This window comes from Centropristis striata, chromosome 4, assembly GCF_030273125.1.
Source record: "Centropristis striata isolate RG_2023a ecotype Rhode Island chromosome 4, C.striata_1.0, whole genome shotgun sequence".
Lineage (NCBI taxonomy): Eukaryota > Metazoa > Chordata > Actinopteri > Perciformes > Serranidae > Centropristis > Centropristis striata.
Window position 1 is genome coordinate 5,505,900 of NC_081520.1, and position 133,096 is coordinate 5,638,995.

General features: G+C 36.0%; 5 protein-coding genes and 1 non-coding gene across 9 annotated transcripts; 4 read left to right on the plus strand and 2 right to left on the minus strand.

The window, feature by feature from the left end:
- The first annotated feature begins 4,068 nt into the window (after positions 1 to 4,068).
- serpine2 (serpin peptidase inhibitor, clade E (nexin, plasminogen activator inhibitor type 1), member 2) lies at positions 4,069 to 19,210 on the plus strand. Its single transcript, XM_059331678.1, has 9 exons — positions 4,069 to 4,352; positions 6,656 to 6,934; positions 7,621 to 7,848; positions 8,961 to 9,158; positions 12,972 to 13,170; positions 13,254 to 13,351; positions 15,847 to 15,933; positions 16,094 to 16,177; positions 18,644 to 19,210. The coding sequence occupies exons 2-9, from the start codon at positions 6,673 to 6,675 to the stop codon at positions 18,679 to 18,681; spliced, it is 1,194 nt and encodes a 397-aa protein (XP_059187661.1). The 5' UTR covers positions 4,069 to 4,352; positions 6,656 to 6,672; the 3' UTR covers positions 18,682 to 19,210.
- Positions 19,211 to 22,217: 3,007 nt separating this feature from the next.
- wdfy1 (WD repeat and FYVE domain containing 1) lies at positions 22,218 to 53,599 on the plus strand. Of its 3 annotated transcripts, none has more exons than XM_059330964.1 (13): positions 22,218 to 22,555; positions 26,290 to 26,357; positions 27,203 to 27,276; positions 27,479 to 27,533; positions 32,610 to 32,760; positions 34,056 to 34,186; positions 41,277 to 41,403; positions 43,053 to 43,158; positions 44,445 to 44,546; positions 44,634 to 44,764; positions 44,862 to 44,970; positions 45,974 to 46,167; positions 53,252 to 53,599. In XM_059330964.1, the coding sequence occupies exons 1-12, from the start codon at positions 22,419 to 22,421 to the stop codon at positions 46,031 to 46,033; spliced, it is 1,251 nt and encodes a 416-aa protein (XP_059186947.1). In that variant the 5' UTR covers positions 22,218 to 22,418; the 3' UTR covers positions 46,034 to 46,167; positions 53,252 to 53,599. The 3 variants fall into 3 exon arrangements, with proteins under 3 accessions (XP_059186947.1, XP_059186948.1, XP_059186949.1); XM_059330965.1 differs by having other exon boundaries at positions 22,220 to 22,555; positions 34,056 to 34,168; XM_059330966.1 differs by lacking the exon at positions 22,218 to 22,555 and adding an exon at positions 23,370 to 23,477.
- A 2,884-nt stretch (positions 53,600 to 56,483) lies between these two features.
- dhrs12la (dehydrogenase/reductase 12-like a) lies at positions 56,484 to 79,052 on the minus strand. Its single transcript, XM_059331230.1, has 10 exons — positions 78,951 to 79,052; positions 74,624 to 74,757; positions 71,839 to 71,921; positions 71,655 to 71,750; positions 70,500 to 70,581; positions 70,342 to 70,403; positions 68,202 to 68,306; positions 65,927 to 66,017; positions 62,999 to 63,136; positions 56,484 to 57,788 (listed from the first exon to the last, which is right to left on the minus strand). The coding sequence occupies exons 1-10, from the start codon at positions 79,004 to 79,006 to the stop codon at positions 57,673 to 57,675; spliced, it is 963 nt and encodes a 320-aa protein (XP_059187213.1). The 5' UTR covers positions 79,007 to 79,052; the 3' UTR covers positions 56,484 to 57,672.
- On the plus strand, positions 78,185 to 78,260 carry LOC131970888 (small nucleolar RNA sn3071). The gene has a single exon (XR_009394294.1). It is a non-coding gene; the product is annotated as a small nucleolar RNA sn3071 (small nucleolar RNA).
- A 1,295-nt stretch (positions 79,053 to 80,347) lies between the features above and the next one.
- Positions 80,348 to 91,706, plus strand: ap1s3a (adaptor related protein complex 1 subunit sigma 3a). 2 transcript variants are annotated; one of them, XM_059331231.1, is made up of 5 exons: positions 80,348 to 80,561; positions 82,060 to 82,238; positions 85,767 to 85,875; positions 91,081 to 91,218; positions 91,312 to 91,706. In XM_059331231.1, exons 1-5 carry the CDS (start codon positions 80,559 to 80,561, stop codon positions 91,345 to 91,347), a joined length of 465 nt encoding a protein of 154 aa, XP_059187214.1. In that variant the 5' UTR covers positions 80,348 to 80,558; the 3' UTR covers positions 91,348 to 91,706. The 2 variants fall into 2 exon arrangements, with proteins under 2 accessions (XP_059187214.1, XP_059187215.1); XM_059331232.1 differs by lacking the exon at positions 80,348 to 80,561 and having other exon boundaries at positions 82,045 to 82,238.
- Positions 91,707 to 91,871: 165 nt separating this feature from the next.
- On the minus strand, positions 91,872 to 100,396 carry scg2a (secretogranin II a). Its single transcript, XM_059331229.1, has 3 exons — positions 100,355 to 100,396; positions 97,980 to 98,045; positions 91,872 to 94,027 (listed from the first exon to the last, which is right to left on the minus strand). Exons 1-3 carry the CDS (start codon positions 100,374 to 100,376, stop codon positions 92,100 to 92,102), a joined length of 2,016 nt encoding a protein of 671 aa, XP_059187212.1. The 5' UTR covers positions 100,377 to 100,396; the 3' UTR covers positions 91,872 to 92,099.
- Between the last annotated feature and the right edge of the window lie 32,700 nt (positions 100,397 to 133,096).

Below are 133,096 nucleotides of genomic sequence, written 5' to 3' on the forward strand. Positions count from 1 at the left end.
CATACAGTGTAAAAGTTATTATATCACCTAATATTTAAAAAAAAAAAAAGGTTCTTAAGCAAATTCAATAAAAAGGCATCTAATAAACAGTAAAAAGTGGCATATAAAAACAGTGCTTACACACTTCCAATAAAAGACACAAATACCAGTGTTTCCACATATAGGATTGGTATGTAACAGAACTACACCTTGGATTGGTCAACTGTATAATAACATTCTGGGACTCCTGCAGTCTACATACAGTACAGGCCAAAAGTTTGGACACACCTTCTCATTCAATGCGTTTTTCTTTATTTTCATGACTATTTACATTGTAGATTCTCACTGAAGGCATCAAAACTATGAATGAACACATATGGAATTATGTACTTAACAAAAAAAGTGTGAAATAACTGAAAACATGTCTTGTATTTTAGATTCCTCAAAGTAGCCACCCTTTGCTTACTAGAATATAAGACATGTTTTCAGTTATTTCACACTTTTTTGTTAAGTACATAATTCCACATGTGTTCATTAATAGTTTTGATGAATTTACAATGTCAATAGTCATGAAAATAAAGGAAACGCATTGAATGAGAAGGTGTGTCCAAACTTTTGGCCTGTACTGTATAAACTTATACATCAGACTTCTCAGGGTGGAAGGTGTTTATCCCTAAATCACAAATAAGTTTGCTGGCACTACTACCCCTGGGCTTGAGCAGGATTCTGAGACAGTCATTATATGCAACCAGGAGTTTGCACAAGCTTTCTTTCTTATAGCTCACCCAGAGGGGGGCGTGTACATAGGGGAGCTCTGAACAAGCTCACCTTCACTTCATCAGAGCAGTAGTGACATTTTCTCACTAACATATTGGCTTGGACATATAGTAGCATTCTTCTCTGTCTAAGCATGTCAGCATCATCCTCCATCTTATCATTGATGATGTGGCCTAGATGTTTTGCATTGCTACACACAGACAGGGTATTGAACAATCCTATCTGCATACAGGCCAAATCTTGACAAATACATTCATATTGAAATATAATCTTTCTTCGCAATATTTGGCAATTTCAGTAGCTTTCAAAACAAAAATTATCACTAAGTTCATCGACATCATGACTGCACACATTTCACTGCAGCGTTTGTTCTGTAACTCAGCAAAAATCATGTTTTGACAGGCAGCAATGAAACAAAGACGAAACTTTTTTCGACAGAATTTGACCAGAAATGGCTCCGGTTCATGTGTTTGCACTTGATACGTGTTGCACAAACATGCGCACATCTGGTCTTGTGCACCACAAGTTACGTCTTGTTTGATGATAAGAGTGTACCTACAATGTTGCACAACAGGAGCATGATGATATCTGCAGCAGGACCCAGAGAATGCATGTTGTGCACACCAACAACTTCTGAAAATTGTGTATTGCTAATTGCAATGTCCTATTATTTTATCTTGGAGTAGTTGGATTTAGTTTAAAAGCAGAATCTACAATTTAAAAAAAAATAGAAGTGGCCCTGCAGGACATGATTATACTGTATCTTTATCCTTTATTTTAGTCAGAAAGCTCCTATTGTTTTCTTCTTCGAAAGGCTGACAGCTGTGTGTTCATTTACTACCTCCAAAACACAAACACAATGACCCCACTTCACTAAACACTGTTTATTTTCACAACAGTCCCATCTCTGCATCTCAGCTGGATATGCGAGACCCCTACTCCAAACACAAACCACACACTTGAAAAGACTGGAGACCAAAGTCCTGCTCTGATTCCAGCCCTCTATGGGCGTCCCATGCTGTGGCAGTGAATTCTTTAAGTCTCCACCTGCGAAACTAATCTATTAAAACTGAGATTGAGCCCACAAAATAAACATGTGAAATAGATATTATTACCCACAATCCAGTCTTTGTTAAGGTAAACATTTACGATGGATTTAGTCATAATTGCCCATACACTCTCATTTAATCCCCTGTAATTCAAATCCCCATGCTCCTCATAATCCTCTCTCTGGCTGCAGCTGGGATGTAATTGAGCCTCAGCTTCTTTTCAGGTGTGTGTTTGTGTGTTACCACCCAACTGTATCACCTCACCAGACAGGAAACCATCAGGTGCTCCTTTGTGAATGAAAAAGTTACATGTGCACTGTTTTACCACCTGTAGGCAGTGGTGGAAAAAGTATTCAGATCCCTTACTTAAGTAAGAGTACTAACTCCACACTGTCAAATTACTCCATTACAAGTAAAAGTCCTGCATTCAAAACTTACTGAAGTAAAAGTATGAAAGTATCAGCATCAACATGTACATAAAGTAACAAAAGTACCACTCAGGTTGTTAAATATATTCTTAATATATTATTATTGATACATTTATGTACACAGTATTTTAATTTTGTAAATATAGGGCATTTTAACTACTTAATATACTGTTATGGGGTTTAATTTTTTTCCAAAAAAGTCTAATCACTTTAAATTTATCATGTTTTATGGTAAATCTTCACCTAAAAAGTAACTAAAGCTGTCAATCTGAGAACATGTCTGGTGTTATTGCTCTGTATTTGTGTTGGTACCTGAACTCGTCGTCGTGATTTTCCATTGAATATATGACTAAACATAATTAGGATGAGTGCACTCATGTTGTTTCTAAACATTCCCCATCATTGCCACTTCCTGGTGTAAACAACATAGGTTTTCCGAGCTGGATCAAGTTAGCCAGATTTAGCCAAAACGTACCGGAAGTAAGTACATGGGCATGAACACGATTTTTTTTTTTTTGGTTCATCAGCTAAATAGAAGTGACAAGCACTGTAGTGAATTAGTGTAAACTTTTGGTCATATTGTGAAGATTGTGAACCTGTATTTTAGTGTCATTTGATCATAAATTATGGTCATTGCGTGACATAATGAGCATTGATCATATCACCATGTCACTTTACATATTCATTTCCCTATACATATATTTGTATATATATTTTTTTATTAGTTATTGCCCCCACGTATGCTTTATTTCAGATTTCTGACAACTTTATTAAAAAAATTAGAGCAGGACTTTTTTCTTTCATTATGCAGTTTGAGAAAAAAGTCGTAATGACCAGAATAGAGTCAACTTTTTGTCTTCTGTAAAGCAGGGTAGACTGCAAGCTACAAACTGATTTTCATCAATGTTATGAAATGAGCAATAACTACAATATTTAAGGTTGTAGGCTAGTAGCACTGAAATCCCCCTACACATAAATGAGCTGTGCTTGGTAGTAAGCTTATAATAGTTAACGAAAACTAACGAATTAACGAAAACTAGAATTGAAAAAAACATTTTCGTTAACTAAAATAAAAAACGATAACTAACTGAAACTGTATTTTGTGGTTACAAAACTAACTAAAATTACAGTGAAAATGTCCTTCGTTTTTGTCTTTGTCAACTTTTTTGATACGTAAACCTTTTTGGTTGATATGAAATCTATTTCATCTATCTGGTTTTATGACTAAATAAAGTTATTGGGGCTGAGATGGATCAGAAAAAGGAAATAAAGGCAACATTTATTGTGACTTTTTTTAAAATCTGGCACCCAACAAATACCCCATTACAAAAAAACTAAAACTAACACTAAAACTAATAAAAACTAAACTAAAACAAAGCATTTTCCAAATAAATAAATAAATAAAACTAGAATAAATTGTACATAAAACAAATAAAACAAAAATTGACAACGAAATTAAATCTAAAACTAATGAAAAATCCCAAACTATTATAACCTTGCTTGGTGGTAGGCTACTACAACTATGTTTTGGGAAAATCTGCCTTTATGTAGATTTTTCATACATATATGACATATTGAGGAGTGCAGTCTAAATATTAAATAATAGGCAAATAATGAATAACAAGCAGCATATGAATAAAAAAATAACACCTTATGGTGATGTATATAATGGATGTGTATTTATGTATGTCTATAATGTCTTGTTTTCTCTATTTTTATATATCTGAAACTTAATGCATGTTAAGCTGATGTGATCACTGAATTTCCCTATCTTAGCTTTAGTGGTTTTATTTTGAAAGTGTACCGGAAGCACATACCGTGTTATTCTTTTAGTTTGACAGTAACTAACGTCGACTCGCTCACTCGCTCACGCTCTGTTGTTTGCTTTGAGGCGGAGTTCAGACCAATAAAGTCCTGAGTGAATTACCGCTGGAGTCACTAGTAGTCCTCACTTTCACAGGGATAAACAGCTTGTTGGGGTATTTTTTTTTTCGCTTAACGTTACATTACTGACGCACCTTCGTTTCCCGCTTTGACGGCATTCAGACTAACTGACGGACTAATTTCCACCAGTTTCACCTGCGGTAGAAGTCCAACTACTCCCGTCAGCCTGTGGAAGGTAAGAGTCGTTTCTACACGTTATTTTTTAGAGTGACGTCAACAAAATGTAGCTTTTCTACAAACTACCGTTACTGGGCAACGTTTAGTAGCAGCAGTTTGTATAAGTTGCTCATATTTATTGAAATTGTGTATAACTTAACCCTATAAAGCCTGAACCATGAAAAAAGTGTTTGATGAACCTGCTGACAAATAAGTAAATTTAAAAAAATATCAATAGGCATATACTATGAATTCTAATTTGAATCATATTTGATACATCAGGTCTTTTTGTGCTCACAGTTTGTTTTACTTAAAAAAACATATAAAATCAAACATTTTCAACCTATTAAGACTTTGACTTCCTTACTTCCTTTTTATCATTTTCCTCAAACATGCAATATATATTTTTTCCATATAACACAAAATCATACATCTGCTGATATGAAGTTTTCTCGCAGCAATGACTGATCCACCAGTGGAACCTGCATATCGTTTTTTTGCTACATCTGGTATTTTTGTGCAATTTGCTGCTCTTTTTTCTTCTTCAACACATGAAGAAAAGAAGGTTTTTCAGGGGAAAAAAGATCACACTAATGATTTCAGTTTCAAAAACTTGTGTATCAAATATGATACACTTGGCTTTATAGGGTTAAACTAATATTAAGCACTGTAGCTTTTTCGTCAAATGGGTTTTGTTTGACTCCTTACATTGGCTATTAATAACTGACCTAAACGTACAGATGTGAGTTAACATGATTTATACATTCCAACAGTTGCAGTGTAAAGTGCGCTTCACATACAGTGTTGAGCTGCTTTGTCGCAAGGTGCAGGTTTAATGTAAGAGAAGCTTTTTTTGTCTGTTTGTCATTTGTGTGACAGCCACAAGATAAGCTGAAAAAAATGCTTCCTTTTTTTTTTGCAAACTCAATCCAATACTTCCAAATGTTCGGCATATTGTATGGAATCGTTATTTGGTTGGACTTGCTGTAATTTAGCCACCAAAGAAAAATACATTGGATTGTATTGTGGCGTAACAAAGCACTTTAATTTCAACTATTGCTGATTGGATTGATTTTTCGCTCAGAAGCCGTCAAATGAATGCAAATACAGTTTTATTTGCCTAAAGTGTCGAGGCTGTTTACTGCATTTTCCAGAGTGTGATCTCAAACATTTAACTGCAAATCGTATCACGAAATAAACCCTGAGAGCTATAACCAGGAACAAAAACGTTTGCAGAGGTCACTTTGAAACGTCATAAAAATAAAGTAAGTAGATGAACAATAAATCACACAGATTTAATATGTCCTTCAAAGCAAGCAGGCAGGGAGCAGGCATTCAGCTGGCTCTTGTGCCTACATTCATTCTGCTTCAGTGAGTGGGGTGCAGGCTGAATCATTTTCCTAAAATGGTCTGAAGGATTTAATTTAGTCTAAAATTAAAGTAAACAAATAGTCCAGATTAGGTAGGGTGGTTATGGTTAGCCTTGTATTTGAACAGTGTGAGTAAGAGTTAGTCAGATCCTGCAGCACTGGGTAGACCGTTATGTTGCCAGAAGACAAGCAGGAGTGCATGTGATCAACACAGGATGAGTCATATGAGAGAAATTTCCAGCACTCAGGTTGTGGTAGATTTAGAAACCTGTAGTAGTTCAGATGGTCGGTGTCATAAAGATAAAATATTCATAATGCAGAGAGGTAAACACTACCAGTAATCTGTGTGTCAGTTAGGGGTGGGCAATATGGCCCTAAAAGAATATCACGATATTTCAGGCTACTTTTGCGATAACGGTATTCTTGACGATATTACAAAATACTTAAAAAGATATAGAAAATATGTTTTTTTTTTAGTCTAACAGTTGCCAAATAAAAAAAATGTGTGAGAAAATAATAAAAATAACCATTTAGGGGTTCCGGGGGCATATTTTAATGACATTTTGTAAAGGAGAATAAAGGTTCTTGTATGTTTTATCTAAGCCATCTTATTTTGACAGTCTTCTTGTAAGTTCTGTGGTGGATTCTGTTAACACACCGTGCTCTTATTTTGAAAGCTGCATGTGTTTAGCGACAGAGAGTAAGTAGCTTTTTGTGATTAAAACAACTTTAATTGTTAGCTAATGTTAACCTTACGCCACTACATCAAGAAGTAGGAATGTTACCAATATCACGATATGCATTTTTTTTAACCATGAAAAAAAAATACAGATATTATCGTGAACGATACGATATGGCACACCCCTAGTGTCAGTGCAAATCAACAGATAAGATAAGACTGCTGTTCTTGTATCAATATGTGTCCAACAATCCTATCTTTGTTTCCTACTAGGTGCTGTGGAGTTGAAGATGAAGCAGCTCTCTTTATTCTGCTTGTATGTACTGGTGACCTTGTATGGCCATAAGGGTGTGCTGTCCCAGGCTCCCTCCTATGGTGAAAGGGGCTCTGATCTTGGCATACAGGTGTTCCAGCAAGTAGCCCGCTCCAAGCCCCAAGAAAATGTGGTGCTTTCACCCCACGGTGTAGCCTCCATCCTGGGGATGTTGCTACCAGGAGCCCACGGAGAGACTCGGAAGCAGGTCCTCAATGGTCTCCGTTACAAGAAAAACGGTATGGGCTTCTTCTGGTAGTAGAAGACTAGATGCTAGCTGGACTTGTGCTGATTAACTAAATTATATGTTATATACACTACTGGTCAAAAGTTTTAGAACACCCCAATTTTTCCAGTTTTTTATTGAAATTCATGCAGTTCAAGTCAAATGAACAGCTTGAAAGGGTACAAAGGTAAGTGGTGAACTGCCAGAGGTAAATAAAAAAAGGTAAGCTTAACCAAAACTGAAAAATAATGTACATTTCAGAATTATACAAGTAGGCCTTTTTTCAGGGAACAAGAAATGGGTTAACAACTTAATTCTATGGAGTCTTGGGCTATTTTGTCCATTTTTTAATTCTTTTCATGTCTTTGTAAGTCATTTTGTGTCTTTTTTTGGTAATTTTGTGTCTTTTTTTAGTCATTTTGTGTCTTTTGGTGTCTTTTTTTTGTCATTTTGTGTCTTTTTTTGGTCATTTCGTGTCTTTTTTTAGTCCTTAAGTCCGACATAAAATGTGATTTTGAATCTTTTTTTTACTTTCAAAACACTATCATGCTCAATCAAGAATTTTAAATGTTGCAAATGTGCATTAACTTCAGAGAGCACTGAGACATTAAACTGCATAATTTTCAATTAAATTCTGGAAAAGTTGGTGTGTTCTAAAACTTTTGACCAGTAGTGTATATATATATATTTTTTTCACAGGCCCGTACAGGATGTTGAAGAAGCTGCACAAGACCTTGACAGCTAAGTCAAATCAGGATGTTGTCCTGATTGCTAATGCCATGTTCAGCCAGGAGGGCTTCCCCATGAAGGAGGCCTTTGTATCCACCAACAAAGCCAACTTCCAGTGTGAGAGCAGGAACCTGGACTTCAGCAACCCTCAAAGGGCAGCAGATCAAATCAATGAATGGGTTAACAATAAGACCAAAGGTAGGAGTCAAAGGTGAATGTAGATGAGTCCTGCTCTTAGTTGATTAGCCAACTAATTGCTAATTTTGGTCCTGATCAATTAAGACTTTTAATGTTTTTTCTAGAGATAAAAAATATAGAATACACCTCATTAATTGAACATAAGGCTAGGGGTGTGCCATATCGTGTCGTTCACGATAATATCGGTATATTTTTTTTATGGTTAAAAGAAATACATATCATGATATTGGCAACATTCCTACTTCTTGATGTAGTGGCGTAAGGTTGAGAGTCTGTCATCAGTCAGTCAAACCTCCAAACACACTGCTGCATTATGCCGTTCGTTAGCCACGAGCTAACATTAGCTAACACTTAAAGTTGTTTTAATCACAAAAAGCTACTTACTCTCTGTCGCTAAACACGTGCAGCTTTCAAAATAAGAGCACAGTGTGTTAACAGAATCCACCACAGAACTTAGAAGAAGACTTTCAAAATAAGTTGCCTTAGAAAAACAAACAAGAACCTTTATTCTCCTTTACAAAATGTCATTAAAATATGCCCCCGAAACCCCTAAACGGTCATTTTTATCATTTGCTCATACTCAACAGTCAAGAGTAATTTTTTTTTGTAATTGTATTTTGTATTTGGCAACTGTTGAGATTTGCACTTCACACTACATTTTACATTTTTATTTATTTATACAGACAAAATCTTTTTAAGTATTTCGTAATATCGTCAAGAATATCGTTATCGCAAAAATAGCCTGAAATATCGTGATATTCTGTTAGGGACGTATCGCCCACCCCTACATAAGGCACAAAAAAGTTCTCGCAAACCACCTGCCTTATTCAGCTTCCAGAACAGCCCCGGGTGGTAAGAGTTGTGAGGTCGGAGGGCTGGTTGAGCTCCTGTATACTTACCTGCAAATCTATTTCTATTGTGTTGACACATCAAAGGCAGAGAAAGCCTAAACTTTGTAATGCTGTCAATTTCCTACTGCGTAGATTGGTGTTCTAATATGATGCTGCCTAACCTCCTCATCTTAGCCGAAGTGAATATGAAAGAGATGGTGCTTTTTTTTTAAATCAAATATTTCTGACTGAATAAAGTTCCCGTGTTGCATATTTATCCAGGTCACATCCCCAGCTTGATCAAAGCAGACATGCTGGACTCGGCTCTGACCCGTATGGTCGCTGTCAACTCAATCTACTTCAAAGGCTTATGGAAGTCTCGCTTCCAGCCCGAGAACACCAAGATGAGGCCCTTCAACGGGGGTGACGGAAATGTATATAAAGTTCCAATGATGTCCCAACTGTCCGTTTTCAACATCGGTGAGCCATGACGCGTGAGAGATTTCCACTGATGACCTTCTGTGTGAGACTAACCATTTGAAAATGTCTAATTAGTGCAGTTATTCAGGATTATAGATTTTGACTTCATATGATTAACCTGCTCACAAACAGCCAATGATTCAGATGCATTGTGTTACTGAATATGAGATGTTCTTTATTACATTTCGCCACCAAATTACATTTATGGATAGAAAGTGCAACAACAAATTGTGGAGCTATTTTAAGTCATACAGTAATACAGATTTAGTTAGATACCAGATTAGTATGTTTTCAGACACTAACCTAAAGTACACATCAAGGTTATAATAGTTTGGGATTTTTCATTAGTTTTAGTTTTAATTTTGTTGTGAATTTTTGTTTTCAAATTCAGTTAGTTTTAGTTAGTTTTTAGAGTGAGTTTTCTAGTGTTGCATGTGTTGCATGTTCAAATAAATACACTGAATTATGTATGAAAAAAGTTGACAAAAACGAAAACTAAGGACATTTTCACTATAATTTTAGTTAGTTTTAGTTAGTTTTGTAACCACACAATACAGTTTCAGTTAGTTATCGTTTTTTTAAAAACTCTAGTTTTTATTTTTATTTCAGTTAACAAAAATGTTTTTTCAATTCTAGTTTTCGTTATTTCGTTAGTTTTCGTTAACTATACTAACCTTGGTACACATATCCTCATTTGAATGTTCATTGTATTTTGGGTTTCTATTGGACATGCTTAAATGCTTTAATGTTCAAAAACATGTTTTTTTTCCCCTCATACTGTCTGTTCGAACATGCCAATTTTCACCCGCAGTCTGAAACATTTTAGCGCCTGCCTCTTTAAGTCCCCCTCCAGTAAAAGCCCAGTAAGCTCTGATTGGTCAGTGTTTCTGGGTCTTCTGCAGCTGCATCTGCAGCCGGGGAATGACTGTGATGACACTGTGTTGCCACAATATTGGAATTATCTAACATCGATACAATACCTTGAAAAGGTATTGATATTCAATACCATTTTGATGCAGCAGGCAAAAACATAACCTCATCTTTCATGAGCTGACGCTATAAAAAACCCAGAAGATTGTTACATTCAGCTGGAACAAATGAGACGAGTGGCGAAAAAAAAGAGCACTGTGGGAGAAGTGAGAGCAGAAGAAGGAGCTGGTACCTGTGTATCAAAATGGCAGGAAATTAATATTGAGCAGGTTTAAACATTTGCTAATGATACATAGATGTTTTTGGTAAGACTACGCACTAGCAGCACTTCCTGCTTATAGTATAATTGTAACATCACAACTTTATGGAAGTCCTGACAGCTCATTTAAAGGCACAGTTTCTCAACATGGGCTGTGTGCATTTCTTCACACAGTATTTACATGGAACCCAGACCTGCCTTTATAATAAATAAAAATGCATACATTAATCATTGAGGTCCAACAAATTTGCAGTATGCATTTCCTTCCTTAAAAAATATATTTTAAATGTTTACAAGCATGCTTCCTGGCTTGCAGCTGGCTAAAGAAACCCCACCGGGTGCCTTTAACACAACATCAAGTCGGTCTACATTTCTTTGAGGAACCACTGCAAAAATAGGCTTAACCCTTAATAGGGCACTCATTGAAATACTTGCAAATTCCAAATTTCAACCCTAGAGAATATTGGAGGATATTACATACAGCCAGAATGTGTAAAAAACAAACAAACATACAGACCCGGGGGAGGGGGGTCATATTTTGAGAAAAAAGTTTACAAGATTAAAGTGGCAAATCTACGAGTAAAAAATGCACAGATTTATTTATCGATTTTTTTATTTTTATTTTTACTCATACTTGGCCCCTTATATGCCGTTTTAGTTGCAGATTATTCTTGCAGATTTTTTTTCTAAATTTTTCATTTTTACATCGGAGGTCATGGCCAATAAAGTTAATATTGTTATATTATTATCATACTGATTGGTCAGATGTCATGGTGTCACTGTCTGTGACGAAGCTTGATCTTTGCTGATTAGCTGGAAGAAAAATCCATGTGGTTCTATGACCTCACAGAGAGACATGACACTCATGATATCCACTGAAGTTACCAAATATAGTTCTTCGCCCGATAAAGGGTTAATAGAATGTAGTATTTAACTTTGGTCTGCCAACTTGACATACTGTGGTTTTAATGATTTAATATTTTTAATTCAGTATTGTTTTGATGTGCAGTCCCAGCCTCTGCCAGTCTGTGAGTCATGGGTCAGAATGAAGAAGAAATGCAGGCTCTGACATGCCACATTTGTAGGATATTATTTAGTCCTGTGTGAAATGAAATGGTATGCTAGTCAGTGGTCTATATTTAGATGAGCTGTCAGAGTGCTGTGGATAGAGTCTTGTACAGTGCTGGAGTTAAACTAAGGCCATGCTCTGCTGTGAGCAACAGACGTTTGTGTCTTTCTTCAGCGTCCTCATGTCTGTTGACTTTAGCCGACATTGTCTGTGATCGCATTACTCTCTCCAAAGTGCTGCATCTGTCATACAGATCACTTGGCTATGGCTTAATACGGTTATATTTTATGAATAAAATGGTGTTTACACATACTTGGCTGTATTACTTAAGAACATATTGCGTCATGTGTTGGTTTAATGGCCATATAAAGTATGAAAAACGTGTAAACACAGTTGAGGAAGTGAAATTTAAGGAAGTTAAACTAATCATTTGTCAAGTTCATTGTGCAACAACAAGCCTCGCTGGATGGAAATGTGTTGTTATTTAAGAAGTTAAAGGAGAGAATGGAGAGAATAGCTCGCTAAAATACTTCTTGGAGAGCTCAATAGAGGTCTAAAATCAGTATCTTAGTTTTGATGAAAAAGCATGTTTTAATATCAACGTTTGGCTTCTTTCCCCTTTGCTGAGAGTTCTGTCTGGGAGGTCTTTTCTGAGGAACAAATAATTCCCATCTGATCTGATTCCGTTTGTTTATACTTTGTAAAATAGAGTATTGATGTTTAGAGACACAAAAGTAAAGTAATTCAACAGGAAATCCTGGTAATATTCATAGTTAACCTTTCATCTTTCTTATTAAACCAATAATGTTGCAGCTCTTCATTCTTACCATCACCCTGTCCTTTGAAACATTTAACCCTTATAGTCAGGCGGCTTAGGACCAGATTTGGGAAGAAAGGGGACACGTCGGACAAAAGCACCACATTTTTTCCACATGCTCTCTATCACTATAGGTTTCAATTTTTGGTATGAGCCAATTCATCAAGATTGCAGATCGGAGATGGCAGCCATATAAAATCTATGAGAACCAGTATATCTTCTAAGCCACTTAGAAGGTCAATCTTAGTGTCAAAATATACATTTTCTCGGTCAAAGAATAATTTAAAGCTACTGAGAATATCACTAGATGATCAAATAGATATGTTCATTTTGGCCATGTATTTACATAATTATTAGATTCCAAACATTTTCAGCTCAGGATTCTCTGCTGCAGCACTTGAAGCGAGTTGCCTACCAGTCTGGGTGAAAATGAACATATCTATTTGATCAAATAATCATCTAGTGATATTCTCAACAGCTTTAAATGATTCCTTGACCCAGAAAATGTAGATTTTGACACCAAGATTGACCTTCTGAGTGGCTTGGAAGATGTATTGGTTCTCATAGACTTTATATGGGTGCCATCTCGGATCGGCCATCTTGATGAAGTGGCTCCTACCAAAAATTGAAACCTATGGTGATAGAGAGCACGTGGAAAAAATTTGGTGCTTTTGTCCAGCGTATCCCCTTTATTTAGCTAAGCCGCCTGACTATTAACCTCTCTTCCTCCTCTATCAGGCGTGGCAACCACACCTCAGGGCCTGAAATACAAGGTGATTGAGCTGCCCTATCACGGTAACACCATCAGCATGATGATCGTCCTGCCGTCTGAAGAGGACACACCTCTGTCCCGTGTCATTCCACACATCAGCACCGCCACCGTGCAGAGCTGGACCGAACTGATGCACATGAGAAAAGTCCGCCTGCTTATCCCCAAGTAAGACGCACACCTTTCTTAGTTATTCTTAAAACTTCTTTGAGCGTGACCGTAACACTGCATGTGTGTGTTTATGTCTGCAGGTTTACTGCTGATGCGGAGGTAGATTTGGAAGCCCCCCTTTCAGCACTGGGAATAACCGACATGTTCAGTCAGGACAAAGCCGACTTCAGACACCTCAGTGAGTGAAAGCGCAATCAGTCCAAACACAAAAGTGACTCACTGCCTCAGAGTATTTACCACAGCTTGTATATGGATAGAAAGAAGGCTTGAACATTGAACATTCCCATATCTCCTCACTGAGCTCTAAATGTTATGCTCTACTGCCACCAAGTGGTGCAATCAACCAAGAAAATAATCAACCAGGGTCCTTTTGACAGATGTGGCTTTTTGCTCTAGTGCCATCATGTGGAGAAATGTAGCATTTAGTTCAACCAGGCTGACACTAAACTGTTTTTTCATGTGTCATCACTGACATACAGTACAGGCCAAAAGTTTGGACACACCTTCTCATTCAATGCGTTTCCTTAATTTTCATGACTATTTAAATTGTAGATTCAAACTATGAACGAACACATGTGGAATTATGTACTTAACAAAAAAGTGTGAAATAACTGAAAACATGTCTTATATTCTAGTAAGCAAAGGGTGGCTACTTTGAGGAATCTAAAATACAAGACATGTTTTCAGTTATTTCACACTTTTTTGTTAAGTACATAATTCCATATGTGTTCATTCATAGTTTTGATGCCTTCAGTGAGAATCTACAATGTAAATAGTCATGAAAATAAAGAAAAGCGCATTGAATGAGAAGGTGTGTCCAAACTTTTGGCCTGTACTGTATATTTACAGTTGATGTCGCAGCTAATAATGCTCTTATTCAGTCATTTATTTGTGACACCAGATAAGATAATTACACACACAAAAGGGCGAGAGGGTACTATGATATTGTTTATAAAAATTTGTGTTGTAATAAAAATAATAATACATTTAATTTAGAGGTGCCTTTCATGTCACCCAAGGTCACCTTACAAATTATAAAATCTTAACATCTTTAAAAACTAGACAACATGGTAAAAACAAGACAATGTGATATAAAGCAAGTGAAGTAGTGTCCAATCCAATCCAATCCAATCCCCCTTTATTTGTATAGCACATTTAAACAACACAAACGTCTCCAAAGTGCTGTACATAAAATCAACAATAAAACAAACAATTCCATATACCAATCAGCAATAAATAATAAGTGTATAAATCTAAAATGATGCCATAAATAAAACAATACAATCAAAACAGATAAACATAATAAAATAAAAGACGTAGTTAAAAGTAGTAAAATAAATAAAATAAATAAAAGACACAGAGGACCACAAAACTCACGCAGTGTTAAAAAGCCAAGGAATAAAAATGGGTCTTGAGACAGTTATAGAGTGTATGCCAGTTTGAACAGGTGAGTTTTGAGTTGTGATGGTGTCAGACTGTCTTATGTGTGGGGCGAGGGAGTTCCAGAGCCTTGTATATCATTTTCTATATTGTTTCAGTCACAAAGTTGAAAAGCCACAGAAGCACTGTGTTACAGTTATATTTGCATCATTTGAACTTTCCGTTCTGATTTTGTGGAAGCGAAACTATCAAAACTATCTCATGCAAAGTTTGGCACAAGCCAATCCCAATAACAGGCACATTTGGAGGGCGGGCTATCTGTCATGACGTGCCACAAAGTTGACATGACATCAACACAACATTGTGTTTATCATGTATGTAGGAGCAGTATCTCTGTTGTACAACCGGTACAACGGGCCAGGTCTGTTTAGATAAGATATCGCCTCGGCCTGAAATAATCTTTTCTCTATCATTTCACTTGAAACTGTTTCACAGTATCTTTTCTAAAATATAATGAGAAAATGCTCAGTACTAAGGTTATAATAGTTTTGGATTTTTCATTAGTTTTAGTTTCGTTGTGATTTTTTGTTTTCAGATTCAGTTAGTTTTAATTAGTTTTTAGAGTGAGTTTACTAGTTTTAAATTAGTTTTTGTTTTTTGGAAAATGCTTAGTTTTAGTTTAGTTATTAGTTTTAATGTCAGTTTTAGTGTTTTTGTAATGGGGTATTCGTTGGGTGCCAGATTAAAAAAAGTCACAATAAATGTTTCCTTTATTTCCTTTGTCTGATCCATCTCAGCCCCAATAAGTTTATTAAGTCATAAAACCAGATAGATGAAATAGATTTCATATCAACCAAAAAGGTTTATGTATGAAAAAAATTGACAAAGACGAAAACGAAGAACATTTTCACTATAATTTTAGTTAGTTTTGTAACCACAAAATACAGCTTCAGTTAGTTATCGTTTTTTAAAAACTTTTATTTTTATTTCAGTTAACACATTTTTTTTTTTAAATTCTAGTTTTCGTTATTTCGTTAGTTTTCATTAACTATAATTATAACCTTGACTGAGACCACCATTTTTTAGCGGACCAGAGTTTGTTTCTTTGATCAGCATCAGAGATGGTTTGAGTGTTTACACTAGCTTATTATTATTTTGTTGTGCAGTTATAAAAACAAGAACATAAAGAAACAACATTTCCTTTTTAATTCCCCTCACTCAAACCAGCTGGACATTGAAGAGCTTTGTATTTTCTGTGTCTGAAGGTAGAACTGCTGGCTCTTGTTTTCTCAGGTTCTGAGGCTGTGTATGTGTCCAAGGCACTGCAGAAAGCCAAAGTTGTGGTGAATGAAGATGGAACGAAAGCAGCAGCTGCCACTAGTGAGTATTTGTTGACTTTAATGTTGAGGTAAACACAAAGGTGTATGCTGAGTTGCTGTTCTATATCACAATTTCTAACATGGTTACAGTATCTTACGTTCATTTATTCAGTTTTAGTTTTTTAAAATGTTGCTACAACGGGTTTGTTGTTTGTGTTTAGCTGCGATTCTGCTGGCTCGGTCCTCCCCTCCTTGGATCACAGTGGACAGACCTTTCCTCTTTCTCATCAGACATAACCCAACAGGTACAATCTTCTATTTCCATCTGGGTTTACTGTGTATAGTATGTTCTAACATTTGTAATTGAGAAATTAACGACAATCCCAATTCCAAAAAAACTGTCTAAAATGTTAATAAAATAGTGCGATGACTTGCTAATATTTTTTTAACATATATTCAATTGAAAATGTTAAAAAGATCTTACTATATTCGGTTTCAAACCACATGCACTCATTCTGAATTTGATGCCTGCAACACATGGCATGTTTACCACTGGGTTACATCATCTTTAACTACACTCAGGAAGTGTTTAAGAACTAAGGGCACTAATTGTTGAAATTTTGAAAGCATTATTCTTTCCCATTCTGGCTTGGTTTAAGACTTAAGTTCCTTAATAGTTCGAGGTCCCTCCGTTGTATTATGCACTCTATTATGCGCAATGCAATATAACCCATTAAGGCCTAAATCGCCTGGAAAAAAATGCCTGGAAAACCTATGGGCGATTTTCAAATGACCCCCTAAAACCTGAAGTTTTTCTGGAAATTCAACACCTACTAAATAATAGATTTTTCAGCCTCTGTAGCAGATAAGAATGAAATTCAAAAAGTATTTGAGAGCTTATACCCGTGGCTTTCATACGAAGTTGAGTTTATTTGTCCAAACCTTCAATACATTTTTTTAAAAAATCAACAAACTCAGCAAATGTTACATTTGTCTGAATAAAAAATCCTATGCATAATACTAATACATGCCCATTAGCAAGATGCAAACATGATATGACCACTGGAAGAAATAGACATAGTTCTCATTAGCCTACTCTAATAAAAAAAAAAAATCATAATAATAATAATAATAAATAATAATAATACATTTTATATATTGCACTTTTCAGGGTCCTCAACGACGCATAAAGTAATATAAGACATAAACAGTCATGATTTCTTATATCATCATCACAATCAATTAGCCTATTATTATTATTATTATTATTAATATTATTGTTATTATTAATATTAATTTATTATTAATAATATTATAATCTCCAGATGGCCACAAATCTGTCTGTTCTTCGGTGAAAATATGTCGTCTAAAAACATATTCCTCATCCATAAATCCCGGTCGATTGGTTCCGAGGGTTCAAAGTCCAGATCAGCAATTAAGTGATCGGCGCTGTTTTCATCAGATCTCTTCCGTCACTTCCTGCTGAGCTCCTCCGCTATAGTCGTCTTCCGCCATGATTTAAAGTTCTGGAAAAGTCCGATGTTGCATTGCGACACTCCCGCATGTATTCTGATCATGATTCTGATGCATTTCATTGGCCAAGAGACCGAAAATAGGTGGAAAAAAATACAAATACTACAAAATGACATATCCGCTGTCCCGGCCTTAATGGTAGAGTGACGCAACATCGCTCCCGGTTTTAATGGTAGAAATGCGGTAATGCTTTCCCGGCGTCAATGGGTTAAGTGGGAGACCGGTCTAGTATCTGCACTCATTTCCTGTGAAGTCATGCTGTTGTTTCCAAAACAATCTGAAATGTGAACTCATCAGACCACAGCACACTTTTCCACTTTGTGTCAGTCCATCTCAGATTTGCTTAGGCCCGAGAAGTCTGCAGGGTTTCTGGATGTTGTTGATAAATGGCTTTCCTTTTGCATGGCAGAGTCTGAGCTTGTGTTTGTAGATGCAGCGATAAACAACAGTGTTAATGTCTGAAGTGTTTCCGTGCTCGTATAGTAATGTCCTTTATCAGAGCAGTCCCACCTGAGAGATTGTAAATCAATGCTGGTTTTCAGTCTTGTCCCTGACATGTAGAGATTTCACAGCATTCTCTGAATCTTTTATTGATGTTATGGATTGTAGATGATGATATCCCATAATCTCTTGCGATTGTGCATTTAGAAAAGTTTGATTATTTGCCCACACAGTATTTAAAAAGTGGTGATCCTCCAAACAGGTGTTTTTTGCTGGCATCTAATAAAAATAAGCACATATTTACAATAACTCATGAAGCTGGTATGGTAAAACATAAAATATATTGATTTGTACACTTTTCAATTTAATGTCAAAAAGCATTAAGAAATTATCATATTCTATTTATTCACTTTTTTTTTTACATAGCGTCACACCTTTTTTGTAATCGGGTTGTTGACATAAATGTGGCAATTGATCACTAATGTTGTGCTGAGTCTAAACGGGTTACCCAAATAAAGCGGTGCTGACTATGTTTCAGATATCTTTATTGTGAAGCGTTATTCACAGAAGAATCTGAACAGGGTGCGGTTTGCTTTTTTTCTTAATAAACACAAAATGTCAAAACATACATCAAAATAAATAAGGTATCAAAAGACAAAACATGACAAGAATCATCTTATTGGGAAATAAAAATACAGTCAAGCAAAAAAAAAAAAAAAAAACCATAAAAAAAGAATAAAAATGTATAAATGTCATGCATTGCTGACTACGATGGGTTTTCTCTGTTTCTGCCTCAGGTACCATTCTCTTCATGGGCCAGATCAACCAGCCCTGAGCTCAGCACAGGAAATGCTTCTACACTGCCACATGAACACACACACACACACACACACACACACACACACACACACACACCTTTGCTGTAGACTTATGTACAGTGTGGACATATGATGTTATTTGTTTTAAATATTGCTTTTATGTTACCCATTTTCTGTAACGCATAACATGCTTTATAAAATGTTTTGCAGACTTAATTTTTCCTGCTGTTTTAATTTTTTGTATACTTTTTTTGAATTTATTACATTTTTAAGAGACTTTGAATGTCAAGTTGTGTATTTTCTCAAGTCTGGAGTAGGATAATCCGTTTATTTATCGTGCCACTGTTTCAGTTTAAAAGTTCTCCATCTCAAGTCGTGTCACTCCAGTCTGTTCTAAGTTTCACTCCAAAGTTATGGCAATGCATCCCATCGAGAACATCTTGCATTCAGCTACTTTACAGTGATTGTTTCCCTCTCTGAGGAAGTCTTCTGTTGTCATACTTGCTTCATATTTGATCAAATAAATACACATATTTATAACATCAATGACTTTGCCTTATTTTCAGTAGCAAATGTTTGTTTATAAGATCATCATGATCATGATGTCTTTGCTATTTCAGTTACAACCCTGGTTCCAAAAAAGTAACAAATCATCAAATTCAGAATTTGTGTTAATATATTTACAAAAACATAATGTTTCTTCATACTATGTTCCAAACTATGTTCAGCTACAGAAAATAGTGCATCAGAACAATTCATTCAAACTTGTAAATGTATTTGGCATGCATTTTTCCAAAAACTGTTTTAATCTTGTGTGGACAGTGGCTAACGTGTGTAGAGCATAACATTTAAAAACCAGGACTGGGATAGCGGTCTACCTGTCGCTGATTGGATGACACACAGTAATGGCTTGACTAAGAACATGCGACCCTAAAGGGTACTTTTTTTTTAGTAGACTGTATGTATATAGATAAAGGACGTAGTCACCGTGACATTGATTTGTGGCCTGTTGGAAGCATAGACATGTATACATGTCTATGGTTGGAAGCATCGACTTCAGCGTTACACTCGTCCCCATCTTGCGTCGCCATCTTGTTTCTGATACAGGAAGCAGACCATATTTGGACTGTGGAGGAGGAGAGGGATCTGATCACTGACTAAAGCCTCTCTACACCTCAACCTGACTGAGAGAAGCTGCTGCTAATTCATGTTAGCATTAACTGGAGCATTAACTGGGATGTTAGTTTTGGCTAGCAAAAAAAACTAAACAAAATGTTTGTCACTGACCTCAGAAAACTGAGCAGCGACTCCTTGGAGTGTCTGTTAGTCCAACCAAACACTGAACAAGACATTTAATGAACAATTAAGTGAAATTAGTCATTAAGTGAAAATACAGTGAAAGGGTCAAAGTTATGAGACCAAACCACTAAACATCCTTTTTTATATCTATATAACGTTATATATAACTTTATTGACACGTTGCCGTGGATACGCATTGCTCTGCTTCTCTCCTGATGACGGCTTGCCTTGTTAGTGACCTGTCAATCAATGGTAGCCACGCCCCAAATCATACTATTCTTTATCTTCTATTTTCTTCTAAATGGGGCCATTATTAGAACTATTAATATCAAATTGTCTTCAAGAAGATTTTTTACTTGTGATTGAGACTTTAGTGTTGTCCTAAAAGATTTCTGAGGTAATAAATCAAGTGAGAAGTTTTCAAATTTTGCATTGAAATGAATGGACAGATTTATTTTTTGCAGCCAAACTTAGCGCCCCCTGCTGGAATTTTTGGTAGAATGCATCTTAAGGCACTTCCTGGTTTGCCTCCCTGCTCAGACCCGGAGGTTGCTGCCTGCGAATAACCCACAGACTGTGAAATAGGAACTGTTTTTCTTGTGTGCTGCCTAGGTAAGTAAATGAGATTCAACAAGATCAGATTCCCTGTCAGATACCTAGATACCGCCCCTGTCTGACAGTCTCCACCCACAGCTTGACAACTACTTCAGCAAAGGTGCATACTTTTTCAGATGAGGGCTAAAGAGACAGGTGCTAAGGTTGAAGGTCTGCCCCCCCTGCAACCATCAGACTGTCCACCCAGCGCTACTTCCAGTAGAACACCACCAGTGGAACAGGCTGACGGAGATATTAAAGGAACCGATGTGCAATTTTCTTTTGCAATATTTCTACACTGATTTTCTCATACTACTGTGCAATAGGTACATTTAAAACCTGTGCAATAATGTTCACTACATCCTGTTTACATCTTGTTTACTACATTAAGCTGACAGTTTTATTTTCAGGTCGAGATTTAACATAAAAACATGATCAATTTAAAGTGATGAGACATGTTTTTATTTCATTTTTATTAAACCTCATAACAGTATATTAAGTAGTTAGAATTAGCTCTTGAAAAAATGAAAACGCTGCTAACATAAATGCACCAATACAAATATTCTAATAATATATTTGGAATATAAATGACATTCTGAGTGGGCTCATTCTGCAAAACGAGTACTTTTACTTTTGATACTTTACTTCCCATTTGATGCTGATACTTTTGTACTTTTACTAAAGTACGTTTTTTTTTAAATTTCACAGCGTGGTAGTAGTACTGGATCTGGATCTTACGTTGGCCCTGAAGTGCAAATCACAACGGCAAATCAGAAAACACAACAACAAATTACTTAACGCAACAACAAATCAAAAAACACGACAACAAATTACTTAACACAACAACAAATCAAAAAACACAACGACAAATCAAACAACACAACGACAAAACAGAAACAACAACGACATTAACCAAACCGGAAAAGATAGATACACTCGGGCGACATGAATCGTTGCTGATTACTCTGGTTGTCCTTTGAACCGGAAGGACAACATCGCCAGACAAACTGTTTTCTGTTTTGTTTTCTGATTTGCTGTTGTGTTTTTTGATTTGTTGTTGTGTTTTTTTTTTTATTGTTGTTGTGTCTTTTGATTTGCCATTGTGTTTTTTGATTTGCCATTGTGTTTTCTGTTTTGTTGTGTTTTTTTGATTGTTGTGTTTTTTGATTTGCCATTGTGTTTTCTGTTTTGTTGTGTTTTTTTTATTGTTGTTGTGTTTTTTGATTTGCAGTTGTGTTTTTTGATTTGTCGTTGTGTTATCTGATTTGCTGTTGTGTTTTTTGATTTGTCATTTTGTTTTCTGTTTTGTCGTTGTTTTCTCTGTTTTGTTGTTGTGTTTTTTGATTTGCCATTGTCTTTTCTGTTTTGTTGTGTTTTTTTGATTGCCGTTGTGTTTGTTGATTTGCCGTTGTGTTTTCTGTTTTGTTGTGTTTTTTTGATTGTTGTTGTGTTTTTGGATTTGCCGTTGTGTTTTTTGATTTGTCGTTGTGTTATCTGATTTGCTGTTGTGTTTTTTGATTTGTCATTTTGTTTCCTGTTTTGTCGTTGTTTTCTCTGTTTTGTTGTTGTGTTTTTTGATTTGTTGTTGTGTTTTCTGTTTTGTTGTTGTGTTTTCTGATTTGCCGTTGTGATTTGCACTTCAGGGCCACCGTAGGGATCTGGATCTGAATACTTTTTCCACCACTGACCTTGTGCGTATTACGGTATTACGGCATGTGGCGAAACTGAATTCTTGCTCCACTCTTGCAGTCATTACGGTAATCCTGCAGCAGCTCCGGGTGTCAGCTGATCTCCTCCTTTACTGGCCAGAGAGGAGGAAAATCAGCTGAAGGAAAACACTGCTGGATCCTTAACTAAAACCATGGCTGCGGAGATTCATTCGAGGCCCCAGACGGCTAGACCGATTCTCCTGAACAAGATCGAGGGACACTCGGACGCTGTCAACTCCGCCGTGTTAATCCCTAAAGAAGATGGAGTGATCACGGTCAGCGAGGACAGGTGAGTCCAGGCAGCAGGCTAAAGGCTTTCAGCTAGCGGGCTCAGTCTATTTACTGGTCTTTATACTCATCGTTTTTGGTTCACTGGTTAAATAAGGACAAAAGAAGGGATAAGAAATAACAGTTTTGTGTTTCCGGTGTTGTGCCGTATTAAGCACCCCCTCGTCGCGGGGAGTTTACTGAGGAGTTTATATTCAATGCTAAGTAGACCAAGAAAAAAAACAACACACTGACACTTCAATATACACATATATATATATATATATATATATATATATATATATATATATTATATATACACTCACACAAACACATACTTAGGAGTTTATATTATATATATTTACAAATATTAAGGAAGACAACACAGTAAGCAGGCTATTAATTAATGACATCAATAACCATTTACCCGATTTTTGTTATCTGTGACTGTGATTGTGGGAAAGTATGACTATTGTGGAACACACGAGCGCATTTAAACATGAATCATTAACACAAAACTGGACGCTAAACAGAACGTGACGTGGAATGAGAATATATTTTTTGTCATTGTGTGTACGTTGTCATTTGTAGTAAATTAAACATGAGCATTTAGTCCTTTTTGACATTTACTGGTGAATAAGAGCTCTGTGGGTAATATATGTCCGTTTGGTAGTAGTTTATAGCGTCCTCTCCACATGCGCGTTCCCGCGACGAGGGGGTGCTTTTCACGGCAGGGGTGCTTTTTACGGCACAACACCGGGATAAATGTCGCGGCTGGGATATTCCATATGGAGCCACGGGCAGCGTGGGAGGGTGTGGGGACAGAAACCATCAATAATGACTCCTTTCCATAAAATATCCGCCAGCAAACAACCAAACGTCACAGCAAACAGGAGAATAGCATTTTCACGTCATCACGTCGGGCTTTACGACTCAATACTGCCGTACGTAAGAATATTCTCATGTTTCAGGCTGTATTGACTGAACTATAATGACAGCTAGCTGCTGCTAACAGTAAACATTACTTTCCCAAACCAGCCTCTGATGCCTTCAAGTGCTCCTCGTAATCGATAAGACTTTAATCTGTCGCAAGTGTTTTTCATGAAACGCATTTAGCTGGACGTTGGAATGAAAGCATTAATTTATTAATTTCCTGACTGCTGTTGTGTCAACACAATAAGAAATCCAAGGTTATACTATATCAGATCATCTGCTTTGGTTTTATGTTTAAATTTGTATATATATATATCCAAATCAGACCGTGGTAAGTGAATTTACTGCGGTCTGTTTTGATTTTGTAGTTGCTGCAATTTTTAAAAATCATTATTTCTCTGAAATAAAGCAAAATTGAAATCTAAAACTTTGTCACAAGACAAAACAGACATCAAGGAGTTCATTTTTAGTTATAACTCAATTTCAACCAAAATTGTAGTTACTGAAGTTAGGCATTGTAGGGTAGTGTTCACATACAAGATGTGATGTTCAGGGGTTATTCGGTCATTATAGAGCACACAACTATAAAAAACAATATGGATAAACAATAAGCAGTGGTAGGATTTTTAAAGAAGATTATTCATCTTATACTATAACTATAACTATAATCAAACATAACCTACTCTGACTGTAGAAGGTTTTATTGTGGTCTTATCAGTCCTTCACATTCACTGAGTTAAGTGTTACAGTAATAAGATGACTGATCTGTTTGGTAATAAGTGCAAAGAAGCAACGTCCTCATTTAAAGATGAAGGAACTTAGATTATGTGAAGAAATGAGATGTAGTTTCCATCCCACATCTAACCCACTTGATATACAAAAGGGAAGTTGCGGGTTAATGATGCAGCAGTGAAACATTCAGGTTCCTTGATGAAACACAGCTGTACAGTTACTGCTTTCGATATAGAGACTTTGTGTGCGTGCGTTTTTGACATTTTCCTAAAAAATAATTTAAACCTTACTCCTGTAAAAGAAAAAAAGCTTATTGTAAAGGATCTGAAAACTATGGTTTGATTGTACCAATTGACAGTACAATCTTTGCAAAGTTGTCCTGTTTATTTTAGTATTTTTAGAGGTGGGTGCTAATCTAAAGTACCATTTAAGTGTTAAAATGTATTAAGGCACAATACATATTGCAAAAAAACAACAATAATCAAGTTACATTTAGTCAGAATTAAGGCTGACAAAGATTAAGCTCATGGCTGGAGCAGCATTTGGAAAAAAATGTGACAGGCCAAGAATAATTTTTCACCAACCCAATGTATTTAAACACACTGTTAATAGATTAGTCACCCTATCCCTTCCAGTGCTGATTTGTGAACAGAATCAAGCATTGTGTTTATAGAGAATTAGGGCTGGTTTCCCGGACAAGGATTAAGCCCAGCCTGGCTCGATTCAGTGGTTATTTCCATCAAGTATTTCCACTGAAAATGACTAAGTCTCATGTTCACATTAAAGGCATGCTATGCAGGAATTGTTGCCGACTGTTTGTAAACACGACATTCAAACTTGGTCCCTCCTCCCTGGCTCAAAGATAGTGAAAGCAAACCTCAGATTGACTCATAGTGAAGTGAAACACCAAGTGGACAAATCTCACTCAAAAACTAATTTGCAATTTTTGGTGCTTGGTCTGCTATTTTCGTAGCTTTGTGCTCTAAGGCCATTTCCCAGAAACATCCAGAATACAACAGAATGAAAAGAAAAAAGAAAATGCAGGCAGAGCGCAGGGTCTCTGCACATACAAACCTCTAATGGGTCATACGTGATGGTTATGACAGATATTTTTATATTAGTCTATACTGCCCTCAAGGTCTAATTGTAGTAACTACGCAAAAGTTAAAACTGAGAAAAACTACTTTAAATTTTTTTAAGGTGTTTTAATTGGCCAGCCAAATTGGTTAAATGAAGATAAGTGATTTGACACTTATTTCCACATGTATTGATGATGTAATTTTTATGCTCAAAAATCATGATGATATATTTGACCTTTGACCCCAAAACATATTTACCGCATTGCTGTAAAAGGTTCTAATAGTAAAGCACAAACAGAGTGCAGTAACTACAATGTTGTTGTCTTCTTTCAGCTTTTATATTTTGTTTTCAGTGAATAAACATTTTTAAATTGATTTTGTTATCAGTGTATTTAAAAGAGTTTAACAATTCTATTCAAAGATTTGTGTATTTTAGACTTCATATTATCAAGAAATGTTATATTTTAGTCTAAATATAATTGTATCACTTTTTTACTTCATCACTATATAGATAATAATTCCCCTTTCACATAAACGTATGATTTCTATTATTTTTATGTTTAAATTAGTATATATATCCAAAGCAGACCGTGGTAAGTGCAATTACTGCTTGGTTTTGAGTTGGATTGTCTGGTTTTTATATCATTATTTCTCAGAAATAAAGCAAAATTGAAATCTAAAACCTTGTCACAAAATAAAACAGACATCAAGGAGTTCATTTTTACTTATAACTCAATTTTGACCAAAAATGTAATTACTGCAGTTAGGCTTTGTAGGGCAGTACACATGGAATTAGTCTATACATTGATTTTAGTAAAGTCATGCATATTATTACTTTAAGTATGTATCTTACTGCAGGGTAGAGCCATAACAGTAAGTAAAGTATTAGAAATGCACTTAAACTTCTGTATGTCAAAAACTGACCTTCATAACACAAAACAGACTCCAGAATGACCCATGAGAAGACATCTGAGACAGCTTTGAATGTGATGTTTTGATATTTTTCCTTCAGAACCATTCGGGTTTGGCTGAAAAGAGACAGCGGTCAGTACTGGCCAAGCATCTACCACACAGTCTCCTGTAAGTAAGACTGCATTGCATCAATGAGGAAAACAATGCGGTAACACTTTCTATGAAGACTACATCTATAGTGCATTATGAGCGCATTCATAGTGAATTATAATGCTCATTATAATCAATCATAATGCATTATGACTGCATTCATAAACACATATAAAGCTTCATGATGCACTATATCAACAGTTATAAATATAGCTTATAATGACTTATAAATCCAAGTGTCTTATGAGTGCTCTTGACTGGTTATAAACTACAGGCTAACTGATGAGGCTTATAATACATTACAACTACTCATACCCCTCTATACACACACCTCAACAATCAATTGTTATAAGGACTCATAGGATGCCTATGCCTATATGCTAGCTAACAATGAAACACCATGATTAGCTATACTGCATTATAGATGCGTCTATATGAACCTCACTTTACTTAAAGCATACATTGATCATTTATTTCTACTTATGGCATCCTATGAGTCCTTATAACAATTGATTGTTGAGGTGTGTGTATAGAGGGGTATGAGTAGTTGTAATGTATTATAAGCCTCATCAGTCAGCCTGTAGTTTATAACCAGTCAAGAGCACTCATAAGACACTTGGATTTATAAGTCATTATAAGCTATATTTATAACTGTTGATATAGTGCATCATGAAGCTTTATATGTGTTTATGAGTGCAGTCATAATGCATTATGATTGATTATAATGAGCATTATAATTCACTATGAATGCGCTCATAATGCACTATAGATGTAGTCTTCATAGAAAGTGTTACCAATAATTCAGATGCACATGTATAGGGACCTCCCCGCTCATGATCAATGTCTTCTTGTTCCTCCTGCAGCTCCATGCTCTTGCATGTCGTACCACCATGACAGCAGACGCATCTTCATAGGCCAGGACAATGGGGCTGTTGTGGTGAGTGAAGCTAACTCACCGGCTTCATGTTCTTACTCCAGGCTTTCTCCTTTTAGTTGTTCAAACATTCTAGTGTTTAAAAAAATCCTGCAGATCTGGTTTAAAAAGGCCACCGTTTCAATATTTAGATGCTTCCAGATGCCTGTAGGGGCAGGATGGTTATTTGATTTTCACTTTTTTTTTCTGTTTGCTTACCTTCCAGGAGTTTCTCATCTCTGAAGACTTTAACAAGATGAACCATGTCAAAACATATCCAGGTGAGAACATGAGACAAGGACACACACACACACACACACACACACACACACACACACACACACACACACACACAACTGTCAAGTCTAATTTAGCAAAAAGTTGACATTTGGCAGAATAGGGCTGGGCGATATGGACCAAAAGTCATATCCCGATATATTTAGGCTGAATATCGATATACGATACATATCCTGATATTTTTATCGCAAAGTGAGCAAATGTTCAGTCAAAGTCAAATATGACATGTCACAAGTAGTTTCATTGAAAGTGTTTATTTAAGTGAGCATAAATACTGTATAACAACAGGAGTACCTTTTAAAAAAAATTAAAGCTCCATAAAGTGCACATTTGAATAAAAAAATATCTTAAATAAAAATAACTTATGAAATAAAATAGGCCAATCTTTTTCTGAAATAAATATATTTATATGAGAAAAGAACAATGAACATTACAAAATAACTAAATATCACAAACCCTAGTAAGGGCAGCATATATATATATATATATATATATATATATAAAGAAAGAAAAATATTTGAACTATATCGATACATATGATGTGATCCGTATCACATTTAAAAATATATTTTCTCACTTTTCATTTCGCGTTTTTCTCATCATTTTAGAGAGATTATTTTTGGATTTTGGACTTTTGGTCGGACAAAACCAGACATCTAAAGATGCCACCTTGGACTCTGAGTATTTGTCCCTGGCCTTTTTTCATAATTTTTAACAAGATAAATCTGGAAAATGATCAGTATAATTTATCGATTATGTCATATTACACACAGTGACTGTATCTGCAGCCCTTTAGCTCCGTCAGTGGAGGATCATATGAGCCTGTTGCTTTTAAGGACAAAACACACGTCACTGCTGGAAAGCTCCGTCTGGTTTCTGCCACTTGTAGCATAATCAAACAGCAAAAGCATGAGTCAGGATCAGATCAAACAAGCATTACGATGTGTCTGTGCACTTCAAAGGCAGCCAGGGCTTAACATCGCCATTTGCCTTTGGCACTCACTCTTACTTTCTTCAGAACTGCAGACAAAGGAATATTGGCTTTTTTTTAGCAACCCATTAGCCAATGCTTTGAAGCAGCTTTCATGTGTTCAGTGTAGTTATAAATTGTTCTGACAGACTGATGGAAATCTGGAAAATGTTTTCTTCTGTGTAGTTCAGATTAATTACTTCTGATGTAAGTAAGCTGTGTCTTTTGCATAATCTGCACAAAATCATTCATCCATCAGATAGCGAGGACAGCAGCAGGTTACACAGTAAGAAGTTGGACATATGTAGCTAATGTTTCACCTAAAAATTAGGGCCGGGACTCGATTAAAAAAAAAAAATCTAATTAATTAGAGGCTTTGTAATTAATTAATCAAAATTAATCGCGTATAAATATTTGAGTAATATTGAGAAGTACTTTTTTTCACATGGATTTTTAGTATACCATTAAATAATGACTGAATACATAAGCTTAAGCAACAAAAATATTGTTTATTTTTGTTCGAGTCCAACAGACCAGTGCAATTTTTGCCATTAAGTGTAGCAATAGCATATTTAGAAATATAGTACATTTCAGAAGTTCAGGTAGCCTATAGGTAGGTAGACCTTCTGTAAACTACAATACTTTGGTTTTTTAAGTAAAACACAATCCACGCTAGCTACCACACTAGCCGCTAGCTGCTATATGTGTTGCATTGAGGTGATACTTGAGGCTCGATGTGCTGCGGTGATATGTGAATTCCTTGTTGCATAGCAACACAACCATGCTCTTATCGACGCTTCCATCCGTTGGTTTTTTGTAACAAAATGTCCCATCATCCACGCGGCCAACCAAAGGTCTCATCAGCTTCTTCCTTCATGTTCACTGTGGTTTGTTGTTGTCTGAACTCATGAACGCTAGTTGGTGCTCCAGTATAATCGGTCCGGCTGAAACTCATCCAGTGAGAAACGTTCCGCGGTGCAAAAATAAGTGTGGTTAAAATCAATTTTTAACGCGTTAATTTTTGTGTAATTAATTAACACGTTAAAGTCCCGGCCCTACTAAAAATATTTCTTAAATGTCCGTCACTTCATCCACTGCCAGGAGGAAAAAAATCTGAAAGGAGCACTAGTAAAACAAAACCAATTCACTGGTGAGAGCCATGAACAGCTGCAATTTGGTCATGATGCAGTAAAAGATAAGAGGACAAAATATTCAAAGAATTTTCTCTGTAATGAAAAGTACCAAGGGGCAAAACAGAAAGCTCATGTGGCCTTATGTAGCATAAAATGTCTTTAATGTTTATGTTCCTCAGTTCTAATGTTAATCTCACTGTCTCATTTCCAAGCTTAACATATTAGTGATGCTTTGCAGTAAGATGAGCCATTATAACTGGATTTATCCAATATAGCACTTCTTAGATCAGTCCAGATAGCATGTCATGTCATTTGCTACACTGTGCAGCAGTGATTTAAGCAAATCCCCCCTTCAAGTTCTCTCTCTGAAGTAGCTTTGAAGGTGGGAAATTTTTAATTTTTGAGAACATCAAACATTAAATCTGTTTGATGTTTTAATTGAGTTAAATATTTAAAGCTAACATGGCATGTGTTTATAGCTGAATTGTTGCAGCAAATGTCAGCCATCAGTCTGAAGGCCATTTAGATTTATTTAGACAATATTTCAGAGGTTCCGGTGTAGCCAACAGATATTCACATATTAACACATGTCCCGGCCAAGTCTTTCATCTGTTATTATTTAAAATGTAATTAGCAACTTTATCAATACTCTTTATAAGTGTTTTAGGTGCAGGTGAAATTCTGGCTAATCTCTATGAACAGATGGGTTCAAAGGTTTTATCTTATCAAATGTGTTGCACCTCTTTTGTTCTCCACATGGACGTTTCACCTGCATGCATTCAAAGCACGCTCAAACCAAGGTTATTATAGTTAACAAAAACTAACGAAATAACAAAAACTAGAATTGAAAATACACTACTGGTCAAAAGTTTTAGAACACACCAACTTTTCCAGAATTTAATTGAAAATGATGCAGTTTAATGTCTCAGTGTACTCTGAAATTAATGCACATTTGCAACATTTAAAATTCTTTATTGAGCATGATAGTGTTTTGAAAGTAAAAAAAAGATTCAAAATCACATTTTATGTTGGACTAAAGGACTAAAAAAAGACACAAAATGACAAAAAAAGACACCAAAAGACACAAAATGATTAAAAAAAAGACACAAAATGACACAAAAAGACAAAAAATGACTAAAAAGACACAAAATGACTTACATAGACATGAAAAGAATTTAAAAATGGACAAAATAGCCCAAGACTCCATAGAGTTAAGTTGTTAACCCATTTCTTGTTCCCTGAAAAAGGCCTACTTGTATAATTCTGAAATGTACATTATTTTTCAGTTTTGGTTAAGCTTACCTTTTTTTATTTACCTCTGGCAGTTCACCACTTACCTTTGTACCCTTTCAAGCTGTTCATTTGACTTGAACTGCTTGAATTTCAATAAAAAACTGGAAAAATTGGGGTGTTCTAAAACTTTTGACCGGTAGTGTACATTTTCGTTAACTGAAATAAAAATAAAAACGAGAGATTAAAAAAAAACAAAAAAACGATAACTAACTGAAACTGTATTGTGTGGTTATAAAACTAACTATAACAAACTAAAATTATAGTGAAAATATCCTTCGTTTCCGTCTTTGTCAACTTTTTTTCATACATAATCCAGTGTTTCTATTTCTCCACTGCTGAGTGTGTGTATTCCTGCTTTGTGGGCAGGAGAAGCGCGAGTGAAATTACCGTAATGACACCATGTTGGCTGTAAAGAGCAACTTCTCAGCTTTAAGAAAACATAAACGCAAACCGTTTAGTTATTATGGTTAAAGTGTCGCTGGTGCAAAACTCTGTAAACTTTGAATGTTGTGCTTTCACTGTGTGCAAGTGGAAGTTTTTTGCCGTGGGGCTGAAAATCCAGCAGCGGCAGCACACCACCACAGAATACATGTAGGGAAACACTGCATAATCCTTTTTGGTTGATATGAAATGTATTTATTTAGCTCCAACTAAATATCTGCTGGTTAGTGAACGTGCAGGAACACATGGTAAATATGTTTACTGAGACTGGGATGTCTACACTCTAACCAGAATTCAAAACACCTGGAACTGTAAGAGTTAATAACCTTACTGGGGCTGAGATGGATAAACCAAAGGAATTAAAGGCAAAATGTATTATTACCTCTTTGAATCTTGGACCCAACACATAGCCCATTACAAAAAACTCAAACTAACAAAAACTAAACTGAAACTGAGCATTTTCAAAAACTAAAAACTAAACTAAAACTAGCAAACTCACTCTAAAAACAAATTAAAATGAACTGAATCTGAAAACAAAAAATCACAACGAAATTAAAACTAAATCTAACGAAAAATCCAAAACTTTTATAACCTTGGCTCAAACATGATTGGTCAATGCTACTCAGGCTCCAAATGGAAACGAAATGCTGCAGAACCTCCCATTGCCTACATTCTGCATTTGTATGCAGATATCTCTTTAGAAAGATGACATCGATTGGAACTATTTTATGTGTCGTACTTGTCAGTTTGTACACATTTCCACAAAGTTTAGCTTGAGATAGATAATTAGTATCTAAGTTAGTAAGTTCTTTGGATCTGAACAATGCTGCAAAAAATCTATTGCAGATTCAAAGATAACATAAGTAGCATATTAGGACAGCAGAGTTTTGGTATTAAATGTAACATTTCAGTGTTTCAAAAGGTTTTTTGTCTGTAAATTAGACACATTGAATATAGAGAGTTAACAATAAAAGAGTGCACCTTTTAGAAGTGATCCCCAGATGGACCATTAAGACCGTCTGAAGGGATTCGTCTGTCTAAGTCTGGATTACAGCGACACTAAGCAGAGCTTCTGGTTGGATCAGCACATGGAAAGGGCAGATAAGTCTTAGGTGGCTCATCCGTGATGGCTTGGATGTAAAGCCCAATGGAAGAGATGCAATGTTGTTTGATGTTTATCCAACGTGCCTTGTTTTAACACTTTATGCATGTGTGTTTTGCAGCCCACCAGAACCGCGTGTCAGATATGGTGTTCTCCCTGGAAAGTGAGTGGGTGGTGAGTACTGGGCACGACAAGAGTGTGAGCTGGATGTGCACCCAGAGTGGCAGCATGCTGGGGAGACACTACTTCACAGCCTGGGCCTCCTGCCTACAGTATCCTTCAATCACTCCCTGTGTCTACACTATATAGTACGTATCAGTAGTCCTGTTTCCATCAATGAATTTCTCTGCACATGTTGAAGATTTGCATGAGAAAAGCTTGATGGAAACACCAAAATTTGCTAAAACATCTAATAATATGCATAAAGGTTTTTTTGGTTGCTTGAGTTGTCTTTTTCGAAAAATAGTTAATGCTTTAAAGGGGAGATAGAAACACTTTTTCCAAACTAGTTCTAACGTAGCCAACATTTAACTTGCACAATTGAATCTAATTCCTGAAGATTTGAGAGGGGTCTGTCTGCACTGTAAGGACCGGAAGTTACAGACCTGCACTGTGAGGTTCAGAAGGTGTTTTGAAGCCTTTCAAAATAAAATAGAGTCAACCGGAAACACATATTTTTCGTTCGCCATGTGAAGTGTGGAGACCACGAGGTGAGTAAAAGTCAAGTGACAACAACTTTTCGTCATACGAAGAAATAGAAACAGTCTTAATCACTAGAATGTTACATTGTACACTATATATTGCCCTGTAAAGTTATATTAATTTGAAAGAATCAGGTTTTGGACTTTTTTTTAAATTACACATAAACATATTTACACATAAAATATAAAATAAAAGACCCAAGAAACAAACACGGGGAACGAAAAATATGTGCTTCCGGTAGACTCGCTTTTACTTTGAAAGGCTTCAAATCAACTTCCGGACCTCACAGTGCAGGTCTGCAACGAAGGTTCCTCACAGTGCAGGTCGGCAGCCAGACTGTCTTTTTTGTTTGTTTTTATCTTGATATTTTCTTGCATTTTTTCACCTTATCCAGTTGAACTGGAAAGATATTTTTATCTTTTTAATTGAACACATCAATACACATAAAAACATTTTCACAATGTATACATAAAATAAAGACCCAAGAAATAAACACAGGGAACGAAAAATACTTCCTGCCAGTATGCTTGCTTTTATTTTGAAAGGCTTCGAATCAACTTCAGGTCCTGACAGTGCATTTTGTCTCGTGGGTGGCCAAAGTTGTCCAATCAGCAACCTCTTTTTGTTGTTGTTTCTACTCTTCTACTGTTTACTGATGGATTAGCCCACAGCAATATATTACACTGCCATCTTTTGACCAAAGTAGGTTCATACAGCTTTGTTTATTCCCTCTAAACCAGCTGATGGAAACGTCCCTAATTTGCATTTTCTTTAATGCAACATTTCACAAACTTTGCTTCTAAATTTGCTTTGAATTTAATGGAAACATGGCTGATATGTGTTTGAGCCCTGACTCCCTGCTCAGATATGATCACGAGACGCAACATGCCTTTGTTGGCGATTACTCAGGACAGATCACGCTGCTGAAGCTGGAGAAGCAGACGTACTCCACCATCACTACACTGAAGGGTCATGAAGGTAAAGACTCACCTGCCTGTACGTAAAAAGAATCATGTTCATCATTGACACAGAACTATTGTTTTTTCCTAGCAAAGGTCTCAGCACAAATAGTTTGTCTTGCATTCTTGAACACACAAGCAGGCTTCTGATGCTGAAGCCAGATATGCTGATGTGGCCGCAGTAAATATTTGATGACCCAGATTCTGCCACATAACTTCATAATTCAAGTAAATAAGAGACCAGTTGAGTCCAATATGATGACACACACTCTGTGGTTTCCATTTCAAAGTTGAACTGCTTTTTGACTATCAGAAATACATTATGCATGGCAAAAGAGAAGAACAGTGTTAATGTTTGTGAAAGTCAGCTTTCGGCCATGGGTGATTTTCATTCAGTAAAATTTTCAGATCTTGAGGTAAGAGGTCAAGGGCCTGCATTATAAATGGTGATGCCAGTTTTTCCCTTGCTGACGTTTAACCTAACTGTGGAGCCTTATTTCATCCCCTTCCAGCCAAGATGACATGGTTACCATTGGATTCCTTGGGTTTTCTAGTTCCTTATGATACCAGTAGATACTGTAGTCTTAGAGCTAAGGTTAAGAAAAAGCTAGAAAAAAAAGGTAAAACGTCATCAGCCAATAGGTTCTGAGATTGCATTTCCGCCTCTTTTGCCCTTCACATGGACTACAAACATGATCGGTCAATACTAAGGGTCGACACTTAGCGATCTCTGTTTGTTTACAACAAGCACCGGACACTCTGTGCACAGTTAGCATGCCGGTTAATTCAAGATTTCTATGTTTATGATAATTAGCCATGCTGCTTTGTTTTGATCAGCTGCTGATGTTGTGCAGTTAGCGACGGAGGCCACAGTTGCGTCTCCCGTGTTTAATCTGTCCTGTATGTGATCACGGTCGAAACTGCTGCTAAGCGATTACGTGACGATCGAAAAACCATACGTCACCCCCGGAGTTTCATAAATCCCTCTGGGGGATTTTTAAAATTTTTATTTATCTTATTTTAACTTTTATACATTTTAGTTTCAGTTTCAATTTGTGGAGGAAGTTTATTAAAAGCTCATGCTTACATCATGCATGTAAGGAGTTATAATAAAACATTTCAAAATGCATGTGCAACTTGGTTAATTAAAAGTCTGTTGGTCCAGTCATATATTGTCATTGTAGTTTTCTTAAAATCTCGTCTTTTTCTTGTGAATCCAATATCGTGTCGCGTCTGGTCTCGTGAGCTGAGAATATCGTCACACCCCTAGTCAATACTACTCCAGAAACCAAAACGCTTCCTTCTCACCGTGTGTTCAGACCGGACGCGTAGCGAATTTTCGCGTCGCGTTACTCGCGCGAGTTGTTGAATTTACTCGCGTCACTTGCGCGAGTAAATAACTTGCGAATTTTCGCCCAAGAGACTATTTAGCGCCAAATAATTCCCTCCATTTCATTCTGTCATCAACCATGACACAACAGATAGCTGAAATCACATTGTCACAACTTACCAGGCAGACCGGTGACCTCACTCACCCTCCTCCAGGCAAGATCTTTATGGTTCCGGTTGCGGTAGGAGGGTGATGATGTGTCAAAAAGCTCGGGAAGCCCACAGACCGCAACAATAAGTTTCTCCTCCATTTTTCCGGAATAGGCGGGTTCCCGGGATGCATGACGTCACTGTCGTCCAGAATCTCAACGCTGATAGGCTGTCCCGACACAGCGTCACGCGAATATTTCGCCAAAGTTGAATTTATTGAACTCACGCAAATTTGCGTTGTTTCATTCGCGCCGCGCGAAACCCGCGATTCGCGCCGCGGGCAAAAATTTGCGTCTATTCGCGTGTTTGCATTGACTTTGTATGTAATCTTGTCGCGCGAAATATTCGCTACGTGTCCGGTCTGAACACACCGTCATGCAGCTCACAGATTGCAGAGATGCAGATGTCTGTTTATAGATTATTAAATGCAAAACTAAAGGAAGTGCCTGTGTGCATCCTATCAAATAGAGCACTGAGTCGCCACACGCTGCCACAAAAGCTTTATGTGGTCTGACATTTACTTTCCGAGTAGAGCTCTGATGGCAGGATGTGAGACCTCCTCTCTGCAAGAAATCCCATCATTTGGTTTGGATGATGATTATGATGATGGAAAATGTTATCTCTCATGCTGCTCTGGAAATCCCCATATCTGTTTGTCTGAGTTCAGATCTGGCAACTGTGTTGTGTATAAATGCTTCATCAGAGGATGGATGCATGACTCAGGGGTGCTTGTAGCTGTGCCGAGAAAATGGATCCCAAAATAAAAAGAGCCGCCGGGACGCTTCACTGTGTGAAACAAACTGCCCCGTGTTCTTCCTCTGGCACTTATCACACATGTGCTTATGAGCTTGTTGAGAGCAGGGTGAGGGATGACTCATCAGACCGACAATCTCCTCTAATAAAGAGGCCTATTTTTACCACAGACATATTGTCTACAGGTTAGCCAGCTGGGACAGACGGTGTTAGTGTGCCTTTACCTTTTTAAAATGATAAAATCTAAAGAATACAAATCCTTTCACAACAAGAACATCCTTCCTCTCTCTCTGATCGGCCTTGGTTCTCATGATAATACATATTAATTGGATTAATAATAATGCATTCTAATGGGTGCGGTGCTGGGCTCAAGCTGTGCACAAGCAGGAGTTCCACAGAATATTTAAAGGAAATTATGATTGATTCAATTAGGAAAACAGAATGGAAAGGTCAGACCTCACCCTGCTCTTACATCAAGGTTTTTATACTTTGAAAAAAGTTTTTTTTGACTTACCCAGGAACGTTTTACAAGCCGGTTCAATGACAGGGTTCCATGGTAGTAGGGCTGGATATATTTTTAAATGTGATATGGAATTAGACCAACTCGCATATATCTATATAGTTAAATTTTGTTTTCTTTATATAGAAATGCTGCCCTTACTAGGGTTTGTCATATTTAGTTATTTTGTAATGTTCGTTGTTCTTTTCTCATATAAATATATTTATTTCAGAAAAAGATCGGCCTATTTTATTTCATAGGCTATTTTTTTAAAGATATTTTATTTAAATTTGCACTTTATGGAGCTTTGATTACTACTGTTATACAATATTTATGTTCACTTAAACAGTTTCAAAAAAACTACTTGTAACATTTGCTCTCACTGCGATAAAAATATCGGGATATATATCGTATATTGATATTCAGCCTAAATATATCGGGATATGAGTTTTGGTCCATATCGCCCAGCCCTACATGGTGGTATGGTGCTCTGTGTATGTTCATGCTGGCTCTATGATTCATGTACACTTACTGCCAGTCTAATCAGTCCACCACCTGCCACAGGCTATTATTCCCCATATGACTGGTCTAACTTTAAGAGCTTTATTGTCTGTCCCAGAGTTCTTTTCCCTTTTAATGGCTTTTCAGAGCTTCACTGGAAACATGGAAAGAATGAATTATTTTGCAGTTGAGGTTCAAAACCAGAAATGCAGTTAAAGCATTCTTAGTTGTGGACTGTGAAATGTCCTGTGATGACAAAAAGGATAGTGGGTGTTCAGCATGTGTAAAATGGGCAGATGGTCTGTGTCATGCAGTTCAGTTCCCTGCTGAATTAATGCAGAGGGCCATAAAAAGCTCCAAATAATCCATAAAAATTTCCAAATACTATTAGTGTAATTCCATAAACTATTTTCAGTGACGGCACCAGCTTTTGGTCTGTTTTCTTCCTTTCTTAAACATGTGAATGTAGTTTGGAACAACAAACAGCTGCTACAGTTTGACAATTAAGCTAACTAGCAAGAAGCTACTCAACAGGTTTCTCACTCCACTTGTAGCTAGTTTTACAGGAGAGCTGCTAGGAGCTAATTCTAATAGACAAACATTAATTATCATTAATTCAGCTCCTCCAAAATTTTCCATGCACCCCCAGGGACAGAAGTACCTCTGGTTGGGAAATTAATATCTTTGTCACAACCAGTGGTGGAATGTAACTAAGTACATTTACTCAAGTACTGTTCTTAAGTACAGTTTTAAGGTATGTGCACTTTATACTTCTACTCCACTACATTTTAAGGCAAATATTGTACTTTTTTTTTTTTCTTTTTAGCTGCCAGCTTTAGTTACTTTTCAGGTCGAGATTTACCACGAAAAACAAATAGTTTTTTAAATTTTTTTTATTGAAACCTCATAAAAGAATATTAAGTAGTTAAAATGAGTTAAAATACATACAAAATTTAAACCCTGCTTACTTATATGCATCAATAATAATAACCCAATAATATATTAAGAATATATAAAACTTTTTTACTACTTTTTATATACTTGTATACTTTTATATACTTTATACTAGGGCACATATAAAATGTGTTGTAATTCCTACACCGTTCACCTGATTTGGATGTAAATACCCTCAAATTAAAGCTGGAAGTCTGCACTTAAAGCACATCGTGATAGTTTCATTTCAAATCCATTGTGGTGGTATATAGAGCCAAAATGCGGAAAATTCCAAATGCCAGATATTCATGGACCTGACTGTAGATACATCTAAATAAAATTAAAACACCAATAAATGAATAGGATTTCAATGAGGGACAACATGACTGCAGAGCTCTGTATGACCGGCCAAGTGTGCCTAAGTGTTGGCCCAAACCGCAAGACTCTATAGACTCCTGCAATCTTCTAATTTAGTCCATCAATGTCTTGGGAAGCTCTTGGAGATTACTGAAGGATGACAAAAGAGGTTCCCAAACAGATTGAAATTTGTCTGAGCTGATAGAGAGCTGCTTTGACGTTCTTGAAGGCGTCATGTTTCTTGGAGAGATTAGCGCTCAGGTCGGGGTAAAACCTCAGTGTATTTCCCTCGTACATTACGTCCTTGTGCCTTGCCCAACGCAGAGCTCGCTCACGGTCTTGAAATCTGTGGAAGGCAACGATGATGGGTCTGGGTGTCTGGACCCTTTTAGGTTTCTGTTTCAAAGCCCAATGCGCGCGTTCCAGTTCGGGCGGTGAAGTGAATAAGGTTCCCCATGTTGTCCTTCAAAAGTGTGGTTTCACTATCTTCGGGCACATTAATAATACAAAGATTTACTCTCCTAGAACGGTTGTCCAGGTCATCAATGCGATCAACCAGCGTATCATTCAGAGTTTGCAATTCTGTAATATCTTTCTCAATTAAAGGATGTAAAATCTGGAATACATTACCAACTGAAATGAAATCAATAACTAATCCTGAAACATTCACAAAAAACACTAAGTGTTGCCTTAAAGCAAACCAGAGCTGTACCCATTCTTAAAGTCTTATAGTCTTAAGTAGTTTTTTTTTTTTTTTTTTCTTTCTTCCTTTTTCTCTGTTATTTCTTTCTTTTCTCCTTATTGTTGTATAGATTTATGATGATTTTAAACTCTACGCTATATTTATACAGGGTTTATTTTTATTTTTTCTCAGGGTAAATGTATATTGTAATTGTTTGTACTTTTATTCTATTTTGTAGATGGTGTAATTGTATATTGGATTTTTATAGTATTGTGATTTTGTATGTAGTTGTAAAAGCCCAACTAGGGATGGGAGTTGAAAATGAGCTGAAGCTATATCTCTGTATGCAGCACATCAGATGCATGCCCTGTATCTATGCTAACTGCATTGTCCCTATCAAATAAAATAAATTCAAATTCTTATACAGGGCATCGAAGTTTCTGCCTGCTGTGGTCTCCACCGCAGTGACCCTCCTTCTGAGTGTGTCCACCATCTCGTGGAAAGTGGCTATAGCTGCCTGGATAGGTGCCAGAGATGTTTTAATCAAACCTGCCATGTTCGTGTTGTTTTTCCATTTCTGTCGCAAACATCAGTGCTAGGTCGTTAGCATTAGCAGCGGTCGCCATGTTAGCTACTTTACCACTTAGTGTTAGGCTGGGCGTCTTCGTCTCAGATTCTTTCTTTGGCATGTTCCAGTAACCAAAAAAAATGTAGCAAATGAAAAAAATAAACTTATGAAACTATTTCTTCAACGCAAGTTTGTGTATATAGGAGTTTGAAGGAAGTTATGCCCAAATTCACTTGGTTCTCACGTCTTGGTCCTACATGTTCCAACCTGGAAGCCTACTTTTGATACTTTAAGTACATTTTGATGAAGATGCATATGTACTTTGAATTAAGTAAGTTTTGAATGCAGGACTTTCACTTGTGGTGGAGTCATTTCACAGTGTGATATTAATAATTTTACTCAAGTAAGGGATTTAAATACTTTTTCCAACACTGGTCACAACAATGGAAAAACAGGGCTCATTCAAATTCAAAAAGACATTACCAGGTGTGTGTTAGCTCGATGTACATTGTAATTTCCCAGTTTGGGATGAATAAAGTACACTACTGGTCAAAAGTTTTAGAACACACCAACTTTTCCAGAACTGAATTGAAAATTATGCAGTTTAATGTCTCAGTGTACTCTGAAATGAATGCACATTTGCAACATTTCAAATTCTTTATTGAGCATGATAGTGTTTTGAAAGTAAAAAAAAGATTCAAAATCACATTTTATGTTGGACTAAAGGACAAAAAAAAAGACACAAAATGACCAAAAAAAGACACAAAATGACAAAAAAAGACACAAAATGACTTACAAAGACATGAAAAGAATTCAAAAATGGACAAAATAGCCCAAGACTCCACAGAGTTAAGTTGTTAACCCATTTCTTGTTCCCTGAAAAAGGCCTACTTGTATAATTCTAAAATGTACATTATTTTTCAGTTTTGGTTAAGCTTACCTTTTTTTATTTACCTCTGGCAGTTCACCACTTACCTTTGTACCCTTTCCTGTTTACCTGTTCATTTGACTTGAACTGCTTGAATTTCAATAAAAAACTGGAAAAATTGGGGTGTTCTAAAACTTTTGACCGGTAGTGTATATCTATCCATCTATCCATCCGTCCATCCGTCTCTCCGCTGTTTGGTCTGGGCTTTCTGTAGTTCTCCCAGCAGCCACCAGGTGGAGCCAACAGGCCAGCCTATAACACTGTCCTATAACACTGTCCTTCAGGCACTTGCAGCACTTATTTAATAAGTCAATAATAAAGTGTATTTGCTCTCTTTCTCTCTCTCTCTGTCTGTTAATCCCTGCAGGTAGTATAGCTACCCTGTGGTGGGACCCTGTGCAGAGGCTGCTGTTCTCAGGGGCGTCCGACCACAGCGTCATCATGTGGGACATCGGGGGCCGAAAAGGACGAACATTACTGCTGCAGGGACACCAGTAAGTCTACCAGTGTTTCATATATACACACGGATGCTGAATTAGCCTCACCCTCTGTGTTTGTCAGGGCCTGGGAGGCTTAAAAACTAAATCAGGGAGAAGGTGGTGTCAGCAACAGCTGTCCCCAGGCACTGACTCCATTTTTATCTCCACTTCTCGGCCTTCATTTATATTTCACCACCTCCAAGTCCCCACCCCCTGATGCAGGAGTCATCAACAAAGCCCACGTACACTGTTGTGTGTAGGATTTACAGAGGTTAGCCTCTCAGACACTCATAAAAATGAGAGTCATAATGCTCTTGTAGATCTGACAGCTCCTAAATCCTGTTATGACCCTGTCTTTATCTCTTTTGGCACTCCTTTTTCATTTCCTCCTCCTCTCCTCCATTTCTGTAATGTATTAAAATATATTTAATAGACTTTCACCCATGGGATTTAACAGATTTAACAGAATGACAGTTGAGCAAAAGTTGCTTTTGTCAATGTCAGAGAGAGAGAGAGAAGTCGGTAAAGAGAATAAAAGTTGAAGTAGACAAATGCTGGAATGGCCCTATCATCTTTTGGTATTTAAGTTTTAATTTCAAAGTTCTGCTTGTTTATTGGCCTTATTATATTGTTTTGTGTCTTATTCTAATCTGTATACTTGCAGTATTCTACGAATGAAAGCAGCATTAGTCAATTTAAGGCCACAAATGATCAAAACGAGCTGAATACACAGCTATCATTGGGCAGTTTACAAAGATGTTATGGCTAACTCGTTAGCACACAGTTATCAACATGCACATCAAGTATAGACGATATTGAATTGATTTTATTTCAGTTATATTTAGCTCTGTTTGGGTTTCCAGCATCTTCTGCAAAAAAAATCTGGCTCTTTAGCTGCTGAATTCCCAAATTTCTTCAAGCATTCTGACTCTTGACTTTTTAATCCTAATGTTGTCTGCTGTTTGCTGCTGGCAGGGAGCTTAAAATGGGTTTATCTTTTTTTTTGCTGTAAATGTTTGGCTGTGGGCATTTATAAGAGATGCTAAGATTGAACTACACAGTAAACATGCAACCTAAATGGATGGATGTATATTCCCTTGTTATTTTATTTTCCTGTGGAATTATGCTCAATGCAGATACAAAAAATCTTTCCTTCCACATGCCATCACACTGTACAATAACAAATAATAGTCTGGTTCATTACATACTGTCGCTATGCACTTTGTTTTTTATGCACACTGTTCATTGCACCTTATTTGTTTCATAGCACCAACATTTTTATACTGTATATTCATATTTATTCTGCACTGGAATTGTATTCTACTCCTAAATACATACTCCTTCTTTATACACTTTATTTTTTATTGTATTTGTATTGTATTTTTATATTTTATTGCTTGAAGTATGCCTAGGTTGTTCTTTTTATTTAATTGTGTTGTCATTGTCTCTGTGTGTAATGCTGCTGCTACACTGTAATTTCCCAGCTTGGGATAAATAAAGTATATCTATCTATCTATCCATCTATCCATCTATCCATCCATCCATCCATCCATCCATCCATCCATCCATCCATCCATCTATCTATCTATCTATCTATCTAAAATAATTGTTATTTTTACTTTCCTCTCCTTTCATTTGCTCTCTGTATTTACTGCGTCCCTCAGTGAGCGTGTTCAGGCCTTACGTTACCTCCAGTTGACGAGGCAGTTGGTGTCGTGCTCAGCTGATGGAGGCATGGCAGTGTGGAACATGGACGCACAGAGAGAAGAGGTTAGTAGAACTATAACACCGTCACACTTTGGTAAATACAACCTGTGGGCTTTACTGTTTGCTGCACTCTTCCAGTGTATATACTTTTTCAAATTTTAGTGTTTGTAGTTTTTTTCAAGTTCTAGTTTTTCTGATTGATGTTCATGTTAAAGTGTCAACATTAAATTTGAATTCACAGTAAGACATCATCTTAATATACATTTCTTTTCTTTTTTTTTTTCTTCTTTTTTTACACAACAAAGAACAGGAACAGTTGGGGAGGGGGGTACCTATATCACACAGCATCATCATTTTCTCCTAACATCATCATTTGCAGCAGTCGTTGTTAGTTAAACGTTAGTTAAACGACAGTTTTACATAAAGTCAGAACTTATAGGCTTAAAGAGAACAGTTATTTATCGTGCTATCAGTTATTGGAATAATTGCCCACTGAATATGCGTGAACTGAATAGTAAAGTATCTTTTAATTATTACTTGAGAATGCACTATTTAAATTTGTGAGTAGTGAATTAACATATTTACTGTATGAAAGTGAGAATTAATGTAATAGATATGAATGTAATAACTTATTCGGAGTGATTTCTGATGATGTATATAATAATGTCTACAATGTTTAATAGTGATTTTAAGTGATAAGTTTAAGTGATTTTTGTTTTGTCTTGTGGACCCCAGGAAGACTAGCTCCTCCCACTTTTGGTGACTTTTTAACAATAAACAATAAACAATAGGCTTGACATATTCTGTCCATTTTGACCAAGTTTTGTAAAATAAGTCCATTTGCAATTTTAGTTGAAAAGTCACTTTTTCCATTTTGTAGATTTCTTGTATAATGTTGATCCAGTGCTCATTTCTTGGTTGCTCAGGCTGGAGCCATCTTCTGGTAATGGCCTTTTCGCTTGCTGCTAAAAGAATATCTTAATATACATTTCTAATGCAGGACTATACATTAAGTACTTTTAAAACGTCATTTCGCAGATGCTTTTAACCAAAGCAACGTACAAATGACTTAAACAAGGTCCAAAATATCAGCAAGTGCTACCCTAGGTATTAACAGTCCAAAAGAGGAAAAGAAAGACAGCAAGTGAAAATGCACAACATTATGTTATCATCAGAAATCAAAGCGAGCTGTAACCTTTTTTAATTTTTGTGTTTCATCCCTATTTTTGTCTCAGTTCCGGTATGAGTGCTCCTTGCATGTAAAGATGATTTTTTGCAGTTTATTAAGTCTACTGCACATGTGTTTTTGTATGTTTAATTGTAATCTTGAACTGCTCGTGTGTGTGCAGGCGCCGCAGTGGTTAGACAGCGACTCTTGTCAGAAGTGTGAGCAGCCTTTCTTCTGGAACATCAAGCAGATGTGGGACACTAAGACCCTGGGGCTGAGACAGGTAGGCAGGTCTAACCAGTGTCTTCAGCAGCTGTGCTCCACTCATCCGTCAGTCATGCTCATAACTGGTGTGTTTCCTTTTGTGCAGCACCACTGCAGGAAGTGCGGCAAGGCTGTGTGTGGGAAATGTAGTTCTAAACGCACCACATTCCCAATCATGGGCTTCGAGTTCCCGGTGCGAGTGTGTGATGCCTGCTTTGAAAGCATCAAAGATGAAGAGTGAGTTAAAGGCGTCTCTAAAAGTTGAAATATTTGATCACATTTCAGTGGGAAACTGATTAAATACTGTGCTTGTGTGTTGTTTTGTGTTGTGCAGTCGGACACCATTGGCCACGTTCCACGAGGGGAAACACAACATTGCCCACATGGACATGGACCCATCCAGAGGCCTGATGGTCACATGTGGAAGCGACCGCATTGTTAAGGTCAACAACAGTTCTTTGGTCTTTGATAACACCTAAATCATGCACACATTCAGGCTGTGTCGCACACAGAACTTATCAAATCACTATCATTTTTCCAGGCTTCTGTTATCTCAGATCTCAGGTAGTCCTACATTTTTAAACAATTATCTAAACTTAATTCTTAAAAGATAAAATATGTTGATTTCTGGGTCATGTATGGTATTAATCAAATCAAATCGCATCAAAACTACTTTATTTATCCCGAGGGTAAATTCAGTTAGTCTGGTAGAATCTCTGTTAGAATGAGACAGCCTGATGGCTGTAGGAGAGAAGGATCTTTTGTATCTCTCCGTCCTGCAGACAGAGAGAGAGGAGCCGTCCACTGCTGTTTTTTTGGTCCATAAAGGTTTTGTGTAGCGGATGATCAGGGTATTTCAGGATGGACTAGAACATGTTGACAGGTCATCTCTCCACCACCTCCTCCAGTGTGTCCAACCTGGCTCCAACCACAGAACCAGCTCTTTAGACCAGTCTGTCCAACCGCCTTCATCTCTGAGTCTGATGCTGCCTCCCCAGCATATAATTAATATATATATATATATATATATATATATAATTCATTAATAGTTAATTAGTAGTTTTAGTTCCACTCATAACATTTTTAACACCATATTAAGTATGTTAATGATTTTGAAATGATTCATATACCTTTAAGAAATTGGTTGACAACATTTAAAGATTAAATATGTATAGCACTTTGTAAATGGTTAATAGTTGGTCTATAAACCATCTATAAACATCACTTAGTTGGTTATTGTAAAGTGTTACCATTATTTTTTGTAGTTCAACTTTCTGTTTATTTCCATTTTGCAATTTGACGTAAACTATCAGTAAAAAACATCTCTCATATATCTCTCTTCAAGCAGCAGAAACGGTTCCTGAGTGCTCTCTGAAATGATGCAGATGCTGTAACGCAGCTTTGCACCAGGCCTCTGTCCTGATTATTGGCTGTTTGTCTCCCCAGATCTGGGATGTGACGCAGGTGGTTGGCTGTAGCTTAGCAACAGGCTTCTCCTCACGCTGACTAGCCGAGCCCACCACACGGTCCCCCCACTGCTCCGCCCCCTCCTCCAATGTCATGGAAACCCCTGGACACCGTATATCTACCCATCACCCCCAGGATGTTCAGCTGCAACCAGACCTGCTCTCGCTGAATGTGTGAGTGGCTGAGTGTGTGTGTGTTTTGTATGTGTGTGTCGATAGTGTCGCTCTCTACATTCCTTCTGCTTCTCAAAATGTATCTTTAATTTCATCTCTGTCGGTCCCACAGGAAATTTTCAAGTTTTTGCTCTGATCCAAAACAGAACGAACCCTTAAGCACAATGGTGTGTGTGTGTGTGTGTGTGTGTATGTATGTATGCGTGTACATGTGTGCATGCATTGTAATGATTTCTTCTATGGGAGGAATGGTATTGATAGTAGTGTTTACATCCTATTAATATTTCCAATGCTTCTTTCTGCAATGGTCATTTTTTCTTACCTTGCACTGTAAAGTTAGGTTTCACTAAATCCTGTACAAACATACACTAGCTTGCTTATTACTGTGGCCCACTAACTGCATATTACTCAGTCACTGTAACATGTAAAAAAAACAACAAAAACTGATCTGTATATATACCCCTGCATCATGTGTATAGTAGATAGTTGCTTGAAATGACTCTCACTGATCAAAGTGATCAGCTTTTTCTGTCTTTCTTTCCTCTCTTTTTCAGTTTTATTTCTTTCACTAGTTGGCCTTAAATCACTCTCAGGAGGTTTTACATCAGTAGGTTGTCACTGGGCGGGGTTCCTCATGTCAGTTGTCACCATTATTAATGTGTAATCACTCAAGCGTGCCAAGAAAATCAATAGGACAGCTTCTTTCTTGATATATGAAGGAATTCTCTTGATGCACTCAAAGATGCTGCTGTAGAAATTTGATGGACTTGTCAGATGTTTGCGTGACATCACTGATGCAGCCGAGTCTTAATACATTTTACAACCCACTCTGGAATGAACCACGCCCACTTATGTGCCTAGAATGTGCTGCGATTGGCTAGGAGAGGGTTCCCACGGTCATGGAAGACTTGGAAAAGGCATGGAAAATTTTACTTTCCAGGCCTCGAAAAGTAATTGAATTAGTCAAATCCTTGAAGTTTTGGAAAAGTAATGGAATTTTGTTGTGTATAATGAAATAAATTGCGACAGTAATAGAAATTAAAATGGCAAATTAATTTTCTGTAGCTGATGGCTCTGCAAAGGTGTTCATGAGGCTGCTTTCTTAAATAACTTCCACAAAGAGTATTTAATATTATTAATGTTCTTATACATACAGTATGCCCAATGTATTACATTGTCAACCAGTTCCAGAAATAATAATAAACTGAGGAATTAAAAGATTAAATTAAAATAAATTAGATAGCTAAATAAACATCAGTAGTCTATGTTTAGTGTCAGTCAACTGCTGACAGTTTCAATAAAGAATACATTTTTTAAGAATTAATACCTAACATTAGGGCTGCAACTGACGATTATTTTCATTATCGGTTAATCTGACGATTATTTGAACGATTAATCGATCGTCCTCAAATCTCTTGTTTTGTCCACAAACCAAAGAGATATTCAGTTTATTGTCATAAAGGAACAAAGAAACCAGAAATATTCACATTGAAGAAGCTGAAATCAGAGAATTTGGACTTATTGTCTTTAAAAAACTGCTCAAACCAATTATTCCATTATCAAAATAGTTGACGATTGATTTAATAATCGATTATTGTTCGATTCATCGAATAATTGTTGCAGCTCCACCTAACACCATTTCTCAATCAGCCCAAGCAACATTCTCTGCATGATATATTTTCATATCTGTATGAATGAACTTCAGCAGTTTGTCTTCACCATGTCTACATCAAGGTTATTATAGTTAACGAAACTACCAAAACTAGAACTGAAAAAACATTTTCGTTAACTGAAATAAAATAAAAAAACGAGAGTTTTTAAAAAAAGGATAACTAACTGAAACTGTATTTTGTGGTTACAAAACTAACTAAAACCAACTAAAATTATAGTGAAAATGTCCTTCATTTTCATCTTTGTCAACTTTTTTCATACATAAACATTTTTGGTTGATATGAAATCTATTTCATCTATCTGGTTTTATGACTTAATAAACTTATTGGGGCTGAGATGGATCAGACAAAGGAAATAAAGGAAACATTTATTGTGACCTTATTGAATCTGGCACCCAACAAACACCCCAATTACAAAAAACTAACACTAAAACTAATAAAAACTAAACTAAAACTAAGCATTTTCCAAAAAAGAATCACTAATTAAAACTAGTAATTTCACTCTAAAAACTAACTGAATTTGAAAACAAAAATTGACGAAATAACGAAAACTAATGAAAAATCCAAAACTATTTTAACCTCGGTCTACATGTCTAAATGCTGCCATGTGATTGGCTCATTAGATATTTGCATTAACGGGCTGTTGAACAGGTGTACTTAATAAAGTGGCAGGTTAGTGTATATCTGTTGGGTAATGAAAAATAGACAACAAGTTTAGAAAAGCCTAATGAGGCAACAATTACAAGCAACGGGGAATAAAGGTTGCACCAAAACCAAGAGAAAAAGAATAAAAGTCGAGTGTTTTGTCATGTAGAAGTGGGCGTGGAGTAATCTAAAGTGGGTTGAAAAACTAAAAACATGCAGTCACAGTAACATGCACTGACAGCAGCAGCATCAAACAGCCATCCTGAGCTGTCAAATTACAATTCTCCATTTGATGAATGTGACCTGGCATCATTTCTGTTTAATGGGTTTGAGTCACCAACTTTATTTTGGTAAATCAAGTTTAAAAAACAGCACAGCATCATCACCTCCTAGATATTTATCTTTTAACCCTTTGATGCACAACATATGGACAACACTAAAGTATAACATGGGTCAAAAGTGACCCATTTATCCAAATTTGTATTAAAATTAAATTACTTAATACTATAATAATAGTAATTTGTTTCAAATAGTAACTTTCCACACTCATATATTTAATATATTTAATGTGTTTATGTATCATTTTGTCACACATACAGTGTATCTTGAAGGTATTAACAGAGCTTCACTTTTTCCACATTTTTTTATGTTTCAGCCTGATTCCAAAATTGATTAAATTCATTTTTCCTTAAAATTATACACACAATACCCCCATAATGACATTTTTGACCCATGTTGTGCATTAGAAGCGTACTGATACAAAAAGGGTTTTTATTCAAAAAGTAAGAAATGAAAAACAAAAAATTAGGATGTATGATGATGAAAAACAAATTGATTGAGGAAAACCTGGAATACTGAATGATGAAATTAATTTATTGCGAAGATATAGAAAATGAAAACTCAGTCGGGTCACTTTAGACCAGGGGTCTCAAACTCAAATTACCTGGGGTTCGCTGGAGGCAGTATCAAAATGACCAAAAAAAGACCAAATTACAGAAAAAGACAAAATGACTGAAAAAACACTACATTACGTTAAAAAAATTACGTTAAAAAGACACAAAATGACCCAAAAAAATACACAAAGTGACCAAAAAGACACAAAATGATAGAAAAAAACTAAATTACTTAAAAAAAGACACACAATTACCAAAAAAGACACAAAATTATTAAAAAAGACAAAATTACCCCATAAAAGTAATAAAAGGGACCTTCCACACACAACATGGTAAAGTGCCATTCATATAAAACTCACATTAAACTTTCATATCAAGGTGGGGGCCACAAAATATCGTGACGAGGGCCGCAATTGGCCCGCGGGCCGCGAGTTTGAGACCCCTGCTTTAGACCCATGTTGTGCATCAAAGGGTTAAAAAAACCCCAAATGTTTAGGTAGGTATTACGTGGCACCTAAGGTATGAACCTGAGATAAAAATGCCTCATAAGAATGACTTTTCCTTGTTGATTTATAAAAAATCGAAATATATTTGTGCACAAAATTGGATTTCCTCCCATCAGAAAGGCACTTAGGTACTGCACAGGTACTCTAAACTCCATGTAGCACTAAATGCTGGCGTGTTGGACTGTCCCCAGCTGAAAGGAGGCGGGTCAGATCAGGGCTGCCTGTGTTCCTTCAAAAGCCTTAAAGAGAGAAGGACACACTCACAAAGCCTTTTAGTGGTTAATCAATGCTTACGACTGTTCACTCATGCCCTCACTTTGTTCGTTTGCGTCTCATTTCATCTTGTTTTTTTGTTTTATTCTCTCCCACGTTTGTGAATCAAGGCTGTCTCTTCACGCTCTCACCACTGCACTGAATTGCACAACTCGTGGTCTTTTGTCTTTGAATTGAATCCGGCCATTTTTGTAAGTTCAGATCTGGGAGGTTAACAGCTGGTTTCCATGTAGCGTCCTTGTAAATAACAGCTCATAATGTTAGACTAACGCTTGCCTTACTGTAAGTGGGAAAAATTAGCATTATAATGTTGGAATTCCTGATTTCAAAAAAATAGTCACATTCCAGGTTTTTGATCATGTAGTGTATATTTATATTTGTAGTAAAGTATTTATCTGTTATCATTGTTAGTGGTTGTTTACTTTTCTTTCTGCCCATCTCGTAGAACTGGATCATGTTAGTTAGACACTCTTTAATGAAGCACACGCAGACTCAGTCATGCTGAGACGGACTGGTATCGTTTCCCATCATCAAGACCTTCATTTGTGATGCGTACACGTCACACAATGACACTTGGGGTTAGACTGAAAGCCGATGATTGATTCCTTCATCAGTAGCCAATATTTCTGCACAAATGTTTGTAATTCTTCATAAAATCAAAAAATTTAAAGAAGTGAGGACCGGCCGAAAAATTTTTCTTCCGGGGCCGGGTCGCGGGGGCAGCAGGCTAAGTTGGGCATTCCAGACGTCCCTCTCCCCAGCCACAACGTCCAGCTCCTCCTGGGGGAGAAAAAAATGTTTAAAATATATTCTTAAAGCTCCATTAATTGACTGATACAGATTAGAGCCCAACTGACATGTGGTTTTGAGACTGATGCCGAAACTGATTTTAGAGCTGGATAATTCACCAATAACAGATATGGCGGCTTGTTTTCATATTGTGGCTCCTAATAAGTAATCCACTGTTCTTTTTTGTTTATTCATTAATAAAAATTATAAAAAAATAAATAACAGATATGGCGGCTGAAAAAAGTAATGAAAATAGTCTCTTTTTTTTTTATGTGGATTGTACACCGATTTTCCACCATTCTGCCAATGTACCCAGAGAGCTACTTTCTCAAACTTTATTAAATAGTATTTAACATTGTTACAATTATACAAACAATGTATGACATTATCAGCCAATTGTATAAATGATAACTGAAAAAAAGGAATAAAATAAATGGCTATAAACATAATTAATGCTCAGTCTCAGTCAATGCTGACTGCTGAAAATGATCATAATTGCAATGGTAGTATCAGTAAAAATAATTGCAATTAGACACCCTGCCCCCAAATTGTTCTGCCCAAATGAGTATTATTATTATTATTATTGATAATAATAATAATAATATTTTCAAAAGTGGACACAGGGTAAAGACAGATAATAAATCAAGTGAGAAGTAGGTTAACTATGGATAGAATATAATATCATTAATAATATAATTACTTGTTTGATAATTCTACAAGTGGCCCCAATTACACTACAGTCGTTTGATTATGTGGCAGCTTTTTGTTCATGTTTTTAAGACTTTTACTGTAGCTGAACCTAGAATAGACATCACTTAGCTCATACTAGCTTCTATACAATTTGACTTCTTGTTTGCAGAAAAGAAAAATTGAATGAATGCAGACTTACAGCACTTTAAAACTGACTTTATTTATTTTGACCCGGAGGCTACGTCCACTAGTTCTATCCAGTCTATGGATAGAATATAATAATATTAATAATATAATTACTTGTTTGGTAATACTACAAGTGGACCCAATTACACTACAGTCGTTTGATTATGTGGCAGCTTTTTGTTCATGTTTTTAAGACTTTTACTGTAGCTGAACCTAGAATAGACATAAATTAGCTCAGAAAAAACTGACTTTATTTATTTTGACCCGGAGGCTACGTCCACTAGTTTTCTACAGGAAAAATGTGTACTCTGAAGATTTGACACATTGGTGAATAAGAGCAGAAGATGTAAAATTGCCTTTGATTTGGCATTGTATGATAATGAAGCGGACTTCTTGTGGTGGGATATTATTGACTCAAGCGTTTGTAATAGTATTTGCAATCGAAATAAATGTGCATTGGTTAAAGTAGCTCTCTGGGTACACTGGCAGAATGGTGGAAAATCGGTGTACAATCCACATAAAAAAAAAAAAAAAAAGACTATTAAAAAAATACTGTTTTCATTACTTTTTTCAGCCGCCATATCTGTTATTTATTTTATTATATTTTTTATTAATGAATAAACAAAAAAGAACAGTGGATTACTTATTAGGAGCCACAATATGAAAACAATTTTCGGTAACACTTTACAATAACCATCTAAGTGATGTTTATAGATTGTTTATAAACCAATTATTAACCATTTACATGCATATTTAATCGTTAAATGTTTTAAACCAATGTCTTCAAGGTATATGAATGATTTCAAAATCATTAACATACTTAATATGGTGTTAAAAATGTTAAAATGAGTGCAAAACTATTAATAAACTTATAATTATAACGTCATTGTTTGTTAATGGCAAAGTAACTATCAGTAGCTATCTGTTTACCATTATAAATGGCCTATATACGGTTTATAAATTATGATTAAACGTTAATAAACTATCTGTTTACAATTTATAAATGATGGTTATTGTAAAGTGTTACCCAATTTTCAGTCCGGCAGCAATATTGGCAAACTGATCTCAGTCCAACCCGAAGTGTCACATAAAGTCACAGATGGAGATGTGGGATCTATCTACAGGGTTATTGACGATGCTGCCGTACAATCAGGAGTCAAAGCTCTCCTTTCCTTTTCCAGCCAACTGGACAAGCTTCTTCCAGTCATTACTTTTTATCACGTCCTTGTAACAGATTGCCTTTGGTGATAAAAGGCTTTGTGGCTCTGGAGGCTTAACTCTGCAGCAGATGGACGAGATGGTAAAGGTATGATGGATGGCAGGATTAGCCGTTTACAGAAACAGCTAATGAAATAGATGTTGAGAGCTGCCGGCCAGTCGCAGGAAGGAAGGAACAGATTTTCTCATGTTGTAAATGGTTTTCTTTCACCAGATGGAGCAGTTCTAGGACTCATTTTGTTTGTGCCATCTTCAGTTGAGCAACCACTAGAATGGATGGCCTTCATGTTGATGAGAGGCCACATCAACACATGACTCATTTTCACACCGCCGTGGCCCATAATCTCAAACTCTGTAAATTAATTTGTTTTTTTCTCTTCAGATGCTTGTAAAAAAAAACACAAAAAAAACACTCGCTGTTGTTAATGTATCTCTCAAAATAATTGTATTTTTTAAATACTTTTGTTGACAATACAGTACTGACTTAAGTATCTCTGGGTCCTCAAAGCAGGAAACAGAGAGGAAAGAATTGATGCTTAATAAAGATATTCTGATATGTTTATTTGACTTTGTCTTTTTCTTGTTTTTGTTAAAATCAGTGATAACTAAGTACATTTACTCAAGTACTGTAATTAAGTACAATTTTTTTTTCCAGCTTCTCTTTATTGGGGGTTTTTCCTTTTATTCCCATACAAAAATAAAGAAGATGCATGTTAATTTGTGCTTCAAATCAACACGAAAGAACAGAATGATAGTAGAAAAATAAAAGCAATAAAATTTAAAAAAACAACAACAAACAAAAACCCAGGTGGAGTCAAATCAAATACCAAAACAATAATAATAAGGTTTGCAAATAAAAGATGGAAATTTAAATAGTAATAATACAACTTGGAGGGTCTTAAGTACAATTTTAACCCTCTCATGCATGAATTATGATAAACTCAAACAGGATTTTTTCAAGTATTTTTATACCATATATCATTAGGGATGTAAAACAAGGTTTGAAAAAACTCTCTCAAAATAATTGTATTTTTTAAATACTTTTGTTGACAATACAGTACTGACTTAAGTATCTCTGGGTCCTCAAAGCAGGACACAGAGAGGAAAGAATTGATGCTTAATAAAGATATTCTGATATGTTTATTTGACTTTGTCTTTTTCTTGTTTTTGTTCAAATCAGTGATGACTAAGTACATTTACTCAAGTACTGTAATTAAGTACAATTTTTTTTTCCAGCTTCTCTTTATTGGGGGTTTTTCCTTTTATTCCCATACAAAAATGAAGAAGATGCATGTTAATTTATGCTTCAAATCAACACGAAAGAACAGAATGATAGTAGAAAAATAAAAGCAATAAAATAAAAAAACAACAACAACAAACAAACAAAAACCCAGGTGGAGTCAAATCAAATACCAAAACAGTAATAATAAGGTTTACAAATAAAAGAAGGAGATTTAAATAGTAATAATACAACTTGGAAGGTCTTAAGTACAATTTTAATGTACCTGTACTTTATTTGAGTATTACATTTATGTAACTTTATACTTGTATTTTGCTACATTCTAGAGGCAAATATTACTCCTTTACTTCTTTTTTCTTACAATTATTATACATTTTTATCAAATAAACCACATTCAGTGCTTAACAAATGTATGATACCACCTGTCATTAAAAAATAACAAAAAAGGGGAACTCTTTCAAAAGCTTGTTTAAAACTAAAATGTTATTTATTTGGCAAATAACAAACTGAATCCACCTTTTTATAGCCAGATGTGAGCCAGAAATTAATCAAGCATAACATTCAACAACTAAAACTAATTTTTCTGCTCAGGAATGCAACTAAATAACTATAATTTGACATCTCAACCAAGAAATAATAATGTACTTTACTATTTTTACAGGGTTTTTTTTGTAAAACAGTAAATTTTAAAAAATCATGGATAACAATAATAATATTTTAGCATTAAAAATATCATTTCGGTTAAAGAGCTTCTACAAACTGCTGTATTAACCATTACAGAAACATAAAAATTATTTTAGTAATTATTAATGCTGTTAATTCAGGACGGCTGTGGCACAAACTGTTGGTCTAATTAACTTGTTAAGCTCTGTATTTAAAGAATATTAAGTAGTTCAAATGATCCCACCCTCTACAACATTAAAATGCTGCTTACATAAATGCATCAATAATAATAAAATAGAAAATAAAACCCTCTGAGTGTGGCCACAGAACTTTTATTTTTCATTCTTTAAGTCCATTTTGATGCTGACACTTTTGTATAGGGCTGCAACTAACGATTATTTTCATTATCGATTAATCTGTCGATTATTTAAGCGATTAATCGATTAGTTGTTTGGTCAATAAAATGTTGAAAAATATCAATCAGTGTTTCCCAAACCACAAGATGATCCTCAAATCTCTTGTTTTGTCCACAAACCAAATAGATATTCAGTTTATTGTCATAAAAGAACAAAGAAACCAGAAATATTCACATTGAAGAAGCTGAAATCAGAGAATTAGGACTTATTGTCTTTAAAAATGATGATTCAGTTATCAAAATAGTTGACGATTAACTTAATAATCGATTATTGTTCGATTAATCGATTCATTGTTGCGGCTCTACTTTTGTACTTTACTTATGTTTTAAATGCAGGACTTTTTACTGGTAGTGGAGGAATTTCACCTTTACTGAAGTAAGGGATCTAGATACTTCATCCGTCACTGGCCGTAAATGAATCAAAATGTTACTCAGCAGTAGCCTGGCTAACACCAGACTAATCTCAAATGAGATGTAGTCTGGGAACCAACCATGCATTTCTCCGTAGAGGAGGCGTGGTTTACGATCCTCCGGAGCTGTTTATTGGGCGCTTAGAATGTCTATCAAAGCGTCTGTAGGTAGCTCTTAGCCAATCAGATCAGTTATACCAGATGACGTAGTAGAGCTACAGAAATTGATATTTGTTGTGTGTGTGTCTGTGAGAGAGTGTTGCTTGCTGCTTTGCTTCTCCAGTTCTCGCTTTCTGCGGCGTTACAATAGCGGGGCTAATAGCTACCGCTAACGCCGCAACGGTAGCGTAGCGCTACCGCTATTAGCCCAGCTACCGTAACGCCGGTGATCTCGCTACGAGCCGGGGGACAGCGGAGCCGCCGAGAGACCTTTCGCCTTTCAACTTTCGCTCTAAACTATTTAAAACACCATCTACAGCTAAAGAGAGTTTCGCGTCTGCTGCAGCCATGTTGGATCCGTAAGAAAACTACAAGCTTCCGTCTGCCGGGTAGTACGCGTCATTGTCTTGCCGTCCCTCCCCGTTCTGTGATTGGATCCCTAAAACAGGGCTAAGAAACCTCTCTGGTTTCCAGACCCCTTGGCAGTTCGAAATGAAATTGAGCGCGCAAGGCAGTCTGGGTATACCCAGGCTAACTCAGCAGCACAACAAGACCCAAATCTATCAGTAACTTTATTTATTAAAAGCGGGCATTTACAGAATCAACTCACAGTCAGTAAAAGGTGCTGGGCAGATATTACGGAGACATAAATACACAGGTTTTATTGCACATGTCAAGTGATGCTGCTGTGTGGTGTATTAAAAAAGCACACAGGTAATAAACACAGAGCTCAACCTGCACAGGACAGAAGCTGCGCTACAATAGAGCAAATAGAGTTAGATACAAAGCTATTAAATACACATCACTTCTGCAAGTCATGGAGACATGAGACTAGACCCATAGCTGGTGGTGTGAGTTAATAATGCAGAGTGTGTGTGTGTCTGTGTGACTTCGGTCACATCAGATTCCCATCTGATTGACAACTTTCATTAAGTCACAGACTGGTGTGTGTGTGTGTGTGTTCTTGTATTTCCTACAAATTGAGGACCGGAACACATTTTTAACCAACATAGTGAGGACATTTTTGCAAAGTGAGGACATTTCGGCCGGTTTTTGGTTACAAAACTAACTAAAATTATAGTGAAAATGTCTTTCGTTTTCGTTTTTTGTCAACTTTATCCATACATAATGAAGACGGATAAGACAAAGGAAACACTAAACACTAAAACTAATAAAAACTAGACCAAAACTAGCAAACTCACTCTAAAAACTAATAAAAACTAACTAAACTTGAAAACAAAAATTCACAATGAAAATTAAAACTAAAACTAATGAAAAGTCCCAAACTATTATAACCTTGCTAGGGAATTAATATTCCAATGATGGCCCTCATAAAGATAGAAGTACAAGAATGTGTGTGTGTGTGTGTGTGTGTGTGCGTGTGTGGTTTATATGGACAGAATCACTATCAAACACTCTTATACAATTACATTTTTAGTCCTTATGAAGTTAAATAAAATGTGTTATGATATAAGTAGTCATAAAGCATTGCAAATGCCTCTCATCCTTCCGTTACAGGTGAGTTTAATCTGGCATGGTGAGGCTGGTTTCACACTCTATCTTCACATTTGTCCCATTCTAAGCCAGTGAACACAGGAAGTGTTAACTCTCTGTGGATAAAATGGACCCTGTTCCCTCTCCTGGAGCGTGTTATACCATCAGGGGGATGAAAGCCTGAGCCCAGCCTCAGTCAGTGTGAACGGGTGGTGTTAGTGTTGGTGGTGTACTGGTGACCACTTCCTGCTGTCTCAGTGTGGCTGAAACGTCTTGGCCAAGTCCTCCAGCAGAGACATTAACTTCTGCTCCTCCAGGGACGAGCTGTGGGTCCAGGCCAGGGGCAGGTGGGTGGACACCATCTTCCGGTCTGTGCACAAACACAAAGGTAATATAGAGGTAAGAATTATCGGTAACACTTTACAACAGGGGAGTCAAACTCTGGCCCGCGGGGCCAAATTTGGCCCGCAGTGTAATTTTATTTGGCCCGCGAGGCAATACCAAATTATTATAATATTATTGTAAATTAATGACATTGATGTGTTTTTTATTTTAAATTTGATTTTGCATGTCTGCACTATTTAGTTATATATTTTATGTTTATAAGCGTTGCTGGTTCCATATTTAATGTTGCTGGTTCCATATTTAATGTTAAAGCAATATATATTAAAAGGTTTATTTGTTCAATGTTGGCCCGCGATTTTATTCAAGTTTTAAATTTTGGCCCATTGTGTATTTGAGTTTGACACCCCTGCTTTACAATAACCAACTAAGTGATGTTTATAGATGGTTTATAGACCAATTATTAACCAATTACAAAGTGCTTTACATATTTAATCGTTAAATGTTTTCAACCAATTTATTAAAGGTTTATGAATCATTTCAAAATCATTAACATACTTAATATGGAGTTAAAAATATTAAAATGGGTGCAACTAAAACTATTTACAAACAATTAATTATAATTTAATTGTTTGTTAATGGTAAAGTAACTATAAACGTACATTAATAGACATGTTTGTAAATAAATATACATCTATTTGCCATTTATACATGATTAAGTTAGTTAAACATTAATAAATTATGTATTTACCATTCTAAATGGTCTATAAATAGTTTATAAATGATGATTAAACATTAATAGACTATCTGTTTACCGTTTATAAATGATGGTTATTGTAAAGTGTTACCAACCAATTTCTTAAAGGTATACAAATCATTTCAAAATCATTAACATACTTACATGGCGTTAAAAATGTTATAATGAGTGCAACTAAAACTATTCATAAACTAATAATTATAATTGAATTGTTTCTTAATGGTAAGTAACTATACACTTACATTAATATTCCATCTATTAGCCATTTATAAATTATTTAGTTAGTTAATCATTAATAAATTATGTATTTACCATTCTAAATGGCCTATATACAGTTTACTAATGATGATTAAACATCTGTTTACCATTTATAAATAATGGTTATTGTAAAGTGTTACCGAATTATCTATTGATTGTGATGAAAAATGCAACAGCCTGCAAGTTATTATAATGAGAAACTATGAAAAATAATGACTTAGTACTGGATCATGATAAGAAACTTTGACCTGAATCAAGGTTATTGTTAACTAACGAAAACTAGAATTGAAAAAACATTTTTATTAACTGAAATAAAAAGAAAAACGAGAGTTTTTTAAAAAAACAATAACTAACTGAAACTGTATTTTGTGGTTACAAAACTAACTAAAATTATAGTGAAAATGTCCTTCGTTTCCGTCTTTGTCAACTTTTTTTATACGTAAACCTTTTTGGTTGATATGAAATATATTAATCTATCTGGTTTTATGACTTAATAAACTTATTGGGGCTGAGATGGATCAGACAAAGGAAATAAAGAAAACATTTATTGTGACTTTTTTGAATATTGCACCCAACAAATACCCCATTACAAAAAAACTAAAACTAATAAAAATTAAACTAAAACTAAGCATTTTTCAAAAACTAATCAAAACTAGCAAACTCACTCTAAAATCTAATTAAAACTAACTGAATTTGAAAACAAAAATTGACAACAAAATTAAAACTACAACTAATGAAAAATCCAGAACTATTATAACCTTGACCTGAATAACTTCAAAATGACCTTAAACTAAATACGTGCTTACCAATAATGACAAACTCTCAAAGTAATAACCTAGCATGTCTTGAGAATTATGACTTGCTTACGTTGAAATAATGAGAAGATCAAATAAATACATTATTATGTATCTCACACTAATGAGAAACTCTCAAAATAATGACATCTCTCAAAATTAGAAATTCAAACTAATGACCTACTTATCCCAAAATAATAAGAAATTCAAATGACATATTATGAAATAATGAGAAACTCAAATTAAAGACAAAATCTACAAGCAATGATTGACTATCTCAAAAAGAATGAGGAATGTTCTCAAAATAATAACTTACTTATCTTGAAATTATGAAAAAATATCATAATCAGTTACCTCAAAATGAATTATGAGAACATTAGTTGTTATTTTGAGATATTGAGGGATAGTTTTGAGATATTAACTCATTATTTCTACACTGTAAAAATTAATCTGTTTAATTTACGGTAAAATACCGGCAGCTGTGGTTGCCAGAATATCCCCGTAAAAAATACAGTGAGTGGGTTTTCTACTGTAAAAAAAAAAAATCTGTATCTGTCTATCTGTAATTTAGACTAATAATAATAATAATAATAATAATATAGACTGAAAAATCTTTTTATTTTAAGAGTAATGGTATCATTTTGACATTTTGGTATTTCTCCATTCATTTTACATGAAATTGTGTGTTTCCTAATTTATGACAGTAAAAGTAAAAGTTTTGTGCTATTCTTAGATTTATGGTAATTAAAAGTGTCTATTACGGTGATATACAATTTTAAATTTTACGCCCTATTTCTGATGTCATTTGACAGTTTTTTACTGTAATTTCTATCAACATTTTTTACAGTGTAGACATTTTTTCATTAAAATTATTTTTTTTTTCAACAAAGGTCTATGTTTTCACATGTTTTTCTCTTCTGGCAGTGACATTGTGTTTACAATCCATACTAATCCCTAATCCAGTTCTGCTGTTAGAAGCAATATTGATTCTACAAAGTGTCAGGGGGTCAGCTCTGATATTGCCTGTATTTAAAAGGCAATAAAGGCCAAGCACAAATATCAGCATGCTACTTAAAAGGAGCAGAACATGCAAACACTGGATTGATTATCAACAGTTCAAACACCATGCAGGGGCCCTGCAGGGCTGGAGAGAAGAAGATTGGATCCCAGGTTTTTACATGTAAAAAGTAATCAGTGTAGCCACAATCAAGAGTCAATATCCAAACACACTTGATGTCTTCCATTAACAATGAACAATCATGCTGTCACTGTCACTTCATACTTGTGTTACATAAATATACTGAAAGCAGCAAAGACACAGACACAGCTGGCCCATATTAATGCACCATGTTGGTGTCTGTTGAAGTGATATTTCAATATTGTGTTACATTCTCCCTCTTCAAGCCACCAAGGTTATAATAGTTTTGGATTTTTCATTAGTTTTAGTTTTAATTTCGTTGTCATTTTTTGTTTTTAAATTCAGTTAGTTTTAAATAGTTTTCAGAGTGAGTTTGCTAGTTTTAATTTTTTTTTTTTTTTTGAAAATGCTTAGTTTTAGTTTAGTTTTATTAGTTTTCGTGTTAGTTTTAGTTTTTTTTGTAATGGGGTATTTGTTGGGTTTTGAGATTCAGAAAGGTCACAGTAATTGTTGCCTTTATTTCCTTTTTTCCCCCTTTTTATTTCCTATTTTCCATTTCATATCAACCAAAAAGGTTTACGTATGAAAAAAGTTGACAAAGATGAAAACTAAGGATATTTTAACTCTAATTTTAGTTAGTTTTGTAACCACAAAATACAGTTTCAGTTAGTTATCATTTTTTTAAAACTCTCATTTTTATTTTTATTTCAGTTAACGAAAATATTTTTCCAATTCTAGTTTTCGTTAACTATAATAACCTTGCAAGCCACAGGGGTCATTGTGTGTGTGTGTGTGTGTGTGTGTGTGTGTGTGTGTTCTTGTACTTCATACATAGTGAGGACCGGAACACGTTTTTAACCAACAGAGTGAGGACATTTTTGAGAAGTGAGGACATTTCGACCGGTCCTCACTTCTTTAAAGGCTTTGTTTTTTCGGGAACAAGGTTATTATAGTTAATGAAAGCTAAAGAAATAACAAAAATTAGAATTGGAAAAACATTTTCGTTGACTGAAATTAAAATTGTATTTTGTGGTTACAAAACTAACTAAAATTATCGTGAAAATGTCCTTCGTTTTCATCTTTGTCAACTTTTTTCATACATAATGAAGATGGATCAGACAAAGGAAATAAAGGCAAAATTTACTGTGAGCTCTTTTAATCTCCCACCCAACAAATACCCCATTACAAAATACTAAAACTAACACTAAAACTAATAAAAACTAAGCTAAAACTAAGCATTTTCCAAAAAAATAAAAACTAATTAAAACTAGCAAACTCACTCTTAAAACTCATTAAAACGAACTAAATTTGAAAACAAAAAATCACAACGAAATTAAAACTAAAACTAATGAAAAATCCAAAACTATTATAACCTTGCTAGGGAATTCACTATTACAATGAGGGCCCTCACAAAGATAGAAGTACAAGGGTGTGTGTGTGTGTGTGTGTGTGTGTGTGTGTGTGGATGGAGATGTATTGGATCACATTAGAGTATACCACTGGACGGCCAGTGCATATATTCAGGATTTGTATACAAACTAGATGAAAATACAGTTATAGTTCTCCAATATTGTAAAAAAAAACACAAAAAAAGGAGAAAAGAGAGCAAGACGAACACTAATGGCTGAATAATGTGTTTGTCAGTTGTTTGTGTATGTGTGTGTACTTTTGTGTGTGTGTGTGTGTGTGTGTGTGTGTGTGTGTGTGTGTGTGATGGCTCATAGAGGGACTGTACTCTCTGGCAGTATCTGGCACCAAAAGGAGCCCACTCCAGCTGCAATGGACACAGGCCAAACACACACACACACACACACACACACACACACACACAATTTAGACATTAGTGTTCGTCTTGCTTCTCTTCTTTTCTCCCTTTTTGTGTGTGTGTTTTTTTAGCAATGTTGGAGAACTATAACTGTATTATTATCTAATGTGTTGACAAATCCTCAAAATATACACCGACTGTCCAGTTGTATAACCCTAATGTGATCAATTACATAATCTCCATCAATAAGCTCTTAGAAATAATAACATAGGGGTTGTAGTTTGCGGTGTGTAAACCGCATGTGTGTAAACTTGATAATAATAATAATACAAAAACTGTTTTCCTTCATAAAGTATGAAAGGAAAAATGGATATAATGATCTGTTGTAATAAAAAATACACACAGCCAGCATGAAATAACATGAGAAATGAATGCGGGTCATTTTTGACCCATGTTGTGCATCAGAAGGTGTTTATATGTTGTGCATCAAAGGGTTAAATGAAGATGACAAAGTTTTTTCACATACCCTGGTAGAAGCTGCCGCTGGGGTTAGTGGTTGCAGACTCAGAGACAGCCAGCCACACGACGGTGTCGGCCCCCTGCTCCGGGGTCCGCAGGCTGTCCTTCATAGACTGATGGAAGTCTGGCATGGCGTTGGCCACCGCTGAGACGGACAGACAGACAGAGGGGGACATAAAAACATCAGATGAGCATTAGGAACAAGGTTATAATAGTTTAGGATTTGTCATTAGTTTTAGTTATTATTTCTTTGTCAATTTTTGTTTTCAAATTCAGTTAGTTTTAATTAGATTTTAGAGTGTGTTTGCTAGTTTTGATTAGTTTTTGGAAAATGCTTAGTTTTAGTTTAATTTTTATTAGTTTTAGTTTTTTTGTAATGGGGTATTTGTTGGGTGCAATATTCAAAAAAGTCACAATAAATGTTTTCTTTATTTCCTTTGTCTGATCCATCTCAGCCCCAATAAATTTATTAAGTCATAAAACCAGATAGATGAAATAGATTTCATATCAACCAAAAAGGTTTACGTATAAAAAAAGTTGACAAAGACGAAAACGAAGGACATTTTCACTATAATTTTAGTTCGTTTTAGTTAGTTTTGTAACCACAAAATACAGTTTCAGTTACTTATTGTTTTTTTTAAAACTTCTTTTTATTTCAGTAAATGAAAATGTTTTTTCAATTCTAGTTTTCGTTAGTTTTTAGACTGAGTTTGCTAGTTTTGATTAGTTTTTATTTTTTGGAAAATTCTTAGTTTTAGTTTAGTGTTAGTTTTAGTTTTCTTGTAACAGGGTTTTTGTTGGGTGCGAGATTAAAAAAGTCACAATAAATGTTTCCTTTATTGCCTTTGTCTGATCCATCTCAGCCCCAATAAGTTTATTAAGTCATAAAACCAGATAGATGAAATAGATTTCAGACATTTTCACTATAATTTTAGTTAGTTTTGACACCACAAAAGTGTTTCAGTAAGTTATCGTTTTTATTTTTATATTTATTTCAGGTAACAAAAATGTTTTTTCAATTCTAGTTTTCGTTATTTCGTTAGTTTTCATTAACTATAATAACCTTGATTAGGAAGCAATAAGAAAGTAATCAAACCCTGAAAATATTCAAATGTGTGCATGTATTTTCCTCAATCATAATTTCAGAACTATTCCACATCATCCGGAACTTGACAAAAATTGAATTCTTTTGTGGTATATTTTCTGTTACTTTTAAGTCCTCTGCTTTACTAAAAGGCCTCAGTATGACCTCCAGATCATGTAACAGCCGGTTTAAACCAGAAATAACGTGCTGTAGGATCTGGGATTTGTCAGATATTAGAAGTGTTTGGGGGCAGAATATAAACAGTATAAGTTGTATCCTTTTAAGGTTAAAAGTAGCCTTAGCAGCGTGCACGTTCACGGAAAACATGCTCTATACATTGGAGGTGTGGGATGTAACAATTGAATTGTTAAATGCCCTAACACAGACAGAAAAAGCAGAGGGAACTCAGGGCTTTTATTGGAGAAACACCTTTTTCCAGCAGCCTTTAAGTTCTCCTCCGCTGTACCTAGGCAGTGTATTCTGATGTCTGATAATAAAGAAAACTAAAAGGAACTTTGACATTTTCTCACTCGAGAGGTAGTAATTCCACTACACTTTCAACACTTTTTCATGCATTAATTACTCATTCATGCTTTCAGCTAGAAACTTCTTTCAAGAGTTTGGGTAACACTTTACAATAACCAACTAAGTAATGTTTATAGATGGTTTATAAACCAATTATTAACATTTACAAAGTGCTATACATATTTAATCGTTAAATGTTTTCAACCAATTTCTTAAAGGTATATGAATCATTTCAAAATCATTAACATACTTAATATGGTGTTAAAAATGTTGTAATGAGTGCAACTAAAACTATTAATAACCTATTCATTATTATTTAATTGTTTGTTAATAGTAAAGTAACCAGAAACCTGCGTTAAAATACCATCTATTTGCCATTTATAAATGATTTAGATAGTTTTACATTAATAAATTATCTATTTTCCATTCTAAATGGTCTATATATGGTTTATAAATGATGATTAAACATTAATAAACTATCTGTTTACCATTTATAAATGATGGTTATTGTAAAGTGTTACCAGAGTTTGTATACATTGTTTGTAGTATTGAACTTAAAATTACATTAGTATTAATTCCACCTGATCATATTTTTTCGACTATTCCTACTTCAACTTCTTCTGACACATTCCTACTAACATGGCATTAGCATCCAGCATTCCCACTGCAATTTCATCAGAAATTCCAGTCTCTACTGGTTGGTGTTGTGTCAGAGCATGGTACCTGTTATAAAAATGTGTATTAATCTGGGGTTTTTCCAACGTTTTAATCATATTAAGCAAATGTGATCCTGTCTGCTGTATGTAGAGGCACTGGCTTTGGGTTACATCAGACCAGTGTTTCTGCTAAAAGCTGGCAGGCTAGATAAGGTTAACTATATGTTAAGATAAAGGGAAGAACACATGACAGAGGGAGTCAGCTAGACGTTGGAAACCTCCCACTATAGGAGGCATATAAGCCAACAGTTTTGACTATCATGTGAGCCTTTTTCTCTGTAACCGTACTCGCTGTGTTGCATGATTTAAACGCTCCTCTTGTACAAGACTTTAATTAAATTCAATCCAATCCAATCCCCTTTATTTATATAGCACAATTTTAGCAAACACAAGGTTTCCAAAGTGCTGCACAAACAATAAATACATAACACAATACAAAGAGATGTAGTAAACAATAGATCAGTAAGATGCAATAAGATAAAATAAATTAAAAATGGGATAAAAATAAATAAAATAAAATGTAAAATGTACTGCCCCAACTTAAACTTTGATACTCTGAATCCAACTGTCTTTATTGAAGGGTCACTCTGAAAAATTCTTATAACAGTACCTGGAGTGTCTACCCAGCCAGGATGCATGACGGAGAAGTGGATGTTAGCGTGAGTCTTCGCCAGCTGCTCTGTCATCACCACCTGCTGCCTCTGGAACACACACACACACACACACACACACACATGAATAAACGTGTCTTAAGAGAAAGATTCTGTAGCGAAAGGACGTCAACTCTGATCAGACTCACACGTCTCCTTCACACCAGTGTCAATTAAAGGGATCTTTTTTTTTTTAACTGGTATGGGGTATTTTATTTTACCTTTCAAAGAGTTGGTTCGGATTCCCAAAAGTCACACAAAAACAATAAACAACATCTGCAAAACTGCATATTTTAAGTTATCACTTAAAAACATGAAATAATAGACAGATGACAGGTGTCATTTGATGAATCTCACTTCTCTATGACATCATACAAAACAGGATTTAGTTGACGTGGGGTTTTGAACGATACTCTAAGTCAGGGGTGTCAAACTCAAATACATAATGGGCCAAAATTTAAAACTTGAATAAAATCGCGGGCCAACATTGAACAAATAAACCTTTTAATATATACCAAACATGTTTTGCTTAAACATTAAATATGGAACCAGCAACGCTTATAAACATACAATATATAACAAAATAGTGCAGACATGCAAAATCAAATTTCAAATAAAAAACACATCAATGGCATTAATTTATTAAATAAAAATCGTATGCCTCTTTTCTATTTGCATCCTTCTGATTTAAATATCAAAATAAAGTTTTTCAACAGGTTAATACATTTAAAAATAAAATAACAATAATAAATCTAGTATAAGCGGTAAATGCGCCGTATAACACCGACGGGTCAGCTTTTATAGTACAATAATAATATAAAAATTTGCTATTGCCTCGCGGGCCAGAGTTTGACACCCCTGCTCTAAGTGATGTTTTCAGACTGAAAGTCTCATTTGCCAGTATTTTAATTAACAAAAAACAGTTAGTGTCATTAAATTTGGCCAATTTCATCCTGAAGGTCAGTGTTGCACAGCTAAACTCAATCAGTAAAAAATGAAAATAAAAACCTGTGCAGCATAATTAAGATAAGATATCTTTATTGTCATTGTATAAGTGAAATGAAATGATATAGGAGCTCACTTATAAATGCAAAAGAAATATTTACAACAAAGGAAATGGAATAGAAAAACTATGTAACAATACTATGAAATACTAATGAGAAAAATGCTATAATACATAGAAGAATAGAATAAAAATAAGACAGAAAGCGACGGTTATATGATCAAAGGTAACCAAATATTTTAGTATCTGATCAATGAATGATCTCAGTAAATAACAAAAGTCTTGTAATTTGTTAATGTAGCATACACTTACTAGTAGACAAATCACATTGCTATATTGGTAACACTTTACAATAACCAACTAAGTCATGTTTATATATGGTTTATAAATCAATTATTAACCATTTACAAAGTGCTATACATATTTAATCGTGAAATGTTTTCAACCAATTTCCCGCAAGGTATATGAATCATTTCAAAAATCATTAACATACTTAATATTGTGTTACAAATTTTAGAATGAGTGCAACCAAAACTATTAATAAACTATCATTATAATGTAATTGTTTATTAATGGTATATTAAACTTAAACTTATATGTAAACTTACATTAATATACCATCTATTTGTCATTTATAAATTATTTCGTTAGTTAAACATTAATAAATTATGTATTTACAATTCTAAATGGTCTATATACGGTTTATAAATGTTGATTAAACATTAATAAACTCTGTTTACCATTTATAAATGAGGGTTATTGTAAAGTTACCACAATATAATATGTTACCGCTATATTTCCTACAGTACAGGCCAAAAGTTTGGACACACACCTTCTCATTCAATGCGTTTTTCTTTATTTTCATGACTATTTACATTGTAGATTCTCACTGAAGGCATCAAAACTATGAATGAACACATATGGAATTATGTACTTAACAAAAAAGTGTGAAATAACTGAAAACATGTCTTGTATTTTAGATTCCTCAAAGTAACCACCCTTTGCTTACTAGAATATAAGACATGTTTTCAGTTATTTCACACTTTTTTGTTAAGTACATAATTCCACATGTGTTCATTAATAGTTTTGATGAATTTACAATGTCAATAGTCATGAAAATAAAGGAAACGCATTGAATGAGAAGGTGTGTCCAAACTTTTGGCCTGTACTGTACATCTTGTCGGGTGTCAGTCCATCAGCTGTGAACTTTGCTTCACATGGTTTCTTCTTACTTTGTGCTGGGCGTAGACCATGGTGCCGTCGAAGCGGCCTCTCTCAGACTGAAGGTTTCCTGTCCGGAGCTTCTGCACCAGCATCCCCCCTGATGACACTGTGATCTGCACATGGAGTAAGTGAAGGAACATGAGTGAGGGACATTGCTTTCTTTTATTGTTAGTTTTTCTTTTCTTTTCTTTTTTAAATATAATAATTTATTGTAAATATTGCTTTCCTTATCTTGTTATCTTTTTTTTCTGATGCTTGCTTTGGCAATATATACATTGTTACGTCATGCCAATAAAGCGAATTGAATTGAATTGAATTGAATTGAATTGACAGAAGAGTGAGCTCGGGTTTCTATGCTGCCCTACAAAGTCTAACTGCAGTAACTACATTTTTGGTTAAAAATGAGTTATAACTAAAAATGAACTCCTTTATGTCTGTTTTATCTTGTGACAAAGTTTTAGATTTCAATTTTGCTTTATTTCAGAGAAATAATTCCATAAAAACCACAAAATCCTCAAAACCAACCAGTAATTGCACTTACCACGGTCTGCTTTGGAAATATATACTAATTTAAACATAAAAATAATATGAATTATAAGTTCATTTGATAGGGAAATTATTATCTAGATAGTGATGAAGTGAAAAAAGTGAGATAAAATTATATTAAGACTAAAATATATCATTTTTTCATAATATTAAGTCTAAAATTCACAAATCTTTGAATACAGTTGTTAAACACTTTTAAATACACTTGTAACAAAATCAATTTGAAAATGTTTATTCACTGAAAACTAAATATAAAAGCTGAAAACTTTACAGATTAATATTTTTTTCTACTTTTTTTCTGCATAAACCTCTTAAAAAACTTCTGCCCTGCTCAAAACTACCAAACATTTAAAGACTTTGAGGATTTTAACCAGTTTGATTGCACGACCAATGCCCCATCCAAAAATTATTTATAATATGGAAAATAACTCAATTTTTTTGTTTTTTCTTTGAAAAACAGTGACAACATGCAATCAAACTGGCATTTAAAGGGTTAAAATTCTCAAAATCTTTGAATGTTTGGTAGTTTTGAGCAGGGTGGAAGTTGTTTAAGAGGTTTATGTGGAAAAAAGTAGAAAAAAATATTAAACTGTAAAGTTTTTATAGCATTTTTTTTTGGAAGTGGACATTTTCAGCCCGAAGGGTCTGAAAGGGTAGTAAATTAGAGTGGGCCTAATACTGACCTTGGAGGTGACCACTTTATATACAAAATGACATCCAAGCTGCTAAAATGCTGTTTATACTGTCTGTTATGTATATTTTATTATAATATAACATCAAATGACACTGAGAGATGTCAGTAATAGAAATAATATAAGAAAAATAATACTATTATGGAATTCAAGATGACATGTAATGAGACATTTTACCACTGTGCTATTAAAATTTGGGCTCTACTAAAAACATCGGTAACACTTCATTATCATTTATAGATGTAAATAGACCATTTATAAATGATAAACAGATATATATATATATTTATATATTTATTAATGTTTAATCATCATTTATAAACCGTATATAGGCCATTTAGAATGGTGAATAGAAAATGTAATAATGCTGAACTATATTTTATAAATGCCAAATAGATTATTTTACCATAAACAAACATAATTATTAGTTAATTAATAGCTTTACAGTCATTAGGACATTTTTAACACCATATTAAGTATGTAAATGATTTCAAAATGATTCGTATACCTTTAAGAAATTGCTTGAAAACATTTAAAGATTAAATATGTATAGAATTTTGTAAATGTTCTCTATCTATAAACATCACTTAGATGGTTATTGTAAAGTGTTACCAAAACATCACTTTTTTCACCACTGACTGTATATTCAGTATTATTATTTTTTTTTTTTTACAATTAATTAATAAATATATTACCTTCTGCAGCCTGTGCTATTATGCAAGAATTACCCATTAACCTGAGATGTTTTTGTCTAATTGGTGTGACCAGTGAAGAACCATTAAACAGCCACAACCTGGAGGCCAAAGCCCATTACATTTTCATTAAAATGATGGATTACACTGAGCAGTGCAGGTGTGGAACCTCTGTGATGTGAGGAGATTGTAATGGTGGTTGTGTCTCTCAGACTCACCACTCTGGGATCTGCACTCTTCTCCAGCAAAGGAATGAGACTCTTGGTGAGAATGTAAACCCCTAGTGGACGATAATAAAAAACAGCTTTCATCACTGACCCCATCTTTCCTTCTTCTCTACGTTTCCTTCATACCTCACCCCTGACCTTTGACTCACCAAGAACATTAGTGGCGAAGCTCTTCTCCAGCCCCTCAGCGTTCACATCCCTCTGACTCATGATGGAGCCGGCGTTATTGATCTGACAATGCATTAGAAACAGAAGGTAAAGAGTAAAAGATGATTTTATTAAAATAATAAGCATGTTGCCCTACAAATCTGACGAAAGCTTTCTCGATTGCTTCATTGATTATTTTTACTACTATTACATAAAAACCACAAAATACAACTCAAAACCAAGCCGTAATTGCACTTACCACCATCTGCTTTGGATATATACACTAATTTAAACATAAAAATGTATATAAATTATAAGTTTATTTGATAGGAAAATTATTATCTAGATAGTGATTAAGTAAAAAAGTGAGATAAAATTATATTAAGACTAAAATATAACATTTCTTTATAATATTAAGACTAAAATATAACATTTCTTTATAACATTAAGACTAAAATATAACATTTCTTTATAATATTAAGTCTAAACTATAACATTTCTTTATAATATTAAGACTAAAATATAACATTTCTTTATAATATTAAGTCTAAAATATAACATTTCTTTATAATATTAAGACTAAAATATAACATTTCTTTATAACATTAAGACTAAAATATAACATTTCTTTATAATATTAAGACTAAAATATAACATTTCTTTATAACATTAAGACTAAAATATAACATTTCTTTATAATATTAAGACTAAAATATAACATTTATTTATAACATTAAGACTAAAATATAACATTTCTTTAAAATATTAAGACCAAAATATAACATTTCTTTATAACATTAAGACTAAAATATAACATTTCTTTATAATATTAAGACTAAAATATAACATTTCTTTATAACATGAAGACTAAAATATAACATTTCTTTATAATATTAAGACTAAAATATAACATTTCTTTATAACATTAAGACTAAAATATAACATTTATTAATAACATTAGACTAAAATATAACATTTCTTTATAATATTAAGACTAAAATATAACATTTCTTTATAATATTAAGACTAAAATATAACATTTCTTTATAATATTAAGTCTAAAATACACAAATCTTTGAATAGAGATGTTAAACACTTTTAAATACACTTATAACAAAATGTTGCCCTACAAAGCAAATATGTATTTGGTTACTCACCAGGACGTTAAGGGTCTTATACTTCCTCTTAAAGGCCTCAGCAAACTCCCAGACCTTCTTGGTCTCAGACAGGTCCAGGATGTGGACAAACACCTCCTGTAAAGACACCATTTGTCATTTACAAAAAAATGGGAAAACCAGTGTTTTTAATAAAATGTCTGTTGAGAAGTGAGTCACACTCTACTTTATTTCCTGACTCCTTGACAATGTCAGCCCTCGCCTCCTCTGCCTTGTCCTTGTTCCTGCACACCATGTGGACCGTTCCACCTGTGACAAACATGGAATAAACTTTTGTTTTTCTAGTTGAGGAAAACATCTGAAAATGTCGCTTGATCTACTGTTAACTTTGCGTGATGCAGCTAACTTTGTACAAACTTTTATTTATCTAAATTTAGCAAAAATGTGTTATGAATTACAACTATGACATTCTGAAATTTGAAAAGCATTAACTTATTGCACTGTAAAAACTGAAATCTAAGTAAGATGAAATATTTATTTTGCATAAAATGATGCCTGTAAAGCTTTAAAAAATAACACTTAACTGTAAGTGTCCTAAAATCCTCAAAATCTTTGAATGTTTGGTAGTTTTGAGTAGGGCAGAAGTTGTTTAAGAGGTTTATGTGGAAAAAAGTAGAAAAAAATATTAAACTGTAAAGTTTTTATAGCATTTTTTTTGGAAGTGGACATTTTCAGCCTGAAGGATCTGAAAGGGTAGTAAATTAGAGTGGGCCTAATACTGACCTTGGAGGTGACCACTTTATATACAAAATGACATCCAAGCTGCTAAAATGCTGTTTATACTGTCTGTTATGTATATTTTATTATAATATAACATCAAATGGAGGAAGGAGGATCTACTGTTAACTTTGCGTGATGCAGCTAACTTTGTACAAACTTTTATTTATCTAAATTTAGCAAAAATGTGTTATGAATTACAACTATGACATTCTGAAATTTGAAAAGCATTCACTTATTGCACTGTAAAAACTGAAATCTAAGTAAGATTAAATATTTATTTTGCATAAAATGATGCCTGTAAAGCTTAAAAAATAACACTTAACTCTAAGTGTCCTGTGATGTTCACCCCTATCATAATTAGATATTCAATACAATTAAAATAGCATCATGAGGCAAAGAGCAGAATTTAATATTTTAGTTATTATGTTTTATTTTAAGTATTCAAGCTCTACATGTTCTTCAACATTTAGTTTCTTAAATTATACAGCTCATATGATAAGCTTACACTGCAAACACTGAAATCTAAGTAAGATGAAATATCTTAGATCAAGGGGATATATGCTTATTTTTTGTCTGATAAGATAGTTCTTCTTTGTAAGCAGTTTTTATTTTTAGACTGTTTCAAAAAGATTCCATGGCTTTTGACTTATTTTAAGAATTTTAAGAAAAATATTCTACATACAGATAAAGTTTTTTGCAGCTGTATCAAGAAAAGTACACTAGTTTTTAATATGACTTTGCTGGTTTCAAGAAATATAATTCCTATGCATATCATTATGTCAAGATGATGGCTCTAGCATTTACTGATTATTAACTCAAGAATATTTTTCAACATATTGAGAAAATAGGTCACGCGTATTTCATTAGAATCAAGAAAAATGCACTTGTTATTAGTTAGAATACATTAATTCTAAGGTACTTTTGGGTTCATTGAGATTAGATATTTTTTTACTTTTTTTGGAAAATCTTTACAAGCCAAATTTTCTTGTTCCATTGGCAGATCATTTTGCTATTTTTAAGCAAAATACACCTAATTTTTGTACTTTTTTCCTTGTTTTTAAGAGCTGACTTTTTGCAGTATGTGCCTCATCTTTTTCAAAGTTTGTTTGTTTATTCTGGCCTTTTTGCCTGATTAGCATGCATTGTCATTTTGATTTGTCATACAAGGTAAGATTGAGGCTTAGCAGGCCTCTTTGCCATGCTCCATTGTAAGCAAAATGCTGTTCAAGATTTTAAAGTATGGGGCATTCAAATACTAATTCACTTTATTTAACACTGTTATTATTCACCGTGTTTTGATTGGGTGCTCAAGGTCTTTTTACCGGCAGCACAGATGCTGATCTGCATCTCATGGCCATTACCGATAAAATAAACCATAATTTTACATTCATGCATTTTAAAAAGAAGTTCATAAGCACACCTGAGGGTACAAACAACACTTCTGACTCTATTATCTCTCTCTCAACCCTGTATATCACAACTGATTACTCTGGTTAAGTGGAATGGATATTATATTGTGGTAACACTAACCCTCATTTATAAATGGTAAACAGATTAATCATCATTTCTTAACAGTATATAGGCCAATTAGAATGGTAAATACATAATTCATTAATGTTTAACTAACTAAATCATTTATAAAAGGCAAATAGATGGTATATTAATGTAAGTTTATAGTTACTTTAAATTAACAAACAATTAAATTATCATTAATAGTTTATCAATAGTTTTAGTTGCATTCATTTTAACATTTTAATATCATATTACGTTTGTTAATGATTTTGAAATGATTCAAATTCACCATTAGTTTAAAACATTTAAAGGTTAAATATGTATAGCACTTTGTAAATGGTTAATAATTGGTCTAAAACCGTCTATAAACATCACTTAGTTAGTTATTGTAAAGTGTTACCTATATTGTTCTTGTTTTTTGAAGAAAAAAAGTAAAAAATGTTGAATACTGCCAAATACTGCCAATATAAAAATGTGAAATACTGCCCAAAATTAATACTGCTGCTAATATTGTAAGAACTACTCCTCCATTAGTATTATAACATATGTATTGTGTTCTAAATTAAAAAGACAGTTTGCAGAATCAAACCATTAAATTATAGCCATTTGGATTAAATGTTTAGGAATAATTGGTCAACAATGAGCAGTTTTTGCTCTCTCTCTATACAAAGTGGGGATTTTAGATCATTTATTCTTTGCTGAAGAGGTAGAACTGGCACCTTTCTTAGCGACGGCCATGGCAGTAGCTTTCCCGATGCCACTGTTGGCTCCTGTGATCATGAAGGTGCGTCCAGCCATGGTCAGCTCCAAGTCCTTCTCCACAAACCTCTTGGAGGCTGACAGGAAGCCACTCCTGCAGGACATGAACATGCATTATATTCATGTCAGCAAAATCTTTAATGCATCCACCCATCTGTGGTAGATCTGTGCATCAGGGCTCGGCTAGTTGATGGTGGGATGAGACGTGTGTGTGTGTGTTTGGTTCAAAGAGATATGATATAATACATTTTGACTTATTGTTTTCATGATTATACATTCTTTAATTATTTATTAATCTTCTTAATTTTATTTATTTTTCACATTTTTGTTGTTATTTTTCATTTTTCAGTTGAATTATACTGTTGCGTTATTATACTGTGTGACGTAGCTAAAATCAATGAGTAGTCTTTATAAATAATCCTTATCTCTGTATTGTCCAAAAATATATATTTTTATGATTTTTGCCATGATAAAGCAGCCCAACAGAGGCGGTTTAGGTGATGTTCCCTGATTATATTATTTTCTATTTTGGCCCAAAAGCATCCCATTACTTAAGATATATTTATAAAGACAACATTACTGATATATAGTTTTATTTTGCATCAGGGCTCGGCTGGTTGATGGTGGGATGAGACGTGTGTGTGTGTGTGTGTTTGGTTCAAAGAGGGTCAGTGTTTGAGGTCGGCCTGGTTACTGTACGTCTCTTCACTGCTTTACTGTACAGATACAATGAAGACGAGAGTGTGCCTGGCATCACCCCCTGGGTTTGGGCTGAGACTAGTGACGGCGACAACAGAATCGGTGTGTGTGTGTGAGTGTGTGTGGCACCAAGGACTTCAATTGCCCCCATTGTCCTGGATGCCATTGTTGAGGGCGGCTGAAGGCGGGGGATAAAGGGGCCAGGAGGGGTAACACTGAGGCTAAATGCCCGCTCTGTTCGATGGTGTCATGCAGAGAGACATTAGTGTAGGGTCAGAGCGGGTTGCCGGGTAGCTCTCTGTGAGAAAAGATAACACAGAACAAAGGGGAGAAGGGAAACAATCACAAAAGCACCTCTTCAGACAACTTGGCTTGTTGTTTACTGATGAGGAAAGGCGCCTTCGGGCTGCAAGAGGTCAGATAGGAGCGATGGAGCTTTTAGATTTAGTTTTACATGACTCCTGCTGAGTCAGTGGCTTAAAAACCTCCAGTCAGACCCATGAAGTTATACACTCACCGGCAACTTTTTACCACTTTTTTCTTTGTCACTATTACCTCACAAGGTGTACCTAATAAAGTGGCGGTGTTCATCTGCTTCAAGGTTGGACGTGTTGTAGTTCAGAGATGGTCTTGTGCAGACCTTGGTTGTAACCAGTGGCTATTAGAGTTCCTGTTGAACCAGTCTCCATTCTCCTCTGACCTCTGGCATCAACAAGCATCAAGGCTTAGGGGTGTGACATATCGTATCGCTCACGATAATATCGGTATATTTTTTTTATGGTTAAAAAAAAAATGCATATCATGATATTGGCAACATTCCTACTTCTTGATGTAGTGGCATAAGGTTAATATTAGCTAACAATTAAAGTTGTTTTAATCACAAAAAGCGATTTACTCTCTGTCGCTAAACACATGCAGCTTTCAAAATAAGAGCACAGTGTGTTGACAGAATCCACCACAGAACTTACAAGAATACTGTCAAAATAAGATGCCTTAAATAAAACATACAAGAACCTTTATTCTCCTTTACAGCATGTCATTAAAATATGCCCCTGAAACCCCTAAATGGATATTTTTATTATTTGCTCATACTCAAGAGTCAAGAGTAATTTTTTTTTGTATTTGGCAACTGTTGAGATTTGCACTTCACACTACATTTTAGATTTTTATTTAATTATGCAGACAAAAAAAAAATCATATTTTCTATATCTTTTTAAGTATTTCGTAATATCGTTAAGAATATCGTTATCGCAAAAATAGCCTGAAATATCGTGATATTCTTTTAGGGCCATATCGCCCAGCTCTATCAAGGCTCTCTGGAGATTTTCTCTTTTTGGGACCATTCTCTGTAAACCCTAGAGATGGTTGTTAAATACTCACACCAACAACCATGCCACGTTCAAGTCCCTTAAGTCACCTTTCTTTCTCATTCTGATGCTTGCTTTGAACTTCAGCAGCTCGTCTTCACCATGTCTACATGTCTGAATGCGTTGAGTTGCTGCCATGTGATTGGCTGGTTAGATATTTGAGTTAATAAAGTGGCTGGTGAGTGTACATCTTATCATTTGACCTAATCTGACCTTATAAAACCTATACACATGAGGTTGATTTTTATATTAAAGCTGCAACTGATGATTATTTTTTTGTTTACTAATCTGACGAAAGCTTTCTCGATTGCTTAATTTATTATTTTTGTCCACTAAATGTCAAAAAAGTAATGAAAAATGGCCATCACCGTTTCCTTGAGCTGAGCTGACATCGTCAAATGTCTTGATATGTTTGATCAACAATCCAAAACCCAAAGATGTTGAATTTACACTGATATAACAGAAAGAAAAGCAGCCAATCTCACATTTAACAAGTTAAAATGTTTTGCTTGAAAATGACTGAAGTGATGATCAAGTAGTTAGTCAATTCATTTTTTAAAGATTTAAGAGATTAATCATTTCTGTTGAAAATTTTCAACAGTAAGATTTGTATCAGCTTAAAATTGAATTATTCTATTTTGCTCTCATTTTGTCTTGTGTTACAAATCCAGTGCAGCCCTTCGTTTACAGACATACCAAACAGAATATGTATTTTGTATAATATATTTTTACCAAACTGTTGAATATATTTTAGGAGTTTTATACGATAACAATATTTGATCTTATTAATTTTGATATAATACATTTTTACTTATTGTTTTCATGATTATACATTCTTTAATTATTTATTAATCTTCTTAATTTTATTTATTTTTCACATTTTTGTTGTTATTTTTCATTTTTCAGTTGAATTATACTGTTGCATTATTATACTGTGTGACGTAGCTAAAATCAATGAGTAGTCTTAATAAATAATCCTTATCTCTGTATTGTCCAAAAATATATATTTTTATGATTTTTGCCATGATTAAGCAGCCCAACAGAGGCAGTTTAGGTGATGTTCCCTGATTATATTATTTTCTATTTTGGCCCAAAAGCATCCCATTACTTAAGATCTTTTTTATAAAGACAACATTACTGATACATAGTTTTATTTTGCATAAAATGATGCCTGTAAAGCTTTAAAAAATAACACCCAACACCCTGTGATGTTCACCCCTATCATAATTAGATATTACAGCTTGTTACTGAGATTTTATGACCTATACTGAGTAAATACATGCTGGAAACTAGAATATCAAAAGTTACAAAGCTGTTTCATCAACACTTACAAGTATAAAACTGCTATTTCAAAGTCATAATTTCTTATTTCAAGCATAACTAAGAAATCATAACTTTGACATCATTTTACCTCTTCACATACGTAAAACAGGAGGCCAGATTGAAATATTTGTAGCTAAATCAAGAAAAGTTCACTAGGTTTTTAGAAGAAATATAATGCCTATGCATATCATTATGTCAGGATGATAGCTCTAGCATTTACTTATTATTAATTCAAGAATATTTTTCAACATATTGAGAAAATAGGTCACGTGTATTTCATTAGAATCAAGAAAATGCACTTGTTATTAGTTAGAATACATTAATTCTAAGGTACTTTTGGGTTCATTAAGATTACATAATTTTACTTGTTTTGGAAAGTCTTGACAAGCCAAATTTTCTTGCTCCATTGGCAGATCATTTTTCCATTTTTAAGCAAAATACACCTAATTTTTGTACTTTTTTCCTTGTTTTTGTGAGTAATGTAAGTGAGTAATAAATTATTTTTATTTATTTTTGAGATAGAATCTACTTATTTTGACTTCACATTAAATATAATCTTTATGTGTATGTAATTCTAAATCAAGTGCATTTTTGAATGAATCCAACAATAGAATTAGTCTGTTTTTAATTGACAGGCACTTCCTCAACTTGTAACGTAGTTAGATTTAATAAATAATATTGCGTGCAATCTGTTGCCTCAATTTTATTGAGTACCTATTGTTTATCTTTTTTTTTTTTTTTTACAGTGTGTATGGCGCATTACTACATAGTTTTTAGCAACGGTATCTGAAATAATAATAATAAGATTGTTCCTCCACATACACAAACAGTAGGGAGGATAGACACAGCAGACTGAAACCCTCCAGTGATGTGTGGGCAGATAGATGAAGGATCTTACCTGGTGAACTCGGTCACTCCCTTCAGGAACCAGGCGGAGTTGCGGTACAGAGACATGGTGTTGCTCTGGAAGCCTCTCGCTGTGCTGAGCCTCTCCTCCGCTTTTACCCTGGACCAAAACCACGTGGAGCTCCACTCACACCACAGGGTGACAGCTCCACCGGCCCCCAGCGGTGGGAAGGAAGGCTGCATTAGACTGTTAATTAACATGCATTCATTCATTCATTCATTCATTCTCCTTAACCGCTTATCCGCACTCGGGTCGCAGGGGGCTGGAGCCGATCCCAGCTGACATTGCACTGTAATAAATGATTCTGTAGTCATTTAATTTTACTTAATATATTTGATAAAATGTATTAAATATAAATGCGTCCTTGATTTTGAGGCAGTTGTTTAAGTAACTTTAATATAAAAATGTTTTCTACTTATTTTGACCACATTAAATATAATCTTTATGAGTATGTAATTCTAAATCAAGAGAATTTTGAATTAATCAAACACACAGAATTAGTCACTGAAAGCTCCTATGATGCACTTTCAACTGGCTTTCTCAGCTTGTCTACATATCAATAAAGTTATTACTGTAAATAAAACATGTGTCATGTACGCTCAGTCCATTAATAAAAGACTCTTAATTAGCTAAAGATGTATAGTTCTGCCCTATGGACAGTATTGTTCATTGTTAACCCTCCTGTTGTCCTCGGGTCAAGGAAGGAAGAAGAGGGAAGGACGCAAAGGGAAGTAAAAAAGGATGGAGGAAAGAAGGAAGGAAAGAAAGAAGGATGGAGGAAGAAAAGAAGACAGGAGGAAAAGGAGAAAGAATGGAAAGGAGAGAGGAAGGAAGGAGGATGGAGGAAAGAAAGGGGAGGAGGAGAAGAAAGGAAGGAAAAAATAAAGGAGGAAGGAGGGAGAAAAGGAGGGAGGCAGGAAGGAAAGAGGGCAGAAAGGAGGGAGGAAGGAAGGAAAGAGGGCAGAAAGGAAGGAGGAAGGAAAGAAAGGAGGGAAGGAAAGGGGGGGCGAGGGAAGGGAAGAAGGAAGGAGGATAGAGGAAGGGATGGAGCCAGGAGGGATGAAAGAAGGAAGGAAGGAAGGAGGAAAGGAGAGGAAATCAGGAGGAAGGAAAGAAGAGAGAAAGGAAAGGAGATAGCGGAAGGAGGAAAGAAAAGAAGGGAAGGAGGGAGGAAAGGAAGGAAAGAAAGAAAGGAGGGGCGAGGGAAGGAAAGAAGGAATGAGGAAAGAAGAGAGGAAGGCAGGAGGAGGGAGGAAAGAAGGAATAATCAAAACAGATTGATTGATTGATTGATTCAATTTGACCCGGAAGGACGACAGGAGGGTTAAAGCCGCATGATGTCTCCTCTCACCTCACCTGTCTGTCTGTGTTTGCCGGGCGGCTCCTTTCAGCCAATCAGCCGCAGGAGCGCAGCGGGGCGCGGCTCTGACTGGAGAAGGTGTGAGCGCACTGATTTCTGGGAAGATCAACAATGTCGCAGCATCTCAAAACCATGCTCCAACCGCACAAGATCATACAGTAGGACAGGACTCAAGGATTTATTATTATAAGCCTGAAGGATTTAAATTTGGCTGACTTCTCTCACACTGCTGTGACAAAATGGTGAGTATCCGAGCTCCATGTCGGCAATAAAACGTGCACTGAACTAGTTAATTACTATCATCTAAATCCTTTGTCAAGAAAATAATCATGATTATTATTATACTTATTTATTCCCACACATGAAGTTGGCTACTTCCTTGAGCAGAGGTCATGCCATTGATACTTTTGTTATTCCATTCAGGATATTTGCATGTATAATGCATGGAAAATAAACATCATTTGTCAGATTTATCACATTTCATTATAAAATGAGTGGAAATCCTAGAAAAGGATTTTTGCAATTCAACAACCATGTGGATGTCAGGCAGGCAAATGGATGCAAATCTCCAGCTGTGGTTTGTTTTCAGTAGTTCAAATTTTCTTCTCATGATTTAAACAATATCATTTTGATGAATTTGGAATTTCACACAAAATATTCAAATAGCTTGTAAGTATTTGGATGCAAATGATTCAGCATACACTTATAGTGTTATAGTTGTGCTCCACATGTCCTGCTGAGTCTTGTTGCAGGAAGAAACAGTGCTGCTTGCTGCTGCTGCTGCACCTTGGGGCAAAGAGCTCTCATTAATTGCCCTTACACAACACTCACATTGAATTTATGGTTATTGCACTCAAAGGTGATATACATGTGCTATGCTTCCCTGATGATGTTCATTCACATTTCTAGTTGTGAAATCTAATTGCTGTGTGGTTTCACTGTGATTGCAAGCAGCTCTAGGACTATTATTACTGTCTGTGTGTGTGTGTGTGTGTGTGTGTGTGTTGGTTTTGCACATGCAAATCTCAGTGATTGCTTCATTTCATGTCTGTACTTGGTTTGCACTGTAGACAAGCTACATATTAACCACATTTATGTGGTGTTATCCAACTTTATTAACACAAGATTTTATAATTTTAGAACACTTGACACCCTCCAAGTTGTATTATTACTATTTAAATCTCTTTCTTTTATTTGTAAACCTTATTATTATTGTTTTGGAATTTGATTTGACTCCACCTGGGTTTTTGTTTGTTTGTTGTTTTTAAAAAAATTTTTTTATCGCTTTTATTTTTCTGCTATCATTCTGTTCTTTCGTGTTCATTTGAAGCATAAATTAACACGTATCTTCTTTATTTTTGTATGTGAACGAAAGGGGGAAAAAACAATAAAGAGAAGCTGGAAAAAAAATAAAAAATTCAAAACTTCCTTTTGGGTTAAGAAAATAAAAGGTAATGTGAGATGTGTCCAAAATGATGAGAGCAATGTGGGTAACACATTTCCTGAACTAAGGCTTGCTAAAAATTAGGGCTACTACAGAGCCCACATTTCATGTCTGTACTTGGTTTGCACTGTAGACAAGCTACATATTAACCACATTTATGTGGTGTTATCAAACTTTAATAACACAAGATGTTCCTCCTGATTGGTTGTTTTATCTGGAACACAGCAAGACAAAAATGGCAGAACTTTCCCAAGTCAGTGTTTTATGCTCTTTCTCTCACTTTCTGCCCTCTCTAGATGCGCTTCCTGTTGCTGTTCAGCCGTCAGGGCAAGTTGCGACTGCAGAAATGGTTCACACCAGTAACTGACCGGGAGAAGAAGAAGGTGATCCGGGACATGATGATGTTAGTGTTGGCCCGTCAACCACGTTCCTGCAATTTCCTTCACTGGAGGGACCTCAAGATCGTCTACAAGAGGTGACAGCACCACACAGCTGCTTTTTATTCACGTTATAATTCAAATTTTCACTGTTTTGCCATGAGCAAAGAGTCCTTTCTTGGCAGGTAAAGATTTGGGTGTTGAGGACAAATCACTGTTGGCTGCTTAATGATTAACTTGTGTGTCCTCTTTGCGTTTGCTTCAAAAACACACAGAAAACAGACACACCCCTTCTCAACAATGGGTTAACAATCCCTGGAAGGAGTAAAGGTCTAGTTAAACACACAGAGTGTGACCTGAGGCCATGATAGTGATGGTGCTGCACACTTCTCATTCTTTTCCTCCACTCAAAGTAACAGCCTGATAATAAAAGTAGAGTTCGTGGGAGTGGACGAAATAACAGAAACATCTCACAATATAACGTTTTCTAGCACAATGACAAATAAAAAAAAATGAATGCTGCAAGCAGTGATACACATGCTCTCACAACCCGACAGGGTTCTGGTGCTTTACCGTGAACACTGGACACTGCATGTGCAATTATGCTCAAATTTCCTGCGAGAAATACGTTGCACTGGAAATTATGTATTGCACAGATTTACCACCATCTGTTCCCACTGTGTGACACACAAGAACACACACTGATTATATACACTACCGGTCAAAAGTTTTAGAACACCCCAATTTTACCAGTTTTTTATTGAAATTCAAGCAGTTCAAGTAAAATGAACAGCTTGAAAGGGTACAAAGGTAAGTGGTGAACTGCCAGAGGTAAATAAAAAAAGGTAAGCTTAACCAAAACTGAAAAATAATGTACATTTATGAATTATACAAGTAGGCCTTTTTTCAGGGAACAAGAAATGGATTAACAACTTAACTCTATGGAGTCTTGGGCAAAATGTTATTTTGAATCTTTTTTTTAACTTTCAAAACACTATCATGCTCAATAAAGAATTTTAAATGTTGCTAATGTGCATTAATTTTAGAGTACACTGAGACATTAAACTGCATCATTTTCAATTAAATTCTGGAAAAGTTGGTGTGTTCTAAAACTTTTGACCAGTAGTGTAAGTCGTTGTATATCATGTAAAAGGTGGTGCTATGGTGATGACTCATTATCGTTGTGTAGATGTTTTTAGCATCACATTAGTCAGAGGGTTATACCAACAACATTTAAAACCAAACCTTATCGGAGTTTGCATAAAATACATGAAAATCACATAAAAAATTCAAAACTTAATGAAACATTTGCAGTTAGAAAAAATAAAATTCACCCTGAGAGTTAAGATAAATACCTTTTACACAATATGGCAGCCATTTATGGACTATTATACCAAATAAAATCCCATGAAAAAATTAACAACTGTAAATTTTAGAACACTTGACACCCTCCCAGTTTATTATTACTATTTAAATCTCTTTCTTTTATTTGTAAACCTTATTATTATTGTTTTGGAGTTTGATTTGACTCCACCTGGGTTTTTGTTTGTTTGTTGTTCTTTTTTTTTAAATTGCTTTTATTTTTCTACTATCATCCTGTTCTTTCGTGTTGATTTGAAGCATAAATTAACATGTATCTTCTATATTTTTGTATGTGAACGAAAGGGGAAAAAAACAATAAAGAGAAGCTGAAAAAAAAAAAATTCAAAACTTCCTTTTGGGTTAAGAAAATAAAAGGTAATGTGAGATGTGTCCAAAATGATGAGAGCAATGTGGGTAACAAATTTCCTGAACTAAGGCCTACTAAAAATTATACTTAATATATACTTAATACTAAACACACATCAACTCAGTGGTTGTATATTCTCTGATTGTTTAAAGGTTTTGATGTGCATGTAAAGTTTCATTAGTTTGCAACACCCAATCCTAATGGCAGCATCAGAACGAAAAAATCACAAGTCTGAAGATGATTGAAGTTTCTTGATTTTAAATTCTTTGTAAAGTCCTCAAATGCATTAGTTTAAAGAAAATGAATGGCTGCTTTTCTTTCAGGCATTGGAAACTGCAGATAGTAGTCTGATAGTAAGCTCTTTTGTGACTCAAGGCTAAGCACTTTACAGGCTCTCTTGAGGAACCTGATGTTTAAATTGATGTCTCGACTTGATGAGTCACAAAACTGTATTATAATGATGCTCACAAGCCCCAGGTGCAGCTCGGTCAGATATCAATCATCATATCATATCATCATATCTGTGGAAACATTGGTATGGGTGCCTTTTAAAACTCTCATGAATAAGAGTATGTTTGTATGTGTTTATGTATCTGTTGTTTTTTTTGTTTTTACCTTTTTATGTTGTATGTCTTGCTATTGGGAGCCCATAATAAAGTTTATATATATATATATATATATATATATATATATATATATACTGGTCAAAAGTTTTAGAACACACCAACTTTTCCAGAATTTAATTGAAAATTATGCAGTTTAATGTCTCAGTGTACTGTACTGTACTGTAAGTTAATGCACATTTGCAACATTTAAAATTCTTTATTGAGCATGATAGTGTTTTGAAAGTAAAAAAAAGATTCAAAATCACATTTTATGTTGGACTAAAGGACTAAAAAAAGACACAAAATGACAAAAAAGACACCAAAAGACACAAAATGACTAAAAAAAGACACAAAGTGACCAAAAAAAGACACAAAATGACTTACAAAGACATGAAAAGAATTAAAAAATGGACAAAATAGCCCAAGACTCCATAGAGTTAAGTTGTTAACCCATTTCTTGTTCCCTGAAAAAGGCCTACTTGTATAATTCTGAAATGTACATTATCTTTCAGTTTTGGTTAAGCTTACCTTTTTTTATTTACCTCTGGCAGTTCACCACTTACCTTTGTACCCTTTCAAGCTGTTCATTTGACTTGAACTGCTTGAATTTCAATAAAAAACTGGAAAAATTGGAGTGTTCTAAAACTTTTGACCGGTAGTGTGTGTGTATATATATATATATATGTATATATATATATATATATATATATATATATATATATATTTATATATAATAGGAGCTTTAAGATGAAAGTAATGATCCCAATGAACTTTATTCAAACTGTGGTGTGTGTTTAGGGCGCTAAAGAGCCAGTGGAGCAGACATTTTGGAGGAGTTAGATGATTTTTGTGAGCTTTCCAGTATATTAAGCACCCTCAAAAATGTAATTGCGCACATTGAATAATAATAACCTCAACAAAAACAATAGTTCCTTGGACCTTAAGTACAAGGTCTTCATAAAGTTAGTGCAATACACAGGACAGTCATGCTTTGCAATAGCATTGGTTATTGCAACTTTTAAATTAACCTTGTTTTTTCATTTGTTTGCAAAGTGTTTCTGTTATTTTGACCACCCCCAGAATACATACAGGGAAATGTATCATTATATAACAAACATTTATTTGCTTCTCTTTTCTTCTCTTTGAAATCCATTTAATGCAAGGACTTCTATACAGGCATACATATGGTACATGTTCTCCTGCTGTCAGATGTCCTTGTAATATTTCCTCATGTTTCTTTACAACATTGAGTCACTGCTGTAACATTTGACCTTCTTCCTTTTCAAATGCAGGTATGCCAGCCTGTACTTCTGTGCTGGCCTGGAGAACCAGGATAATGAGCTGCTGACCCTTGAAGTGTTGCACAGATACGTCGAGTTGTTGGATAAATACTTTGGCAGCGTGAGTAGAGCTGAACATCAAGGCCATGCAGAAGTGAAGGAGATATCAAATCAAATGTCATTATATAGTTCACTATACAGCGAAATTGAAAGTGCCACTGAATAAGGTGCATAGTTATGATAGTCAGGCGGCTTAGGACCAGATTTGAGATCAAAAGCACCAAATTTTTTCCACATGCTCTCTATGACCATTATAGGTTTCAATTTTTGGTAGGATCCACTTCATCAAGATTGTGGATCGGAGGTGGCACCCATATAAAATCTATGAGAACCAGTATATCTTCCAAGCCACTTAAAATGTCAATCTTGGTGTCAAAAAATACATTTTCTGGGCCAAGGAATCATTTAAAGCTATTGAGAATATTACTAGATGATTATTTGATCAAATATATATATATATATATATATATATATATATATATGTTCATTTTCACCATGTTTTTATGTAATTTTAAGGTTCCTAAGCGGTCAGACATGTATTGATATAGGTCATATAAAGTGCATGTATTCTGCAAAATGAATAAATATACATATATAAAATCTATGAGAACCAGTATATCTTCCAAGCCACTTAAAAGGTCAATCTTGGTGTCAAAATATACAGTTTCTGGGTCAAGGAATCATTTAAAGCCCTTGAGAATATCAGTAGGTTATTACTTTTGCCAACAATACTTTATTTGGTTCATTTTGACAATATATGACCATATCTACACCATTGTACATTATGCACAACATATTTTTGCAACGCACATCGCAAGCATTCCAGCAGACAACAAGGTAAGTAACGCTTGTCCTTCACTATTAATGGAGCCAACTTTGTGCATGCTACCAGAAAGGCTGAGGCAATTAACTGACAACTAATAGAACCTTTCGATGGAATCTTTGTCACTAGGGCAACGACTTGGCCCGAGCAAACTTTTGGTGGGTCAGCTGGTACGTATCTGTGAACAAACGTCAAACATCAAGAGCTAGTACAACTCGGTCTGATTGTATTGTTATTATGTTGTTGTTGATATTAATGTTTGCTAGTAGTTAGCTCATGACAATCATAACACAAAACAACATGAGTAAAAACATTTAAAAAATACCGAGCTAAACAAGGACAAAAACAAGAACAAGGACATGTGATGTAACAAATAAGTATAAAAATAAATAAATGGCTACTGAAAATGCTATCATTTATAGATGAGGTAGATTGAATGTTTTGCACATATCAATTGTATTGCACATGTCCATTTTAGTGCACCTTATTGCAAATTAATTTATCCTGTGTGGGTGTTGAGAGTTCTGTACATGCACATGCTCATAGTCCTCAGGAAGAATCTTATCTAATCTTAGTAAGTTTTCAACCAATTAATTTAATAAAGATGACCTACTTTTGTCTTGTATTTTACCCTGTCTCATACTTTCATAAATGTAATGAATTCCAGATAAGATCTGCTTCATGAAGGATCATTTCATCAAAATTAATATGATTTCAGAGACTGGAATAAACATAATTTGGTAACACTCTACAATAACCATCTAAGTGATGTTTATAGATGGTTTATAAACCAATTATTAACCAATTACAAAATTCTATACATATTTTAATCTTTAAATGTTTTCAAATAATTTCTTAAAGGTATAAGAATAATTTTGTAATCATCAACATACTTAATATGGTGTTAAAAATGTTCAAATGAGTGCAAAACTATTAATAAACTAATAATTATAATGTAATTGTTTGTTTATGGTAAAGTAACTATCAACTTACATTAATATACCATCTATTTGGCCATCTATTTTATAAATTATAGTTCAACATTAATACATTTTCTATTTACCATTCTTAATGGCCTATATAAGGCTTATAAATGATGATTAAACATTAATAAACTATCTGTTTACCATTTATAAATGATGGTTATTGTAAAGTGTTACCCATAATTTATGTATTTTACTCACAAAGGTGCCTTACAACTGACCCAAAAAGCTTCATCACTTCACAGTTTGATACTAAAATGACAAACATACTGTATATTGTGAAACAGCAATTCCAAAAATCAAGTCTGTGCTCCCGTTCTTTGTGTATGAGGACATTGTGATGTTGAAACAGGAAAGGGATAAACCCAAAGACTGTGTCACGTTTGTCAATGTATGCTGTTGTAGATGACAAAGAAGATGACGTTTACTGAGTGCATTAGCTGATGTTTTACATACGTTTTTGCATTTGGCTAAAGATTGTGGTGGTCGGACTCTAACATAAGAGTCCTTTACAACAGATTCTTTGTCTCCCTGACACAAAGGGGGTAATAAAATACAAAATAAACAGCTATATTGTTGTACTAAAGATTGTATTGGCCCGTATTGGAATTTCACAGTCGGTGTATCCCTTATTGGATCAGCTGTGTCAATACAAAGGAAAAGGAACAGAAAACAATGAAGTTCCTGTTTTATCAGTACTTAATGCAGAGGTGTCAAACTCTGGCCCGTGGGCCAAATTTGGCCCACAGTATAATTATATTTGGCCCGCGAGGAAATACCAGATGACAACCAGAGCTGGCCCGCCTGTATTATACAGCGCAAATAATACTACAAATCCCAGAATGCTCTGCTGGTGTTTTGGCTTGAACACAGTAGATCAGTGTCTAGCAAACTGAGCAACAATTAAAGTTGTCTTTATGCACTTTTTCTTGCTAGTCCAAGGCTTGAATGGTTGCACATTCATTGAATGATATTATTATAAGTCATTTGTTTATTATTGCTATTTTATTCTTACATTTATTTTTAGCCTGTGGAAAAAGATTACAGTTAAATTTAAATTTAAATTTAAAGAAGGCCGCATATAAAATATAGGGACATACGATTTTTATTTAAATTTTATTTAAGAAATGAATGCCATTGATGTGTTTGTTTGTTTTATTTGATATTCGATTTTGCATGTTTGCAATATTAAGTTATATCAAGCTTTGCTTGTTCCATTTCGTTGGAACTTGTTTAGGTCAATTTTTTCGATAAATATCAATGTTGGCCCGCGACTTTGTCCAAGTTTTAAATTTTGGCCCACTGTGTATTTGAGTTTGACACCCCTGACTTAATGTCTACAGTTGTACAGTTCTAAGGTTATAGAATCTGAAATACACTGACTCTTGTGCAACACTACACTGACTAGAGTTCAGCAAAAATCCCTTTATTTCCTCTTGGATCTGCTCACAGATATAGTATGCCACTGTGCTCTTCACCAGTCTGACTCCCCCTGGTGTCCAGAAGGTGCATCTGCTCCAGAAACACAACCTTCCTGCCTGTTTTGATTTACAAAACAGGGCGAGGGCCACGCCATCTTATTTACACAGACTTAAACAATGAAACTGAAGCTGTGAATGGAGAAGACGTGAAGGGGAGAAGTATGTAGGTAGTAGGTTTAGAATTAGAGTAGAATTAATAGTTATCTTAAACATCTTGTCTGTTTTTAAATCGTTTCTTTCATTTCTTTCTTCCATCAACTTGCCATTTCTTTATAACATTCAATTAGGGACCGGTCATCCATAGTAGTACAGCAGAAAGGTTGTTTGTCATCTTCCCTCATGGGTGAAATTACCTTCCATACCATTGATCAAGGCATGGGAGCATTAGGAGCCAGTGGGCCCCTGGGCATTGACATGCAGAATGACCCCCAGCCTCTCCTACAGAGCAGCAGGACACACACACTTAGCTCTTTTTATTGTTATTGTTTTGTGTCTCTCTTTCATCATTTTGTGTCTCATAGTTGTAATTTGGTCTCTCTTTGTAGTTGTTTTATGTCTCATGGTCGCCCTCTTTGAATTTTTTGTGTCACTTTACCATAATTTGCTCTTTCTTTGTACTTGTTTGTAAAAATTGTCTCTGTTGTTGTGTTTGTCTGTTGTTTTGTATATCTTTGACGTTATTTTGTGTCTTTGACGTTATCTTGTGTCACTTTGTAGTCATTTTGTGTCTCTTTGACGTTATTTTGTGTCTCTTTGACGTTGTTTTGTGTCACTTTGTAGTCATTTTGTGTCTCTTTGACGTTGTTTTGTGTCTCTTTATAGTCATTTTGTGTCTTTTTGACGTTATTTTGTGTCTCTTTGTACTCATTTTGTGTCTCTTTGACGTTATTTTGTGTCTCTTTGTAGTGATTTTGTGTCTCTTTGGCCTTATTTTGTGTCACTTTATAGTCATTTTGTGTCTTTTTCACATTGTTTTGTGTCTCTTTATAGTCATTTTGTGTCTCTTTGACGTTGTTTTGTGTCTCTTTATAGTCATTTTGTGTCTCTTTGACGTTGTTTTGTGTCTCTTTATAGTCATTTTGTGTCTTTTTGACGTTATTTTGTGTCACTTTGTAGTCATTTTGTGTCTCTTTGTAGTCATTTTGTGTCTCTTTAACGTTGTTTTGTGTCTCTTTATAGTCTTTTTGATGTTATTTTGTGTCTCTTTGATGTTATTTTGTGTCACTTTGTAGTCATTTTGTGTCTCTTTGTAGTCATTTTGTGTCTCTTTGACGTTATTTTGTGTCTCTTTATAGTCATTTTGTGTCTCTTTGACGTTATTTTGTGTCTCTTTGACATTATTTTGTGTCTCTTTGACGTTATTTTGTGTCACATTGTAGTCATTTTGTGTCTCTTTGACATTATTTTGTGTCACATTATAGTCATTTTGTGTCTTTTTGATGTTATTTTGTGTCACATTGTAGTCATTTTGTGTCTCTTTAACATTATTTTGTATCTCTTTGTAGTCATTTTGTGTCTCTTTGACGTTATTTTGTGTCTCTTTGTAGTCATTTTGTGTCTCTTTGATGTTATTTTGTGTCTCTTTGTAGTCATTTTGTGTCTCTTTGACGTTGTTTTGTGTCTCTTTGTAGTCATTTTGTGTCTCTTTGACGTTATTTTGTATCTCTTTGTAGTCATTTTGTGTCTCTTTGACGTTATTTTGTGTTACTTAGTAACTATTTAGTTTTTTTGTGTGGTTATTTTGTCTGTAGTTGTTTTCCCTCTGTTTTGCAGCTGTTTTGCATCTCTTTATAACTGTTTTGGTCACTTTGTAGTCTTTTTGTATCTCTAGGCATCTTATGTTTCATTGTGAGTCTCTTCTTGGCCTCTACGTGTCTCTTTGAGTGACATTTTTTAGGTGAAAGAATGGCCCGTTCAATAATCCATCCACTGATTAACTGTTATGAATCTCTAGTCTAATGCGTGTTATTGTCTTCCAGGTGTGTGAGCTGGACATAATTTTCAACTTTGAGAAGGCTTACTTCATCCTGGATGAATTCCTGATGGGAGGAGAAGTTCTAGAAACATCCAAAGTGGCTGTGGGAGTATCCATGGAGGAGGCTGACACACTGCAAGAGGTACTTTAAGGTTAACAGACTCTTAAAGTGAATGTAGGTTTTTTTCTTATTACTCATGTGAATTGTGCTTTTATATGTGTGCTCTTATCACAGACGATGGAGGAATACATGAGCAGACCTGCCTACTGAGCCAAGACTTGAAGCCAAAGGTTGTTTACGCCTCAACATTTTTATTTAGTGAGTAATAATGATTCAGTTGGCATAATGCCGTGGTCCTACAATAACCACAATACTGGAGATGTTTTTAAGAATTGTGATTATGTTTGTAAGTGCCTTTTAAGCCTCATATTTATTCATCTCAGGGTTTTATAACAGCATATATAACTGATGAGAGACTTTTTTTCTGCTTAGCAAAATACATTTTTCATATTTACATGTGTTTTTGTAATCTTGATTGTAATACATGTCAGGCAAGACACATTTACATTAAAACTTTAAACTGATTGTGTGATGGTGAGTAAATGAAGAAACACGACACAGTAAGGAAAAAATAAAGTCAATGCTTTATTAACCAGTTATGTCACATATGACCACATTTAAGAAAGAATTACAAAAAAAACAAAAGAACACAAGTGAATCTAGAGGATCCAACACTGATTCTGGTTGTGTGTGTGCATTGAAAGGCTGGTGAGTCACATGTACTGGTTGTTAAGTGTTGTTGAGCAACAAACTCATTTAAAAAAAGCATCAAATTAATGTCTGAACACTCTCTGCTAATAAATATTAACTTTTGTAAACTGACAGATTAACTAAAGTTGACTGCATGTTTTTATTTATTCTTCAAAATACTTCATTTTCACTCTCTCCCTCCACCAAAACAATAGATATATGTATATATATATATACAGAGTATGTATATCCGTCTATAACGTTCTTTATATTCATTGGGCAGGTTTGGCATCAGTATCACTTTCCTCAGTTTCTGGGTTCAGATAGCTCAGCAATTTCATCACTGCTTCATTATCAAAGCCTTGCATTTGCGTTTCACCGCCCCTCTCATCATCCTCAGACTGTCTCTTCTCATCTGGGCTTTTATCTGAGTCCATTTGATCAAAATAAGCCTGTATCGCCTGTTCAAAAGAGCCCGTGGCTCCCTGTCCAACATCGTCCCGCTTTTGGCTGGCTTTGTTGTTCCTGTACACGGGCTTCGGATACCGTGCCAGCATCTGAGCTGCTAAATACGCTGCCAGTTCATCCTCGTCCACGGTGTCGTCATAGTCCTTTAATGTGCTGGGAAGGCGCCGATGCGTGGGTGCGGATTCCCCGGAACGCCCCGGAGGCTGAGTGTGAAGTCGTGACAGCGAGCTTTTGTACTGTTTCTGCTTCCTGACAGGAGCTCGATCCTCAGCGCCTCCCAACCCCAGGATGTTTAGTATCTCTTCTGTCCTCAGCTCTTCTGGGCTCTTTTGTCTGTCAGGAAAGCGTCTGTTGTAGAATTTCATTTCAGGAACCTTGCTGTGTGTCTTCTTTGGGGATAACTGAGAGAGCTTGTTTTCGGCTCTGGCTAATTCGTTGCTCTTTCGTGACTTGTCCTGATTCGTGGTTTCTCCCGTTTTGAGCATGTCCACCAGGTCTTCAGGTGGGATCTGGTATTTTTGGGAGATCTGGATGAGCTGGTAGATGGCCCGGGGGTCTATGTTGTCTCTGTACTGAGTCTGAGCCACTCTCCTCTCTTCCCTCTCTTTCTCCTCTTCTTCTATCTCTCGTTTCTGCTCTTCTTCTTCTGTTTTCTCAAGCACTTTCAGAAGGTAATAATCTACCAAGTTAGCAACATCATCTGGATCTTTTGACCTCTTGACTGGGTAGCTTTCATCATCTTCCTCTTCGTCATCCCCGTCAGCTTCTTCGTCATTATCATCGACATAATCGAGCCCTCTGTCATGTTTGTTGTCCCCCTCCTCCTCCTCTTCCTCCTCCTCTCCCTCCTCTTGTAGCGGACCCCAGTCTGCGAGATCCCCGCCTACGTCATCATACGCCACGTTCCTCACATTAAACATGTCCCCATCTTCCTCATCGCCATCCTCCTCCATGTCTTCCTCCTCATCCTGCCGTTTGTGCATGGGCTTCATGCTCGTCAGCTTGTCCAGTTCGTCGAACACAGACTGCAGCGTGGCCAGGTTCTGAGGCGTGTACTTCTCCTCCACGTTCTCGTTGGTGCGTTTAAAAGGGCTCTCGTGCTCCAGGTCTGACCCCTCTTCATCCTCATCCCCCTCACCCTCTTCCTCATCTTCAAACATAAGCGGCAGCTTCTTGTGAGGCTTGATGCTGCTGCGTTGCTTCTGCTGCACCCTGGGATAGTTCATGTTTGCTCCTTCCACGCTGGGGCGAAGTGAAGCAGGCTTGGAGGCCTTTTCTGTCTGTTGGAGGGTGCTGAGCACAGCCTGGAGGAGCTCTTCACTCTTATCCTTCTCTCCTTCCTCCTCCTCCTCCTCCTCCTCTTCCTCATCTTTGCTCTGCACAGGGTTAGAAGCCAGTCTCAGCATGGCACGCAGCTTCTCAGCATCATCCATGTGGCTGGCATCGAACCCTGCAGCGAGAGGGACGTGCTGCTGCTGCTGGGACTCCGTGCCGGTTCTTGAACGAAGGCTCTCGATGTACTCCAAAGCTTTGAGCATGTCAGCATTAGGAGCCTGGAGGACATCTCCTCTCTGGGAGTCTGGCTCACTTCCTCTCAGTCTGTGCTCTCTGAGAGAAGCCCCGTGGACGCCAGAGGAGCCAAAGAAGAGGAGGGTTAAGAGGAGGTTGGCGAAACAGAGGAGGAAAGGTTTGCAGGTTGTGGAGGTCTCTGGGAGTGACGGCATGGTGACGCCTGCCAAGGAAAGACAAAGAGACGCATGTCAGCGCTGACCTTTACACATCAGGCTAACAGGTTCGCAACGGTTACCGCTCTGGCATTTCTAAAATGTCTTCTGCTCTTATCATCACTTTAAATGTCTGATCTGATGGGAGCATCGCAGACATGGAGACATTTATATTGATTTAGACATTTAGAGACGTTTGATCTGGTGTAGACGCACATCAGAACATCCAGTTAAGTTCAAATAAACCCCGTTTTGGTCAAATTTATGCCACGTTACATAAATACTTGGCAATAGTCCAGTATGTAAATTTATAGTCAAAGGAATTTAATCATAAGCAAATCAGATATCAAGATATCGTGACACACAGTTACGATATAAATCAGCAAAACGACCTAAAAATGTTTATTGTAGGCCTACTGTTTATATTTTTGGCACAATGTTTTAAAGCCAATGGCAGAACTGCATTTTGGAAATATTTACATTTAGGCTTTACATTTTAACAACCCTTTTTTTTTTTTTTTTTAAATAACCAGAAAACATGCTATATCGTGATTTACATATGATTATTGAGATATGCAGCCCTACGTTAGACTTACATTAACATATATATGTATATTTATTTATTTATTTATTCATTTATTTAATTAGATAGATAGATAGATAGATAGATAGATAGATAGATAGATAGATAGATAGATAGATAGATAGATATTGATCATGTTTTTGTGGTTTTTTTGTTTGCATCAAAGAAAAAAAAAGAAAAAAACGATTGCTGAGAAGCAACTGGTGGTCAATCTTCTATCAGTATTTAGAAGAAATGATAAGAATTGTTGATATAATAATAATAAAGGGTAATTGACGGACTCTTCAGTGTAAATATAACACAGTGTTTGTTTCATTGCCGCTGACTGCTGTTTGATGATCACTCTGGACTCCTGCCGCCTGTTTGCCAGCAGCAGTAACAGCAGCGGCATTCAGCTCCCGTGCAAATCTCATTAGTCGTTAAATTGCTGCTCTCAGTGAGTCACGGCCCCGTTGTCAAGGTAACCCGGTAAGACTGATGTGAACCTCTGCTTCAACCACCGAAAAACTCCAATTATCACCGTTTATCAAGCTTTAACCCAAACTGAACATTGTTTTATGGAAACAAACTGCAGAACCCTGCGAATGCTCTTGTGCATGTAATGAATATTGCATTAAATATGTTTTTAATGCAAATCCACGCAAAAAATAAGACTTATGTTCATTAAAAAAAACAAAAAAAAAATGATGCATGTGATATGCATAAATGATGCATATCACACACTTAAAGCGACGGTGCATAAGCAATTGCATTGTTTTTTCCCCTTTTACTTTTTCTCCGTTTTTCCTGCCTGGATTTGAATTGCAGAACTTCACGTAGTTATACATTCATATTTTTTTTTTTTACACTTCACCGAAAAATGGCAATAATACGCGCGCAAAAAATAATAAAAATCAGCATAATATGAAACGAAATGAGAACAAAGAAACAGCGGGCAACACAACACAACACAAGCTCAGCAGCTGTCGGTGCATCAGGTTGGCAAACAGATACTGAAAACAAGCTCAAACTAAAAGAACAAACTCTCTTTTTTAAAAATATGGCGTGATAGAAAACACTCTGACAGTGGTATAATGTGGCTCATGCAGTTAATAACAACCAAACCTTACCTTTAGTAATTAGTTTGTGTCGAGGCTCGTCAGTGAGCTGAGCATGTCTCGGTCTCTTGGTGTGAGTCTGCTTTCAGCACCGCGGACAGCTCCTCATGCTATTAGAGCAACCACCTGACTAGTGCGTCACAGAGCGAGGAGATGTACGCAACACACGCGCACATATACATAACACACACACACACACACACACACACACGCACACACTCACTCACGCGCGCAGTTCACTTGAGTCAGCCAAACAAAACTGCTTCTCTCTTTGAATATGAACTGAAAGTATTCTGACCCAGTACATCTCATACGCATAATGGCTTTTGTCGCAGCTTATGATGAAATGAATAAATTCATAATGGGGCTATATTTAGGAGCATTGACTGAAGGGATGATAAGACTGTCCTGTCTCGGCTGTGCGCAATAATGGGAGCTATAATAGGATTCATAAACGTGTTCATAGTGGCGAAGATCATCCTGCTTTTCCAATAAAGATACTTTAACGTATTCACATTTTAATTGGTTTTTCTTTGCAAAATTGGTAAATAAATGGTGTTTCATTGCAGATAAAGGCTCAATATTTTTTTGTATAATAGTCATTATCATTATTTTATGAATGTATTTATTTTTTGATTACTTTCTTCATTGACTGAGGCTCAAAGTATTGTTCCTCTCTGTAGTAGCGCTGCTGTCATTGACTGCTGTTGTGTCTCTGCTGCAGCACCGAGGGACAGAGACAGTTAAAGTCCACCGATGACTCACATACGGTCTCCGCCAAAGCCCGAGACGGGCGGGGTGACAGAGAGACTGCAGAGGGGTGTGTGTGTGAGTGTGTGTGTGTGTGTGTGTGTGTGTGTAAGAGAGAGAAAGACAGACAGTATTTTTTGTCGTCAGCCAGCCTGCACTGTGGTCTCTATTTTTGGCTGCCTGTCAAATATTGTCTAGTACAGATCTGTGTGTGTGTGTGTGTGTGTGTGTGTGTGTGTGTGTGTGTGTGTGTTGCTCACAGATTCATTCATAAAACCTCCTTCTTGCTGTGTTTGAGTTGCTCAGGCTATCCTCCACTGACCTGCTTGTCTTCTATTTAGTAAGTATTTAGTAGTACTATTTCTGTTGCTTTGTCATACTTGCAGTTTATATAAATAGTTTTCTGAAAATTACTTCTGCAGCTATTTATTTTTAAATTCTGAACTGTTGAAATACAACTGAATCTGAGAGAAGAAAAGTATGTGGGGTCAAAATTTCTGGTTTGGATTATTAAGAAGAGAATTTAAGCTTTCATACGATGTTATTTATGGCACCAGACCCAATAGAATCATTCTTGTGCTTTGAAAACCACTGCATTTATAGAGTGGATAAAAAAGAGGGATGAGTCATACACGGACATCCTTTCAAACTCATTAAGGAACCTAAAGGCTTAGCCCAGTCGCATTCACAGCTATATGGATTCATCAAATGTTTGAATGTCTTTTATTCTGAAGGGCTGCAGTGACAGAAGCCTTTGTAATGTTGACATACCAGACATTTAGAGAGCAGGAGAGCAAAAGAAACCAGGACAAAAGAGCTGATTTTAATCTTACGTTTCCTTCAGCCTAATTACATTTTCCCTCATGACTAACACAAATACACATGCATACACAGCCAGTGCCAGTTTTGTACTGATAAAGCCTGAGCTGTCTGGCTAATTGCTTGTGGTTGTGCCTGTGGCAGGATTACTGGTAAACAGAAACCAATTACAGCTCAGTTCCACCCCCATTTCCACTGCCTGTCCACTAAAAAAAACACAAGGTTTTTCTGAGGTCAAATGAGAAGTTTCTTACAGGCAATTAGCAGTTTTCCCCATTTTGCACAGCAGTGTGGTGTGACCGTTTGGGGTCACATTTTTCAGATTATTTGAAACTTTTTTTTTTAGCACAGGAACTGGAACATTTACTTTCACCTTGGGTTACAGTCTCGTTATACAGAATATGAAGGGGCTGGTGTGATAAAGACTGATTTAAGTTTATTTTGCACTGGAAACCATATTACAGAAGTTCTAGAAGTATGTATTTAAAGGTACCGAATGTCATATGTAGCACCTTTAATTTGACAGAACTATCCCAACTCAAGGTCCACTCACCAGCTTTTTCTGGGGCATTCAACTACAGTCGGACAAAGACCTTGTAATGTGGTTGAAAGCTGTGGAGAAAGCCAGTAAGTGGACCTTTAATGCTTAACTTTTAAGCCAACAGAGATGAGAAAAGTGCAATGGGAGAACAGTTGCTCAGCTTGCATTACCTTGCATTGCATTGCCGATTGATTGCAACTCCATCCAAAGTTGAAGATCTTTTGCTACTGAAAGCTCTGGAAAAATACAAACAAGTGGGCCAAGAGTGTGGTTGTAATGTCGTAAGTTTTTTTTAAATTATTGTAGAAAATGTCTAATAATGGTTGGACAAAATCAGTAACTACTTTGCTTTTTGGACAGTTTCATTTTCTGGGGTTATGGATGTTTCTTCTGATGGTGCAATAGTTGTAAAAGTAATTATAATTGGTAAATTTCTACATGATACGATCATGGACTAGAGACATGATTCCCTGGATTTTAGTAAAGAAGCAATTTGTTAAGCATTTGATTTACACGTCAGGTGTTTTAGGTAAAGAGGTGGTTCTAACATGGGAAGCTGTAAAAAATTTATAAAAACAGAATGCAATAATTTGCAAATATTTCTAGATTCAAATGAATACAGTAAAAATACATTTTATTTTTATATTAATATATCTGATGCTCAAACTGGGAAATTTTTGTTTCTTGTAAAAAACAAAACTAAAAGAACTGACTCATTCTGAATTTGATGCATTCTGTTTATAGTTATGTTTTACAGTGTGATTTTTTTTTTTAATGGGAAAAAGTTAAAGTTACTTACAAAAGAAAATATTTACATTTGAATCAAATTTCTGCTAAATACTTATTGAAGCCACTTATTGCTTTTATTTAAGGTTGTGTATAAAAGTAGTGTAGAAATCAGTGATATCAAGTCGCAGTTTGCAACCAACTCCTCTGCTCACCCCTTGGTTTCCAAACATGTACTAGAAATTATGATGAGCTTTAAGTAACATAAAAACACAAAAGGGCCTCTCTAGAATTTGTGTTTGGTCTTGAAACTTGGAGGATGAATACCTCTCTTTGTACATATGAAGGGCTCACAATTATGAATATTATAATATTACATTTTCTGCCAATAGAATCCCATAAATCCTACATGTTGGTCCCTGAAGTCACCAAAACTTCTAAATTTCTAAAAGAAAAAGTTGTGTTTATGTAGGACCCTTAACCCTTTGATGCACAACATGGGTCACAAATGACTCATTCATCCAAATTTGATTTAAAATCAAATGACCTAATACTATAATAATAGTAATTTGTTTCAAATAGTTACTTTAGCAGTAAGAGGGGCCAAACACTCATATATTTAATATATTTAACATGTGTATGTATCATTTTGTCACACATACATTGTATCTGGAAGGTATTCACAGCGCTTCACTTTTTCCAATTTTTTTTATGTTTGAGCCTTATTCCAAAATTGATTAAATTAATTTTTCTTTAAAATTACACACAAAAAACCATAATGAAAATTTTGACCCATGTTGTGCATTAGAAGCGTAGTGGTACAAAAAAAGGGTTTTTATTCAAAAAGTAAGAAATAAAAACGAAAATTAGGATGTATGATGATCAAAAACAAGTTGATTGAGGAAAACCTGGAATACTGAATGATGAAATTAATTCATTGCAAAGATTTAGAAAATAAAAACTCAGTCAGGTCACTTTAGACCCATGTTGTGCACCAAAGGGTTAACCCTCTATGGTACAGTGTTGCCCTCAGGCAACATACCCATTTTTGGCCTGTCAAATTTCTACAATGCATGATTTTGAATGATGCGATACCATAAAAAGAGAGAAGAGTATAGGGAACCAATAGCAATGCTTTAATATGTCACATGACCTCCAGGAGGCCATATTGAAACCCTATTTTGCAGACTTTTCCAAATTAAACAGCTTTGCCATTTTGCGCCACAAAAAATCACTCAAAACGAGAAAAAAAAAACATAATTTCCTGGAAAAAATATATATTCCTACTGATAGGTGAATAAACCTTCATTTTTGATAGTTTCATACACTTAGACTGTTCAAGCCATTCATTTCAATGGATCGTTGGTTCAATGGTGCAATGTTTCCTACTGGCAACATTCAGACAAGAAACCGGTTAAAAACGTTCCTTTTATAATGTTTTTAAATTTGAAATGCTATGTATTGTACCCTGTTGAAGCTACTGAATCTTTTACACATGTTTATTAAATAAATGATGTTAAAATTCATTTTAAAAACTTGTTTTTTGTTGTACAATGTTGCCTATGAGCAACAAACCCCAAAAACTTTAAAAAATAATAACAATTATAACATTTCTTCAGATTATATTTATTTAGTCTATTTTAAGACAAAAAAACACTCCAAATATTTTCTTCCTAACTGGCATCATAATGCATACCATACAGGGTTAATGCTCGTTGTAAGAAGCTGACTGAGAAAATGTGTTTTCAGAGACTTTAAAACACTTAAAATGTGGTGTGTGTCATTTTTAAATGAACACAACTGACACACAAACACTCACCTCGGCTGGTTGAGGGCATCATCTCCTCTCCCCTCTTTACCTTTTCTTTGTGTGTGTTTGTCCCCTTGCGACAGAGCGGCTGCTCCCCATTCATTACCTCTGGGCTAGACAGCCAATAATTCTGCTCTTTAACTCGGGTTGTCAGAAGCTTGGCAGGCACAATGAAGAGAGAGAGAGGAAGAGGGAGAGGTTGTGAATGGGTCTACAGGGTTTGACGTCAGACCGCTTTCTCTGGTCGATTATGTGTGTGCGTGTGTTGGGGAATAGGTGTGATGCATCAATTTTTTGCTCTTTTGTGAAATGTGAGATGTGGCACCAGAGTCTCTCCAAGGCATTTATAGCACACCAGGGCAGATATACAAATTGTTCCCCGCCACATTTGTCACCCTTCCCTGAAATGACGACAACAATGAAATCATGCAGTTCACAAAACTGTGTGCATCTGTCTGTGAGGTTTGCACTTGACTACAGCAGACCGACTGTGACTCAGTTGCAGAGGGACGGGGATCAAAGCAAGAACACAAAGAGCCCGACGTTTATTTAATATCGTTTTTGTGAGACAAGCAGAGAAGATCCATTTTCATGCTGTGTTTGTTGTTCGGCTGCAGGTAAAAATGATTTGTGTTTCTACGGGAGCATGAGTCACACGGTTTACTGACGCTTTGTGAGGAGAATACAGCAGAAACAATCAGACCACTTTGGTTGTTTATGAAAATCAAAATTAAATTGGCAGGAACTTTAACACGTACGGTTAATTAAAACAGGAACTTCATGATGTAGGAGGGGATTTGAACATAAGTGAGATCTATATCTCTACAAAGATAATATTGTTTTAACAAGACAAAGACAAGATCTTTGTTCTTATTTGATATTAGAACAGAGGCAGAACAGAACTTTTATTTGCTTTACATTTTATTGTATTATCTTTTAGTTCTTCCCTATGACATTTCTATTTCACAGTATTGCTTTTTTCAGGAGGGCAAGGTCACACATCTGGGAAATGAACAATGGAGGATATTTGCCTCCCATTCCCTTCAATTCTATGCAACTGAAGTGGTGAATAAAACATTCACTTTCAGTGTCAAAGCAAATTTGCATCCCTGCATCGCATGGAGCTCAACAAGTCAGCCTGACGAGGTCGCAGCATCAACCGATAGCAAAAAAGTGTGTGTGGTTGTCCCCACTTTGCTGTCTAACTCTGTGTGTGTGTGTCACTGACCACATTCAGCATGAATCTGGCTTGCAGATGTGTGAGCGTACCCCTCTCCTTTCAGCCACTGCTTGTCCCCTAGCTTCTCTCTCTAAAACATCCAGGGTATACGCCCAGTGAGGAACTTTCATAGGAATGAATGGGGTACTATCTATTAATATGTGCATTCTTTCTGATGGCCAGCAGGGGCTCCTTCTCCTGCAGGCATTTGTGTGTCAGACATAGACTGTCACAGTGATGTCACCCATTGGTTTGTGGCCCGTTGGAAGCATCGAGTTCAGCGTTACACTCGTCGCCATCTTGTTTCCGATACGGGGAGCAGACCATATCTGGACTGTGGAGGAGGAGAGGGATCTGATCACTGACTACAGCCTCTCTACACCTCAACCTGACTGATGTCATGTTAGCTTTAACTGGAGCATTAACTGGGATGTTAGTTTTGGCTAGCAAAAAACAAAAACAAAATGTACGTTACTGACCTCAGAAAACTGAGCAGCGACTCCTTGGAGTGTCTGTTAGTCCAACCAAACGCTGAACAAGACATTTTTACTGAACAAAACGTTCAAATAAACTGTCATTAAGTGAAAATACAGTGAAAGGGTCAAAGTTATGAGACCAAATCGGTAAACGTCCTTTTTTATATCTATATAACGTTATATATAACTTTATTGACATGTTGCCGTGGATACGCATTGTTCTGCTTCTCTCCTGGTGACGGCTCGCCCTGTTAGTGATCTGTCAATCAAAGGTAGCCACGCCCCAAATCATACGATTCTTTATCTTCTATTTTCTTCTAAATGGAGCCATTATTAGAACTACTGACATCAAATTGTCTTGAAGAAGATTTTTGACTAGCAATTATGACCACAGTGTTGTCCTGAAAAAAAATTCTGAGGTAATAAATCAAGTGAGAAGTTTTCAAATTTTGCACTGAAATGAATGGACAGATTATTTTTTGCAGCCAAATTTAGCGCCCCCTGCTGGAATTTTCGGTAGAATGCATCTTAAGGCACTTCCTGGTTGGCCTCCATGCTCAGACCCGGAGGTTGCCACCTGGTGTCAGAGGGTGTGGCTGGCTTTTCGCTAGCTCATCAAGACTGGTCAAGACTCCACTCTGTTGCAAGATAAATCAGTCCTGTTCGGTAGAGCTGACCACCCTTATCCCTTGTGTTTTTTTTCTCCACGTGCCTTGTGTGGATTTTTTTACACACTTGCTGTGCGGCTTTCCGTTTGGTTAGTCGGAATCATTGTGAAAGTGAAATTGATACTTTTGATTCATTTTGTATTTAGTCTGATTTGCTTTCACAGTGCATAAATGTAAGTGGGCCAAATAATAAAAAAAAGATTTGCAGAGGGGCGTGTACAAAGATGGAGGGCTGGAAATATACTCCCAGTATTATTTATGGGTTGGAAAGTTGGCAGTGAAAAATGTAAACGTGGAAATAAACAAAGCAACATTGAGCCGAACGCACCATGAAATATTGCTGTCAAAGTTTTTTTCACCTTGACTGCACTGATCTATCGTGTGCACGAATCCTTCATCCTCCCGTTGATTTTTAATCTTGTGGACTTTCTTCAGCATCTCCTGTTTGTGTTCTTCGGCCCAGATGTCGAGCAAACATCACACTTCAGAAGAAGTTTGAGTCAGTCTTCTCCCAGTCCTGTTGCATCTGTCGCTCAGTGTACATCTCATAAAACGCCCGCGCAGGTAGTCCATAATCTGTGTTTTGGTCCATTTCCTGCGATTGGGTGGGATTATGTAGTATCTGATCAGATTACTATTTTTGTATGTTGGGATTAAGAATGATTGATTTGTTTATGTCATAGTGTGAGAAACCAAATGTGGGTTTCTGTCCTTAGTGGAGAGGGGCCTCTCCTAGGATGTCCAGAACAACGGACCAAGCCAGTTCCCAGGGTGGTGCAAAAAGTAAGGGAGTTTAAGTTTAGGAAGCCATTAAATAGAAAATGTTTGGAATGTGGAAAATAAACAAGTAAGGTTAGAACAAAGGATAAAAGATTAACAGCTTGCCGATCACGAGAGCATGCATATGGGCATTTTATAAGGACCGGGCACACCGGTAGAGAGGAGAGAGACCCTGGGCTTGACCAGGACGGACCCCTTCAGAAACAGCCTTTGATATTGGACCAATAAGGTCTCCTTCGCTGTATTTAGCCAGTGTATTTGATATCTGAAAATAAAGAAAACAAACAAACATTTTAAATCTTCTAGAATCTCCCATATTCAGCTTTATACTTCACATTAACTCATTAAATCACTAAGTGACACATACTCAACACCCTGGCATGGTGGTCATGTGACATTGATAAGAAGTGACTTCTCCAAAATTTGGCTGTGACTGGAAACAGAAATGTGAAAAAGTAGCTAATTTCAAAAATCTTATTTTTGTTACGGGGCTAAGTTTAAACCCATTTAACAATTCTGATCCGTTAATAGGGTGTCCTGTATTGCATTTAACTTATTCTGAGCATATTTCTTGAACAAATTAAAGTCTTAATTTTGATATATGTTATGGAGATGAAAAAGAAAAGGGCAAATTTGTGTCTCTGTAAGCAGAAAATGTGTCTAGTTTTTTTCTATTTTAAAATAAAAAATATCATAATCATAAATACCATAAATGCCCATTGTAACATATATATCACATCACAGATCTTTGACATTTAGGGATAGTTTTTTTTTTAAACATCAGAAATGTGTTCAATGTGGTCCACTTATAGAACACATCCTTTAAGGATAACTGGGTCTGGGTTCTTATGGGTTAATTCATTTTTCTCACTCAGAGAGGTAGTAAATTTATACTACAATTCCGTTGACACTAGAGACCCCCTCTCGCTGGTGGTCTTGGACTGGTTGTTTTAGTCGCACCAGCGTACAATTGGAGCATTCATAATCAACCAAACAAACCGTAACAAGGATTAAACCAACAGACATGATTGAAACTGACTAAAGTTTGGGTTGTGAAAGTGCCCTTAAAAACCTAGAAGACTCAGGGCTTTTGAAAAGTCATTGGGCGCTGCTGGGGTCCTAGTAGCCCTGCTTGAGTCATTGGTTTCATCCAGCTGTGATCAGTGTTATAATTCTATCGTGCTGCAACTAAAGATGACTTTCTGTGAAGTTCTACAACTGTACGGAACAAAATGTCTCATGGTTTCTATAAGTCAATGTTCCCTTTTGTTCACCACCTACTCATTTGTGTCTATTCTCGGACACTTTTTATCTGCGGTGTCACAACACATCATACAGTAACTCAGCTTTACCACAGTAACCATACAGTGGTGCATGATATTTCCTCTCTCTTTTGTCTCTCTTGCCTAAGGCAGCTGATGAGACCCAGAAAAAGACGGAAGATTAAAAAAAACAGATGAAGAAAAGTTGTCTGAAGGGATTAGAAAGAGGGGAGCACATTTTCTTTCTCTCTTGGTTTCACAGACCTCTGTATCTTAACATATTAGCATCTATTCTCATATTATTGCTGCCAGGTTACTGTTAGGTTCACTGCATTTGCTTTGAGGAACATCTAAAAAAATCCTCCACAGTCGGTTGCTTATGAAATGCAGTACAGCCTCATACTGTCTTTTCATGATCCTGGGCTTTGATGTTGCTGTTTTTGAATAAAACCTCTGCTTCATTCCTCCTTCTTAAAGTCACAGAGCAGATGTTGTTGGCACGTAAGGGAATATTTGTTTACCTCCTCCTGAACGACAAAAATAAACCCGCCCCTCCCTCCTCTGCTACCCCACTGGCATCTCTGAGAAACAGCCTCTCTCTGCAGCAACACATCACAAAACAGCAAGGATACTTGTAAAGGAGCAGGAGGCTAAATGGGAGGTTTCCGAAATAAACCATATTGCATTATTATTTAAAATTCATAAAGGAGATAGGGAGGAGAGGGTGAGCCCTGGTGTCAGGGAGGATAGTTGACTGTTGACTGTCAAAGCCCCAGTTTGAGCTCTCTTTCTCTGCTTCATGGTCGACTGACAGGGAATCCAGCCTCCTCCTCAGGGCCAGAGTGGATACAATTAGAAAAACAACAGGGGAAGCCACTGTGTACATTGTGCCACTAGAAAAACATCTGAAACTGTGACACAAATCAGGGAATGTGTGGCATAAACAGATGCTTTAAAAGGCTTGTGCACAATTTGATGATGCAGATCTCTGCAGGATAATCTGAGGTCAGCATTCATGAAGGAGTACAATTCACACGTTAAAGAAAAAAATGTATACAGTAACAGTTCCCTGTTGGAACACTGGATCATCTTAACCCTCTGGAGTCCATCTATTTATTGAAAATATCCTGTTTTATATACAGTAATCACTTTATTTATATATGATATGTAGACAAGCTGAGAAAGCCAGTTGAAAGTGCAATTATAGGAGTTTTCACAGTGTGCCATTTATGTTTCTAGACCATTTTTAAAATGTGAATTTTCTTTCTACAATGAAAACTATTACTATTTTTAATTTACATGCAAATAGACTGTTTTGTAGTTTTATTATTTATTCATTTGTCTGCTGTTTTTGTGTGTATAAATGGTAAAACAAATGGTACATTACCATAATCTGTGTCTTTGGTTTGTATTTTCGGTTCCTGACAGTTTTATACTTTGGCAATTAAAATAAAATGAAAAATCTGACTGGTAGCCAAGTTTGTGTGGAGAAAAAGGAGCCATGCATGTGATGTAAGGACAGACTGATAGATGCTAAACAGAGACAGAAATGAATGCATAGGAAGTTGACAAATTTGAACCAAAATCTCCTGGACTTCAGAGGTTTAATGTTGTGCATGAGGATTTATGGATAAGGAAGTACATAAACAAATATATCAAATGTATTTTCAGAAGACCACATTAAGAAGTAGATGTTCGGAGCTCATTTGTGCATCTCATACTTTGTGGGCTGCTGTAAATCCTCTGCAGATGCTTACATTAAGCTTAACATTAAGTGTTTTGACTTTGTGCTTTATCCAACAGAAATTGCCACCACAACACCATATAATAATCTATGGTGTTATTTAGTATCAGAGTAAGAATTCTGTAAGAATAGCTTTTTTCTGTGATGGGATGCTGAGCACTTGTGTTCTAGAAACTGCTGACAAACAATCTACCCCCAGCGGCCACTTTATTAGCTATCCAGATGTACCTAATGAAGTGGCACTCAGTGTGGTCTTCTGCTGCTGTAGCCCATCTGCTTCAAGGTTGGACGTGTTGTGGTTCAGAGATGGTCTTGTCAGACCTTGGTTGTAACCAGTGGTTATTAGAGTTCCTGCTGAACCAGTCTCCATTCTCCTCTGACCTCTGGCATCAACAAGCATCAAGGCTCTCTGGAGATTTTCTCTTTTTGGGACCATTCTCTGTAAACTCTAGAGATGGTTGGTAGATCAGCAGTTTGTGAAATCCTCACACCAACAACCATGCCACGTTCAAAGTCACTTAAATCACCTTTCTTCCTCATTCTGATGATTCGAACTTCAGCAGCTCGTCTTCACCATACATGCCTAAATGCATGATTATAACTTAGTGTTAGTGTTATAAAATCTTCTCTTTTATTTATTTATTAGTATATATAATCATGTTCTACTTCTTAATTATTTATTGTTTTATCTTTTTTTATCTAGCTTTTTAAAAAAACTTTTTATTGTTATTATTACTTACTTTTATTTTTTATTTTATTTCATCTTACCTTACTTTATTTTTTATCTAATTAATTTCTAAGCTGCCTCCAGTGTTTCCTCACTGCTCTACGTTGAGATGGAGCTTCCTCAGTTTGTGCTTTGTTTTTAATGGGATGGTGGATTTAGGGTCAGGGGTGGAGGGTCGGGGATGGGCGGAGGGTTGTTATTTTTATTATTATTATTACTTTCTCCTTTTTTTATGTAAAGCGCTTTGTGTTGCATCTCTCTTGTATGAAAAGTGCTATACAAATAGAGTCTGATTGACTGGTTGATTGATTGATTTGTTTTAATAAGCAGCTAAACAGGTGTACCTAATAAAGTGGTCGGTGAGTGTATTTAGAATAGATCCTCTGAATGCTCTAGGTCTAGGTCTAGTTTGTGGTTGTAAAGTTTCTTGAGGCTGTGATTATCTGAGAGGTCACAGCAGCTCATTTTATACACTACAACCAAGTGGTTCCTAACATCTCAGCAGGCTGTCTGACGTGGGAGGGCTGTCAGCTGATCACTTGGCCCGGGGCTGTAAAATCTGGACCACATGCTCCTTCTGTCCCTCTCTTCTTACAGCTGGCCTGCATTGTCTGTTGCAGTCATGGCTGACCTACCTGCTTCATTTTGTTCTCCACTCCCTCCTTGACACATTCTCCCAGCTGGTTTGTGACAGGACTGATACACAGCTAGAGCAACCATAATTAGCTAGAATGGTCCAATTCTGATATTTTCAAAATCGAATCAACACATAAAAATGTAAAAGATAGCCTGACATTTTGGGAAAATGTTTGTCTGGTGTTGACTGACCACTTTCTAATTTACGTGTATATACATTTATATGCAGTGTGAAATGGTTGGTTTTGTATTTATTCTCCCCCATCTGTACTCTTATTTCTATTAAGTATTATTTTATTATTTATTTTTATTTACTTATGTAGTATCGTGTTTTAAAAAAAAAAAAATTTAATTTAATTTTTTTATTTTTTTATTGAGTATTTAAGTTTCCTTCTTTTGTTTGTGATTTATATTTACTATTTGTGTTTTACATGGTTTGGGGCATATGTTTGGAGTCCCAGTAGTTATATGTATGTGTTATTATGTCTGAAAATAAATAAAGATAGCGTTGGAAAAAAAAAAGATAGCCTGATATCCAATCTGAGGGACAGATGCAAGTTTGGGCAGTGCTTGGTCTGTTTTGCAGGCTTGTCACAAACCTTCTCAAACTACAGCAAAACAGTCACTAAAAGGTGTTTCTAAAATATTTAAAATGAGATATAGGCTGCACAGTAGCAGAATTTTGATCGATATTGGATCATCGCTGCCTAATTTGACAGTTTGATCTGAGTTTGTGTGAGTTGTGCTGCACACCAGTCATCACATCAAACCAGCCCACATGATGATGGTCAGGCTGGCTGTAAATCAGTCTGAATGCAGGAGAAACCAGACAAATCTGCCAGAGCAAATAAAACATGAGTTCATCCATTCGACTGGTGTCAAGGCTCTCAGTAAGACATAACTTGACAAGAATTTGTTGTTCAATCTTCAAGTTTTTGCTCTGTTGTTCTTTCTGACCTGCACCTCCTACAATCTTCCTTTTTCATTCCATGACATGCGTTCGCTGCAGATCTGGTATCTGTTGATATCTTCTGCTTATTGATTCTCCTCTTTTTCCCCCCGAGCACCCACTGCACACATCTCTTGAATCATTTATCAGCTATTTCCTTTTTCAGGTCAGAACAGATGAAACATGGTCACACTCTCAGGTAGTTAGCCAGACATGCTAACATGTGCAGCTCATATTAGACCAGTGGTTCTCAATCTTTTTTCAGTGATGTACCCCCTGTGAAATATTTTTTTCAGCCAAGTACCCCCTAACCAGGGCAAAGCATTTTTGTTTGAAAAAAAAAAGACTTAAAAACAGAGCGCTGTGCCATCAGTGTCTGATTTATTAAACTGATAAACACATACAAAATTCAAACATATGGAAGAAAAAACTATTTCAAACATTTTAAATGTTAATAATCCATGACTACATGTATTGCAAATATGTCTCATCACTAAAATGTAGTGATTCAAACTAATGTAGTAAAAACAGTGAGCATATAACCATTTAAAACTATAACTGCTACGCTTCAACCACGACTCCATCTTTGAGTTTTCAAGTGATTGACAGGTGATGCCAGGTGGCATATGACAGGTTGGGTCCAACCATCCTGGTATGGGGGAGACTCTGGGTTTTTAGGAGAATCAAACTGAATAGCCTACTGAATATAAAATTCATTTTTATGAACTTATACTTATATTCTTATATTTTTGCATGGATGCTACTTTTTAAATGTATATTTTAAAATCTCATGTACCCCCTGGAGTGCCTTCACTTACCCCCAGGGGTACGCGTACCCCCATTTGAGAACCACTGTATTAGACAACCTGGTCTCACAGGAATCCGTGGAATAGCCACGGAATCGCTCAAATTTCCATGAAACTGACACGGATTTCGCTACAATGCAAGTCAATGACAGTCAAATCCCGTGGCTATTCCATGGATATTTTTTCCTATTGGTTTGTTCCAAGTCACGTGACTTTTAAGGTCCCGGCGGTCAGAACAAAAAACATGGCGGACATTTCTCTAATTTTTAGTGAAAAAATCAATATTTTGACTTAGTTTCTGCATAAAAATGGATTTTGATCACATTTCTAGTGAGAAATATATGTTTTATTTTCTAAATATTCACTCAGTGAATGTACATAATCACTTTGTATGTTGGAATAGCCACGGGATATGACTGTCATTAACTTGCATTGTAGCGAAATCCGTGTCAGTTTCACGGAAATTTGAGTGATTCCGTGGCTATTCCACGGATTTTGAGTTAAGCAAATCCGTGGCTATTTCACGGATTCCTGTGAGACCATGTTGGTATTAGAGCAATGTTTACATAATTTAAATGTATTTATTTATTTTACAATTTGCCTCCTTTGGATTTGGTTTTGGTTCCTTGCTGTGAATGCTATGCCTGATTGGACATTCACTCTGGAGGGTAGGGGTTTAAACTCAGCAAATTAAGTTGACTTTGATGGTTTGGCTGGATGTACACTGAGCCTGCTGTTTCCCTGTAAACCCTGGAGTCCCTCTATGCCCTTTTCATCTGAGAAGAAAAACTAAAACTGCATTTAGTTCTCAGCATCAGTACTCACCTCATGAAGGTCAAATGCCACTTCCTGTGAGCACAGCTCCTGCTCCTTGCCCCTCAGGCCGGCAGGTGTGATTTACCCCCAAACCAGACCTAAATATATTTTGGCAATATTTCCACCTCTGTTCGCGTTTTTTCTTGGCTTCTCCTCAGCTCTCATCACCCCACAGGTACATAAAGTGGTCAACAGATTTCTGTGCAATATCTTGCTGCAGCACCATAAAGATCACAGCTTCTTCACCTGTCAGAGGATGACAGTGGACAGTGCTGCCTGTGATCTCAGGATGCTGGCACACCTGGAAGCTGTCACTCTTGCTGATCTCCAACAAGCTGTCGATGGATGGATGACAGGTTAGATGTAAGGTTCACTATCAATTCATAGTTAAGCCGTAAGTGTGTATACTGCCCCTACAACGCCTAACTGCAGTAATTTTTGGTCAAAATTTAGTTATAACTAAAAATTAACCCCTTTATGTCTGTTTTATCTTGTGACAACATTTTAGATATCAATTTTGCTTTATTTCAGAGGAATAATTATATTAAAACCACAAAATTCAACCAAGCAGTAATTGCACTTACCACGGATTACATATATATATATATATATATATATATATATATATATATATATATATATAATTTCTATTATTTTTATGTTTAAATTAGTATATATATATATACTAATTTAAACATAAAAATTATAAAAAGTATAGGTTTATTTGAAAGGGAAATTATTATCTAGATAGTGATGAAGTAAAAAAGTGAGATAAAATTATATTAAGACTAAAATATAACATTACTTTATAATATTAAGTCTAAAACCCATGAGCATTTTAATATTATATTATTTATATGTAAATACACTTCTAACAAAATCAATTTGAAAATGTTTATTCACTGAAAACAAAATGTAAAAGCTGAAAGAAGACAACAACACTGCAGTTACTGCACTCTGTTTATCATTACTGTTAGAACCTTTTACAGCAATGCAGTACCTATGTTTAAGTTTATGTTTAAAACTAAGGTCATATCACTTATCTACCTATAACCCATTTGGCTGGCCAGTTAGTTACATGTTAAAAAACTTTAAAGCAGTTTTTCTCAGTTTTACCTTTTGTGTCGTTACTGCAGTTAGACTTTGTAGGGCACTATAGTGAATGGATAAAGGGAAAATATCCCTGGAACAAATCGCCCCTTAAATGCTTTTTTTCTAATGTCTCTTTGTTAGTGACCGGCACTTCATTAGGTACATGCAATGTCCAGCTCTGCCATTAATTCCACAGTAACAAAGATTGTAGTTTTCTGGTTTTGTTGAAGAAATGTCAGAAATGTAATAATTCTACTTTATGTTTATTATTGAGGAGGTCACAGTGGGGGGTGGCGGTGTACTGGACTACATTATATTGACACCTCTTAACCCTTTATCGGGCAAATAACCATATTTTGTAACTTCAGCGGACATCAAAATGTGGTCCCCATGCCTCTCAATGAGGTCATATACGTCACAGATAGTGACACCATGGCATCTGTTCAATCAGCATAATGATAATAATATAATAATGATAGTAATAATAACTTAACTTACCCTGATTTGCAATTTAAAATTTTAGAAAAAAGTCACAAAAGAAAAAAAACTTGTAATATCATCCAATAACACTTGGTTGGGTTAAATTTTTCCATTTCCAAGTATTTCAATGAATGCCCTATAAAGGATTAATATAATGCAGTCCAAAGTACAACCTCTTTAACGAAGATATAGTTAGTAAAGTCAAGTCAAGTCAGATTTATTTATATAGCGCATTTACAGACGGCTGAGCCGCACCAAAGTGCTTCACATAAAAGTGCAAGAAAGTGCAATAAAATACAGAATTGACAAAATTGACAAAGGTAACAAAGAAAACAAAAAAAACCAACTAAGTGATGTTTATAGACCAATTATTAATCATTTATAAAGTGCTATACAAATTTAATCTTTAAATTAAGTTAAATTAATAACTCTTCAACAGTGCCAATGAAAACTGAACATTATTATTTTGTGAGCTACTGCAGAGTGTCACTTCTTTTCACTAGATGTGTTAAGACTATAGGACAGATCATTCTTGTTTAAATTATTCCAACCTTACATTTGTGCTCTTCACCAGTGAATATGTTGTATGATTTGTGATCGGTCTCATAATTCACCTGTTTACAGAGAAGGCAGTTCACTTTATTTGTCCGCCGAGGTCAGACCAAGTTAGACCTTATCTACTTCTCCTGAAACCTCTTTTATTCTTAACCATGCAGTATTTCTGTTCTCGCTGTGGTGGCTTTTCTGCTTTTAATAGCCAAGCTGTCCACTGAAACTGAACATCCCTAGCCTGGCTCTGCTTGTTAGGGCTGCTCGGTTTGACGGAGTTGTTGCTATAGTTTTTAGACAGGCAGGACATGGACCACGTATGATTACAATATAATGCATGCATTTTATTTCACATTCAGGGGGCTGCACAAAATGTTTCAGTAACACTTTACAATAACCATCATCTCTGAATGGTAAACATATAGTTTATTAATGTTTAATCATCATCTATAAACCGTATATAGGCCGTTTAGAATGGTAAATACATAATTTATTAATGTTTAACTAAGTGAATAATTTATAAATGGCAAATAGATGGTATATTAATGTAAGTTTATAATTAATTTACCATTAAACAGTTAAATTCTAATTAATAGTTTTAGTTGCAATCATTATAACATTTTTTAACACCACAGACTCATTCAACCCCGCTGCTCCAAGGAACGATACAGAAAGACGTTCCTTCCTTCTGCAATAAGACTATATAACTCATCTACCTCTGCCAGAACCAACATTACTGAAATGCACTAAATCTATGCAGTAAATACACACACAACACTTTGCTATGTTATTAATATTATTGCTATTATTATTATTATATATACTGTTGCTGCCATTACTATTATTACTATATACTGTAATATACTACTATTATTATTATACCGGCCTTATTTATTATTATTATTATTATTATTATTATTATTACTATTATTATTATTATATATTATATATCATATTATTTTACTTATAATTACTTTATTTATATTTTTAATTTTATTTTTGTATTGTTTATTATCTATTATTACATATTATATTATATATATTATATTATATACTGTACTATTATTATTATTATTATTATTATATACCGTCTAGTCACTATAGCATTGTTGCCATCATATCATATCACCAGTTTAACTATCACCATCATCTTGCCAACCATCCTACCAACTGATGTTCTTTTTTTAACTTCTTAAGTGTCCTTGTTCTATTCTGTGTTTTTTTCTATTGTTGTTTTTATTCATGCTACCTTAGTATTTTATTCTATTGTATTTTATTGTACTTGAATACCAAACTGCTTGACAACCGAATTTCCCTTCGGGGATGAATAAAGTAATCTATCTACAAGTATGTTAATGATTTTGAAATTATTCATATACCTTTAAGAAATTGGTTGAAAATATTTAAAGATTAAATATGTATAGCATTTTATAAATGATTAATAATTGGTCCATCTATAAACATCACTTAGTTGGTTATTGTAAAGTGTTACCAATGTTTCTGAGGGCCACCATTGGCCCACATAGCGCATGTCTATTCTACACAAACTTAGTGGTGAGATTGCTTTTTTTATTGTACACATCACTTGTTGATCCTGATTGAGAAAATCAAACTTTCCTACAATGTTCCCTCTCCGTCTCTACTATCAACTATGGTGTCAAAGCCCTAAATAATAATCTTTTTAAAAGTCTAAATGTTTGCAGTGTCTGTCTGCAGCAGCTTCCATCCTCACAAACAAACCCTTAAGTTTGCTAGTGTTGCAGTCCTCCCTCTAGACTTGACTAGGACCAAAAACCTGCCATAACACATTACATTCACAGCTGTGACACTTCCTGTTTAGAACTCAGTGTCTGAATCGCCACACTGCTGTCATGTGGGAATAACATCAACTTGACAGTTCTAACACTTTTCAAGTATACACATGTTCAAGCTCATTAAAAGCTGTTAATATAAAACAGTATGATTCAGCTGATGTAAATTACTTTGACTGATCTTTGTCTACATTTTCATGTATTTATATATTGGCAAATGTGTATTTTACTGTTTAGATTCAACAGGTGTTTGAAACTGCAAGAGTCATGTCTTGTTGGGTGGGATATTCTTGGCACAATCCTACACTGTAAACCCAACTTGTTGTTTCAACTAAAATATTTGATTGTCCATGCTGCAAAATCATTTTTGATTGATTGAGAATTTATTTGAACACAAAATAAAAGATGAACATTTAAAAACAAACGAACAACAATAAATACAAGCCAACAACACAAATGAAACAACAACAAGACTCAACACTTATTTGTGTTCAAAAGGAGCGGGAAGAAGCCAAAGCTTATTAAATCCCACCCCTTCTCCCTATGTTAATTTACTATATTCAGTTATATACCAATAATATTTATATATATGTATGTATAACACATAGTAATGTAGTTTATAAACTCATTATTACCATTATTAACACACATAACTTGTTATTAACTTACAAACACATAAGTACACATACACCCATGTAGTCATAATGAGACAACAATGAACAAACAAACAACAATAACACACAAAAAAGAAAAAAATAGTAACACATTTAAAAAATAAAACGTCAACAATAACCACCTACTGTCATTTTACACACCCATTTTCATCCTTATATCATGTGAAGACATGCTATTTATATTTTATGTCAAGACAACGAAGACAATGGAGTTAACTCAAATTAATCTTGCTATTTGACTCAGTATTTTAAGTTAAAATTACTTTTTGCACAAATCTTTGTTGTATTGAAAAGGAAAAATTACTTATAATAACAAACAAGCAGCACTGGGTTTTACAGTGTATGTACAATGTGAGTTCTGACAGCTAGATGGCTAACATTATCTGACAGTCAACACATAGCTACAACTGCCTGAAGAGAAATTAATATGAAACTACACGTTTGATGCTATTTTCAGTCTAAAAACATGATGTATGATCATTTTCCTTTGAAAAACACGTTGAAGTTAAATATGACACAGTGAATCATGTTCCAAGATATTTTATCTTACTCAGGCATTTAAAATCTTCCACATCGGACCACCAGAGCTCACACTAAGCTGATATATTTGTAAGTGACAGACAGGTACCTATTTCTTTTCAACTCGCAGCCAGCAATAACCTGACCACAGACGATCAATTCAGGAAACAGATTGAGATTTCAAATTCCCATAAAGCCATGAGTCATTTCGAACAAAACAGTCAGTGTCAGTTTTCATTCCCACTAAACCATTTTGCAGCTAATTTCCCACACTGTTCCCTCCTTTCGGCCTGAAAATATGATTGATTGAAATCCACTTTCACGTTCAGTGTTTGTGGGTAATTTTTTCAGAGCTTTTGTTTTGGTTTATCCAGCCCTGCACCTTCTCCGTGATGCTGAGCGATGACGAATTGCTCCTTTAATTGCCGGTTAAACTGGGCCTGAGTCTAGTGGTTGCTGAGTGCCCAGAGAGAGACAGGAAGCAGCATTAAGACTGCGGCTGTCTGCAGCATCCATCTGTGACATCCAGTGGGTTAGAGAGGGAGGGAGAGAGCGAGAGGGGCGTCTGGAAGTACAGCCGGGATGACTCATAGGTCAGATTGTGTGAGTATGTGTGTGTGTGTGTGTGCGTGTACCTGTGTGTGCATGTAAAATCACATCGGTGCATTTGCACATTATGCAAAGTTGTGCCTTCGTGTAAATTTGTTCCTGAAAGAGAGCAGAAAGCATTCAGGTCCCTCCGCCATCCACTCTGTGTGGTAAGTGCATGAATCATTCAGGGTTTTACAACACTGATTATTAAAATGCATAAACGTGATAGTTCTCTTTGATGGAACATTTACTTTTTACAACAGGTGCACTCCATCTCCGTTTTCAGTAATTTACACACAGAGCGAGTTAGCAGGCGTCACTGTGATGCTCAGGGCTGTTTCAATAGGAAATGTAAGTTTACAGGTGACCTTATGAAACAGTCTTTGCTATTACTAAGTGTCCTGAACACCCTGAACTACAGCTTTCACCGTATTTAACAGGAGTCTAATAGTAAAGGTTATAGGACAGGAACAAATATAAAAAAATGATCATTGGTCATGGTGATCTATGTGCTTTGAGAGACACTGTGAATTCAATGGATTTATTCCTTTAAGTTTCTCTCACTGTTCTGTAATGTCTGGTTGCTGTATGTTAATTACAATAAGTAGCGACTTCATCTGTAACTACCTCCTGTTCTCTGATCATGTAAGACTGAAATTCTGTATATAAGGCCCCGTTCACACGAGGACGCTCGAGGGTAAAAACGACAAAATATTTTATTGGAAGTGCCTTTCGTTTAGACGGTGACGGCGTTTTGGGGGCTTAAAGACGCAAAAATCTGAAACCACCCTCCAAAGTGGAAAAGTTAAATCCGCTCCGCCGTAGCGTGTCCGTCTACACTGCCAAGACACAAAACTCTGCTCAGATCTGCTCACGTCACGTATGTGTTTACGTCACATACATGCTCCAGTACAGGGAAATAAACAAACGTGGGATTATTTCCATGTGTCGGACCTTCAAGCTGCTCTGGCAGCTCTAATAAACTTACAGGAGTCTTTCCACCAAATGTACAGGATATGTACAGATAGTATTAGTGAACAGAGAAGGATCTGGAATTACCTCCATCACATTTTGGATGCAGCAATTCGTTGGAGGCGAGCCAGACGGCTGTGAACGAGACCTGGGAGATCTAGTGGATGGTGGATAACTTTGTGGAAGAAGTAGCTGATGAAAATGTGTGGCGTGAAAACTTCTGCATGCCCAAAGATGCTCTTATCGCTTTAAGTGATGCCGCCTGGCTGCATACAATCGAATTTCACACACTTTTGCGTCACCGTATGCACGCAGATTTCCTCCCGAAAATGCTCGTCTAAACGAGGAATAAAAAGTGAAGACGCGAGGCCACTTTTGCGTCTTCTGTTCAGACTGTCCTCGTGTGAACGGGGCCTAAGTGGGAAAGTTTCTTTTGTCGGGAGAGAATGCTGAAGAACTTTCTCTCCGTGCTGCACGTAACTAAAGGCTTTGATTGATCACACCTGCTTGCAACTGCAACTACAGGCCCTAGTTAGATTTTTTAATCTGGGCACAAAGTGAGGTGCAAGGGGCAAAGGGGTTGTATTTAGTATGCTTATTGGTCATAGGGAAGCTTTAAGCAGAACATTTTTCCACCAATCAGAGTTTCATCGACCATTCCCTTTAGAATCCAGGTGTGTCTGCACCTGGCCGATTGCTATTTATATGGAAGATTTGGCAAACTGTAGAGGCAAGTGGACCATCTGTCTTCATCGTCTCCCAGTCCTCTGTCCCATCAACAACTCCATTGCACTGCATATGAGCAAATGCACAATAACCTTTTTATACTAGGAGGAAAATCGCAGCTGCATGTAATCTATCTTAAATGCTGCAGGGGGCCACAATTTTTCATCGACACTACCACAGGGCCACATAGATAGATAGATAGATTACTTTATTCATCCCCGAAGGGAAATTCGGTAACACATATAGGACCGTGCACTTAACCAGATATGATGAAACTGCAATTTTAAATATGTTTACAGTGCAGTAACATAACATATTTCATGCTCAAATGCATGTTTAACAGTAGAAATAGGAATACAAAAGGTTTGAAGCAAATAAAAAATAACCACTTACTGCGATTTATTTTGTTTTCAGTGCAAGAACAGTAGACCAACATTAATTGCAAGAAGTAATTTTGTACATTTCTACAAAGCACTTTTAAGATTTCATGCTCAAACGCATGTAGTTGTACTGAGGGGGCTACTTCAAGTGAGGGTGCGGGCCATATGCGGCCCCCGGGCCTCCAGTTGCCCATCCCTGCTGTATGTGTAATAGGAATGGAGATCAGCTCAGGTATCATCTCTGACAGTGCACTGAAGCTCTTCACTCAAACCTAGAATTAAAACCTCAAATTGGCACTTAAAGAAAGGTCAAGGGATCACCAAAGTCAGCAGGATTCATACTCTGGAGAACATGAAATATTGTACCAAATTTTATAGCAATCTAGCCAGTAGTTGTTGAGATATTTCAGTCTGGATCAAAGAAATGGACTGACGACAATGATGACATGAATTCAGTGTGTGCTAGTTCCAGGGAGATAAGGGAGAATGTCTGAGCTCTGACGTGTGTCATGGCTGGTTGACTGCCCTGTCAGTTAGCTGGCTGTACTGCAGCTTGACAGAGCAGACAGGACACACACACACACACACACACATTCTTGTACTCCTATCTTTGTGAGGACCCTCATTGGAACAGTGAATTCTCTTGCAAGGTTATAATAGTTTTTGATTTTTCATTAGTTTTAGTTTTTTTCATTAGTTTTAGTTTTTAATTTTGTTGTGAATTTTTGTTTTCAAATTCAGTTTTTTAAATGAGTTTTTAGAGTGAGTTTGCTAGTTTTAGTTTAGTATTTATTTTTTTGAAATGCTTTAGTTTTTATTAGTTTTAGTGTTAGTTTTAGTTTTTTGTAATGGGGTATTTGTTGGGTGGGGGATTAAAAGAGGTCACAGTAAATTTTGTCTTTATTTCCTTTGTCTTATCCATCTTCACTATGTATGAAAAAAGTTGACAAAGACAAGTTGACATTTTCACTATAATTTCAGTTAGTTTTGTAACCACACAATACAGTTTCTATTAATTATCATCATCATGTAACCTTTAACCCTTAAAACAAAGTTTTAAGAAAGCTGAAATCTAAAAAAAAAAGCCTTTAAAGAAGTGAGGACCGGCCGAAATGTCCTCACTTTGCACGTTAAAAACGTGTTCTGGTCCTCACTATGTAGGAAGTACAAGAACACACACATACACACACACACACACACACACACACACGTACACAACTGAACCTTCTACGACTGAACCAGGCTGCTAATCTGGGAGAGCTACAAGGGCTTAACCCCTCCAGACTGACGTTCAATACAAGAGACTGATAAATACCAAAGAAAATCAAAAACTGACTTTGATTTGAAAAAGGCACATTCAAAAAACTCACTTCATGCTCTTTTATAACCATGCCAAGGATTACTAAACTATTTTATCCCTTTTTGTTTCTCTAATCTTTCTCCTGAGAATGTCTGGACCAGTCAGAAAATCATTTAGCTAACAAAACACCCCAGGCAGACCAACAAATGAGTTTTCTCTTGGCTGTCAGAATCAGTACATACATCAGTTTCCTTTCCCTTGTCATACATCAGACGGCTGCCGGGCCCGAACCAGTTGAAATACTCTGTTGATATCTCTCTTCATTAGCTGCTTCATCTTTCCGTTTTATGTCTCCCTCGCGGGGAACAAAACTACTGCCGGCAAAAGCCTTCAGACATTTTTTGTTGGAAGGAATTCATTGTGGAAACTGTCAAAACAACTGAATTATCTGAGGTGTGTAGACAGGGGTTCATTGTGAATTCAATTAGCTCCCTTGACTCAGAGAATTAGAGCTGAGACCCTGTACTTTTTTGTGTCATGTCATGTTGATGCCCACACAAAAGAGTTCGATTACTGAGGGAGAAAAATTACTGCAATTATATTGAGTCACTGGAGAGAGGGAGGGAGGGACTGTGAGAGGGAAAGTGCAGGAGGAGTGTGTGTGTGTGTGTGTGTGTGTGTGTGTGTGTGTGCATGTCCTATATAACATATCACAGTCTGCTTTTTCTATTTCTGTCATGATAAACTAAGAAGTACCATTAGAACACACACCTGCTGATCACGGGTATCATCTTCAGGATCATCTTTCATTTTCCTGCAGTGTCGTGTGTTGTTTCTTTGCTCAGGTGCACAGCTGGTATCCATGGAGACCAAAGGTGGTGCTTCTCTGGATGGATGCTCTCTCGATGAGTGGCTAACATTTAATGTCACTGGATCGGCTGTGCACTCATGGGAGGCACAAGACAAATACTCACTCGCAATGACCGCTTACACTCAGGCCTGGATATGTCTTCACAAATACACAGGTGTGTTGTTTGTTAGCATAATATAATGTATTACACTCAACAGCCACTTTATTAGCTCACAAGGTGTACCTTATAAAGTGATGGTTTGGTCTTCATATGCTTCAAGGCATGGGCGGCTGTGGCTCAGTTGGTAGAGCGGGTTGTCCACCGATCGGAGAGTTGGTGGTTTGATCCCCGACCATGGCAGCCTACATGTCGAAGTATCCTTGAGCAACATACTGAACGTGAACTGCGTTCATTGGTGTGTGAATGAATTCCCAATGGTGGCAGGTGGCACTGTTTAGGGTAGCCTCTGCCACCAGTATGAATGTGTGTGTGAACGGGTGAATAAGTGCAGTCTGTAGTTTTGAGTGGTAGCTTTGAGTGGTCACAAAGCGCCTAGAAAAGCGATATATAAGTGCAGGTCCATTTACCATTTACCAGGTCCATTCAAGGTTCAAGATTGGACGTGTTGTGGTTCAGAGATGGTCTTGTGCAGAAAAACACACAAACAATATGACTCAGTTTGGAGGGCAGGTATGTGTGTGTGTATCTGTATATGTGGAAGTTCGAGTGTGTAAACCTGAGACCCGCCTTTGTCCAGTGCCTATCAGTCCAGTCTCATTTTCTCTTTTTGGGACCGCTAGAGATGGTTGTTAGATCAGCAGTTTGTGAAATACTCACACCAACAACCATGCCACGTTCAAACTCCCTAAAATCACCTTTCTTCCCCATTCTGATGCTGCTTTGAACTTCAGCAGCTCGTCTTCACCATGTCTACATGTCTAAATGCATTGGGTTGCTGCCATGTGATTGGCTGGTTAGATATTTGCGTTAACGAGCAGCACCTGTCAACATCTATGACACTAACTAGTAGCACATTTATCAAGCATCCAATGCTGGACATCAGCGCAACCCCTCATATTCAAAACCGCCAGTCAGGCACGTAAAAATCCTCTGAGGATTTGCCTTTAAGTAGAGTCACACTGGGAGAACAATAGCTACAGACCAAGTGGAAACCCTTGGAGCATGTGGAAGCACCTTCAATCTGCATTCTATCCAATGGCCAGCAGTTGGCGACAGCACAGGTTTCAGAAAGAACTCCATTTGTATGTAAGTCAAAAGAGAAAATGAACCAGTAAACAGTAAACATTCTCATAATGAGTTTATGGTCTTTATTGCAAGTTTCAAGTTCATTTTTTATATTATTGTTCAAAATAGAAGATAAAGTAGGTCAAAAAAGTTAAGCAGGGGATGCTTTATGGTAGCCTGGCTAACACCAGACTAATCTCAAATGAGATGTAGTCTGGGAACCAACAGTTCATTTCTCCGTAGAGGAGGTGTGGTTTACGATCCTCCGGAGCCGTTTATTGGGCGCTTAGAATGTCTATCAAAAGCGTCTGTAGGTAGCTCTTAGCCAATCGTATCAGTTATACCAGATGATGTAGTAGAGCAACAGAAATGGATGTTTGTTGTGTGTGTGTCTGTGAGAGTGTTGCTTGCTGCTTTGCTTCTCCAGTTCTCGCTTTTTCACGCTTTATTCCCCCTCATGTCATTCAGCCACACACATCCACTGATTTTATAGGCAATAAACAAGCTGCTGCGGGTCTCTGGGCGGCCCCACTGTCCCCCGGCTCGTAGCGAGATCACCGGCGTTACAATACCTGGGCTAATAGCTACCGCTAACGCCGTAACGGTAGCTTAGCGCTACAGCTATTAGCCCAGCGACCGTAACGCCGGTGATCTCGCTACAAGCCGGGGGACAGCGGAGCCGCCCAGAGACCTTTCGCCTTTCAACTTTCGCTCTAAACTATTTAAAACACCATCTACAGCTAAAGAGAGTTTCGCGTCTGCTGCAGCCATGTTGGATCCGTAAGAAAACTACAAGCTTCCGTCTGCCGGGTAGTACGCGTCATCGTCTTGCCGTCCCTCCCCGTTCTGTGATTGGATCCCTAAAACAGGGCTATGAAACCTCTCTGGTTTCCAGACCCCTTGGCAGTTCGAAATGAAATCGAGCGCGCAAGGCAGTCTGGGTATACCCAGGCTAGCTTTATGGCGCAGTTAAAGTATAATTGACAGGTCACTATCACAGTACACTTAGTGTTTTCACTTCATCAAAGTTAACTGTAAGAAGAATATCTTACTCAGTGTTTTATTTAACTAAAGTAACTCTGAGGACTCTGCTGTCCATTTAAGAACACTTTCCCGTCCTAATCATCTCCGGTACACCATCTGCATGTCCATGTACCGGGAACAAAAAAACAATATGGTGACTATCAAAAACCAAGATGTGGAGTCCATAAAACACTGGGTGGTGTCAGGGTGACTTACACTATCATTATACAATGTGACAGACACACTACAGTGCCCAGACTGAGCATATTCCCATTAGCTCCACTACAGTTATGTAACAGTTATTGTCAAGCAGTAGCCTTGACTCTTGGCTTGATGAAAAAGAAGCTTTTTCTCTGTAAATGTCACAGAAGTGTCGATGCTGTTCAGCGACACTCAAACAGAGAAATGAAGGCCAAAAATGATGAATGGCGTTTCATAAAAGGTCACTATTGCTGAATATGTGTGTGGTGCAGATAAGTGTGGTGCAGCATCTTTCTTTCTTTGTGCATTGAGTCAAACTGTAAAACTGCAAAGTGATTCTGTGAATGAGGAGATGAAGGCAGGACTGTCTGTTCTCTTTAAGGGTGGAGAAATACTGAATTCAGATGGGGACACTGAGAACTTTTAGTTCTACTTTCAGTAGTTTTGGAGAGTCAGAGTCCGACCTGTTGGCAGAGGTCACTGTAGTCAGTAAACTCCTCCGAGGCTCGGTGGTGGAGGTGGATTAAATTGCTCCTCAAATACTTCAAATTATCAGGCCACTGCGGTCAGCACGTCTGTTTGTTGTTTCGGGAACGGTGGCCTGGGATTTTAGATTTTTTTAATATTTCTCTGAAAAGCATTTAAGTGTGTTTCCTTAGGTTTGCTTGGAAAGTTCATATGAGGTGTTGCAACTGCTGCAATCCTTCCACTACCTGCACACTTAGAGTATTAAAGTCATCCTGCGTCCAGAATCCTTCCTTTGAGCACCAAACACTTACCCAGAGTGCACTTCAAAGGTGACTTTACTGGATCATTTCGCCCAATGAAAATGTTTTTTTGTTCCCCTTTTCTTGTGCCTCTCCTGAGACTTCTTCCACCATCCCAATTCAATGGAGGTGAAGGGAATTTGATTTATGGTACTTAGCAGAGAAAATGGAATTTGAAGAACTCAAAGCAACATTTCTTGATAAAAAACGATCCTGTTTATACCGTATCACCAGAACTAATCAACCTTTCAGTGGTACTGTTTCTTCTGTAGTTCCAAAGATACATTTTCATACAAATCCACAGTCCGAGGAATTGAAGAAAAACGAAGGATTTGACTCCAAGCTGCACAAACAACTGCAGGTTGATGCTACTATGTGCTTTGTTATGACCAGGGGTCATATGGTTTGTTTTGTCCCTTGCAGTGCAGGTGTTCCTCAGGGGGCAGAAGAGGTGCTGCTTGTTTTTTTTTGTCTCTCTCCTTTCTGTTTCCCAGGTGGTGGTTAGAGTCATGGTTGGAGTGGGATTGGACCATGTGGCAATCTCCGTGTCTGAGCATGGAGGCCAACCAGGAAGTGCCTTAAGCCTGCAATCCACCGAAAATTCCAGTAGGGGGCGCTAAGTTTGGCTGCAAAAAAAATCAGTCCATTCATTTCAGTGCAAAATTTGAAAACTCCTCACTTGATTTATTACCTCAGAATTTTTTTCAGGACAACACTATGGTCTCAATTTCTAGTAAAAAATCTTCTTCAAGACAGTTTGATGTCAATAGTTCTAATAATGGCCCCATTTAGAAGAAAATAGAAGATAAAGAATCATATGATTTGGGGCGTGGCTACCTTTGATTGACAGGTCACTGACAAGGCGAGCCGTCATCAGGAGAGAAGCAGAGCAATGCGTATCCACGGCAACGTGTCAATAAAGTTATATATAACGTTATATAGATATAAAAGAGGACATTTACTGATTTGGCCTCATAACTTTGACCCTTTCACTGTATTTTCACTTAATGACAGTTTATTTGAACGTTTTGTTCAGTAAAAATGTCTTGTTCAGCGTTTGGTTGGACTAACAGACACTCCAAGGAGTCGCTGTTCATTTTTCTGAGGTCAGTAACATACATTTTGTTTTTGTTTTTTGCTAGCCAAAACTAACATCCCAGTTAATGCTCCAGTTAATGCTAACATGAATTAGCAGCAGCTTCTCTCAGTCAGGTTGAGGTGTAGAGAGGCTGTAGTCAGTGATCAGATCCCTCTCCTCCTCCACAGTCCAGATATGGTCTGCTCCGCGTTTCGGAAACAAGATGGCGACGAGTGTGACGCTGAACTCGAGGCTTCCAACGGGCCACAAACCAATGGGTGACGTCATGGTGACTACGTCCATTATTTATATACAGTCTATGATTGGACACAGCTGATTGAACAGCTGATTGAACAGCTTTAAAGGACTGTTGCCGAGGACACCGCCCTCTCTTGGCCCTTTGTCTGACTCCCAACCAGATGACTTTGTGGGAAATGTTTGTTGACTGTTGTTGTTGTTAATGGTGTGGTGATCTTTGTTCTTTGTATTATTTATAACAAAGATTCTTTAAGTTAATTGTTACAGTCCTGGTAGGTAGGGGTGGGTAGCCTTTTTGTTTAATAACGTTTTCTCCTGTTTTTTTGTATAGGGAGTTCAAGTAAGAAACCTGTTTTTTATTTATTTTTTTATTTTTTTTATTTTTTATATATTTTTTTGCATCATTATTTTCAGGTCAGTTAGATTTAAAATGAGAAATGTTTTGTTTGTTGTTTTGGCTGTGGCTCACCCCGAAGCAAAGTGTTTATTGTTGTAAACAATAAATCATATTGGACTGCTTATCTGTTTACGCTTGTCTCTGGGAGTTGGGAAGGGAGCCGAGAGCATTTATGCTGCACACTGGTTCCCCGAGGCCAGGGCGTAACAGTTTCTCTTGAGGGAATCGACAATCTACGTATTTAACTCTGAGGACCCAGATGAGTAGATTGCAGAATCCCCGAGTGGAGGAGTTGTGACTGCTGGCAGGCTGCACTGACTAAAGTAATGTGGGAATCACTGTAGTGAAGAGAGAACTGAGCTACAAAGCAAAGCTCTTAATTCAGGTCTTTATCCTCCTGTGTTCACAGGCTCTGAGTAGAGACTGAGAGGACGACATCACAGATATGAGCGGTCCAGAAGAGATTACAGATAAATCCACTCTTACTACAGTATTTACTTTGGTGTTGTGCACAATCCTTTTTGCGTTCCATCTCCTGGCAGCAGTCAACATTGCTTTCTTTAAACAATAGCCGTTTTTTTTCCATGACCAAAGCAGTATTATATCAGGAAATGTGCCGTTTTGGAAGGTTTGATGCTTCTTTCTTTTTCTTTTCCTTTTTCTTTTTCTCTTTAGATTAATTAATCTCCACTCTGGAGGTAGGAACGTATCGAGTTAAAACTATGTTTCCATGCAAGCTGTCATTCTGTGACATCTGCCCCTAATGATTATTGCTCTGTTTTGTCCCTTTGGCTATAAATAACCAGAGTGGATGAGTCATAACTCATTACTTCCATTGTTGTTTCATTGCGTACTGCATCTCCTCCTCTCTCCCGTACTACACAGACACGCTGAACACATCAAAGCAAACCTATGGACAAAAACTTTATATTTAAATAAATGCAAGTGTTAGCAGCAATAACAATATAATGATTGAATCACTACACTGTAAATAATCACTGTGAAATCTATTATTTACTGTATTATTCACAGTTCATCACTGTGTTTGATTTTTACAGTACAGTGCTGTATAATTTACAATAAAAATCGGTCCTTGTGACAAAATTACAGTAGTTAAATGTGGAAAAACACAGTAGACAGTGTAGTACTGTGAAAAGTAAAGTAGACTACTGTATTTTTTCCATTTTTATCATAATTTTGGTCAGAATCAGTCCTATATAAATGCTGTTTAAATAATTAACATAAAGTAAAAAAATGTTCATACAAAACACAGTATGGAAATCAATTGTACAACAGTAAATGTATTAGTATTATTCTCTTTAGTGTATAGAGTAATTACTTGCAATTACTAGTTATTTCTATAAAAAGTAATGATGAAATTATTATCAAATGAACAGCATTGTTTACTGTGACATATTGCCGTGTACAGTACCAATAAAAATTACAATGTTTAACTGTTTTTTTATTCTTACAGTAAACAAATCAGTACTGTCAACACAACTAAAAAAATCTGTTAATTTTTTTACAGTATAAAAACAGTACTGTAAATAAAAAGACAGTAAGTTACTTGTTAATTGCTGCCAATAAGTTACTGTAAAAATCAGAGTAAATTCTTCAGTGTAAAGTCGCTAATTCAGATTCTTGTTTTCCTTCAAAGTGCAGGTGACACACGAACTACCAATGACAGAGCTGACAGATGTGTCCAGTGGCAGAGTTGTGTAATAGTTTGTCTGGATTCTTCATTATGAGGGACACATTTAGTTTTCATACCATTTGCTCCATTGTACAAGAAATTAAAAGTATAAGAATATTTACTCTGGATGTGAAGCAAATCTTCACCTTATGTTACTTGCACAAGAATGAGGACTGTATTTGGGTTTATTCAGGTTAGTCCTAACAGACAATCATGGCCAGAAAGCATTATTATTACTTCGTACAAGTCGTGGAAGTCCCAGATAAGTAAGAAAACCAAGCACCGTTGTGTCTGGTTTCATAATAGCATCTCAAGGTGCACAAAGCTCAGTAAGAATCCATTTTTATGCAGAAACTAAGTCAAAATATTGTTTTTTTTTCACTAAAAATGAGAGAACTGCCCGCCATGTATTTGTTCTGACCGCCCGAACCTTGAAAGTCACGTGACTTGGACACAAACCAATAGGAAAAAATTATTAACTTGCATTGTAGCGAAATCCGTGTCAGTTTCATGGAAATTTGAGTGATTCCGTGGCTATTCCACGGATTTTAAGTTAAGCAAATCCGTGGCTATTTCACGGATTCCTGTGAGACCATATTGCACACAGAGGTACTCAAAATAAAAAGATTTTGCTGTGATTAAATTGCAATTAGTGCGTCAAAAATTTTGCAGAAATAGCCACATCATGGCGCCGATTTGTGAAAGTCTGAATTCATGCTTTGCCAGGTCCGTCTACAAGAAAGACCAGCAAACAACTTTTGAATTGCTCGTTTCCTGAGTGGAGTTTGGCTCAAGATCTGGAACACAGCGGTATAAACCCCAAAAAACCAAACACATTTTGCTGCCATTTAATTAATAATTTGATTAATCAGCCGAGCAAAAGTATGCAGAAATAATTATATCATACATGAATTAGCATTAGCATTATCATGCATGTATGAATAGATCAAATACTCACATGATTTTTCTTGAAATGGGAAGACGAGCACGCAATATGTTTGTGAATATTTGCGTCACAGGATTCACACCAAAACCAAGTCTACTTTCAGTTTTGCACTGGCTTTGTACATCATTGTGCAAATGCAAAAAAATTGCTTCTGCTGTGAACAAACCCTCATCATAAACGCCTCTGAAATAGTAACACTGTAGGAGAAGAAAAAGAAAAACAAGACATAATGCATGATTGGGGGTTTGTGAATCGACATACAAATAACTCAGCTGCAGGTTGATGTATTTGTGGTTTGTTTTAATCTTACTACACAGTTCAGCTGCATTAATCTGTGTTTGTGTGTGGCAACATTCGTTCAATAAAAGGGCTGGCTCGTACTCTTTCTTCTTAATGTCTCATGTCTTTAGATTAGTACAGTCTTCTTCCTCCTTCACTCTCAGTCTGACTCTTCCCACCTTTCTCTACTTTGTTCTGTCACCACCCACACCTCTGCACAGCTCTTGTTCATTAGTATAAATAACTGCTCTGCAGACCCACCCAGGCACACAAGCAGCCTGCCTCCACTCAGCCGCTGTACACACTGTTATTATGCAGTTACAACAGCAGCTCACTGCTGAAGACTGCGACCTGCCTGGTGTTAATTAGGCACGTGAGGATGTTACATGAGAAACAGTTAAACTGATTTAAATTCACATCAGTAAGTGATGTGATTATATGTTCTAGTGTGATGAAACGTTTTATTTAATTAAATTCTTTTTGAATACATTTCTTAGAGCTGTTATGTTCCCAGCTTTATACTTAACTGTCTATATTAAGAGTGAGAAAATTACTCTTAAAAGTACTCCAAAGAGCCAACTTTTAAAAAAACTTTTCAGATAAGATGGAAGAATGAGTTTTTTATTAACTGACTCACTTCTACTTACAGCAAAGTTGTACCATAAAATACATATATGCACAGAGTAGGAATACTCTGTGCATATATGTATTTAGGAATACAAATACAAGGATTTAAGCTGCATTTTCCCATTGCCCTTTGTAAAATCATGAATTCTGCAAAAGCCTCTCTTATTTTGTTAAGTTAATTGTGGATAAAGCTGGAGAAAGTGTGTTATCTATCTATAAAGCAAGAAGTATCTGTGTGTGTGTGTGTGTGTGTGTGTGTGTGTGTGTCTAGGGCAGGGATGGGCAACTGAAGGCCCGGGGGCCGCATATGGCCCAAACCCTCACTTAAAGTGGCCCTCTGTACAACTATATTCATTTGAGAATGAAATCTTAAAAGCACAGTGTAAAAATGCACAAAATGACTTCTTGCAATTAATGTTGGTCTGCTGTTCTTGCACTGAAAAAAAAAGAAATCGCAGTAAGTGGTTATTTTGTATTTGCTTCAAACCTTTTGTATTCCTATTTATACTGTTAAACATGCATTTCAGCAGGACACATGTTAACTTACTGCACTGTAAACATATTTAAAATTGCAGTTTCATCATATCTGGTTAAGTGCACGGCCCTATATGTGGCCCTGTGGTAGTGTCCATGAAAAATTGTGGCCCCCTCCAGCATTTAAGTTGCCCATCCCTGATCTGGCCATGTCTCTCTGACCTCAGATTTCGTATGTGGCTTGCGCATGGCAATTAATTCATTTTTCAATATATCATTATTTACGTAGGATGTGTTGCGGCATTGCACTGTTTCTGATCTGACGCCTTTTACGGGAGCTCCGCCCCATTGTGTGATAGGCCTACACCTGGTCAGTAACACAATTCACTCTGGATTTCCACCCTGACTCATCTCATCTGGAAGTCTATTTAGCCTACCTATCTTTAGGAGTTTTAAAGTGCGCTACAAGGTTCCATTTTCCAATAATATTCAAATAGTTTCCAGTGAATATCAATGTTCAATGTGTATGTGCTTGATGGTGTGGTACCTTATGAAAACGAAGTGTTTTATGGAGTTGCACACGTTGTAGTTTGGCATGTAATGTACGAATACATACTTCCTACAGGCACTGCACTAGTTCAGATAATTCAAAAACCGACAAAATCAGTGAACCATGCAGAAGGTTCCTTATGAAAACTGTAATAACCACCTGATGATCTCATAACCCCTCAAAATGTAATAAAACCCTTGCTTGCGTGTGGGCAGTAGTGTAACATACTTGGAGCTAATAAAATGCTAATCATCCATTGATTAAATAACGGGCTGGTATTATGTGCATCACTCAAGATGTCTGCACATTAACAGACTTTATTAGATTTTCAACTGATGGAGGATGAAATTTTAGCTTATAATTACTAACACCGTTTGGAAGTTAATACACAATTAGCCTCCTTGTGCCGCAGTCTCAAGGTGTGATTTCGGAAGTGATTGACACAGCTGTTGCAACATTGCAGAGGTATTGGAGGCACTTAATCCCTCCACAGGGGAAACATTTCCCTCATGTATCAGCTATCAGCACACTATGTGACAATCTATAGCAGGATAAAGTACTCAGATATGTGACTCAGACACCACATCAGGCACAGGATCCAGTTCAGCAGTGATGGAAGAAGAATTCAGATCCTTTACTTCAGTAAAAGTACTAATACCACCCGCTGAAATTACACTACAAGAGATTGTCCTGCATTCAAAACTTACTGAAGTAAAAGTACAAAAGTATCAGCATCAAAATATACTTAAAGTATCAAAAGCAACAATTATGCAGAATGGACCCACTCAGAGTGTTTTATATATTTAAAATATATTATTACATTATTTGTATTGATGCATTTATGCAAGCAGCATTTTAATTTTGTAAAGATAGGATTCATTCTAACCACTTGATAAACTGTTATGAGGTTTAATTAATCACTTTAAATTGATCATGTTTTTATGTTAAATCTCGGCCTACAATGAAGTGAAATAAAAAGTTACTGTATCAAGGTCGGTATCTATCTATCTATCTATCTATCTATCTATCTATCTATCTATCTATCTATCTATCTATCTATCTATCTATCTATCTATCTATCTATCTATCTATCTATCCATCCATCCATCCATCCATCCATCCATCCATCCATCCATCCATCCATCCATCCATCCATCCATCCATCCATCCATCCATCCATCCATCTATCTATCTATCTATCTATCTATCTATCTATCTATCTATCTATCTATCTATCTATCTATCTATCTATCTATCTATCTATCTATCTATCTATCTATCTATCTATCTATCTGCACCTGTGAAGTTCACTACATGTTATATTTTGTTTCTTTAATCTATTTTTTTTATATAAAACAACAACACACTTTCTGGAATGTGGAATGAACTTTCGGCAAGAAAGTGCAAAAGTGTATTTTATATTGTTAGAATATCTGTCTGTCTGTCTAGAAAATCTGTCTAAAAAACATTACGTTATTCGTCTTGATGCATTTATCTAAGCAGCACATTTTAATTGTGTAAACTTAGTTACTAATTTTAGCTACTTAGAATATTGTTATGACTCATTTTCATTTATCCTTTATTTATTTTCTTGAGGAATCATTGAGGGAAACCCTTCATTTACAATGATGTCGAGGTTAGAGAGAAAACACAAAACAGAGTAGAGCGAAAACACAAAACAGAGTAGAGAGAAAACACAAAACAGAGTAGAGAGAAAACACAAAACAGAGTAGAGAGAAAACATAACACAGAGTAGAGAGAAAACACAAAACAGAGTACAGAGAAAACACAAAACAGAGTACAGAGAAAACACAAAGCAAGAGTACAGAGAAAACACAAAACAGAGGACAGAGAAAACACAAAACAGAGTAGAGACAAAACACAAAACAGAGTAGAGACAAAACACAAAACAGAGTAGAGACAAAACACAAAACAGAGTATAGAGAAAACATAAAACAGAGTACAGAGAAAACACAAAACAGAGTACAGAGAAAACACAAAACAGAGTACAGAGAAAACACAAAACAGAGTACAGAGAAAACACAAAACAGAGTAGAGCGAAAACACAAAACAGTACAGAGAAAACACAAAACAGAGTACAGAGAAAACACAAAACAGAGTACAGAGAAAACACAAAACAGAGTACAGAGAAAACACAAAACAGAGTACAGAGAAAACACAAAACAGAGTACAGAGAAAACACAAAACAGAGTAGAGAGAAAACACAACAGAGTACAGAGAAAACACAAAACAGAGTAAGGCAAGGCAAGGCAAGTTTATTTGTATAGCACAATTCAACACAAGGTAATTCAAAGTGCTTTACATACACATTAAAAACAGCAAGACACAATTGAAAACAATAAAAACAGTCAATTAAAACAGGGAAGATACAGCAGGATAAAAAAAAAGAGATAAAATAATAAAAAGCACAAGTCAAACATTGTGTAGTTAAAAAGTAAGGGCAGTAGAGTAGAGCAGATAAGTGTTAAAGTTAAGAGTACGCTTCAGTAAACAATAGTGTTTTTAGTCCTGATTTAAAGGAGCTGACCGTTTGGGCAGACCTCAGATCTACAGGTAGTTTGTTCCACAGGTGAGGAGCATAATAACTGAAAGCTGCCTCACCCTGCTTAGTTCTTGTTTTTGGGACACGCAACAAGCCAGTTCCAGATGACCTAAGGGGTCTGGATGCTTCATAGAGAGGGAGCAGATCAAGCATGTAATTTGGTCCGAGACCATTCAGAGCTTTGTAGACCAGCAGTAAGATTTTACAGTACAGAGAAAACACAAAACAGAGCACAGAGAAAACACAACAGAGTACAGAGAAAACACAAAACAGAGTACAGAGAAAACACAAAACAGAGTACAGAGAAAACACAAAACAGAGTACAGAGAAAACACAAAACAGAGTACAGAGAAAACACAAAACAGAGTACAGAGAAAACACAAAACAGAGTACAGAGAAAACACAAAACAGAGTACAGAGAAAACACAAAACAGAGTACAGAGAAAACACAAAACAGAGTACAGAGAAAACACAACAGAGTACAGAGAAAACACAAAACAGAGTACAGAGAAAACACAAAACAGAGTACAGAGAAAACACAAAACAGAGTAGAGAGAAAACACAAAACAGAGTACAGAGAAAACACATGCAAAAACATTAGAAATAGTTAAAGGAAAGGCAG

Coding starts and splice junctions, on each gene's coding strand:
- scg2a (XM_059331229.1), bottom strand. CDS start 100,376: ATGATGCCCTCAACCAGCCGAG. Junction 98,046..100,354: donor GATGCCCTCAACCAGCCGAG/GTGAGTGTTTGT, acceptor GTATTTTTCCAG/AGCTTTCAGTAGCAAAAGAT. Junction 94,028..97,979: donor AATCGGCAATGCAATGCAAG/GTAATGCAAGCT, acceptor TTTCCTTGGCAG/GCGTCACCATGCCGTCACTC.
- wdfy1 (XM_059330964.1), top strand. CDS start 22,419: ATGGCTGCGGAGATTCATTCGAGGCCCCAGACGGCTAGACCGATTCTC. Junction 22,556..26,289: donor ATCACGGTCAGCGAGGACAG/GTGAGTCCAGGC, acceptor TTTTTCCTTCAG/AACCATTCGGGTTTGGCTGA. Junction 44,547..44,633: donor AGACCCTGGGGCTGAGACAG/GTAGGCAGGTCT, acceptor CCTTTTGTGCAG/CACCACTGCAGGAAGTGCGG.
- serpine2 (XM_059331678.1), top strand. CDS start 6,673: ATGAAGCAGCTCTCTTTATTCTGCTTGTATGTACTGGTGACCTTGTAT. Junction 13,171..13,253: donor GTCCGCCTGCTTATCCCCAA/GTAAGACGCACA, acceptor TTATGTCTGCAG/GTTTACTGCTGATGCGGAGG. Junction 15,934..16,093: donor GAAAGCAGCAGCTGCCACTA/GTGAGTATTTGT, acceptor GTTTGTGTTTAG/CTGCGATTCTGCTGGCTCGG.
- ap1s3a (XM_059331231.1), top strand. Junction 82,239..85,766: donor CTCAAGATCGTCTACAAGAG/GTGACAGCACCA, acceptor TTTCAAATGCAG/GTATGCCAGCCTGTACTTCT. Junction 91,219..91,311: donor AGGCTGACACACTGCAAGAG/GTACTTTAAGGT, acceptor CTCTTATCACAG/ACGATGGAGGAATACATGAG.
- dhrs12la (XM_059331230.1), bottom strand. CDS start 79,006: ATGTCTCTGTACCGCAACTCCGCCTGGTTCCTGAAGGGAGTGACCGAG. Junction 71,922..74,623: donor CATGGCCGTCGCTAAGAAAG/GTGCCAGTTCTA, acceptor TGTTTGTCACAG/GTGGAACGGTCCACATGGTG. Junction 57,789..62,998: donor CAGCGGCAGCTTCTACCAGG/GTATGTGAAAAA, acceptor GTTTGTGCACAG/ACCGGAAGATGGTGTCCACC.